General features: G+C 34.9%; 5 protein-coding genes, 3 long non-coding RNA genes and 1 other non-coding gene across 13 annotated transcripts; 5 read left to right on the top strand and 4 right to left on the bottom strand.

Annotated features, from left to right (window-relative positions):
* Positions 1-13,642: 13,642 nt before the first annotated feature.
* On the top strand, positions 13,643-17,640 carry LOC141685046 (uncharacterized). Its single transcript, XM_074490170.1, has 2 exons — positions 13,643-14,466; positions 17,385-17,640. Exons 1-2 carry the CDS (start codon positions 13,643-13,645, stop codon positions 17,638-17,640), a joined length of 1,080 nt encoding a protein of 359 aa, XP_074346271.1.
* A 31,954-nt stretch (positions 17,641-49,594) lies between these two features.
* On the bottom strand, positions 49,595-67,183 carry LOC141683464 (uncharacterized). Its single transcript, XR_012560306.1, has 4 exons — positions 67,155-67,183; positions 65,255-65,371; positions 64,478-64,591; positions 49,595-49,776 (listed from the first exon to the last, which is right to left on the bottom strand). It is a non-coding gene; the product is annotated as an uncharacterized LOC141683464 (long non-coding RNA).
* A 12,803-nt stretch (positions 67,184-79,986) lies between these two features.
* On the bottom strand, positions 79,987-84,228 carry LOC141683518 (uncharacterized). Of its 3 annotated transcripts, none has more exons than XR_012560340.1 (6): positions 84,090-84,228; positions 83,113-83,196; positions 82,422-82,538; positions 81,355-81,447; positions 80,997-81,130; positions 79,987-80,518 (listed from the first exon to the last, which is right to left on the bottom strand). It is a non-coding gene; the product is annotated as an uncharacterized LOC141683518 (long non-coding RNA). The 3 variants fall into 3 exon arrangements; XR_012560341.1 differs by having other exon boundaries at positions 79,987-80,411; XR_012560339.1 differs by having other exon boundaries at positions 79,987-81,130.
* Positions 84,229-84,735: 507 nt separating this feature from the next.
* On the top strand, positions 84,736-91,221 carry LOC141683517 (uncharacterized). The gene is made up of 2 exons (XM_074488254.1): positions 84,736-86,318; positions 89,210-91,221. Exon 1 carries the CDS (start codon positions 84,869-84,871, stop codon positions 86,219-86,221), a length of 1,353 nt encoding a protein of 450 aa, XP_074344355.1. The 5' UTR covers positions 84,736-84,868; the 3' UTR covers positions 86,222-86,318; positions 89,210-91,221.
* A 9,012-nt stretch (positions 91,222-100,233) lies between these two features.
* On the top strand, positions 100,234-101,118 carry LOC141687020 (vacuolar iron transporter homolog 1-like). The gene has a single exon (XM_074492158.1). It carries the CDS (start codon positions 100,290-100,292, stop codon positions 100,917-100,919), a length of 630 nt encoding a protein of 209 aa, XP_074348259.1. The 5' UTR covers positions 100,234-100,289; the 3' UTR covers positions 100,920-101,118.
* A 17,463-nt stretch (positions 101,119-118,581) lies between these two features.
* LOC141683281 (uncharacterized) lies at positions 118,582-123,762 on the top strand. The gene is made up of 6 exons (XM_074487977.1): positions 118,582-118,893; positions 119,934-120,145; positions 120,729-121,046; positions 121,144-121,218; positions 121,945-122,019; positions 122,990-123,762. Exons 1-6 carry the CDS (start codon positions 118,680-118,682, stop codon positions 123,542-123,544), a joined length of 1,449 nt encoding a protein of 482 aa, XP_074344078.1. The 5' UTR covers positions 118,582-118,679; the 3' UTR covers positions 123,545-123,762.
* Positions 123,763-123,990: 228 nt separating this feature from the next.
* On the top strand, positions 123,991-126,485 carry LOC141683280 (putative clathrin assembly protein At1g03050). The gene is made up of 3 exons (XM_074487976.1): positions 123,991-124,275; positions 124,567-125,267; positions 125,349-126,485. The coding sequence occupies exons 2-3, from the start codon at positions 124,625-124,627 to the stop codon at positions 126,458-126,460; spliced, it is 1,755 nt and encodes a 584-aa protein (XP_074344077.1). The 5' UTR covers positions 123,991-124,275; positions 124,567-124,624; the 3' UTR covers positions 126,461-126,485.
* LOC141683282 (uncharacterized) lies at positions 124,441-128,327 on the bottom strand. 3 transcript variants are annotated; one of them, XR_012560216.1, is made up of 3 exons: positions 127,953-128,327; positions 126,492-127,857; positions 124,441-126,293 (listed from the first exon to the last, which is right to left on the bottom strand). It is a non-coding gene; the product is annotated as an uncharacterized LOC141683282 (long non-coding RNA). The 3 variants fall into 3 exon arrangements; XR_012560215.1 differs by having other exon boundaries at positions 126,513-127,857; positions 127,959-128,325; XR_012560214.1 differs by having other exon boundaries at positions 126,513-127,857; positions 127,953-128,324.
* A 2,505-nt stretch (positions 128,328-130,832) lies between these two features.
* LOC141687801 (small nucleolar RNA R71) lies at positions 130,833-130,939 on the bottom strand. The gene has a single exon (XR_012561283.1). It is a non-coding gene; the product is annotated as a small nucleolar RNA R71 (small nucleolar RNA).
* Positions 130,940-144,179: the final 13,240 nt, after the last annotated feature.

Raw genomic sequence — 144,179 nt, 5'->3', positions numbered from 1 at the left:
TTAATAGATAATTGGTGTTTAATTCATTGATATCTTATTCTAATATATTTGAATTATGATATTAGACAATTCCATGTCAAATAAGTTTCATGATTTAAATTATATTAAAGTAGGATGCAACATAATTATTGGTATCTAAAGTACTTCACAAGTATCAAACAATGATATATTGTTAATATTTTGTTGTAGATAGTTGTGAGATTTTAAGTTCTAGTGAATTTATATGAGTTGCTATATCTGACAGATTCACTACAATTTGAAATTAGCAACATAGTCATTCTTATTAAGATTATTTATCAACAAACAATGTTGTTGATTATAATTTTATAAAGATAGATTATGGAGCTTTTGACATGAATGAAAATTGCTTAGACTTTACCCTAAGTGATCAATGCTTTTCTAAAAACTCATTCATATTGAAAGATAAAATCTTTCTTTCTCTTCTTAATACTGCTAGGTCATAAGTCTGTGTCTTATCAAATCATTTATCTTTTTAGGTATAAAAACAGACTTGTGCACTCGTACAGTTTTAGGAGAAAATCAAACTTCTTTCTACAGTGGTGATTGCTTATTTCGTTAAAATCTTTTTGAAATCACTATTGTACATCATTTCTCTCAAAAGATTAAATGCATAATTTTCATTCATTATAGATCTTAAATGCATTTTATCTCTATATTGCCATATGTTCTGCGATACAGGTTCAACCTCCAATGGCCTTCTTTCATTTGATAGTCATGAGGTTGAAAACCCACAACTTCTATCCCAGACTGTAAAGACAAACACAGAAACAAAACCAACCAACACTCTCTTACCCCTAAAATGAAGTATGAATGAGCGTGAGGCAGAAAGTGCCTTAGTGCACCACATAAGGAAGGTTCTGAAGTCAACCCAGCAGCTCTGTCTCCTACAAAGATGAGTAGTATTTAAATCGAGGCAACTGCTAGCCCCCATACATCTTCTCAAAAAGATGTAATGGCTGAAAATGCACAAAAACAGTTACTAGATTCATCCTCTCAACAGGGTGCGTCTATTGAAATTCGCCTGTCGGCCAGGGTATCCAATGTAGTGTCACCACCTCAAACATAAACAATTCTTGATGCACAAGGACAAGTTACACACACAAAGGAAAAGTTGACGGAAACAAGTGTTTCGACCATTTTAAGGTCAGATTCGATTGTTTAAGGTTCTTTAATGGACCAGTTTCCTTTACAGGTATTAGGAGAGCACATAATTAAAAATGTGAAGAATCAGAATTTTTGAAACCCACCGCAGGATCCATGTAAAAAATAGAAATTTAATTCGTAGATCAGATTGTTTATCTTAAGAAGCTTTACAAATTGGTTGACTAATGGAGATCCAAAGCTTGTTCAATCACCACGCATCCCGCTCTCGCGATCTACGCTCTATCGGTATCCACACAAATGCTTGACCGCAAGGATTGAATGTGTACTAGCACAAACTCGTTTCTTCTTGCTCTCTCCATCTTCTCCCTTGGTGGCTAGGGTTTTAGTAAAAGTCTTGCATACAAAATCAGCCACACAAGAGATATTATATAGAGAGTATAATAAAAATTATAACTCTTAACTAATTAGGAGTTATTATTAATTTGAAATTCCTATTTGTATAATAATTAAGTCACACTTAATTATTTAACAAATGAATTTCATAATTAATATTAGTAAATTCGAATATCAATATTTATCTAATTAATTAAGTCATACTTAATTAATATTATAAATAATTCAAATTACTTTAATATAATTTAAATCCAATTTAAATTAAATGATCCTTCCAGCATTCTTAGTGTGTGACCCTATAGGTTATTATTACGTTGGCAACAAATTTTAAACCTAATTTAAAATCGTAAACAATGAGCGGCATCTAGTAATACATCATTGCTACCCAAGTAATAATAATTGAATCGGTGATCGATTAAACCTTTCATGAATAATGTACAATGTAATATAATCCCTTTAACCAAATATTATAGATTAAACTAGAGGCATGTAATGTGTCATCCATATCTTAGTTTAATCCAAGTTTCCTTGATTAATGAGTAGACTATCATATCAAATCAACATTTGAGCGTGGCCACGCATTTCATAGTCTAGCTCACACAAGAGGCCAATAATATCACTCCTAAAATAGGAGGGTTAAATCCCATCTAGATCATTCATATTTCTCGTACGATTCATAATATACCCAATGTCCACTTTTATCATTACCTGGTCAAGGATAACTTTTAATGGAATCAATGTATATTAATTCTCGTATATAAATATAATGACTTCAGGTCTAAGGACCATTACATCATTATCACTGTGAGAATTACTTACGACACAACAGACATGTAGAATCTCATATTGGGTCTGTCCAACACCATGTACATATACATCTGCCTGTGTTTTTTTACTTTAGTATCATCAATACCTATGATCAATTAGATGTGATCATCAGTCAATAAACACACCAGTCTTAATGCATTATTATTGTCCCTTAATAATAATACTCGACTAGGGACCTTTAGGAATATTGATACTATTCTCATAATCTCATTTATAAGTCACGTACTTAGAGATATAGAATTGCATATCATATTCTAAGGACATTTATTAATCTAACATTTATATCGCAGTAAATTAAGAATTAATAAATTATAAAGGGAATAATCGATAGAACATAAACATTAATAATCCTAATGTCTTAAACTAAAACATCATAGTGTTGTCTCTAGGGCACAAACACTAACATACTGATCCAATAGCCATATGTCAGTGGTCAGTGTGTACCTCCCCATGCTTAAATCCCCTGGATGCATCTGCGTATAGTGGATCTGACATAGGTGCAGATCAGCATGACAATGATTCATATATTACCTGATGAGTCACAAGGAAATGTCTTCATAGACATTAGAAGGGAACCTTGATCTTTATGCTAAATTCTTTGTATCATTGTTTACCTTCCCAGAGTTCAAATCTGGAACCCTAAAAGGGAAATTAGAAACTTGTAGATTATGATTCAGATTCATCTGACGAGTCCAACAAGGATGGGGATTTGCGAACTCCCATTGCACCACCTGTGACCTCCTTAAGGATGGCTAAGGTGATTTTCCTTGCAAGTACAACTGGATTTTGGATCTATGAGAGGAGTGATACACTTGTGAGAATGAGTGTAAACATGAGTGGATAGAAGAGTGAAACACTTGTGAGGTACACGAAACAGAATCACACACTCACAGTGAGGAAGAAAGAGAAATACCATATCCCATTCCCTATCCCTAAACATGGTTCTTGATACTTCGGGTCTCGAATCTGTTTATGATTGGAACCTAACTCTTAGGGACCTAATATTTACAGATTGGATTAGAATGCTTCGGGATTTAACCAGTTGGGAGCTAACAATTGGTAACAATTAGTGATCTCACAGTTGAGAGGTATAAGGAGTTGGGAATATTGGTTAACAAGATGATCAACTATGAAGCCATTTCTATAAAATTTAAAGGGACATGGTTGATCAGACTATGACTTGTTATTTCTTTTCCAACCAAGTAAAATATGAGAACTCCTTCAGACAATAACATACATTACTTCTCTAAGGGGGAGATAAAAGCTTAAGTAATAGTATGGAGGATTCCTCAACTAAGGGGGAGAAATAGCAGGCATGAGGAAAAAGGTAAAGCATATAACCACAATACCATTGTTATTTGTAACTACAGATCCTATTGTACGGAAGAGGTGGTAAACACAAGGTGATTTCCTAGTAATCAGAAGAAGTGGTTTGATTCATCACTATTCTTCATAAGGGGAGAAGCTGTTTTCCAAAAGGGGAGTACCATTGGTTTTTATCTGCGGATCCTATTGTATGGGAGAGGTGGTAAACGAAGGTAATCTCCTTTAAGCAGTTGAATCTCATAGGGGGAGAAGCAAGAGAGATACGTGCTTCTCAACAGGAAATGTGGTTGTACAAAAGAAGCTGATGATGCTTACTTCAAGACTGAGAAGTATTATCTGGCAGAGATTTGAAGAACCAAGGAAATGAAGATGAAACTACTTGAAAATCAGTTCAGTGCTAGAGGAACAAGCATCTTTCATTTCAGTTACTCAAGAAATCTGGAAATGCAGAATTCGATCCAGAAAACCAATAACAGTATTTACAAGTCCTGGTACTTTACTTTTTCAAGTTATTAGTCGAGTTGTCCACTCTATTTAATTTGTTTGTTAGGTTTAACAATCAAATAAGGGGAGATTGTTTATGAGACTGCGTAGTTGTATGAACATTTATGTGATAACTCAACACGAGAACAACACTAGAACATGACATGTTAATAATACTACGACTACACAAGAAATTAGAAGAAATGAAGACAAGGCAAATGAAAAGAATCAAAGGATTAGAAGAAAGCTTGAAGACTGTTTATTGGTCACTGAAAGAAGTTCATTAATATGAGCATGCCTCAGTGAAGAATAAAGGTTAAAGACTTTCAGGGTTTCAGAAATGATAAAGATTCAGTGTATAAGTGCTACCAGAAGATTTCAATATATTGGCATTGATTGAAGATAGACAGTATATGAAGCATAGGAATTTGAAGAATTAAGGACATGGTATAGACAAAGGTTAAAGAAGATAGCTGCAGTCTTGAAGTTATACTCATTTATATGTTCAAGCATCGGTGAAGAACAGTGAATGAAGTATTCAAGATCGTAGTAGCAATGAAGACGTTGTCTAAAGTACCAGAAAGGATTTCAGTGAAAGTACAGTTGTTTATTGACAGTCAGTGTTCGAAGCAATAAAGTTGTTGCAAGCTTAACAATGTAATCAAGGATATAATACGAAGACCTGAATCGGGGTTAGTCGTCTGTGAACCAGACCAGTTGCACTAGGCGTCAACAGCTCATGAAAAGAATCTGGGTATTATTTTTAGAAGAATTGTTAAGTTGAGGAACGTACTTGGATTGAACGTTTATCTGCTAAAGTACGAGAAGAGGTGTGCAGGTTATACAGCTAAGCGACTCGAGGGACTGGGGAAGCTCAAAGTTTAATTGATAAATTAAATAAATTTATTTAATGGACTTAATATAATTTATTTAATAAACTTAAAATGATTTATTTTATAAACTTTAAATAAGTTTATTTTATAAATCGAAATTAGTTTATTTATATAAGTTATATTTAAGTTTATTTTATAAATTAATTTAGTTATAATTTAAACTTAAAGAAAAAAAGAAAATAGAAAAAGAAAAAGAAAAAAAAAAGAGAAAAGACTAACAAAAGAAAAACAAAAAAGAAAATACAAAAAGTAAAGAAAAAGAAAACAAAAAAAAAGAAAAAGGAAAAAGAAAATGTAAAAAGGAAATAAAATAAAAAACAACCAGACCATGAAAGGGTCACAGGTTATGGAATAAGATAATGTAAATCAAGTCGTAGTCGCCAGTTGATATTAGTCGCAGGTTGGCATGGCTTGAGTAGTAGTTAGTCGCAGGTTGAATTAAATAAGCTAGTCTCCAGTTAGTTTTTACTAGTCACAGGTTACAAAAGAATATTATATGGTCAGCTCTCTCCTCAGACACACATTATTGAATATAAAGTCTACATAAGCAGCATATCAGATTTAGCACTTCAGATTGAATTTAATCTGTTCATCTTCTGTCCCAAAAGAGGTGAAGAATAGAAGCAAAGAATTTACGGAGAAGCTCAAGCTTTTTGTTTATCCGTTTAACTTCTCACCGGAGTAACGTTATAATGCCTGGTTTAACTCTTGTATATTCTTAGGGGCATTATAAACGTTACCCGGTAATTAAATCCTAGTACAAATAAAAGCTAGATCATTGTATAGGATTTGATTTGTAAATCTTTGTAGAAGCTAGGAGCTTTGTTGTTCTTAGATTGTAGCCGGTTAATTTATATACTAGAGTGTAGCAACACCCCTCGAGGATTTAGATACGAATATATATATTTCCCCGAATATCTTGTGTTCCTCGTTATATTGTTTCAAACACTATTCCTCTCAAGAACACGGAATCACTAACCGAGCACTAAATTTTATATCCGTAAAAGATTCGAAAGAATTTTTTAATTTAGTGATTATCGTATTCAACCCCTCCTTCTACGATAATTCGGGACCTAACAGTTATTCTCACAGTGATAATGATGTAATGGTCCTTAGAACTGAAGTCAATATATTTCTATACGAGAATTAATATATTTTGATTCCATTAAAAGTTATTTTTGACCAGGTAATGATAAAAATGAACATTGGGTATATTATGAATCGTATGAGAAATATGAATGATCTAGATGAGATTTAACCCTCTAATTTTAGGAGTGATATTATTGGCCTCTTGTGTGAGCTAGACTATGAAATGCGTGGCCACACTCAAATGTTGATTTGATATGATAGTCTACTCATTGATCAAGGAAACTTGGATTAAACTATGATGAGAATGACACAATTACTTGCCTCTAGTTTAATCTATAATATTTGGTTAAAGGAATTATATTACATTGTACATTATCACGAAAGGTTTAATCTAATCACTAATTTAATTATTATTACTTGGTAGCAATGATGTATTACTAGATACCGCTCATTGTTTATAATTTTAATATGAGATATTAAAATTATTGCGAATGTAATAATGACCTACATGGTCACACACACAGAATGCTTGAAGGGGAAATAATTTAAATTATGAATTTAAATTAAATAAGTATTTTATTTTATTTATGATATTAATTAAGTATGACTTAATTAATTAAATAAATAAAATAGAGAATTTAATTAAAATAATTCCAAAATAAGTTTTAATTAATTAAATATGACATAACTAAATAATAAATTGGGATTTCAGATTAGTATTAATTATAATTAGATTATAATTAAAAAACTCATTCTTCTCTCTATATAAATTCTTTGATGGCTGATTTATTGATAAGGGTACATGGTTTACAAAACCCTAGCCGTTCAAGGAGAAAGAGGAAGAGAGGTAGAGATGGGGTTTTCGGGTGCTAGTACACATCAATCCTTCACGAAAAGCGTTCGTGTGGATACCGTAGAACGTAGATCGCGAGAGCGGGATATGTGGTGATTCAACAAGGTTTGGAACTCCATTAATGAACTTTTAAAGCTACTTTAAGGTAAATATTCTTACTACGAATTAAATATCTTTTTTCGCATGGATGCTGCGTAGGGTTTCGATTTTATTCTGGTTTAATTTATTTCTATATCATTTCTGTTGCGTTTATGTGCTCAAAACCCTTCATAAACAAATGGGAAACAAATCATATAATTATTTTTAGTATGTTATTTTTTTCCAACTTGGTTGTATCGACAGTTATGAGTTTATCCCGACTATATTATGGTTGATTTAATGAAAGTTGTTTATTTATTTGGCAAAAAACCCCTTTAATTTTCATGTCGAATATGTTTATAAAAATTTAATAAATACATTAAATACATTTCAGATATTTGATTGTGTTATCAAGTAAAAATATATACAAGTATGAGTAATAAGTAATCAATTAAAACTAAATTTGTAAAAACAATTAATGATTTAAATTTAATAGTTTAATTTACTCATTCATGGTATTACTAACTATGGATATTTAATAATGATAGTAATGATTGAAATTTTTACGATATAATTATATGAATAAAGTATAGTTTTGTGATCTATCTGTGGATTATGTGGATTTATGAGTATAATATATAAAGTTATATAACTTTGTGGCTTATGTGTAATTTCTGTGAAATAGTAAAAGGGAACGTAAAATGTCTCGTTTCAGTTTGATGAGTGAGTAAAAGGCATATGCTAAGTTTTTTGGGGCCGTCAAGTAGAACGGGACCCGTTATATAAAAGGTGGATTAAATGAAAAAGGATTAAGAATAAGAAAATTTGTGGATTATATTAAAATATGAAAGATATCGAGTCCTCTCCGTGTTTCCGTTATATGGATTCGTAATTGTGAAAGTTATATTGTTATTCGAATTACCGGGAAATTGTTATATGTATAAATAGCAATTAAAAAGGAAAATAATGTGTTGAGGTGTACAAATATGAAATGTGGTTGATGTTATTATGTGAATATATGACATTTGAAAGTTATAAGTGTGATTATGTGATTTACGAGTTTTTAATTAATTTCAAAAGGATTTAATGGATAAAAATAAGGATTATTTGATCCCTATATAATTTTATAAAATTATCAGAGAATGATCAAATTGTGAAATTTGTTTAATTATCTCTGGAGTAGTCTTAGAGACTTTCTAAAAATGATAAATGAAGTTATTTTGATAATTTTTCCAGAGATTATTCTACTATTGGTGATTTATATGTAAAATCCATAAAATTTAATCCGTCTACTCAAATATTATTTTAAAATATAAGGAGATAGCTAATTTCATGATCTTTATTCAAAAAATTAGAGTTGTATCATTTTTATAATTTATAAAGCTGCGTTTATATTGTTACTTTATAATTCTCGAATTTTGTATAAAAGAAAATGAAAACAAAATGGGGAGTTTATCATTTTGCCCCTAGCTCATCTCTAAATACTCCCTCCCCCTTTCTTTTCCTTCTTCCTCCCATTTCTCTCTTCTTCCTCTCTCACTCTCTCTCTCTCTCTTACATGCAACTACAAATTCTATTCGGTTTTCAAAGATTTCATCACCAAAGCAAATTCTATTCGGTTTTCAAAGATTTCATCACCAAAGATAATATTTTTTGATTTTATATCTCTATACCACTTGCATGTAGGTTTTGGTTAAGTTTTTGCAAAAACCCTTTTTTTTGAATATATCCAAGGAGAATGTAATTTCTTGAGACGTCTTCACTAGGGTGTATAATATGGAAGTTATGATGAAATTATGAGGTTTGGAGGTCTAAAACTTGAAGGGAGACCCGTGCATGGGCACTCTCGAGTTCGACCACCACCGACCATCACCAAACGGGAGCCGGTAGATTTTTTAAAGCTTGATTTTGAGTTGATTTAGTGTAAAAAGGATAAATAGATATATAATGTAAAGTGCATGTTGAGTGTTTGATGTTTGTTTGCATTTTAGATTTTAAATCAAAGTTTTATGTTTAAAAGCTTGAGTATAATGATTATTGGATTGAGTATGAAGTGGATTAATTGATTAGTTGAATATGTAATGATGCATGTCACTAAATCTTGATGCATGAGGTTATATATAGATGCATGTTGATTTTCTTGAGTTTTGCTTGGTTTTTGGCTTGTTTTAGGTTCGAATTTTTGATATAAATGTAAGAAAATGATTGTTAAAGGTAGTTGGTGCTTGAGGAGTCTTTTCTTGATTTATTAAGGATTTAATAGAAGTTAAGAATATTTTTTTATGTTAAAATTTTGAGTATGGTCGAATTAAGGGACCTCTGTGGTTCGATTTTTTTTAAAAAAAATGGGGCATAAGAATGATTTTTAAGGATGATGAGGTTAATACTTGTTTTGGATAGTTAATAAAAGATGCGTGCTAGTTTGTATGGATTTATGAAGTTAAATTGTATGTTACATATTATAAGTGGATGACTGATTTGTAAAAGTGTAACTAGTGGTGTTACGTACTAGGAATTGGTTGTATTATTGTTGATTGGTGTTTTTAGGAAAAGGGTTAGCGTATTTGCGAATACGTCAGGCCCGGTTTTCAAAAAGAAAGTATATATATAAATACATATAAATAAGAAGTATACGTGTAAAGACTTGATTATGTATGAATGTGTCAGAATATGTGAATTCGTGGCTATGTGTTATTTCTAAAGTAAATGATTGAGCAAAGGTATAAAGGATATAAGGTTGATTATTTGATATGTGTTAAGTATGGTATCTGTTAATAAAGCAAGTAATTTCGATTGGGGTAGAAAGTTAAACGTTCTGAGAAATGTCAAGTATTGATATGGTTTCTAATTAGTGTTCATTTTGTATTGTAGATTTTGAAAGCGAAGGCATTCAGGCTAGGAAAGAAAAGAGGTCTTAGGTGGCAGTAGCTCAAACTCCGCAAAACAGGAAAGCTTTGTGAGGCTAGTAACTCTGCCTTTTATTATGATTTGATTGTAAAGATGATATTGATGCTATGCACTAATAGAGTAAAGAATCTTCTTAATACTATTATTGAACCTTGTGATTAACCCTGATAGTAGCACCTTCTTTCAAGTACTTATACCCTGTTTTCATATTTTTGCTATCCTTGCGATCCTTTGAACCTACATAATTTGATAAATCCTTTCTAACCAATACCAAGACAATCTAATGCATGTTGTAGTAAACTTGAACCTTGTTAATGTTTCCTTTCTTGAAACCATCTTATTTAACATGCCTTGTGAATACCTACACTTGATGCTTAATCATTTCCAAACTTACTTTCTTTGAATTTCACTTGCTCATTCACTTAAATTTTTGAATTGAACCTAAGAATGACTTTCGACTCAAAAGAGTCCAAATGATTTCAAATACTGGTAATCTTAAAAAGAACTTAGTTAAACTTCTGTATTTCCCAATATAAAGGTTTTTCTAGTGAATTCCTAAAGATTAGATAGAGACGTAAGAGGCTAGTGGGACTAGTCCAGTCACTTAGGAGGCTAGCAGGGGCTAGTCCAGTATATAGGTTGAAATAATGCCATAAGTACCTTAATTACCGGAAGGAGGTCAGTACGGGCTGATCACCCGTATTATATTGAAAAGATAGATATTCCAATCAAGGGTTCCTTATTTTTAAGATATAAAAGTGAGAGATTTATAATTGTGCAACGAGCATTATTCATTGCAATTGTTTTGAAATTGATTAGTTTGAATTGAACTTAATCGAGAACCCCTGTCACTCTACATTTATATTTGATACTCAAAGCTTCGAATGATCTTCTTTAAAGTTATGAGAAACTTTCTGAGAACCCTATCGTTTGTTCTTGGGACATATTGATTTACAAAGCTTGAATCTTGAAAGCCTTGAAACCCTATCCTGGAACCCCTTTCCTAAATATTGAAAGAATACTGCCACCTGGTTATTGAGAAGAAGAATGCCTATATTATTTTTTATATTTAGAAATTGTTTAAATAGTTACTTGCTCAGCCTTTTTGCTCATATATTTGTATTGATCTAACCATGGAAGTTAAGCAGGAAGATGGCCATACTTAAGCGCACCGCTCTTAAGAGCGTTCTTGGCGGTCCTTTCCGTACCGTCGGATTTTAGGTGCCAAATCAGGTAGATGCTGTGTGAGGAGATGACAATAGTTGATGAGAATTGTAATAGCTGGATCAGATACTTTTGGGTTATCTGTCGATTCCAATTAGGAATCGAATAATTTGGATTTATTTGTATTAAAGGTTGTAATAATAATGTTCTGGTTGGTAGTTGTAATCTCGTCTCATACTTTATCCTGTTTAGATCCTACTATTCGGGGTTTATTATATTTCTGCTGCTATATTATATTAGTTTATTAGTGATGTGGGTACTCATTCCTAACCCCGAGATTGAGGGCTTCATAATGATTGTGAGTACCACCCGAAAAAAGATTAATGATTGTGAGTACCATGTGAAGAAAGTTTAAGTTAGGAGTGTACATGGGTTGGTTAAACAGACCAACCCGATCCAAACCAACCTGAATTCATATAATCCAAATCGATTTTTTTTTAATTTTTTTTGACATATATTCGAAATGAAAACATAAATTCGATTTAAATGGGTTAGATATGAATTTCAATTTTTTTGAATCGATCGAAACCCAACTCAACCCAATTACAAATTTTATATGATACGATGATCTGTTATACTATTACTTTACAAATATGCTATCCATCTCCAATAATTTTGATCCAAAAATTAAAATTTGGATCACCCAAACTCTGATCTATATTTCTGAAGAACTCGAACAGCGTGATCCAAGTTTTGATCCAAAATATCCTTTACATATTATAATGCAAAAATATTATATTAAAATATTTGTTTTTAGTTTAATGTTAAACCATTATCAACTATTTATATTATATTTAATATATTATTTAAATCAAAGACACAAAATTTTAATATACGTAAAAATAATTAAAAATTATATGTTTAATTAACGAAAACACTTTCATTTCACTAATTAAGATATAAAACATCATTAACATTCATTATTTAATCACAAATCATTTTTTAATCTAATAAAATTAATAATATTATTAAAAAAGCTATTATTTTATATCTTCTTAATACTGGTAGAGCCCGTATCATGTTGTTATTATTATTTCTCGGCGCCGGTAGGCTTGGGATGTTTGGTCAGATGCCGAGTTTCCCCTTATGTTGTCTTGTGATCTATGTTAGTGTCGGATGTATTGATAGTAGTTAGATAGAAGTTAGGGGTAGATAGGGGATATTTTCAGTTTTTCCACTATTTAACCCTGCTCTATTATTGTACTTTGTTTCCAGAACTTGTTGTACTTGAACTATTTATCTATGTACCTTTGTTTCCATATTTTTGTTCTTTAAAGTTCATAAGCTATTTGCATAACCTGTTTAACACCTTCGTGATAACCGAACATTTGTTGTGTGAGAACCGTAATCGGTGAGCGAATTATATAAAAATAGGATTACATGTGCAAATGGGTAAAACTTAAAAAGTGTTATAACCCGCTAATCATAAAGAGTTATTATTGCTATACATGCCATGCTATCATATTGCTAAATAATTGCTCATCAGGTTTATGAAATGGCCACTTCACTAAATCACCCTGAAAAAGGAACGTAAACTCAAGACCAAGAACAAAACCAAGACAACCCTGTGATGAACCGACTTCTTCAACTCTTAAAACAACCTTCGGCCTTGAAAACTGAAACTTTCATACACTTCCAATCTGTTCATCCCCCATAATTTGTAGGATTTCCCGATTCGATCAAAGCGCAGACCTGGTTAAGAGAAATGGAGAAAGCTTTTGAGTTAGTAGAAGTTAAGGACGAAAATAAGACAAAGTATGCAACTTATTACCTTAAGGAGGAAGCTAGTTATTGGTGGGAATCTACCAAAGCGTTGCAAGAAAAAGAAGTTATTTCTTGGCAAGAAGTTTACATAATTGTTTCTGGAAAAGTATTTATCGAGTTATATGGAAGATCAATTGGAGATGAGATTCTTGGATTTGAAGCAAGAGAATATGACCGTGGCGGAATATGAGGTGAAGTTTTCAGAGTTAGTGATATTTGTGCCAGAGTACGTGAATACAGAAGCTAAGAAAGCTAAAAGATTTCAACAAGGGATTAAGTCGTGGATTCAGAGTTAAGTGGCTCTTCTTGAGATAAGAACATATGTTGTTGTGGTACAGAAAGCAATGATTATGGTAGGAGAAAGAGAAGCAACTAAAAGAGAAAATGAAGGAAAGAAAATGAAGTTTGAGGATTCAGATCAGGACCAAGAAAGCTCTAAGTTTAGGGGAAAGTTTGGGAAAAATGTTAGCAATGCTAGTCAGAGATTTCAGAAGTTTAAGCCTGAAAATGGGAATCAAAAAAATCATTTTCAGAAAGTTGGACAATCGACAAGGGGCAATAGACCCCTTGTAGAAAAAGACACCCTGGAAGATGTAACAAGCTAAATGTGACATGTTTTAAGTGCAACTAGAAAGGTCATTACTCATTAGGATGCACGAATAGTGCGAGGAAGCCAGAGATGACTTGTTTCAAGTGCGAAAAAGTTGGCCATATGTCAAGGAATTGTAAGGAACCTATTCAGAAAGCCAATGTTTTTAGGATTGCTGAACCACCGCCTCCACCAGCACAAACAGTTCAGCCAAGGGCACAGACGTTTAATATGACAATAAAAGATGCAGTGCAAGATGCAGATGTGGTAGCAGGTACGCTTACTATAAATTCAGTAGAAGTCAAAGTGTTAATGGATTCTGGAGCAACTAGATCTTTTTTCTATGAAAATGTTATTGATAGACTAAAGTGTGTTTCATACCCTTTAGAATCTAGTTTGGTTATCGAAGTAGCAAATCAAGAAAGAGTTACTGCCAATAAAATTTGTCCTAATTGCAATATTGTTATAGAAGGTCGGCACTTTTCTAGTGACTTAATACCGTTTAAGTTAGGAGAATTCGACGTCATACTCGGAATGGATTGGTTAGCAAACCATGATGCGCAGATTGAATGTAGAAGCAAGAAAATGAAATTGAGGTCCAAGGATGGAACTGAGGTGATATTTAAAGGGAGGAAGCAAGACAAGAAGTATCTAATAGTAATTCAGACAAGGAGATCATTACGTCAAGGATGCGAAGCTTATTTGGCTCACGTTAAGGATGTGGAGAAGGAATCCCTAAAGATTGAGAATATTCCTGTGGTTAAAGAGTTTCCTGATGAATTACTTGGACTACCTCCAGATCGAGAGATCCAATTCACGATTGATTTAGCTTCCGGAACGGAACGAGTTTCAAAAGCTCCTTATCAAATGACGCCTAGTGAGATGAAGGAACTAGCAACACAGTTGCATGAATTGTTAGATAAAGGAGTTATTCAAACAAGTGTATCCCCGTGGGGTGCACCGGTGTTGTTCGTAAAGAAGAAGGATGGAAGCATGAGATCGTGTATCGATTATCGCGAACTCAATAAGTTGACTATCAAGAATAAGTACCCTCTACTGCTTATCGACGATTTATCTGATCACCTAAAAGGAGCTAACTGTTTTTTGAAGATTGATTTAAGATTATGATATCACAAATTAAAGATTAAGGCAGAAGATATACCCAAAATGGTGTTTCGAACGAGATATTGACATTATGAATTCTTGGTAATGTCGTTTGGATTGACAAATGCGCCAGCTGCTTTTATGGATCTTATGAATCGAGTGTTTAAGAAATACTTGGATAAGTTCGTAATAGTATTCGTTGACGATATTTTGATTTACTCCAAGACGGAAGCAGAACATATGGAATATTTGAAGATTGTTTTGGAAATTTTAAGGAAATAGAAGTTGTACGCTAAATTTTTGAAATGTGAATTTTGGTTAAAGGAAGTTCAGTTTCTTGGATACGTAGTCAATAATATAGGCATCAAAGTAGATCCTGCAAAGATTGAAGCTGTTATGAGTTGGGAAAGACCAAAGACTCCAACGGAAGTAAGAAGCCTTTTGGGACTGGCTGGATATTACCGATGATTTGTACAAGATTTTTCTAAAATAGCAATTCCATTGACTAAATTGATAAGAAAGAACGAGAAGTTTATATGGACATATATGTGCGAAAAAAGTATTCAGGAGTTAAAGAAAAGGTCAGTCTCTGCACCGGTATTGGTTCTACCCGATGAGAAGGGCGAGTTTGTAATATATAGCGATGCTTCGTATAAAGGATTAGGTTGTGTATTGATGCATCACTAAAAAATGATAACTTATGCTTCTCGTCAGTCAAAGCCTTATGAGCAGAAATACCCTACGCATGATTTGGAATTGGCAGCAATTGTGTTTGCTCTTAAGATTTGGAGACACTATTTGTACGGAGAAAAATATGAAATTTATACGGACCACAAGAGCTTGAAGTACATCTTCACCCAGAAAGAATTGAACATTAGACAAAAGAAATGGTTAGAACTGATCAAGGACTACGACTGTACGATCAATTATCATCCCGGAAAGGCGGATGTTATAGTAGATGCGTTAAGCCGCAAAGAAAAGTTGAATATGTTAATTTCGTCCGCAGAGTTGCTCAAAGAACTCGAGAAATTGGAAATAGAGATACAAAATCCGAAGTTAGCAAATGAAATGATTTGTACCATGGAATTTCAACCAGAGGTTCTGGAAAAGATTCGACATAGTCGAGAATAAATTATTAGGGATTCATGCATTAAAACGCATTGGAAAACAAAAATTTTGAATCCCTACCATAGGATCTATGTATAATGACTGGATAATTATGGAGAATAGGATCATGTACCTTAAATAAAGCTTTTCTTCTGATTGTAATGGAAGTTCTGATCTTGATAAACCATATCAGCCTTCCTTGCAAAGATCTGCTCTCCAAGGAATCCACACGAACGTTCGATCGTCCAATGATCACCGAAGCCGGTACTAGCCAATTTGGTCGCCTCTCTCTCTCTCTCTCTCTCTCTCTCTCTCTCTTTCTCTCTTTCTCTCTAGCCTCTCTAAGATGTAGAGCTGCTAGGGTTTTTTCTCAAAAATGTAATGTGACAAGTAATACTATAAATATAAATCCTATTATAAATCTTAATATACATCTTAATATATATATATATATATATATATATATATATATATATAGGGGAGATAGGATTAAGGCCTAACCCCCTAAACCTAACGGGCTTCTGAAAAATGACCCATTCTGATTTCGGGTTTATATTACTATTAAATTTGAATTCTAATATATATACAATTAATCAAGTCTCACTTAATTAATTTAATAATTAAATTCAAATTAATAACAATAAAATATTTAAATTCATAATTTAAATAACACTCCATTTTAAACGTTCTTTGTGTGTGACCCTTTAGGTTATTATTACGTTGGCAATAATTTTATTTTCTAATAATAAAATTATAAACATTGAGTGGCATGTAGTAATACATCATTGCTCCCCAAGTAATATTAATAATTGGTGATTCAATTAAACCTTTCGTGAATAATGTACAACGTAATATAATCCCTTTATCCTTATATTATAGATCAAACTCGAGGCATGCATTGTGTCATCCTCTGTTAATGTTTAATCCTTGTTTCCTTGATCAATGAGTAAACTATTAAACAAATCAGTATTTAAGCACGACCATGCATTTTATAGTCTTACTCAATCAAGAGGCCAATAATATCACTCCTTTAATATAGGAGGGCTAAATCCCATCTAGATTATTCATATTTCTCATACGATTCATAATATACCCAATGTCTACTTTTATTATTACCCGGTCAAGGATAACTTTCAATAGTATCAAAGTATATTAATTCTCGTATAGAAATATAATGATTTCAGGCCTAAGGACCAATACATCATTATCACTGTGAGATTAACTTATGACACTATAAATATGTGGTATCTCACAACGGGTCAATCCAACATCATGCATCTAATACACGTGCCTGTGTTTTGACTTTAGTATCACCATACCCATGATCAATGAGATATGATTATCAGTCAACAAATACACTAGTCTCAACATATTTATTATCATCCCTTAACAATAATACTTGACTAGGGACCTTTAGGAATATCAATACTATTCTCATAATCTCATTTCTAAGTCACGTGCTTAGAGATATAGATTTACATATCATATTCCAAGGATATTTATTAATCTAACATTTTATCGTATAAAATAAAGATATAATAAATTACTAAAGAATAATCCATAGAATCATAATTAATAATCCAAATGTCTCATAACATAAACACAATAGTGTTGTATCCAGGGCATACACACTTACACAAATGATGGATCAGGAGAATGATAAATTGTCCGAAGAAGAGATTAAGGCTCAAAAGGACGATAAAGGAATATACAGAGTTGGTTCACATATTTGGATTCCTAATGTTGCGGAATTAAAGCACGAGATCCTACACGAAGCTCATAATTCGAGGTTTTTGATCCATCATGGAAGTACGAAAATGTACAAAGACTTGAAAGAGAACTATTGGTGGCCAAACATGAAAAAGGAAATTGCATAGTGGATAAGTAGGTGCTATACTTGTCGGTGAGTAAAGGCAGAACATCAACGACCGAGTGGATTGTTTCAGCCACTAGACATACCTAAATGGAAGTTGGAACATATCACGATGAATTTCGTGGTAGGATTATCAAAGACAAAGGCTAATCATGATGCAATTTGGGTGATCAATGATCGACTAACAAAGTCCATGCATTTCTTGCCAATCAACGAAAGATTCTCATTGGAAAAGTTAGTCAAGTTGTATCTGGGCAAAATCGTAATGCGTCATGGAGTACCAGTATCTATCGTGTCTGATAGAGACCCAATATTTAACTCAAGATTTTTGCGACAATTTCATGATCATTTGGGTACGAAATTGAAAATGAGTATAGCGTATCATCCGCAGATAGACGGATAAAGCAAAAGAACTATTCAAACAATCGAAGATATGTTGAGAACTTGTGCATTGGATTTCAAAGGTAATTAGGATAACCACTTGCCGCTGATAGAATTTTAATATAACAACAGTTACCACACAATATTGGTATGCCGCCTTATGAAGCGTTGTATGGAAGAAAATGTAGAACTCCTACGAATTGGGATGAAGTTGGTGAGATCAAACTGTTGGGTCCAAAATTAGTTCAGCAAACAAAGGAAAAAGTGGAATTGATTCGCAAAAGATTGACGGCTGCACAAGATCGAGAAAGGAAGTATGCATATCAGAATCGAAAGGATATGTCATTTAAACCCGGAGACAAAGTGTTGATAAAGATATCTCCATGGAAAGGCTTATCCATATTTGGAAAGAAAAAAAAAGCCGAGCTCCAGATATATTGGACCATTCGAAGTGTTAAAGCAAGTCAGAAAAGTGGCATACGAGTTAGCGTTACCTCCGCAGATGCAATAACTCCATAACGTGTTTCATGTATCTCTTTTAAAGAAGTATAATACAGATGCCAGTCATATAATTGAGTCAGAATCTTTGGACATTCAGCAAGATTTATCTTATATGGAACAACCCGTTCAAATCTTAGATCGGAAAGAAAAAGCGCTTCGAAATAAGATTATACCATTAGTTAGAGTTTTCTGGAGAAATCCTAAGATCGAAGAATCAAATCGGGAATTAGAAAGAGAAATGCGTGAGAATATTCCCATTTGTTTGTTTAGGTCAGATTTTGAGGACAAAATCCTTTTAAGGGGGTAGATTGTAATGATTGGGATTTTCGCGATATAATTATATGAATAAAGTATAGTTTTGTGATCTATTTATGGATTATGTGGATTTATGAGTATAAAAATATAAATTTATATAATTTTGTGGCTTATGTGTAATTTTTGTGAAATAGTAAAAGGGAACGTAAAATATCTCGTTCCAGTTTGATGAGTCAGTAAAAGGCATAAGCTACGTTTCATTGGGCCATCAAGTAGAACGAGACCCGTTATACGAAAGGTGGATTAAATGAAATAAGATTAAGAATAAAAAAATTTGTGGATTATATTAAAATATGAAAGATATCGAGTCCTCTCAATGTTTCTGTTATATGGATTCGTAATTGTGAAAGTTATATTGTTATTCGAATTACTGGGTAATTGTTATACGCGTAATTAACAATTAAAAAAGGAAATTATGTGTAGAGATATGCAAATATGAAATGTGGTTGATGTTATAACATGAATATATGATATTAGAAAGTTATAAGTGTGATTCTGTGATTTACGAGTTTTTAATTATTTTTAAAAGGATTTAATGGATAAATTAAGGATTATTTGATCCCTATATAATTTTATAAAATTATCAGTGAATGATCAAAGTGTGAAATTTATTTTATTATCTCTGGCGTAGTCCTCATAACTTTCTAAAAATGATAAATAAATTTATTTTTATGTTCTAGTATTTTAAAATAATTTTTCCAGAGATTATTCTATTATTGTTGATTTATCTGTAAAATCCATAAAAATTAATTCGTCTGCTCAAATATTATTTTAAAAATATAAGGAGAGAGCTAATTTCACGACCTTTATTCTAAAAATTAAAGTTGTATCATTTTTATAATTTATAAAGCTGCTTTTATATTGTTGCTTTATAATTCTAGAATTTTGTATAAAAGAAAATGAAAACAAAATGGGGAGTTTACCATTTTTCCCCTAGCTCATCTATAAATACTCCCCCCCTTTCTTTTCATTCTTCCTCCCATTTCTCTCTTCTTCCTCTCCCACTATCTCTCTCTCTCTCTCTCCCTCTCTCTCTCCCTCCCTCTCTCTCTCTCCCTCTCTCTCTCTCCCCCCCCTCTCTCTCTTACATGCAACTACAAATTCTATTCGGTTTTCAAAGATTTCATCACCAAAGCTAATCTTTTTTTATTCTCTATCTCTATACCACTTGCATGTAAGTTTTGGATAAGTTTTTGCAAAAACCTTTTTTTTGAATATATCCAAGGAGAATGTAATTTCTTGAGAAATGTTCACTAGGGTGTATATTATGGAAGTTGTGATGAAAGTATGAGGTTTGGAGGTCCAAAACTCGAAGGGAGACCCGTGCATGGGCACTCTCGAGTTTGACCACCACCGGCCATGACCAAACGGGAGCCTGTGGATTTTTTAATGCTTAATTTTGAGTTGATTTAGTGTAAAAAGTATAAATAGATATATAATATAAAGTGCATGTTGAGTGTTTGATGTTTGTTTGAATTTTAGATTTCAAATCAAAGTTTTATGTTTAAAATCTTGAGTATAATGATTATTGGATTGAGTATGAAGTGGATTACTTGATTAGTTGAATAAGTAATGATGCATGTCACTAAATCTTGATGCATGAGGTTATATCTGGATGCATGTTGATTTTATTGAGTTTTGCTTGGTTTTTGGCATGTTTTAGGTTCGAATTTTTGATGTAAATGTAAGGAAGTGATTGCTAAATATAGTTGGTGCTTGAGATTGTCATGATTTTGTTAGATATATTCTAGATGTCATGTCTAATATGATTCATGTTTAGTTTTTCAGATCTTTACAAACAGGACATATCTGGACTTACTGAAATCAGGACTTAATGGAAGTCAGAACTTAATATCGGAACTTAAGGTCATATTAGAACTTAAGTGCGGGAAGACTTTCAGTTAAGGAAGGAAGTTGATTTACAGTAGAAGATCGAGACTAAAACAAAAGAAGATATGCATGGAAAGAGTTAGAAGACTGGAAGACTTGTAGAAGATATCTGATTGATATATTTTAGGAGACAGAATTGTATTCCATATCAATTAGAAGTTATCTTGTAACTGTGTACTATATAAACACAGACTTAGGGTTTACACTATATGTGTTATCATTATCGAAAAGATTGTACATTGTAACCTAGCAGCTCTTAGTGATATTTGTTCATCACTGAGAGAGAACAATAATTCATATTGTAACGGAGTTTATTTAATATATTTGATCTTTGTTACATACTTGTGTTAAATCGATTTGATTGTATAAACATTATATTCAACCCCCTTCTACAGGGTTGTGTGACCTGACAAGTGGTATAAGAGCTTTTCTGTTAACACACATACAGTAAAGATCCAAACAATCATGTCTGAAGAAGCACAAACTCCAACCAAGCCCGCCAAAACTCAAGAAACTCAAAACACTCAAACCCACAGTCGATATGAGACTATTAGGGTTCCTATACTGAGACCTTCTGAGTATCCCATATGGAAAGTGAAGATGGCTATGTTTCTGGAAGCTACAGATCCAGAATACCTTGACAGAATTAATGAAGGACAACATAAGCCAACCAAGCTCTCTGTTGTAGTTGTTGATCAACCAGCAAAGACCATACCAAAGGAGAAAGGTGAGTATACAGCTGGAGACATCTCATATATTGCCAAGGATGCAAGGGTAAGGCATTTGCTGTATAGTGCCATTGATAATGTCATGTCAAACAGGGTAATTCATTGCAAGACTGCAAAGGAGATATGGGATGCTTTGGAGACAAGATGCCAGGGAACTGATGCAATCAAGAAAAACAGGAAGACTATACTCACTCAAGTGTATGAGCACTTTGACTCAAAAGCTGATGAGTCATTAACTGATTTATATGACAGGTTTTCCAAACTCTTGAATGATCTGTCACTGGTGGACAAGGAATATGATCTTGAAGATTCAAATCTAAAATTCCTTTTAGCTCTTCCTGAAAGTTGGGATTTGAAGTCTACTACCATAAGAGACAACTATGACCTTACTGAAACTACTCTTGATGAAATTTATAGTATGCTCAAGATTCGTGAACTTGAGATGGATCAAAAGAGCAAGAGGCATGCAAGAAAGTCAAGGACAGTTGCTCTTAAAGCTGAGGAGGAATCTCCTAAAGTTGTTGCCTCAAAGAGGAGCAAAGGAAAGGCTCTCATCATAAAGTCTGATTCAGAGTCATCATATTCTGATGATGATGATTCAGAAACTGAAAGTTTACCTGAAATGGATGCTGATGAAGAGATGATAAAATTGTGTGCTCTTATGGTGAAGGGTATCACAAAGATAGCCTACAGGAAATTTAGAAAAGGCAAGAAGTTTTCCAGGAAAAGTGGAAGTTCTGATAAGAAAGGATTCAAAAAGTCTGAAAGTAAAGGAAAGTCTGACAGGGGAGACAACTCAAATGTCAAATGCTACAATTATGGTGAAAGAGGCCACATATCTCCTGACTGCAAGAAAGGAGAAAGTGACAAAGGCAAGGCACTTGTCACAAAGAAGAAAAGTTGGACAGACACTTCAGATTCTGAACATGAGCTGAACTATGCTTTGATGGCAAATGCTAATGGCAGTCCTGAAACTACTAAATTAAAGGTACCTCAAACAACTTATGCTTTTCATACTGATGATATTACTTAGTTGAGATTATATCTTTAAACCATGTTCATGAGTTATAGAGATCAGACTTTAACATGTGAAAGATTAATATCTGAAAATCTTGCTTTTAAATTTCAATAACATAAATGAACTATTAAAGAAAGATCTTGTGAGAGAAATGCCAAAATCAGTATTTGCTCCTGATGGCATTTGTGATTCATGTCAAAAGGAAAAATAAAGAAAATCTTCTTCCAAGAGCAAAACTGAATCCTCAATTCTTGAGCATTATCACCTACTACATGTTGACCTATTTGGTCCAGTCAATGTCATGTCTATTGCAAAGAAGAAATATGCTATGGTTATAGTGGATGAGTTCACAAGATACACTTGGGTGTATTTCTTGCACAAGAAGAATGAAACTACATCTACTCTAACTGATCATGTCAAACAACTGGATAAATTGGTCAAAGATTCTGTTAAAATAATAAGAAGTGATAATGACACTGAGTTCAAAAATTTAATCTTGGAAGAGTTCTGCAAAGAGCATGGAATCAAACAGGAATTTTCTGCACCTAGAACTCCACAGCAAAATAGAGTTGTACAAAGAAAGAACAGGACTCTCATTGAAGCTGCACGAACTATGCTTGATGAAGCAAAGCTACCAACCTACTTTTGGGCTGAAGCTGTGCAGACTGCTTGTTTTACACAGAATGCTACACTCATAAACAAGCATGGGAAAACACCATATGAGATGGTGAAGAAAAAGAAGCCAAATCTGAAATACTTTCATGTATTTGGTTGTAAGTGTTTTGTTCTTAAGACTCATCCTGAACAGCTGTCAAAATTTGATCTAAAAGCTGATGAAGGAATTTTTGTTGGATATCCACTTTCCACAAAAGCCTTCAGAGTCTACAATTTAAGAACAAGGGTTGTCATGGAATCTATCAATGTATCTTTTGATGATAATAAGATTAATGGACTTGAAGATTTCAATGATCATGATCAACTGAGATTTGAAAATGAAGATTTAAGTTATGATTCTGCAAATTCTGATGGTTTAAATCCTGATCCTGTAAGTTCTGACGGGTTAAATTCTGATGTCATTGAAACTGTGATAACTACTCCAAGAGAAAATGCACCTGTCCAGGGGGAGCAAGCTGAAGATCCTACCACAACTCAAGACTCTCTAGAAGCATCAGAACCTGTCACTGGATCTTTAAGTTCCAATTCATCAAGTTCTGATCAGCCAAGTTCTAATAATTCTCGAAACTCTGATACTTCAAATCCTGATGGATCCAACTCATTTTCTGAAGTTTCAGAGAGCATAACTACAGGATAGCATCAGAAAATGCTGATGGAGACAACATGGATAATGGGGGAGGATCCAGTTCTAGAGAACAACTTCCATCCACAAGGAAGTTGACTAAATCACATACACCTGACTTGATAATTAGAGATCCTGAAGCAGGTATCAGAACTAAAACTGCAACATCAACTGAATATCTCTATCATTCTGTTCTATCTTAGACTAAACCAAAGAAAATGGAAGAAGCTCTTCAAGATGCTGATTGGGTGTAAGCAATGCAGGAAGAGTTGAATGAATTTGAAAGAAATAAAGCCTAGACCCTAGTGCCAAGACTAAAGAACAGATCTATTGTTTGCACAAAATGGGTGTTCAGAAATAAAACTGACAGTGATGGAATAATTATAAGGAACAAAGCAAGGCTGATTGCTAAGGGTTACTCTCACATGAGGGTATTGATTATGATGAAACATTTATACCAGTTGCTAGATTGGAAGCCATAAGAAACTTTTTGGCTTATGTTGCTCACAAAAAGTTTAAAGTCTTTCAAATGGATGTGAAAAGTGCTTTTCTCAATGGAGAATTGGAAGAAGAGATATATGTTGAAGGGTTTTAGCACATAAACACAACGAAAACGTAAATTTAAATTTAAAAAAAAACCGAAACCCTCCGCAGGATCCATGCGAAAAATAATATTTAATTCGTAGTTCAGTATGTTTACCTTAAGAAGCTTTACATTAATGGAAAGATGGAGGTCTTTAATAGCGATCCAAGAACGATGAACGGAGATCCCTATCAGCTGCTCCTCAATTGTGACGCACTCCACCGGTATCCACCAAGGGATCAAAATAATGGAGGGATGAAGAGGTTGAGAGAATTAGTTGCCTCCCTCTCTTTTCTACTTTAGAATTAGGGTTTTTATTTTGGTTGAGACAAATAGGGTTTATAATAGTATATTTATAGGAAAAAATTTCAGCTGAAAATTTTCCCATAAAATATTATTATTATTAACCCTATAATTGATTATTCTTATTAACCAATTAACTAATAATTAAAATACCTTTTAATCATTAGTCCCTTTTCTAAACACTTTAGAAAAATAATTCTCTCACTTGATTTAATTTCCAAAATTAAATTCTTAATTAATAATATTAAGAACTTTTCTTAATTAATTTTATAATTAATTAAATCTCATTTAATCAATTATTAAATTTGCTAATTAATTATTTATTTCACAAATAAATAATTACCAGCCATTATTAATTAATTCCTCCACCATTAAATCATTCTCTTTTATGGTGTGACCCTGTAGGTTCAATATTAAGCCGGTAGTAGAAATAAATAATAATAAAACTATTTTATCATTATTTATATAAATTCTCTAATTTATTAAATATGATTAATTAATAAATTAATCATGTTTATTCTACATCGTGAGGGATACTTCTCAGCATATCGTGACTATCCGGATAATACGAATTCACTGCTTAGAATACCAAGAACCTATTCAGTGAATAGTTACCGTACAATTAATTCCTTCTACCCTGCAATGTCATGAATAAATACAAGGCATGGAACTCGTGTCAAGCCTATCTTTTTTAATCATATGCTTTCCCATTCACTATGCTTAGTTCTAATTAATGTGAATTAGAAACTCCTTTCTAATTTCATTCACTCTCGCCAGAGATTCCTGAACTAGCATAAGTGGATCATCATTGAACATTCTCTTCCTTTCACTGGAAGGGGTAGATCCTTTATTGATCATACACTATCTTCGTGTTCAAATTCCTATACCCAGCAGAGCCCTTATAATTGTCCCTGGAGACTAAGAACTAAACCAAAGCATAGTTCAGTGTACACAAGATGACTATGATGACCTCAAGTCTAAGGATACTTGTACAACTATCACTATGTGAACAACTGCTGACACGTGAGTGAACTCCATCAGTTGTTCAGCTGTGTGAGTCATGTTCAGTGAACTTATTCTATAATAAGCACCTACATACTAGCTATAGTGTCACCACACATATGTCTATGAGAACAGACATCCTTCATAATGAAGCAAGCATAATATGTACCGATCTTTACGGATTACTAATTACCAGTTAGTAATCCTACGATCAGGAAATATATTTAAGTTTAGAGTTATCATCTTTTAGGTCTCATTATTATGATCTCATCATAATCCATAAAAAGCTTTACTCTAAACTATGGTATATCTTATTTAAACACTTAAATAGATAAAGCCCGCAATAAAACCAAAACAAATCTTTTATTAATATCAATGAAATCAAAACAAATTACATAAAAGTTATTCCTAAATCATTATACATGATTGGACTTAGGACACATCTCTTTCATAAGTTGAACAACCTCTAGGATTTGAAGATCCAAAATTTCCACATCATGTCTACAGATTAGACAAAGCACTTTATGGCCTTAAGCAAGCTCCAAGAGCATGGTATGAGACTTTAGCTCAATTCCTTCTGGAAATAAAACATTGTTCTACCTCAACCATGGAAAGGACTTACTTTTGGTACAGATATATGTTGATGATATCATATTTGGTTCTACAAATGCCAAGCTCTGTGAAAGATTTGCAAAGTTAATGCAGTCAAGATATCAAATGAGTATGATGGGAGAACTTAGCTATTTTCTGGGACTTAAAGTCAAGCAAAATGAAGAAGGTACTTTTATCAATCAATCCAAGTACACCAGAAATTTACTGAAGAAATTTGGAATGCAAGACTGTTCAACTGCATCCACTACCATGGCCACTGCAACCAAGTTAGATAAAGATACTGGTTCATCAGTAGATATTACTAACTACAGAGGTATGATTGGCTCTTTACTCTATTTAACTGCAAGTAGACCTGATATCATGTATGCTACCTGTCTTTGTGCGAGATTTCAGGCTGATCCAAGAGAACCTCATCTAATAGCTGTCAAAAGAATTTTCAAGTACCTCAAGGGTACAGCTGATCTAGGATTGTGATATCCTAGAGAATCAGATTTTAAGCTAATAGGTTACTCAGATGCAGATTTTGCGCAGGTTGGTTTCTTGGTTTAGCAAAAAACAGAAATCAATTTCCATATCAACTGCAGAAGCAGAATATATTGCTGCAGGAAGTTGTTGTGCACAAATTCTTTGGATGAAGAATCAGTTACTAGACTCCGGGTTAGAATTTTCTAAAATACCTATTTATTGTGATAATCAAAGTGCTATTGCTATGATAGGTAATCCAGTTCAACACTCAATGACAAAGCACATCAGCATTAGGTACCATTTCATAAGGGAACATGTGATGGAAGGTACAGTGGAATTACATTTTGTTCCAACAGATCAACAACTAGCAGATATCTTCACAAAACCACTATGTGAAGCTACTTTTACAAGACTGGTAAATGAACATGGAATGGTTTCAGGTTCTTTCTCTAAATCTGCTTAGTTTTTGTTCTTAGCATCAGACTTTATGATCAGTGTTTATAGATTATCTTATCTTCATGTAATCTGTGCTTAAATTGTAATACATTAAATGTTGATTGCTATATGATATGGATCTATATACTCTGATAGTGATTTGAATGTTCTATGACTATTCAATCCAATGAGGATAAATGTGCTAGATGCTGACCTAGTAGTCTTTGACATACTAGAAATCTCATGTTTGAATTAGTTGTTTATGTGGAAATTCATTAACACAAGCAAATTCTGATGTTGAGCTTAATCAAATTTACTTTGTGTGTCCTATTACTATGTCACAAACTAGATTTTTGCTTCTTATCTGTCAAATTCTGATGTCAGTAAACCTTAAGGATGAACCACATGCTTGATAAGCCTCACTTATCAAAAGAAAAGAAAAAAAATTGAAGTCAGGTACTCCTTTGAGATCTAGAGTAAATATGTGGAAGGGAAGATCCAAGTGCATTGCTGGTATTAAGTTATATGCATTAGAAAAACAAATAAATTTTTCTTGATGACTTTTCATATTCTCTGATTACTGGAGAAATACTCTGATAATAGCATAAATTCTGATAACAATTGTGACTCACTTACACTGAGAAGCCACTATGAAAAAAAATGTTAAAAGATGCATAAAATGAGCACAAACAGTTGAGGTGGATTCTTGCATAAATTTATTCTATAGTAGACTTCATTATTAATGACAGATTTTAAGCACTTTTCTTAGTTATGCCTTATTTCTAAGATGTACTGAAGTTTATCAGACTTTAATCTTAATATGATATTTTGCTAAATGCACACACTCTCACTCCATATGAATAATGAAAATTACTGTGGTGATTAAGTTGTTTTTGACAAAAAGTTAAGTGTTATTTGCATAAATTCTGAGGACAAGTTTTGATGGAAATTATGATGATTAAACTCTGAAGAAACAAGTTAGTATTTGTATGAAGAATCACAGATACAAACTTTCACTTTTTGAGTACAGAAGCCATGTTCTGATGACTGTTAAAATCTGATAAGAGTCAAGTTCTGATATTAAATCCTGATGCAAACTCTGATGCTTACGTGGCATTATTTATTCACTTGACTTATATGTGGTAAATATTGTATCGGTCATATTTAATCAGAATATAATTAGGTGAGATAAAAACATTCATAATCATCTGGGTTAGTGGTAAACGTGTTTGTCTTGAAAAACTGCATGTGCACAATAATTATTACTTATTTCCCGTGCCCACTAACTCCTGCTTTAACTATTGATTGTTCAAATATTGCCAGGTGTTAACTGTCTACCATATTTCAGATGGGTTGTATAAATAAGAAAGTTAAAAGATTTTACAATCTTTTACCTACATCTCTCATTTTCTTATCTCTCTTATTTTCTCTCACCCACTGATATTCTCAGAAGCTCTTTTTCATACAGGCATTTTATCAAACACCTTGCAAACATTTTTGTTTCTCACATGATTTTAACAGAAATGGCACCAAAAGATATTATTTTCAATGGAGCTAAGTTTGTTCCTAACAATTACTTAGCTATTCTCAGCAAGGATGACGCCCCAACATATCTTCATTTCATCCAGGATTTCCTTGTTAATAGTGAGATTGGGTATGCTTTAACCCAACCTCAATCTATCTCAGGAACTCAAGTGTTGGAGTTCTGGAGAAGTGGTATGTATGATGATGGTGGAGCAAATGGGTCACCTTGTCTTATTTTCACAACTGGGGAGGATGAACATGTGGCGACTGTGGCCACAGTTCGCCAAACACTGAAATTTCCTGAGAACTGCACTTATTCAACTGTTGAGGAACTAGATCTTCAATAGCTAATGGCCAATCTGGGCTATGAGAAGAGTTTGGTAAAGCTTGGTCAGTTGAAGAGACATCACATAAGGAGGGAATGGAGTTTCTTCTTTGACTGCATCACCAGGACCTTTGCAAATAAGTGTTCAAACTTTGATGCAATTCCTATCCCGAGTCAGCAAATTGGGTATGCTCTGATTACTCAATCTCATTTTGACTATACTATTGTTGTACTAGGATTCATAGGGGATAGGATGACAGAAGACAGAAATACTGTATATTTTGCTAGATTTGGCAACTTATTTACAATTTATATAGTTCTGATAAGCCTCAACTAGCAAGTGAGTTAATTTCCCCATTTAAGCTAGCTAAGATAGCTTTTACTGACTTATTATCCACTGATAATAAGAAAACTGTTTTAAGACCCCTCCAAATTCCACAATCAGTAAAACAGTTTTTAGTAAACTCTGACCCAGCCACATACACTGCCTTATATCCTGATGTTCAACCAACCCAACCTCCATCAGCACCTCCAACAACTACACAACCAATAACCTCTCAACCTCAACCTACCATCAGAACTTACTTCCAACCATCAGCTCAATCTTCATAACAACAACCATCAGCACATACCATCAGACCTTCATCTTCCAAGCCTAAGAGGGCAAAGTCTGTTCCTCAACCTCCACAAAAGAGAAGAAAGATGATTCTCAGGGATGAATCTGATAGTGAAGAAGAACAAGTACAAGTTCATGCATCAGAACCTGTGACTGTTGAAGCTGAAACTCTGTTTTTTTAGAAAGAAACAGAAGCTGAAGGGTCAACCCCACAGATAAGTGTTGAAGCTCAAAGTTCTGATACTTTGAAGAGAAAGAGATCTATTAGTTCTGATGCTGCTGAAGCAACTGCTTCTCTATCAAGGAGATTGAAGAAAATAAGGGCTAAGAGGCATTTGGCTAAGCCTCCATCAGAAGATATTGAAGAAGCTGAGGAAGGGGATCAGGAATCTCTGATCTCAAAAGAGCCAATTATCATTGAAGCTCTTCCAGAACCAAAAGACACTGTTCAGGATACAGTGCTTACACCTCGCCTCTTCATGAAGATGTTACAGTTGAAGATTTAGGCTTAAGTCCTAAAATTGACATCAATAGGATGCACATTCCTACTATTCTTTATTTGGAAGCTCATACAACAGCTCAGCCATCTACTGATAATTCTCCAATCTTAAATGCTGATGCTGAGATACCATCTACACCAATTCTGGATCAAGAATCTAAAGATCATAATTTAGATGAAGTTGAATCAGAAACTCCTATAGCCTCACACACTGTTATGTTATCAGAGGATAATGAGTCTTCTTCAAGCTCTGGAGACAGTGTTTCAGTACATACTCCAGCTTCTGTACTTGGAAATGAAGCATTGGTCAAGAAATTTGTTGAACAGGATACTCCTGTACCTTGGGATGAAACTCATAGAGGAGTAGAGTGGACCAAGAAGTGGAATGATTCTGATTTCATTCCAAGCTCTAAAGTTCTGACAGAGCATATTGCTAAAGCTGATGAGCTGATGATGAATTCGAATATCAAGACATAGCTCAAGATCACTACTCTATCTACCAAGAACCTTCAAGGTCTACACTCAAAAACTCAAGTAAAGGCTGATACATTACAAGAATCACTTAATAAGCTAGATATGCAGATCAAGCTTGACAAGACAAGGATTATCAGACCAACACTTGAGAAAATAGAAGCAATTGAGAAAGCTCAAGAGAAGAAACAGGACCAAATCTCTGAGGTCCTGGCTAATCAAGCTTCTCAACAGGCTCAATTGAATGATATTCAATCTTAAGTGGAACTTCTTCTCTCACTCTTACTATCAGATGATGCCAAAAAGGGGGAGAAGATAGTTAAGTGCAAATGCTCTAATGATCAAGTACTGAAGAAGAAAGATGATGAAGCTGATGACCAGGGAAACCCTAGCAAGGGTAGAGTTCAAGTTCAAAGTAAAGGGCAGAGCAACAAGGTTTCTTCAAGGAAACTACTTACTAATGCAAGCAGATCTTCTATTCAAAAGAAGACAAGTTCTGAAGCTGCTAAAACTTAAAATCTGATAGCAAGTGCTGATACTCAAAATCTGATATCAAGTTCTGATGAGCAAAGTCTGATGACAAAGCCTGATGTTCTGATACAAGGTGGAAGTCAAGACTCTCAAAAGTTTATGCAAACTCTAAAGCTAAAGGGGAAATAGACTACAGTCTACTACAAAGATCCCAAGATTCAGACACTTGATGAGGAAATTGCTAGAAGATTGTTTCTGAAGCGTAATCCAGGAATGGACTTAGAAAATCTCAAGGAGGAAGAGGCTAGATTTAAAGCTGAAAAGATAAATCTAAAGCCAAAAGCTTCTGTTGCAAAGAAACCTCCAAGGCCTAAGGTAAAAGGCATTTTGATCAAGGAGAAGTCACATACTGAGGCATCAAAGCCCAAAACAAGATCACAATCTGAGATTGATCCCAAAGACAAAGGGAAAGGAAAAGTTGATGAACCAATCAAGCCACTGGAGATGAAAATTCCTCAAACTCTGATGAAACCAGTGTGTAAAATGGTTCAAGTTACTGATGATACTCAAGCTAAAGATGAAGATGTTCAAACTCTGTAAAGAAAGAAGATTACTGAAGAATTCAAGACAACCTCCGACAAAGCTCAAGTTGTTCAGAGTGAAGAACTGCAAGCTACAACAGAAACAACAAGTTCTGACAAGGTCATCAAGACATCAACCTCTGACAGTGCTCAAGTTGATTTAGACAACATGAAAGTAGCTGAAAAAAAGAAATTTCTGTGGAAAAATGTCAAACCATCAGATCCAAAGAAAAGCCAATTGTTATCTGATTTCATGACTATTGGATTGAAAGCCAGAGAAGCAAGATATGGAGCTGGACTAGGTTCTGATGAAGCTAAGATTAAAATAGGAGTTGAAGTGCTTACAAGAGATCCATTTCTTTTAACTGACCAACCTCTTGAAGATGTTACACAGAAACACCTTGATAAGATTATCTCTGTTCAAGTGGTACTGGATGCTCATGACAAGCACAATGTCAAGGAAAATATGATTCTATTTCTTGAAGATGGAAGGACATATCAGATGTCAGAATCAGATGTGCTGAACAAATCACTGAAAGAACTTCAATGTCTCAAGTCCTGAGGATTAAAGAAGAAAAGCTGATATCAAGCTTTGTTAAGAATCATTATGGATTCAGATTGACTCAGTGAGATTGGTAAAAGCTACAAGGACTGTAAGTTGTAGTTAGTTATCTAGTTAAACTCTTATTTGTATTTGTACTTAAATGTTTTTGACATCATCAAATCTATTAACTTGAATATTTTGCATAATTTATAAGTTGGGGAAGATTGTTAGATATATTTGAGATGTCATGTCTAATATGATTCATGTTTAGTTTTTCAGATCTTAACAAACAGGACATATCAGGACTTACTGAAATCAGGACTTAATGGAAGTCATAACTTAATATCAGAACTTAAGGTCATATCAAAAATTAAGTGCGGGAAGACTTTCAGTTAAGGAAGGAAGCTGATTTACAATAGAAGATCGAGACTAAAACAAAAGAAGATATGCATGGAAAGAGTTAGAAGACTGGAAGACTTGTAGAAGATATCTGATTGATATATTTTAGGAGACATAATTGTATTCCATATCAATTAGAAGTTATCTTGTAACTGTGTACTATATAAACACGGACTTAAGATTTACACTATATGTGTTATCATTATCGAGAAGATTATACATTGTAACCTAGCAGCTTTTAGTGATATTTGTTCATCACTGAGAGAGAACAACAGTTCATATTGTAACAAAGTTTATTAAATATATTTGATCTTTGTTACATACTTGTGTTAAATCGATTTGATTGTATAAACACTGTATTCAACCCCTTTCTACAGTGTTGTGTGACCTAACAGATTTATTAAGGATTTAATAGAAGCTAAGAATATTTTTTTATGTTAAAATTTTAAGTATTGTCGAATTAAGGGACCTTTATGGTTCAAATTTTTTTAAAAAATGGTGCATAAGAATGATTTTTAAGGATGGTGAGGTTAATACTTATTTTGGTTAGTTAATAAAGGATGCGTGCTAGTTTGTATGGATTTAAGAAGTTGAATTGCATGTTACATATTATAAGTGGATGATTGATTTGTAAAAGTGTAACTAGTGGTGTTACGTACTAGGAATTGGTTGAATTATTGTTGATTGGTGTTTTTAGGAAAAGGGTTAGCGTATTTGCGAATACGTCATGCCCGGTTTTCAAAAAGAAAGTATATATATAAATATTTATAAATAAGAAGTATACGTTTAAAGACTTGATTATGAATAAATTTGTCAAAATATGTGAATTCGTGGCTATGTGCTATTTGTAAAGTAAATGATTGAGCAAAGGTATAAAGGATATAAGGTTGATTATTTGATATTTGATAAGTATGGTATCCGTTAATAAAGGGAGTACAAATTTTGATTGGGGTAGAAAGTTAAACGTTATGAGAAACGTCAAGTATTGATATGGTTTCTAATTAGGGTTCATTTTTTATTGTAAATTTGGAAAGCGAAGGAATTTAGGCTAGGAAAGGAAAGAGGTCTTAGGTGGAAGTAGCTCAAACTCCGTAAAACAGGAAAGTTTTGTGAGGCAAATAATTATGCCTTTTATTGTGATTTGATCCTAAAGAGGATATTAATGTTATGCACTAATAGAGCAAAGAATCTTCTTAATACTATTATTGAACCTTGTGATTAACCCTGATAGTAGCACCCTCATTTCAAGTACTTATACCCTGTTTTCATATTTTTGCTATCCTTACGATCCTTTGACCCTACGTAATTTGATAAATCCTTTCTAACCAATACCGAGACAATATAATGCATGTTGTAGTAAACTTGAACCTTGTTAATGTTTCCTTTCTTGAAACCATCTTATTTAACATGCCGTGTGAACACCTACACTTGATGCTTAATCATTTCCCAACTTACTTTCTTTGAACTTCACTTGCTCATTCACTTGAATTTTTGAATTGAACCTAAGAATGACTTTCGACTCAAAAGAGTCCAAATGATTTTAAATACTGGTAATCTTAAAAGTAACTTAGTTAAACTTCCGTGTTTTCCAATATAAAGATTTTTCTAGTAAATTCCTAAAGATTTGATAGAGACGTAAGAGGCTAGTGGGACTAGTCCAGTTACTTAGGAGGCAAGCGGGGCTAGTCCAGTATATAGGCTACAATAATGCCATAGGTACCTTAATGACCGGATGTAGGTCAGTATAAGTTGATCACCCATATTATATTTAAAAGATGGATATTCCAATCAAGGGTTCTTTGTTTTTAAAATATAAAAGTGAAAGATTTATAATTGTGCAACGAGCATTATTCATTGCAATTGATTTGAAATTGATTAGTTTGAATTGAACTTAATCGAGAACCCTGTCACTCTACATTGATATTTGATACTCAAAGCTTCGAATGATCTTCTTTAAGGCTGTGAGAAACTTTCTGAGAACCCTGTCATTTTTTTCTCGGGAAATATTGATTTACAAAGCTTGAATCTTGAAAGCCTTGAAACCCTATCCTGGAACCCTTTTCCTAAATATTGAAAGAATACTGCCACCTAGTTATTGAGAAGAAGAATGCCTCTATTATTTTTTATATTTAGAAATTGTTTAAATAGTTACTTGCTGAGCCTTTTTGCTCATATATTTGTGTTCATCTAACCATGGAAGTTAAGCAAGAAGATGACCAGACTTAAGCACACCCCTCTTAAGAGCGTTCCTGGCGGTCCTTTCCGTACTGTCGGATTTCAGATGCCAGATCAGGAAGATGCTGTGTAAGGAGACGACAATAGTTGATGGGAATTGTAATAGCTGGATCAGATATTTTTGGGTTATCTGTCGATTCCAAGTCGGAATCGAATAATTTGGATTTATTTATATTAAGGGTTGTAATAATAATGTTCTGGTTGGTAGTTGTAATCTTGTCTCATATTTTATCATGTTTAGATTCTAGTATTCGGGGTTTATTATATTTCTACTGCTATATTATATTAGTTTATTAGTGATGTAGATCCTCATTCCTAACTCCGAGATTAAAGGCGTCACAATGATTGTGAGTACCACCTGAAAAAAGTTTAATGATTGTGAGTACCACACGAAGAAAATTTAAGTTAGGAGTGTACATGGGTTGGTTAGAAAGATCAACTCGATCCAAACCAACCATAATTCATTTAATCCAAATCGATTTTTTTAAAAAAATGACATGTATTCGAAAGTAAAACATAAATTCAATTTAAATGGGTTAGATATGAATTTCAATTGTTTAAACCGATCAAAACCCAACTCAACCCAATTACAAATTTTATATGATATGATGATATGTTTTACTATTACTTTACACATATGCTATCCATCTCCAACAATTTTGATCCAAAAATTCAAATTTGGATCACCAATTGATCCAAACTCTGATCCAAATTTTTGATGAACTCGAACAACGTGATCCAAGTTTTGATCCAAATTATCCTCTTTACATATTATAATGCACAAATATTATATTAAACTCTTTGTTTTTGTTTAATTTTTAACCATTATCAACTATTTATATTATATTTAATAGATTATTTAAATAAAAGACATAAAATTTTAATATACGTTAAAATAATTAAAAATTATATATTTTTAATTAACGAAAAACATATTTATTTCATTAATTAAGATATAAAACATCATTAACAATCATTATTTAATCAAAAATCAATTTTTAATCTAATAAAATTAATAATATTATTAAGAAAACTATTATTTTATACGGGCCTTATACGGGCCTCCCTTTTACTTAAAATTCCACTCCGGATCGAAACTCAAAAAATTCAGACGAAAACTTGAATTTAAAAATGTCATGTTCGGCCAGGATAAGAGATCAAACTGTATATAAAATCATAAAATATACAATATTTTTGATAAAATTCTTAAATTTGTATCATTCTACCGGAATTAGTTGAGGTATATTTGATTGATTTGTCGAATTTATACATTAGATAACAACAATTAAAATTTTAGGTTAATAAGGTTGAAAAATTAAACAATGCAACAAAATGGAAGAAAATATTAGATTAGTGCTACCAATTTTCTACCAATCCTAGCCTTGAGAATGAGAACTACCGGTAGCATATAATTCAAACTACATAAAACAAGAACTCGAACTAACAGAAACTAGAACCGAAAATTAAATATACTATGATGAAGACTAATCCACCCTTTTCAATGGGTGATGTAATACAAAGAAAAAATAGTTTATTTCGATATTCAAACCATTATATCTGATAGTTAAAGATATTATTTCTTTCGGTATATAAACTACTCACATGTTAAGGCACAAAATGTAAATAATATTTAATATATAAGTGAAAAGGCCCGGAGAAAGTTCGGTCCAACCCGATCTGACCCGACCGCGTCTCATATTTTAGGGGAAGCCCGTCCCGACTGAATATTCAAAAATGTCCGGACCAATTAATTTCTACAAAATCGGGCTTTTTATAGTTCGAAAACCCCCGACTTAATAGATATTTTGTGCGAGTTCAACCCTGATTTGAATTACCACTTGGGTTCTTTTTATGTATATGTGTTTTTATTACACATTTTTTACTTTCCCCATATCACATATATGTACACACATAAACTATAAGTATTTCTCAAAACGATCTCTTTATTTTTTGACTGAAGGTAAAGTTGCGTGCATCATGTAATTTTGTATTGTAAAAAAATTGATAAAAATGTACATAAATCAAATCAAACATAATCAAACATATCCAATATATCCTTCTTAGAGCAGGATCTTTGAAGGGATGTACGAATATATCCCGCTTAGAGCGGAGTCTTTGAAGGGATGTACGCAAATCATGTCTCTACCCAAAAGTGTAGGAAAACCGTTTCCGTGAATATCCCGACTAAGTGCATAATAATATAGAGAATGACAAATATTGACCTCTGCAATAAAATGCAAATTTGAATGCCACAAGAAGATAAATGATAAATCTTGAAATCCCATCATGATGGCAATGGCCTTTTCACGATGATAACCGCCAAATATCACTAAATAAATTAAGTAACCACACCAGTTTTCTCCCATCCCCGAGTCCAAATAAGATGTCCATATTTTGTTCCTCAAAATTCTTCATCAATGGCTTATTTTTGGCCTTGTATCTAAACATTCCCCTAAGATAAAAAATGAACTTTAATCTTTGTTGCAAATGATAACCACCCTCTTTTTACCAATTCTTATATACTTCACATTCCTATGCAATGTACCCCATTCTTAAAAAATATTGTTTGTACTTAAACAAACTAGCATAATAACCCGTGCGAGGCACGAGTCATTTTCTAGACTTTTTTTGTACAATCATATAATTATATTAGTAACATTCTTGATTGTTTTGTTATTGGTAAATATTATATAACGTCTAAAATAGTAAAATATATCAAAAAACAAGATAAGGTTTTATCAATGTGTACGATTTTTATGTACGACATTGTTAACATACACAACATTTCTAATATAGCTCATTAATCAAATTACATATTTAATTATTTGTATCATGGAATTTTTATCTACTGAATGAATACAAGAATGGTAGTCACTGTACATTTAAATGAAAAATATTTAAAGATAATTAATAGAATGCTGTCAGTTGTTCATAAAAATTAAACTAAAAATTAACTGTTAAAAATAGTAATATAAGATACTGGAAAGGGCATTCACCTAACACCTTAAGGTTTTAAATGTACCGGTTCTTAACATGGTATAAGAGCTCGGGCTACTAGAGGATTTAAGTTCGATATTTCTCATAATTTCGAGTGAGGGGTAGTATTTAAAATAATAATATAAGATCTTGGAAAAGGCCTTCCTCTAATACCTTAAAGTTATAGATGTACTGCTTCTTAACATTAACACGTATGTTTAATGCATAGTCGAGTAAGTTTTTGAGTTTTGGTAAAATAAATCCTGAGTAATAAGCTATTTTATGATTAAAGTCACTACTAATTTACAACTACATTGCTTAATTTAAAAGGATTAGTAATGCATTACAAAGTCGCCAGTACCTGTAATTGTATACTTAACAAAGACCTGCAATCGTAAAGTTGACCGACCACGTCCTTAGTTTTTAATCTATTTTACAAAGTTAATTTTGTAAAATGTCAGATTATTGTCAATATCATAATTCATCAATTAAAATTGGCATAATCCACCTAGTTTTCAACACATTGAAAAAAACTCAGATTTAGTTGATCATTATCATTTTCACAACATAAAAAACTTTTGTTATTCTTTTCTAGTGTATCAATAAATTCGAATATAACATTAACATTGAATATTCTAAAATTAGTAAAGAGAAAGTCACATGTGCGTGTGTGTATGAAAATTATTGTTTGTTATATATTTTCGAGTAAATTATGCTGGCCTCGTTTACTTATATGCTAGATATTTTAGTTCTGTGTATGTTTAATCATTAGACAATAAATTACTCCAATAATATGCATTTATAATTATTCAAAAATTATAATTATCCAATAAGTTAATTGTAATTATTTATATATTTTAGTCCTAGTAGCACTAACAATCAATTCATATCTAATTTTACTCAACAAAGTATCAATCATATATGCGACATAAAAATAATTCATGTATCATAAAGACTAAGTACTGATATTCACATGCTTTTTTTTCAAGAATTCGAAGATAAATTTGTACCAATACCGTCATTCAAATTGTTTTCAAGTTTATTTCATTTATGATTATAATGTTTATTTTTATAACCACTTGATAAATTAAATATTTAACGATTCGACATTTTTTTAGATATTAGTTGAACTTGTTAATCCTTTAAAATTATCACTAATATTAATTTTTTTTCTTTTAAATAGCATAACATGGATTACATCAAATGGTACAATACGTTATATTTTTAATCTTTTTTGAAATAACCAAAATATTTAAGTAATTCAAAATAGTTGTCCGATGTTTTTCAGCATTACATATTATTTTCGTAAAAATATTATTGCTCATCTTAATTTTTTTTTCAAAAGATTGAATTCTATAATTCTTCAAGTTTCTTATATGAATATATGTGAGTTAAGTTCAATTGAATCCTTATTTTTTATTGAGTACGGAAGTCCACATATGTTCTGCAAATAAAATAGTACATAAAATATTATAAAACGTATTATAATGTTAATCATGTTCTACAAGCATTACTATTTTAATGAAAATCTTGCAAATCTTGTACATTTGACAAGTTGAACATTGCAGAACATATGATTCTATAGAAATGATAGTTTGCAGAACATACATGTTCATGTTATAGAACACGTACATGTTCAACTTGTTTAACATTAATGATACAACATCATAACACACGTTTATATCCTAGAGTTTATTATTTTAGTTTTAAATAAATAAAATATAAAACCTGAATCATTAGATTTGATTGTAATATAAAGTTATAATTTTGGACTTCAGGATTCTAATTGGGACTTCATGAATATGATTACTTATAATAACCATATCAAATTGAACAATTTAAATATAAATTTTATTTCATTAATATTTAAATAAAATGTATATTAAATTAAATTATGTAATACGTAATTTATATTTTTGATGAAGAAGTATCAAATGTCTTACTATTTTTCAAATAATATGTTAATGGAAAGTCTAATTTTTACTATTTACCTGTACTTTAATTCTTTTTCTAAAGAGAATGAAAAAGTAGGACTTTGGGATCACCTTTTTACAAATTCATTGAACAATATCATAAACCTAATTCTTTTTTAAATTGAAGCATTAAAAAGTAAATCGATTTAGTATACGTCCTAGTTTTAACGAATCTTGTGACATCTCATGTCAAATTCCGAATATATCTTACATATTATCAATTGACTTGATCGTATAAAGACCTCAAAAATATTAATTTTTATTGAAATGAGATGCTATAAAATTTATCCTTATTGGTAAGATATTTCTGTCGAACTCGTAAATTAAATTTACCAAACCTAGACAGTGATGACGTATTTTCGGCTGGCCGCCTCAGGTAGTCAAATTTCGAGTATTTTTTGAAAATGGGTAAAGTTCTGATTTCGAAGCTAGTAATTTTGATACATATTATCAATTGACTTGATCCTATAAAGAACTCAAAAATATTAATTTTTATTAATATAAAATATTACAAAATTTCCCCTTAATAGTAAGATAAGATTTTCTTGTCGAACTCGTAATTTCATTTAAACCTAGATAGCGACGTTGTATTTTCGGTCAGGTCATACCATATTCCGAGTATTTTTTGGAAAATGGTCATGTCTGATTTCATATTCGAAATTAATTGAAATTTACTGACTATTTATGACCTTGACATATCTAATTATGTGATACACATATATATTCTTTATATATAAGTGTATCCATTTTCAACATTTTTTTACAATAATTAATTATATGTAAAATTAATTTTTTATTAAAAATGTACGAGACATACTTTTTAAACCAAAAAAATATTTAATAAATAAGGTAATGATCCGTTTATATATTATGTTTAACTTTTTATCTTAAATTCAATTTTTTATAATTAACTCTACAAATATTTTAGTAATTATGTTCTTTTACAAAACCAGTAATTATGTTTAAATGTAAATAAATTATCACACTTTACGATACTTACATATTATGCTTTCGATTAAAAACACAAGTAACAATGTGGTGTAATGGTAAGAATATGTACATGTGAATGTAAACACTAAGATTCAATCCCCACCAACATTATTTTTTATATAAATATTAAGTACAAGGGTAAGTTAGTCATTTCAATACATGAATTAAATGTAAGCGCAAAATCGTCATTTCACTGAGAATAAAAAATCTCACTAATTTTATCTCACTAATGAATAATTTAATACCAAATTATTAAAAACGCAAGTAACGATATGACGTAGCGGTAAGAAGATGTAAATGTTAATTTAAAGTCTCAGTTTCTATTCCCGCAAACAACACTTTTAATATTAATATTAAATATAAGGGTAAGTTAGTCATTTTACTGAGAATAAAAAGTCTCATGAATTTTATCACCATGTTCTACTATTATATATAGAAAAGAAGAGATAGATAAATAATAGATAGGTTGGACATTCAATGTAATAATTAAGTATAGGAAAGTTATTTTTATGGGGTGGAGGGGGAGGAAGATGATGGTTTGCCCATGATATTCCTATTAAGAAAAAGGTAACAAGAAAAAAAATGATAGTTTGGTATAAACCCTTAAACAATTTTATATCTATAATATATTATTTAGATTGAATACAATAATGGTATCTGAGCTAGTGGTGTTTGGTGTTTTCTTTTGTTCTGTCTCTATTTTTCATCATCTAGCCTTTCTTCATTTCTGGGCTTGGTTATTGTGTGCACAAGGCCATAGTTGATTGTAATATTTCTTGTCACTTATATATTCACAATCTTACATACTTAATTTTTGATGTGACTTTACTTGTTTTTCAATTTTTTTATTTCTAACTAGTTTTGTTTTGTACCTAAATCAAGATTGCAAGTTTGGATGGTTGGTCTAACGTTAGGCTTGTCCGATCATTATTCTCCGTATTGTTGAATAAGTAGTTTTCTTATCCAACAGTTATTTGATTAACATTATGTTTCATGGTTAGTTTAGTTTAATTAATTTTGGCATATCTCGAAGTGATTTGTTTTAGTCGGAGATTTTTTTTGTGAATGATTCTTTGGTTTATATAATCTAACTAGCATAATAACCCGTGCAAAACTCGCGTTAATTTCTAGAATTGCATAAAAATATATGAAACAATACTAACTATCGTGTAAAGAGACTAACTTCTATATCGCAAACCCCATAAATGTAATTAAGGTACTTTGTCGAATCGGCTTTTTGGATAATATCCGTGGGCAACTATTGAGACCCTGGAAGTAGGGGTAATTTCACACAACAGACGGTGATCTCACCTATCATTTGAACATTTGATGGCTTCAAAATTCTACATGGCAAAGGCTCAACTTCGGACTGTTAGTGTTTGTGCCCTAGAGATAATACTATATTGTTTTAGTTTAAGACATTTGGATTATTAATATTTATGTTCTATCGATTATTCCTTTTATAATTTATTAATTCTTAATTTACTGCCATATAAATGTTAGATTAATAAATGTCCTTGAAATATGATATGCAATATTTTATCTCTAAATACGTGACTTAGAAATGAGATTATGGGAATAATATCAATATTCCTAAAGGTCCCTCGTCGAGTATTATTATAAGGGACAATAATAATACATTATGACTAGTATGTTTGTTGACTGATGATCACATCTCATTGATCATAGGTATGGTGATACTAAAGTCAAAATACATGCATATTTATTAGATACATGGTGCTGGATTGACCCGTTGTGAGATATTACATGTTTATAGTATCATAAGTTATTCTCACAGTGATAATGATATAATGGTCCTTAGACCTGAAGTCATTATATTTCTATACGATAATTAATATACTTTGATTCTATTAAAAGTTATCCTTGAGCGGGTAATGATAAAAGTGGACATTGGGTATATAATAAATCGTATGAGAAATATGAATGATCTAGATGCGATTTAACCAACCTATTTTAGGAGTGATATTATTGGCCTCTTGTGTAAGCTAGACTATGAACTGCGGAAATGCGTGGCCACGCTCAAATGTTGATTTGATATGATAGTCTACCCATTGATTAAGGAAACTTGGATTAAACTATGATGAGGATGACACATTACATACCTCTAGTTTAATCTATAATATTTGGTTAAGGGATTATATTACATTGTACATTATCACAAAAGGTTTAATCGAATCACCGATTTAATTATTATTACTTGGGTAGCAATCATGTATTACTAGATGCCGCTCATTGTTTATAATTTTAATATGAGATATTAAAATTATTGCGAACGTAATAATAACCTACAGGTTTACACACAAAGAACGCTTGAAGGAGAAATAATTTAAATTAAATAATTAATTTGTTTTATTTATGATATTAATTAAGTATGACTTAATTAATTAAATAAATAAAATAGAGAAAATTACTTAAACTAATACCGAAATAAGTTATTAATTAATTAAGTGTGAATTAATTAAATAATAAATTGAGATTTCGGATTGGTATTAGTTATAATTAGATTATAATTATAAAATTCATTCTTTTCTTTATATAAACTCTTTGAGGGCTGATTTATATATAAGGATACATGGTTTACAAAACCCTAGCCGTTCAAGGAGAAATAGGAAGAGAGGTTGAGATGGGCTTTTCGGGTGCTAGTACACATCAATCCTTCAAAAAAATCGTTTGTGTGGATACCGTAGAGCGTAGATCGTGAGAGCGGGATACATGTGATTCAACAAGGTTTATAGCTCCATTAATCCTCCATTAATGAACTTATAAAGCTTCTTTAAGATAAAGATTCTTACTACGAATTAAATATCTATTTTCGCATGGATCGTGCGTAAGGTTTCAATTTTATTCTGGTTTTAATTTAATTTTACATCGTTTCCGTTGCGTTTATGTTCTCGAAACCCTTCAATGGCATCAGAGCTACTTGCAAAAGTGTTTAATTCGTTTATGTGTTTAACTATTTTTGATATACAAGCATGTACGTGATTTTTTATATTTTGATGTTGATACAATATGTTTGTATATGTATGGTTTGAATATATGATATTCATGTGAGTTGTATAATCATATGATGATTATATAATCTGTATGTATACTGATATATACATGATTTATGTTTGTTCTTATTATGAGAATCTTATTAGATACGGATTTTGAATCAGATGTTGTAGGTTCTCTGAAATCTGGGTCTGATGTCCGATTTTCGTGAATGAATACCCTATTCGATAGGGAATCGAGCGTCTGAACAAAACTGATAGCTAAAGATATCATCGAATCATCTTTAAGGCATTTGACGTCATTTACTGCCTGTAAACAGCGATTTAATGTTTTCAGAATTTGCTTCTGATTTTTTAGTTTTTTTTCATATTTTATTTTTATGATTAGATCATGATGGGTATGATATATTAAGATTAGATTGTGTTCTAACGTGTTCTTATATGTTAATTGATCATGGTGGATGGTTATGGCTTATGACCTTAGGTTGATGGTTTTGGTTTTTTAAATACGGCTTGCATGTTGTTTGATCTTGTAATTATAAATCTCGAATGTAACTCGAGATATTTTTGTAAGTTCATTAGATTAGTTTTTATATTTCATTCTTGTAATGTACATGAAGACATGGAGATTTAATATCAAGAAATGGTAATCTCACATGGAGGCCATCCAAGGAAGCAATACAAGGAAGAGATAACTCAAGAAAGAAGACATGTAATAGTTAGCTTGTATTTATTTTTCACCTTAGATTGACCTAGATCTTTGTTATTAGCTTGATGAAGATCACATAGGATGATAACCAACCATGTTTACTTTATTGCACTTTACATATATATGCTCATATGATGAATGTATGTGTAGAATAGTTTAATGATGCATGCTTAATTAGATTAAGGATGTATGTATTAGATACGACACCCATGCCATGATTGCTAAACAAGATAAAATCTGTAACAATTCAAGATTTTAAAATGAACAAACGATTATGAGATTCTCATTTTTTATGAAACACGGAATAAAATACTAATCTTCTTTATTTTCGATATGAGGAGATTTTGTCAAAAGCGAGTTCATTGAACTTGTAAGGTTGTGAGTTTTAAGCAAGACCGTTGTGACTCTCTCACTACCTGAAAATCAAACTATTGACGAATATTGATTTAAAGTATTTTATTCAAGGAAAAATTGAGAATCTCTTTATGATGAGATCATGATCGTTTTAAAATTAAGAAAACCCCAAAGTCAATATTAAGTTGATCAAAGCCTTCCAATGAGTCCAATGTGTTAGCCCATAGATCGATATGGAGTGGGTTCACCAAAGAGAAGTACTCTCATCTATCGTTGGAGATATGTTGAAGTATATTGATTCTTTTTTACTATTGGGTTTGACTTAACTAAGTTGCCACAATAGGATTGTGAACTTAGAGGCATAGAGTTTGGCGTGATTTATTAGATAAATATGAACAAATATTGTTCCACCAAGCTATCCAAGAGTTATATAGTTGATATAATTGACAAATGTTTTCTACCTAAATAATCATGTTTTAGGAGAAAAGCCAAAGCTGACCTAACGCATGGTGCAATATGGATCTTGGCTCATTAGAAAGGATATAGAAGATATTCTTTTTGAATTAATAGTTAGGGCTATTGATTTGATAAAAATAGTGGGAGTTAAATATTGTGAATATATATGAATAATCACTTGAACATAATTTAATGATCATCTGTAGACTAATTCATTTTATGCATTTTAATATTGTAATAGTCCTTAAGAAGGACAAGCTGACATGAAATAATTTTCTGAACTGACATGAGAACTTGAGGATTGTCCTCAGGTTCAAGGATGTCACTCAAACCCCTCCCTTATTTCTTCTAGCTGAGAATGAAACATGTGTTGAACAAAATGCTTACCAGAAGCAAATTGATTATACAACTGATGTTTCATGTCTCATGCTTGTAATTATGAGTGTTGAGATTTAGAAGCAACAAGAGCATAGTGATGCTTATGATGTGATTGAGCACCTTCAAAGGATGTTTCAAGGATAGGCTCGTCAGAAAGATTTGACAATAATAATGCACCATACTTTTGCATTAATGAGAAAATGATATCCGGTTGGACCACATGTTCTAAAGATTATATGTATATGTACCTTGATATTTTAGGTTACAAGAATGGTCTAGAGACTCATTTTAATGTGATCAAACAATCTTTGAACAACTTTTATTCTCAGTTTGTTAAGAACAAAAGGAATGAGATAAAAAACACTCACTGAGTTGTTAGGGCTATTTAGAACTGCTGAAAACAATACGGTAAAGGAATGAACTAACTCCATATTGATGGTGTTCACATGGAATGCAAATGGGAAAGGAAAGTGGACAGGCGAGGTTAAGATTTGATTTTATTCAATGTCAAACCAAAGTCCAATCCCAAGGGAGCTTTTGAAGCCTATTAGTAGTGTTGCTAACGAAAACAATTGTCACTTCTATGATAATAACCAGATGATTGAAAGTTAAATTGTCAAGCTTATATGGAAGATCTAAAGAAGAAGACCAACAATGGTCAAGTTTCAGGTATCGGGTTAGAATTTGAGCAAATGTTGTTGCTCTAGTTGGAGGAACTCGGTGCCTAATTTTGCTCATAAGGCGAAGTTGAGAACTTGGTAAATTGTTATTACGTGCCTTCTTTTAACGGAAACATATATCAATTTCTTGTCAGGACAAGAAAGGTATTTCATTTTAATAAATAAACAACATTTATTTATTTTATTTCAATGATAAGACTTGTAATGTTGCACAATTAGTTAACAATTTATATGTTCTACGATGACTCAAATTAAACATTACCACTAGCATTGTCGTTTAGGCCATATTAATGAGAAACACATTTATGAGTTACATACATATGGATACTTGGATAAATTTGATTTTGATCATACAAAAGATGCGAACTTTGTCTCATTGGCAAAATGACTAAAGCTTCTTTTACCTAATTAGGTGAAAGGGCCACCGAATAATTAGGACTTATACATAATGATGTATGTGGTCGAATGTTTATGATGGAAAGGGGTGGCTTATACTACTTCATAACATTTACTGATGATTTCAGTAGATATGGATATGTGGTTCTTATGAAGAACAAATCCGATTATTTTGAAATGTTTAAAGAATATAAGGCCGAAGTAGAAAAGCAAACAGGGGAAAATATAAAAGTTTTACGATTAGATCGTGGAGAAGAATACTTAAGCCTCAAATTCAAGAGTTTCTTGAAGGAGTGTGATATTGCATCACAACTTACTCCTTCTGGAACACCTCAATGGAATAGAGATTCTGAGAGGAGAAATCGAACCTTATTGGACATGGTGCGATCGATGATGAGTTAAGTGGATCTTTCAATCAGTTTATGGGGTTATGCTCTAGAAACGACCGCATATATCTTAATCGAGTTTTCAACAGAAGTGGTTCAAAAGGCTCCATATGAGATATGGACCGAGAAACGTCATAGCATGTCATTTATGAAAATTTGGAGACGTGAAGCGTTTGTGAAACGTTTAGCCTCTGACAAGCTTGGACCAAAATTAAATGGATGCTATTTTGTGGGATACCCAAGTGAGACTAATGGGTATAGTTTTTATAATCCTTCTGAGAATAAAGTGTTTCCTGCTCGAACCGCTTTATTTCTTGGGGGAGAACTACTTTTTTAGAAAACCAGTGGGAGGATAATACATCTCGAAGAAGATCGAGAACCACATGATAATATTGAACCAGAGTTGGAACAAGATCAGGATGTACATAAAAATTTTGAAAGTAATCATGTTCAGGAAACACAGGTTGTTTGTAGATCTAGTAGGATTCACCATGAGCCCGGGATAAATTATGGATTTCTCTTGACTCAAGATGGTGATGTGATGCTTACGGATAATTATGAGCCTCTCACCTACCAAGATGCTATGAACAGTCCAGACTCTGAGAGATGGATGGAGGCCATGAAATCCGAGATGGAATCCATATATCAAAATAAAGTATTGACTTTAGTTGATCCACCTAAAGGGGTAAAACCTATAGGGTGCAAGTGGGTTTTTAAGAAGAAAATTGACATGGATTATAAAGTACGGACATAAAAACATGACTAGTGAAAAAGGTTTCAAATAAATTCTTGGTATAAAGTTTGATGAGACTTTTTCACCAGTTATTGTGGTCAAGTCCATCAGGATTTTTCTAGGAATAGCTGCTTACTTTGACTATGAGATTTGGCAAATGGATGTCAAAACCGCTTTCTTATATGGGAGCCTTGAAAAGGATGTATATATGATACAACCTGAGGGTTTTGTCGATCCAAAGTTTGCTAAGATGGTCTGTAATTTTCTTCTATCTATTTATAGATTGAAGCAAGCCTCAATGAGACGGATATTCATTTTGAAAAAATGGTCAAAGAGTTTGGCTTTTTCAAAAAGAAGATGAACCATGTGTTTGCAAGAAGGTTAATGGGAGCCATGTGACATTCCTAGTATTATATGTAGATGGCATATAATAAAAGAAGAATGATATACATTCTCTACAGGCAGTTAAGACTTGGTCGAGAAATAGTTTCTCGATAAAAGACTTAGGCGATATTTCCTATATATTAGGGATTAAGATCTATAGAGATAGATTGAAGAGGTTAATCGACCTAGTCGGAGTACATATATTGATAAAGTATTGCATCATTTTAGGATAGTGATCTTAAAAGATAATTTCCCCCTAAATCATTAGATGATAAGGGCCATTTGAGAAAGTTCCATATGCTTCAGCAATTGGATCTATAATGTGTACAATGATATGTATTTATCCTGATGTTTCGTAGCTTTGAGCATGGCGAGCAGATACCTGTATAATCTAGGTGAGGGTCACTGGATAGTTTTCAAGAATATTCTTAAGTACTTAAAGTGGAATTAAGATTTATTTTTTGGTGTATGGAGAAGATAGGGAACTATCTGTAAAGGGTTATACTGATGCTAGTTTCTGAACCTAATTTTTGGACAGGCACGGATGATTATGTGTTTATGTCTGCTTTGTGTTTTGTCTAAATATAAGTGATGTTAGCTAGAATAGTTCACGGCAAGAACATTGATGATTCTATAATGGAATCCAAATATATTGATGCTTTTGAAACAGCCAAGAATGCTGTTTATACATGTCCTTAGGCGATATCACCTTATTAATGAGATTAATGATTAAGGAGATATAAATGTAAAGTGCATAGTAATGATAATGTTGCAGACCCACTGCCTAAGGTTTTGTCACATCATAAGCACGATGGTAATACTAGATCCATGAGTATTAGATAAATGGGTGATTGGCTCTAGTGCAAGTGGGAGATTGTTAGTGTTTGTGTCCTAGAGACAATACTATGATGTTTTAGTTTAAGACATTTGGATTATTGATATTTATGTTCTATCGATTATTCCTTTTATAATTTATTAATTCTTAATTTATTAATTCTTAAAGCTTCTTTAAGGTAAAGATTCTTTATCTATTTCGCATGGATCCTGTGTAGGGTTTCGATTTTATTCTGGTTTTAATTTAATTTTACATCATTTCTATTGCGTTTATGTGCTCGAAACCCTTCACGGACACCGCGAATGCTGATCTTTTGGCTCTATAGAATTAAAATCATACACTAAAATAAATATTAGATAAATAATAGTTCTCTCGATACAATGGTAATGAATCGACAGTTAATAAGGTGACAGCCTGTATAAACATCAGAAGCTTCACCGACCATTAATACAAATATGTTGTTAGTTAAAAACATATATACTTGGTTTGTCGACGTCTATTAAGAACATCATCAATTATACATACGAACTCTAGTGACCCAAGGAATAATTTAGAAAGTACTTCAAAGCAAGACGCGGTGCCAAATATGCCCCTAACAAGGATGAATTTCAAAGTTACATTTTCCCGCGTGACAATGACAAATGATCGCTTCATTAGCATGCACTATGACCTGTTATTTTCCTGCACCAAGCCGCAACACATTTCAGACTATTATATAATAAATTTACTAGTTGATGATGTACTAAATAACAATAGCAACAAAAATTAAACAAAATTAGATATTTTTCGTATACTTAATCCATTTACGACCAGGCCTCGTCGGCTTTGAACAATAGAGATGTAGTGTTAGGAATATGTTATGTACTTGATGATAAGTTAAACAAAACACTTAGTATATTTAATTCAGTGATTTTGTAGCCTTCAACGGATGATCACTTTCAATATCTGTTGAAAGGGTAGCTTATACATTAATAAGTTTAGTAGCACATTTCTGCATATTGTGATGCCTTAAAGAACTAGATGTTGTAGAATGTTTTAAGTCATGTTGTTGACTAGATTGATATGCAAGATAGGTCGATAAAATGTAAATATTAGATGCCTTGTAATCATGTATAAATGAAATGGAGTCAACTACCGTGAAGATAGCCTCAACGGATGTTCCACAAGGCTTCAACGGATAATCAACTAATGTCTCAACGGATGATCCAATAAAGCTTCAACGGATGATCCCACTGAGTTTCAACGGATGAAAAAATTCAAAAGAGTAGTTGATAGTGACTTGACAGTCACATGCATTGATTGTATGCAAAAGGAATGTGGAAGCCTATTATCAGGTTTTAGAGAACAAAGAAGCATTTCCATGCTAAACTGAAGATATTCAAAGATGTTGGATTGAGAAATGAAGGAGCATGAAATCAGACTAGAAATATTTTGTCTTATTTGTTTGTCATTTTATCATGTAACTTGGTGATATATAAACCAAGTGTAGCAAGTAGAACAGTATCCAAGTTAGTAAGCAATTACTAGAGAAATAGATAAAGCTACATCTGTAAAGAATTTCTTTGTTCTTTGTAAGTTCAACTTGTAAGCAGCTGCGTGCAAACATCGCATCACAAAGTTCTCATATTAATATATATCTCTGGTGGATAAATTAAATCCATCAGAAAGTTTTTAAATACTTGTATTTGATTACTTTGTGTTTGATTTCTTCAATACTTTCATTCCGCACTTTAGCCAAATCAAACACTGATATACATTCATAGGAGAACAATTCTTAAAATTTAAAAAGTAGCCAGAATTACATTTAGCCCCCCTTCTGTAATTCTTTGTTAGATTGTTTGGGAATAACAATTGGTATCAGACCAAGCTCTTGAAGTACAAAGAGTTTAAAGATCACAACAACTAACAAGATGAACATAAAGATGTTGGAGTGAAGATTCCATTTCTGGATAAAGACAATTATCACCACTGGAAGGTGAAAATGCACCTGCATCTTCTTTCTCAAGATGAAGAATATGTGGACTTCATTGAGAAAGGTCCTCATGTTCCTATGAGAGCTGCTACAAGAAATGAGCCATCAATCCCAAAGCCTAGAGCAGAATGGTCTGATCCAGATATTGAACAAGTTCACAAGGATAAGAAGGCCATAAATATTCTGTTTAATGGTATTGATGGTGATATGTTTGACAACATTATAAACTGCAAAACTGCTAAGGATGTCTGGGATACTATTCAAGTTATATGTGATGGAACTGAGCAGGTAAGGGAAAATAAAATGTAGCTCTTGATTCAATATGAGCATTTTCATAGTGAAGAAAGTGAGTCACTCACTGACATATTTAGTAGATTTCAAAAACTACTAAATGCTCTAAGGCTGCATGGAAGAGTCTACCAAACAAAAGACTCAAACCTCAAATTCCTTAGATCTCTGCCAAATGAATGGAAGCCTATGACAGTCTCATTAAGAAATTCTTAAGATTACAAGGAATTCACCTTGGACAGATTGTATGGGATTCTAAAGACCTATGAGCTTGAAATAGAGCAAGATGAGAAGCTAGATAAAGGAAGAAAGAAAGGAGGGTCCATTGTATTGGTTGCTGAGCAAGAGAAAGAGAAAGAGATAAATGTTGAAGCTGTGGATTCTGCACCAAATCCTAGAGTTTGTGAAGGCAAGGGAAAAGGACTAGTAGCTGAACATGAAGATCATCTTAGTCAAGATGATATGGATGCCTTAGATGAACACCTAGCTTTTCTATCTAGAAGGTTTTCCAAGCTCAAATTCAAGAAGAATTTTGGAGCAACCAAGCCAAATAGAAACATGGTTGACAAGTCAAAATTCAAATGTTTCAAGTGTAGCTTAAGTGGTCATTTTGCAAGTAATGCAGAAAGCCTGATTCTGACCGAAAGAAGTTTGAGCCTGTGGATTACAAAAAAAAGTATTCTGATTTGCTCAAACAAAAGGAAAGGGCCTTTCTAACTCAAGAAAATGACTGGGCTGCAAATGGATTGGATGAAGATGAGGATACAAGCTATGTCAATCTAGCCTTGATGGCCAAATCAGATGAAGCAGAAGTTAGTTCTTCCAGTAATCAGGTAATAACCATTAATCTAGCACATTTATCTAAAGCTGAGTGTAATGATGCCATAAATGACATGTCTGCTGAATTATATCATCTGTGTGTTACACTCAAATCTCTCACTAAAGAAAACACTAAAATTAAAGAGAACAATCTATTTTTAAGTGAAAGATACAATGTGTTTGAAACTTAATTTGTTGAGTTTGAGAAATTGAAGATAGAATGCAAGACTGCTAAAGAGGAACTAACTGAATCCCTAAATAAAGAGGAGATTTTAAGAAAGCAGCTTGAACGAGAACAAGAAGTATTCAAGGCATGGAAATCATCCAGTGATGTTCATGCTCAAATTACTAAAGTTCAAGGTATAGAATCCTTCTGTGATGAAGCCTGGAAAAAGAGCAAAGAAAAACATAATTCCAACTTGGAAGAAGGACTTTCAACGGATGTGGATTGGACGGATGATGAGTGTTATCCGTTGAATAATTAAAAGAACTATCTGTCGAAAGACAAGGACCCACATTCATTGAGTGAAAGAAAGCTAATTAGCAAATCCCATCTAGCTAAGTTAAATGAGAAATATGGATCAGTTTCTAAGAACTTTGTTCTAGGAGAAACAAGTCAAGTGAAAAAGGATAAGAGAGTCAATGTAGGGCATTTATCAATCAAGCAATTGAATGACAGATTGGAGAAAATTGAGGTTAATGCAGAATCTAAAAGGAAAAACAATAGGAATGTGAAAGTAGAAATTAACAAGCATAACAACTACACACCTCATAAATATGCTCCTAGAAAAGTCTGTGTGAGATGTGGTAGTGTTAATCATTTGTCCGTTAACTGCAAACTTGCTATGCCTGCTCCCATGTCTGCACCTCCTTCATTTCCTAGTATGCCTACTATGCATGTGAATGTTATGCCTGCGCATAATTAGAATGCACAATTTGTTAATATGCCATTTGTACAAAATCCTTATTATACTGCATTTAGTATGCCACAAATGCCATTTAGCATACCTTACTAGAATAACATGTTTGCACATAATATGTCCTTCCATGTTAACCAGCCCGTGCATGATAATTCTGCAATGATGAATGGTTTTGAGGGTTCTACTCAGTTGACTAAGGATGAATCTCAAATACCTAAGTCAAATAAGGACAAGCCTAAGAAACCCAAGAAAAAGGCTAACAAAACAGGACCCAAGGAAACTTGGGTACCAAAATCAACTTGATTTGATTTTGTTGTGTACAGAAAAACAGAAAGAATCTTTGGTATTTGGATAGTGGGTGCTCAAGGCACATGACTGGAGATTCCACCCTGCTCACTGAGTTCAAGGAAAAAGTTGGCCCTAGTATCACTTTTGGAGATGACAGCAAGGGTTATACTGTGGGATATGGCTTGATTTCTAAAGATAATGTCATCATTGAGGAAGTTGCCCTAGTGGATGGACTCAAGCATAATATTTTGACTATCATCCAGCTTTGTGACAAGGGCAACTCGGTAACATTTAATTCTGAAGCCTGTGTTGTGGCCAACAAGAAAAACAACAAAGTGGTTCTCACTGGTGTGAGAAAAGGAAATGTGTATCTAGCTGATTTTAACTCATCAAATGCAGAATCCGTCACTTGTCTCTTCAGCAAGGCAAGTCAAGATGAAAGTTGGCTATGACACAAGAAGCTGTCCTACCTTAACTTCAAGACTAAGAATGAGCTAGTGTTGAAAGATAGTAAGAGGTATTCCTCAAGTAGAATTCTCAAAGAATGGATTATGTGATGCCTTCTAGAAAGGAAAACATATCAAGGCATCATTTAGGAAGAAGCTTGATTCAACAATTGAAGAACCTTTGCAACTACTGCACATGGACTTATTTAGACCAGTCAATGTATTGTCCATCTCAAAGAAAAGATACTGCCTAGTAATTGTAGATGATTTTTCAAAGTTCTCTTGAACATATTTTTTAAAATCCAAAGATGAAGCTAGTGAAATCATCATCAATCACATAAGGCAAGTTAACAATTATCCTGATTTCAAAGTTAGAAGAATCAGGAGTGACAATGGAACTGAGTTCAAGAATTCTTTGATGAGGTTGTTCTGTGAAGAGAATGGGATCATGCATGAGTATTCAGCAGCAAGAACCCCACAACAAAATGGAGTGGTGGAAAGGAAGAACAGATCTCTTATTGAAGTTGCACGAACAATGCTAGAAGAATCAAAGTTACCAACATACTTCTGGGCAGAAGCTGTAAACACTACATGCGACACTCAAAATATTTCTTTGGTTAATCAAGCAAAATGCATGACACCCTACAAATTGTTCAAGAACAGGAAGCCAACATTAAACTTTCTTCATGTTTTTGGCTGTAAATGCTATATCTTAAGAAATCAAACTGATCAACAAGGAAAGTTTGATGCCAAAGCAGATGAAGGTATCTTTGTCGGAGATGTAGTTGGAAAAGCATATAGAGTCTACAATCTCAGAACCAACATTATTATGGAATCAGTACACGTTGTGTTTGATGATAAAAAGATTGAAGGACTGTAAGATGGAGATTTCCATGAAGGCCTCAAATTTGACAATGTTGAGATGATTTGTGAAGATAGTGATGATGAAAGTGATCAATAACCAATATCTAAGCGCAATATAGAAAAGTCTATAACTAATGAAGTACATAATTCAACATCCGTTGAAAGACCAAGTACATCATCCGTCGAAAGACAATCTGCATCATCCGTCGAAAGGCAAAGAACAACATCCGTTGATCCATCAATAGGAGTTGAAAGCCAATTCAGATCACAATCAGAAAGAACCCCAACTTCAAGTTAAAAATCCATAAAGTTAGGGGGAGTTCCTTCTAATCAAAACTCTGTCACACATCAAGACAACAATGAGGCCTCTTCATCTAGAGCTAATCTACCACAAAGGAGGAAATATACAAGAGATCACCCATTTGAATTAATTATTGGTGATGCATCTTAAAGAGTGCAAACAAGAAAAGCAACTCAAGAAGAATGTCTTTACAGTAGCTTTTTATCATATGAAGAACCTAAAAAATAGAAGAAGCTCTATTGAATCCTGATTGGGTTTTAGCTATGCAGGAGGAGCCAAACCAATTTGAAAGGAATAAAGTTTGGAAACTGGTACCCAAACCTAAAGGAAAGAATTCTATTGACACCAAGTGGGTATTCAGAAACAAGATAGATGAAAATGGCATAGTAGTCAGGAACAAAGCTAGATTGGTTGCTAAGGGCTATTGTCAACAAGAAGGAATAGATTTTGATGAGACATTTGCTCCTGTTGCAAGACTTGAAGCCATCAGAATTTTTCTAGCCTATGCAGCCCATGCCAATTTCAAGGTCTATCAAATAAATGTCAAAAGTGCATTTCTAAATGGAGATTTGGAGGAGGAAGTCTATGTCAGTCAGCCTCCTGGTTTTGAAGATCCCAATTTTCCAGATTATGTATACTATCTTTTGAAAGCACTTTATGGACTAAAGCAAACACCTACAGCCTGGTATGACACTTTGTCAAAGTTTCTCTTAGAAAATCATTTCACAAGAGGTACTGTTGATAAAACTTTATTCTATAGAAATGTTAATGGCTCTAGTATACTTGTTCAAGTTTAAGTAGATGATATTATATTTGGCTCTACAGATGAAAAACTTTGCAAAAAGTTTGCCAAATTGATGCAAAGTAAATATGAAATAAGCATGATGGGAGAACTAACTTACTTTCTCGGTTTAAAAGTTAAGCAAGTTAGTGATGGAATATTCATTATTCAAACCAAATATATTTATTATTTTTAAAGAAGTTTGACTTAATGGATTGCACATCTGCAGAAACTCACATGGCCACTGCAACTAAATTGAAGTAAACACTACTGAAAAGTGTGTGGATATTTCAAGCTATAGAGGCATGGTTGGCTCACTTTTATATTTAACAGCCAGCAGGCCAGATATAATGTTTGCTACATGTCTTTGTGCTAGATTTCAGGCTGATCCTAGAGAATCTCATTTAGTAGCTATTAAGAGAATTTTCAGATATCTCAAAGGAATACCAAAACTTGGCATTTGGTATCCTAGAGCATCTGATTTTGATCTAACTGGTTATTCAGATGCAAATTATGCAGGTTGTAAGATTGATAGAAAAAGTACTACACGAACCTGTCAATTTCTAGGAAATAAGCTAGTATCTTGGTTCAGTAAAAAGTAAAATTCAGTTTCTACTTCTACAATTGAAGATGGATATACTGCTGCTGGTAGCTGCTGTGCACAGATTTTATGGATAATAAATCAACTATTGGACTATGGTCTACAGTGAATAAGATTCCTATCTTCTGTGATAACACAAATGCTATTATAATTACTGAAAATCCAGTACAGCATTCAAGTATCAAGCACATTGACATCAAGTACCACTTCATTAAGGAACATGTCATGAATGGTATTGTGGAAATTCATTTTGTACCAAGTGAGACGCAACTTGCAGACATATTTACTAAGCCACTTGATGAATCCACCTTTACTAGGTTGGTAAGTGAATTAGGTATGCTTAATTACTCTTAGTCTATTTTGATGTCTAAACAAATTGTAATGCAGCCAGAGTAAAATTTGATATATCATGTCGAAAGATGAAATTTTAGCTAAGTCAGAATTTACATGTCAACGGATATTAATTATCCATTGAAAATGAATATCCGTTGAAACTAATCATCCGTCGAAGCATAAATTATTACTCTGGGTACTTTATTTTTTATCCGTCGAATTACTTTTAATCTCAGCCGTTAATTATAGGCATTATCCGTTGAATTTACTTACAGCTTGTAAGTATATTTTTGATGGATAATCATTGGAATTTTGACAGTTTTCTTTATTTGTAAACGGCTATTTTGGGCTAATTTGATTGGTTACTTTATTTTCACTTTTTAATTTTTGACAGTTTATTTCTGAGAGAGTATAAAAGCCAATTTCATTTTCACTTTTACTTTTATCTCTCTCAAGCAATTCCTCTAATCTCTCTTCGTCTCCAAAGCAAAAACCTTATTTCTGCAACTACTCTCAATCACAGCAATGGCACCTGTAGTCAAAATCATGTCTCAAACTGGATATGTCTATGAAAAGAACTTCGTAGCTTTGGTGAACAAGAAAATTCCTGTATCTGAAGACTATCACAAAATGATGGACTTCATTCAAAGCTGCAAACTGAGTTATGCTATGCTTGAGTCTCCAATCATCTACTGTGAGGTTGTTGAGGAGATTTGGACTACGGCTATGTTCAACTCCAAGGACAAAACCATTACCTTCACTCGCAAAGGTAAGGGACACTGTATTAACTGTGATGCCATTAAAAAATGCTTTAAATTTCCTAAAAACAACACTCTTGCCCCACACACAGACACTGATATGAGTAACATGCTTGTTTCTATGGGTTATGCTCTTAGTGTCACCAAGTTTGGTGAAATTATGAGACTAGGCTTTAGGAAAGAATGGAGTTTTCTGTGTGATTCTTTTATTAAGGTGTTCTCTGGTAAAGTTAGTAATTTTGATGCTGTAACTTATTCACTTGTTAACATGCTTTATATACATCTTAGTGATAAGTACTTTAATTTCAACACCTCTGTGTTGTATGAAATAGGCATTAAATTAGGGGATATAAGGAAGAGGTCTAAGAATATTTATTTTGCTAGATTCCTTATGATGATAGCTAATTTTGTTTCTGAGAATCTCTCAATTGAGAACCCAACAAACAAGCTAGATTGTTGGGTCCAAGAGAGAAGGGTTATTGCTGATCTTAACAGGTTCAATCACCATAAGGAGGTTCCCTTAATCTACATGTCAATCATGGAGCAGCCTCAGGTAGGTGAGGTAAACACTTCTGTCCCTGCTACTTCTCTACCACAAATTTCTTTGTCAACAACTGTGGCTATGGCGTCTGTTGCAGTGACCAAACAGGTGCCTACCCAAGCCACAAAATCCAGAATTTCAAGATCCAAGTCAAAGGAAACCCCCTCTAGTTTCTCTCAAAAGAAGCTAATTGTAAAATCCACTAAAAACCAAGAGGGGAGTGTGAAGGGAAGTGAGCCTGGTGAGGGATAGGGTGAACATAAAAGAAACCCTAAGAATAAGGATGGAGAGGTGTGTGTAACCCAACATAACCACACTGCAGTTTCCAAACAAACTGTGGTGCTTAATAAAGGTTTAAGCTCATTACTAATTTCATCCTCCCAAAATGATGTTACTATTGAAACAAGCTCTCAACCAAGAGCACATGCCAAAAGGGTTAGGGACACAGACTCACCCTAAACTTACACCAGAAAGAAGAAATCTAAAATACTTGGGGATACACAGGGTGCACATACTATGCAAGCTGTAGTCAAAGACTCAGCTACAACACCTTCTCAAAGTCAGGTTGATATGACTCCCATAAATGTGGAGTCATGACCAAAATCTTTAATTATAGAAGCACCTCACACACAAAACTCACCCACAAACTCTCTGGATGTGGATATGATTCACAGATCAATTTCCGATTCTCCATCTTTAACTCTCATGGAGAAGCCCAAATCTACGGCAAGTGAGCATCATCTTTTAGATGATTTATTGGCTTACTTGTCATTTATTTCTTATTACACTGAGAAATCTGTGCCAAATCTCAAATCAATCACCATAGATTCTTCCACTCCAAACTCTGTCATTTCTACTATCTCGATGAATATTGTTCATCCGTTGACTAGTGATTGTACTTCGACGGATGTGCTTAACAACAGTCATCCGTTGAAACTCTCAACTACTACTTCGATGGATGTTTCTCATCCGTTGACTATCACTGCACCACTTGAAATCTCAACTATTGTTACAAGTGTAGATGATTTAGTAGTTGTACAATCACTCCTGAGATTGAGGGAAGGGAGTGAACAGAGTGAGAGGCTAAGTTGCTCTCAGGCAAAAGGAGAGGAAAAGAGTGAATCTATGCAAGCTACTTCTTCCCGCTTGGAAAAAGTAAGTGAGTGGAGTCCCACCTTAGTAGTGAAGGTGAGGGTGTGAGGGTGGGAAGCCAAGGGGAGCCCATGATGCAAGAAAAGAGAGATCATGAGAGAAAAGCAGGTACAGAATAATGGGAAAAGCCCATTGTTAGTGAGTTAAGGGATGTCAATGAGGCTGAAAAGAAACTGCTATTTCAGCAAGATTATTAAGCTGTTTTAGACTCTGTTTCTTATGAAGCTGAGGCATTTACTCACCCTGTCCCAGCTAATCAAGTTTTGGATGAACAGGACAATGTGGCTACTGAGAGAATTCTCAACTTGATGTACACAACTGCCTCAATACAAAGGGCCAAGGATGCAATCAGTGCTATGCCCTGCACAGCTGGTGATGATTTTGAATATGCTGATGACTCATTTGGGGATGATGGTGAGGATGATGAAGAAGAAGGCATGAATATAGGGGGAGATGCAAATATTCCTTCATGGATGCTGCACAAAGAATGTTCTTACTCACATCTCCAATCCACACTTTTCAAGCTTATTCATGACACCCAAAAAACAATTCAAGCATCAACAAGTGCAAACACCAAAAGTTTACTTAAAGCTCACCTGGAATCTCTTCAACTACACAAGATACAGGCTCTCAATCAAAGTCAAGATGTGGATGCTCTAAAGCAATAAATTTCTAAAGTAAAATAAGACTTTATAGCAAGGTTGGATGCTCGACTCCCTATCCCCACAATGACAGAAATAGCTCAAAATCTAAGGAAGGAAACTGGTTTGACCAGGAAGGTTGAGGCCATGGATTCAAGACTGAAAGATGTAGAGAAATCCATGGCCATATACTCATAAATCAGGAAACTCAAATAGGTCTGCTACAACAGTTGGTGGCTGCACAAACCTCAAACTCTGCTCAACTTAACGCTAACACAAAGGGGGAGAAAGACTCTATCATTCAAGTTAGCCAAGGAGAATCAGCCAGTGAGGGGGAGACATAAATGTCAATATCGGCAAGGTAATAGTTCCAGCAATTGCCTTCACAAAGCCACCAATACTTGACAACATTGATTTAATCAACATAGCAGCAGCTGAATTGCAGCTAAATGAAAAATGGGAGAAGCTTGATAAAAACATCAAGAAGAAATTTGGTCCAATTGAGAAACAAGACAAAGCCTTTTCTCATTTCTCTCAATTGAGACCAATTTCAGCCAATGATATGAGCTTAGGGAATATGGAAAAGGGTCAACCCTCAACAATCAAATCTTCAAAGGCCAATGTGATTTTTCAACCAAAGAGAAATTATCCAAAGAACTCAGACAAAAATCCATTGGACCTGACCTATGAAACTACCAAGCCTGATGAGGAGAAACTGCTCGGAAGGTCTATTGCTTTCTTCAAAGATTCCAGAGATTCAGTGCTAAAGAAAATAATTGCTAAAATCTATAGGAATGGAAAATTAATCTGTGGGGTGGCTGGACATCCACAGTTTGCAGAGGGTAAGAAAGAAGAAAAGGTGAGGCTCAAACAACAACAAAAGCAATCTGTTGTAGATGCCAAGAACCGAGCTAAGAAGCCTGCAACCACAGATTTTGTAGTGCCCACTGTGACTGCTGAGACTCATATTGAAGAAAAGCAAGCAGAACCAAAACAAATTAAGAAAATGAGATGCAAGCTAAAACCAAAGAGGAAGCTGGATTTTGAAGAAGATAAGAATGAGTATATGCCAACCCAATCTACTACCTCAAGTCAAATAGCCATGCCCACAATGGAACAAGCTAAATTCAAGGTTTATCCTGACATGAATTTCCATGGTGAAACCATAATTCCCAAAGATGAACCCATAGATTGGGAAAGCCTGCCACTCCCTGATCTAAACATTCCAATCCTATCCAAGCCAAAGAAGACAAAGAAAAGAGTAATCAAGAAGGTCAATCCTGTCAGACTTCAATCCAAATCATTGGCCAAACCCAAACCAACTGTCAATAAGGGAGATCAACTCTTCATTTGTGACATTAAAGAATTCTCAGACATAAATCTTTATCTGGATGAGCTAGAAGAAGTTAGAGCTATTGATGCTTACAAACATCTTCCAAAAAGATTAGTCTTCAGGTACAAAGGTGGAAGAGAGATGACTTGGCCACTTCACAGAATTCTCAATGAAGGTTATTCTGTTTTGGTGAAGATTTACTCCTCAATAAAGAAGAATTTTGGATTCAACATTATTGCCAAGAAAATGGTACTGAACAAAATTGAGGAGATAATGAACAACAAAAGAAATCCAAATGCACTCCCAAGAGTATTAACAATTCCCTTCACTAGAGACAGAGTGCATTTGAGGCCATACTGGATAATGGAGTTCAAAGATGAAAAATGCATCAGAAGATTCTTCAGATTGGAAGATCAGCTAAAGATTTCAAACAATGAAACTCTCATGGAGATGCAAGAAAAGCTGGATCAAACAAATGAGGATGAATCTGAATTCTACAGGCAACTTCAACACTAGATTGAAGAAAATAATGAGAAGTTGGGTAAGAAGTTCAGACAGTCAAGGAAATAATCTAAATCTGCTCAGTCTAGAGGAGCACCTTGAAAATGACTTGTGAGACTCTCTACAAACCTTCCTCTGTATGTTTGTCAATAAATTGCAGCACTTGTCAATTTTATCTACTATAATTCAGACTGTATTCATAGGGTGTTTTGTTATCATCAAGTTTCTCTTAATTTACGGCTACAATTCCAATAGACATAAATTGGGGGAGATTGTTAGGAATATGTTGTGTACTTGATGATAAGTTAAACAAAACACTGAGTAGATTTAATTCAGTGATTTTGTAGCCTTCAACGGATGATCACTTTCAACATCTGTTAAAAGGGTAGCATATACATTAATAAGTTTAGTAGCACATTTCTGCATATTATAATATCTTAGAGAACTAGATGTTGTAGAATGTTTTAAGTCATGTTGACTATTAGATTGATGTGCAAGATAGGTTGGTAAATTATAAATATTAGATACCTTATAATCTTGTATAAATGAAATGGAGTCAACTGCCATGAAGATAGCCTCAACAGATGTTTCACAAGGCTTCAACGGATAATCAACTAATGTCTCAACGGATGATCACACTGAGTTTCAACGGATGAACAAATTTAAAAGAGCAGTTGATAGTGACTTGACAGTCACATGCGTTGATTGTATGCAGAAGGAATGTGGCTGCCTATTATCAGGTTTAGAGAACAAAGAAGCATTTCCATTTCCATGCTAAACTAAAGATTCAAAGATGCTGGATTGAGAAATGAAGGAGCATGAAATCAGACTAGAAACATTTTGTCTTATTTGTTTACTCCCTCCGTCCCTTTCAATTATTCACATTTTTTAGAGAGTGTCCGACATGCATTTTAAGGTGCATATAAAGTATAGTTCTATATTTTTTTTACAATTTTATTTTTCTAAATTAAAATTAAAACATTCAACTTTTATTCAGAAAAAGAAAATTATAAAAATAAGTTACATAACTATACTTTTTATGCACCTTAAAATGCGTGTTGGACACTTCCCCAGAAATGTAAACAATTGGAAGGGACTGAGGGAGTATCTTTTTATCATGTAACTTGGTGATATATAAACCAAGTGTAGCAAGTAGAACAGTATCCAAGTTAGTAAGCAATTACTAGAGAAATAGATAAAGCTACATCTGTAAAGAATTTCTCTGTTGTTTGTAAGTTCAACTTGTTAGCAGCTGTGTGCAAACAGCGCATCACAGAGTTCTCAGATTAATATATATCTCTGGTGGATAAATTCAATCACCAGAAAGTTTTTAAATACTTGTATTTGATTATTTTGTGTTTGATTTCTTCAATACTTTCATTCCGCACTTTAGCCAAATCAAACACTGATATACATTCATAGTAGAATAGTTCTTAAAATTTAAAAAGTAGCCAGAATTACATTCAACCCCCCTTCTGTAATTCTTTGTTAGATTGTTTGAGAATAACATGTAGTATGCATAAAAAGCTTAGTTATGTAGCATTGGATTATAATTGTTGCAGCTTCATGTTTCAGATATTTGGGAAATCTGGGTATGTGAAGTTTGAAATAGCAATGTAACTAAGGCCTCAAATCAATATAAATAGCTCTTAGTTTAATATGATATATGAATTTCGAATATTGTCTTCTATCTCTATATCCTATTATTTAACCCGCTAGTTTGTTTATGCAAAAGAAAGATCGATTAGAAGAATATATTAGACAAGTAAATACCGGCCAAGGAAACGCAAAGAAGGAACTCATATTTGAGTTGTAGATGGTCTGTATGATCCGAATATATTCAGTTTATAAATTAATTCATTGACTGTTGAAATATATTCTACTACGACTGAACAATTTATAACCCCCAAATTTTAAAAGACAAAAAATAAAAAAAAAATTAGCTGAATTATATTATAGATTTTAATAAAATATTAAATATGTAACATACATGTGACTCCCTTATCTTAGTATTCAGATTCCTATATTAAAAGCTATTCCAACCAAAACCTACATAACCAAATACAAGCATCCACATATTGAGCTCCCCATATTTTGCTCCAATTATTTTGTTAAAAAAAACCTTCACGCATGAGAAGATGCATGAATTCACAATCTTCACAGAATGATTTTAAAGCACCCACTTCAGTACTATTCACTCTACATGTGAGTTGGTCAGATGTGTTTAGTGCACTGGAGTAGGTTTCAGTTAAAACTTAAAATAGTTTTAACTTTCAGTTGCTCCTTTGAGAACGTAGAGTGAATAGGAACACTATTAAAGAATAGGCTTAGGAAGGAATTCTTAATCTTATAAGTATGTAGGCCGTCTATTCACAATTTGTTACTTTACATATATTGGCCTTATAGTACAAATATAGAAGAAGCGATTAAATAATTTCGAGAGCTTTGCTAGTTTGTTGCACTTGCAAAAATACAAAACCTAAATCGATTAAGGAGTTAAACACGAATCACTTGTTTAGTAAACCTATTTACCATTCTAAAAGCACTGGTGTACCTAAGGTTTGAGCATTATTACCTAACCCAACTAAATTCGCATATCCTACAACTGCCCAATTACTCTGTATACAGGTCATGACACAACCATGTAAATACTAAATACCCTCGTAAGTCTATGAAATCATGATGACTGAGGTAAAATAGGCATATCCACAAGGCATTTTAGTATCTCTTCCGAGAGAGATCCCACCAAAACACTACAAACAGTTATTACATAATCAAACCAACAAATGCTACAGTAATGAGTTGCTTGTTAAATATATTAGGAGGACAAGTAAAAATTTTACCGATCAAAAGTTGTAAGTTAGGCTCAATTTTACAGCGGAAGTGATAGCTCCAAAGGCATGTCTTATGACATGTTGTAGTTTTCTAAATAAACACAAAACTAAAAAATATTGTACCTGCACCAAAGTAACAACTCATGTTCAGTACTTCAGTTTAATATGATAAGTTTAACTAATGGGCTAATATATAACATCACCAAAATTAGAACATAATCAAATAGTTTTTGTATTCCTCATCAGTATGTAAAAAGAAATTACCGGTTTTGTAAAGTACGCATATAGTTTTTATAAAAAGCTTATACCTAAAAATGAACAAGCTAGACTACTGTTTAATTAATACTTAGCATTTAAATTACAATTACCGGAAGAAATTGTCCGGTCCTTCTCTCTCAAGTTGAAAGCGTACAATGGCTATTGTCATGCCCATGGTCTTCCATTTTTCTTTTAATTTTGATTGGTGGTTTTTGTAACCTTTTTTTTGCAAGGCTTAGTATCAGTGACTTAGATGATGTGGATATGAACCAAAACTTTGTAAAGAAACCTAAAACAAGATGTACGCATAATGTTCCAAACCACAAACATATCTATTTTTTGGAATTTATTGATGGATAGCGATTATTGTATATATACAAATCGAACCATATGTAGGTAATGATTGCTATATTAATCCTTATAATTATATGTGCTTTATATTGTAATTGAAAGTATAATAATGGCGATAACATATGAATAGGAATGGCAAGAGAGTGGTATGATTTAAAGAGAAAGTGAAAACATAACTTGGCTTGTAATTGAGGTAAAAAGCTATGATGACATTCTTTTGTACTGGGATCGTAATATATAAAGCAGTAAAACTTCTGGACCACTCCGTGTGTATGGCTAGATAACTTTCAGTATCTGCAAGAGGCAATAAATTAAAATGATTCAATGATTGTTTATTTTTTACACCGCATTGATATATATGCAGAAACATGAGGTTATAATGACTAATTAAACCAAAAGATGCAAAAGTAAAACATGCAATTATGTAAATTTATATCAAACAATATTTGGGTAGTTAACATTGACTTCATTTTTCTATATCCTTTTATTTTAGTTGTAGACATCTCTCTCCAATAAAAGGTGTAGAAAACGGTTATGAGTGTAACGAAACACGATATGCATGATATAAGGATGTGGCATAGTTGTAAATTTTCAAAGAATAGGCGCAATTAGTAATTTCATAAGGAGTTCTTATTAGGCTCAAAATGCCCTTGTTTTTATCCCTATTCTCCTACTATATATTGAAGAATCAAAGGATTGGGCATCTTTTATTCAGTTATAGAATCTACCTCTATAGTACAACTTATAGAATGACCACGAATAGATAAGTTCACATGAATCCTACTCAATGACGACGAATCTCTATCTACACAACCTTGCTACATATTTAGAACATGAGTTGATAATGACTAATTAAACCAAAAGATGCAGAAGTAAATCATGCAATTATGTAAATTTATATAAAATAATATTTGGGTAGTTATTTTTGACTTCATTTTTCTATATCCTTTTATGTTATTTATTTTGCTCCATATGCGCGTATTTTAACAAATAATGAATGCAGTAATAACTTTGTCTTTGGAATAAAACAAATATATTGTCTCATAAATAGCTTCATTAGTGATGCTATTCCTGAAGCTCGCTAATCAATACGACAAATCTTAAAAGCACGTAAAGAAACTGATGGCTTAAGCACAAAAGTTTATGTTACTCAATTCCGGAAATAATCAGAGTTTTAAAATTTCTAGAAAGATTTTTCTTTTTTACCTAAATAAAAAACATACTTTAAATAACATACTGCAATAAAAAAAAGTTGTCCCAACCATTTGTAGCCTAAAGGGATTTTTTTTAAAAAAAACTAAAAAGCCGATGTTGTGACAATAAGTTCACAAGTCCATTTGCCAACACATAAATGTAAATTGCCAATGTCTGAGTTAGAAATGTTAAATGCCACTATGCAGCTTATACTTAAGCATATTATGCCATCTTCAAGAAAGTACTCAGAAAAATATTGAATAGAAGCTCAAAATTTATTGCTCCTAATAGGTCATAAAAATTTGGAAGAGTTGAGTCGATATATATATAAACCAATAATTCACACTAAACTTATCCACATTTAAGCACTCATAACACAAAATTAGCTAAATAGATAAATTAAACTCCATATTGCAAAATATTGTACATGTATTTGCCATCCAAATGTAAGTCTAACATGAAAGAAAATAATATTTAGAACATCCCTCAAAAATGGTTAAAGAATAAAAATATTAAAAAGGAAAAGGCTTAGGGAAGAGAGATTAATTAAAGTTACCACAAATCTTAATGGGAGTTTCGAGAAAGATGCGCAATGCTTTTAGGACCTATATTTTATTAGCTTCTATGCCCTAAAATTTAGTTAGCTATGGACACATGCATGACATGTATAGGCCCAACCTGATGAACCCGTCTTTTGAAGTAGGGGGTGTAACTTGTAATATAAAATTATACTAAATGACTTCTCTTACAACGCTTTTTTTAGAAGGGTAACACTCAAAGGGTAGTACAATATATATTTATGTCACATTTAAGGATTAGAGGTCCATCATCATTAAAAAATGAAACCAATCTCAATTTATACATACCACCATGAACGCACTACCTCCTGCAGCAAATATCGGTGGCATGTCTGTTAGGTCACACACACACTGTAGAGGGGGTGAATACAGTGTATAGTACACTCAAATCGATCTTTAAGAACTTAAGTAACAGAAAACAAACTTTATTGAAACAATAAACTCTGTTACAGTATGGAACTGTTGCCTCTCAGTGATGAACAAATATCACGAGAGCTGCAAGGGTTACAATGAATAATCTTTTCTAATAATGATAACACTTATAGTGTAAACCCTATGTCTGTGTTTATATACTACACAGTTACAAGATAATCACTAATTGATATGGAATATAATTCTGCTTCTTAAAATATATCAATCAGATATCTTTTCTTCCAAGTATTCCATTCTTCATGAAATTCCTTCTTCATGCATATCTCTTCTTATGTTTATCTCGATCTTCTTTCCTTTAATCAGCTACTTTCCTTATCTGATTGTCCTTCAGCACTTAAGTTCTGATATCTATCTTCTGATGATTATCTCCTGATAATATAAGTACTGATATCCTTAAGTCCTGACTTCCAGTATAAGTACTGATCAACAGTTAAGTACTGATTTATCCTGTTCACGTAAGATCTGAAAGCTAAACATAAAACATATTAGCCATGACATTATCAAATATATATAACAATCTCCCCTAACTTGTAAATTAACAAAATATACAAGTTTAACAGATATTTGATGATGTCAAAAACATTAAGTACAAATGCATGAGAAATAGATTATATAACTACAACTTACAGTCCTTAAAGTTTTTACCAATTTCAACTTCTGATAACAACTTTAATCTGTATAAATATCAGAATTTAAGCAGTTGTAGATCTTCGACTTGGCTTCTTCATTTTCTTATCTCTCTTATGTCAGGAGTTGTTCTGAGATAGTTCTTCAACAAACATTTCTCAGCATATCTTAGTTCATCAATCATTCTCCTTTTAACACCTTTAAGCTCTACAGTATCTTCACCAGTTTGAAAGATTGCAGCTCTGAGATCATTAATCTTTGCTTTTCTCAACTCCTGATCTAGTCTTATGACATAAGCTTTGTCAGACTCAAGATTGAATTCAAGTCCCTTAATACCAAGATACGTTCTGATCTGCGCAGTATTAGGCTTCATATCAACAATATCACCATTGTGATCTCTGTACTTTGGAACATATATGCTGTCAGACTTAACAGAATAAAGCCTTTTCTGTCTCTGAATCTGTTCTTTTAAGTAGTTTACAGCAGTCTCTGTTATTCTGTCATCCACTTGAAGTAAGAAAAGTACATGCTCCAATTCTTCAAAATACTTCAAAGGAATGGCATTTTATCTTATATGATAAACCCTACCATCTGTCATGAAATACAACATGATGTATTCTTTCAAGTAGGTATGGTAAACCATCTGTACAGATTCCAGTTGATTCAATCTCTCAGGAGTTGCTCCAATACCTGGTTCACTCAAGGAAGTTGGATCATTGGTAGTGTTGTGTACTCTTCTTTCATCAGCACTTCCCAATCCAGTTTTATCTCTAGCTTCCTTTCCAGTAACTACTCTTGCTTCAAAACCACTTGCAGTAGTCTTCAAAGATTGAGTCTGTTTTGCTTTAGTGAATCCTGGTAGGAGTGTCTTTGATCTATTTTCTGATATCAAGTTAACTTGAGCTCTGTCAGAGGTTACTTGCTTCTTCTGAATATCAGAACTTACAATTTCTTGACTCTGAACAACTTGAGCCATGTCAGAGGTTGTTTTAAGAACTTTTCTTGAAGTCAGAGCAAGATCATCTTTTTCATCAGCAATTTCTTCTTCCTTAGGAGGTACATAAGCCTTGATAGGTTCACCAACCTTTTCTTTACCCTTGGATCTTGGATCTATGTGTGGTTGTGATCTAGCCAATGTTGCTTCAGTATGTGTCCTTTCTTTGATCACAATGCCTTTAGGTTTTGGAAGTGACTTTTTACCAGAAGCTTTAGATTTAGATGTGACTTTTTCTGATTTAAGTCTGGCTTCTTCTTCCTTTAAACTTTCCAAGTCCATTCCTGGATTTTCTTGAAGAAATAACTGTCTTGACATTTCCTCATCAAGATCTAGAAGTTCATCAGAACTTATCCTTTTACTAGCAGCAGAACTTATTCTTTTCCCATTATCAGAACTTATTCTGTGACTAGCTTGTCTTGATGTAAATCTTCTACCTTGACTATGACCACTACCCATTCCAGAGTTTCCTTGGTCATCTTTTCCATCATCCTTTCCTTGCAGTGTCTTGTTGGTTTTGCATTTGGACTTAATTACCTTCTCCCCCTTTTTGGCATCAGCAGGTAGTAAAAGAGAGATAAGTAGTTCCACTGAGGTCTGGATTTCAGTAAGTTGCGATTGCTGAGAAGCTTGATTTGTCAGAATTTGATCAATCTGAGCTTGTTGTTTCTCTTGAGTTTTCTCAATATGAGCAATCCTGTCAATGGTAGGTTGAAAGAACTTTTTCTTATCAATTTTCCAAACTTGTTCCTGTTTGATAAAGTTCTCCTGAATCTTGTGTAGCTCTGCATGAGTAGTTGAATGAAGACCTTGTAGATGTTTAGTACTCAATGCAGTGACTCTAAGATGGGTTTTAAAATCATCAGAATTTAACATTTCATCAGCTTTAGTCAAGTGCTCAGCAAGATGTAAAGCATTTGGAACACATGAAACTGAGTTCCATTCCTTAGTCCACTCCTGACCTGCAGGAGTTTCACTCCAAGGCACTGGTGCATCCCTGATAACAAACTCCTTTACCAATTCAGACTTAGGAAGAGTCGGTGGAGGAGTATGTCCTGAAGGACTTGCTTCATCAGCATCTACAGTTGTAGCAGCTTCACCAGTATCTCCAACATTTGCAGCATCATAACTTAAAGAATCAGTATCTTCTGATAAGACAACAGTGTAAGTAGCAATGGAGGCTTCAGCATCCTCTAATTGCTGATCTGATATTAAGTTCTAATCAACAGCCATATCCTGATGCTCACCTAAAATCTGATCATCAGCATCTTGATGCAGAGAAGGTGTTGTTGATAACTCTGGAGTTTGAACAGCATCAGTAACAGGTGTTGTGGAAGGATTATTTGCTGTTGGAGCTTCTAAGAAAAGTATTTCAGGCACAACCAGGTTCTGAATATCAATTTCAGCACTTGTGCCTGGATCAACAAGAGACACAGATGGTGAATTAGCCTTGTCAGATACAGCATCCTGAGATGGAGTTGATGGAGAAGAAGTGACTGGAGCAAATTCCTTGTCTTGTGAGATCAGAGATTCCTGATCCCCTTCCTTAGCTGCTTCCTCTTCATCATCTGAAACTGGCCTTTGTGCCCTCTGTTTCTTGTACTTCCTTGTTGATTTGGATTCCTTGGGAGTTTCAGGAACGACCATTCGTCTAAGCCTCTTGAGAAGCCTAGAACCCCCAATTTCAGAATCCTTCTGAGAAGTTGCTTTCTCAGCTTCATCTACCACAGGTTCTGAAGAAGGAATCTGATCCTCAGAATCTGATTCATCTCTCAAAGTAATTCTCCTCCTCTTTTGAGGTGTTTGAGGAACAGTCTTTGTTCTTTTTGGCTTAGAGGATGTAGGCTTCACAGTAGGTGCTGAAGAAGAAGGTTGAGCAGTCTGTGAAGTGGAGAGATAGGATTTGAGATAAGTTCTGAGGGTAGGTTGAGTAGAATGAGAGGTAGGTACTGAGGTTGATGGATTTTGGGTGGTTGGAGGTGGTTGAACATTAGAGTAAACAGATCTATAAGTATCAGGATCAGCATTTACCAGGATCTGTTTTACAGACTTAAGAATCTGTAATGGTCTAACCACTTTCTTCTTGGTATCAGCATTTACCAGGTCATTAAAGTATCGTTTTGCAACCTTAAAAGGTGGGGTTTGAGTGCTGACTAAATGAGGTTCATCAGTACAGTAAGTGTAAATAAGTTGACAGAATCTAGCAAAATAAACAACATCTCGATCCTCTGTCATCCTATCCCCAATAAAACCAATTATTCTAGTTGCAACATCAAAATGAGTTTGATGAATAATAGCATACCCTATGTGCTGACTCAGAATTGGGATAGCATCAAAATTTGAACATTTGTTCCCAAAAGCTTTGGTGATGCAATCAAAGAAGAAACTTCATTCTCTTCTGATATTAGCCCGTTTCAACTGTCCAAGTTTCGTCAGACTCTTTTCATATCCCAATTCAGCCATTAACTCCGAAGGGCTGAGTCCTCTGGAATTGAGAAAGTACAATCTTCTGGAAGATGTAAAGCCCTGCGTACTGTACCAGAAGTGACTACAAAGGATGAATCACCCACTTGGAAGATAATACTGGGAGTTCCACGTTTACCACCATCATCAAAAACTCCAGTCCTCCATAACCTCAGAACTTGTTGACTTGAAAATAATTCAGGCTGAGTTAAGGCGTACCCAACCTCACTATGTGCAAGAAGATCTTGCACAAAGTGCAATTCAGATGTAGCTTCAGCATGATCAAGAATTGCAGCATAGTTGTTTGGAACAAACTTTGCTCCATCAATGATTAAATCCTTTGGTGCCATGTGAAAAAATATTGAGATTCAAGTATGCCTGTTAGGTGTTTGAGATAATGTCTGTATGAAAAACCAACGTGAGAAAGAAGGAGAAAGAGAGTAAAAGTAAGGAGAGAGATAAAGTATAAAGAAAATAAAAGATTAAAGACATCTTCTCTCTGTTGTACTTATACTCTGAAAAAAAATGTTACCGTTGGACACCTGTCAGACATGCAGTAATAACGGTCAGTTACTAGGCTCGAGAAAATAGGAATCATTACTTACCCAGTTGCCTTGTTTCAAGGAAAAACCGTTCCATTAATCAAGAGAAACAGTTTTAATTCAAAATTTAAACCATTAGTACTGATTGAATTATGTTTCACTGCATCATTGATATTCTGAAAATACATCACATGAAAATGACCAAGATAAATTAAAGAAGTAAGTGCTGAAAATGAATCAGAACTTAATATGAAACACAATATATATGGTCATCAGAACATCAATCAGGATTTATCAACACAAGATGAAATAACTCAGAGATAAAATCTTGAAGTAAAAACAATTTTCATTAATATATCAAGACAATACATTCATGAATTGGAAATTTACATCAGTACTTATACAAGATTTTCCCTAAGCTTCTAATCCTAACATCAACAGCTTTAGTCCTAGCTAAGAAGCCTGACAAAGCTGAGGATGAAGAAGAACAGGAAGAATACAAGATTAAGTCATCTTCCACTTCCTATCTTCGACAAACAAGATGGCGAGTCGTATGATTCGCTCTTGCTGACGGATACGACGAAGGTGAAGGTCTCTTCAAACGGCCACCAGATCACGTTTGATAACCTCTGGAAATTGAATCCAGAGATTGTGAGGGATGTTGGTGATAGGGTAGGGAGTTGGAATTCCATTCAAAAAGACATGCACAGTCTCATCACCGTAATTGTAGAACCAACCAAATTCAGCCATTTGTGATAGTAAATGAAAAACAAAACTGAATTTGTGATAAAAGTGTGATGAGAAGACTAATGTGAAGTGGTTGCTTATATAGGCAAGAGAATGCCAAGAGACGCAAAGATATTTAATGTTGACAGGTAGAATTAATTCTACCTCGTCTCCCTAGACTTTGAAAAAGAATAACAGTCATTGGAAAGAGGAATCATGGTCTAGACCGCACAAGACACAAGAAATAGTGGACTGTTCAAGTACAAATACCATTAATCCTAATCATAGTGAATATTAATCTTCCACTTCAACATATTCTAGTTCGAACTAAGACTGTTATCAAATTTTATTCACAAATAAGCCAAGTAAAGGATTAGACTGAGTAATCAGAACTTAGACCTATACCAGAACTTAACAGTCATCAGAACATAATTTCTTAACTCGAAAAAGGAATGCCCGTCTTAGTAAATACTCATACAAGTTCTGAGTTATGGACGTCAGAACTTAATCATCAGAACGTGTAACTTAGAACTTGTCCTCAGAATTTGTGCAATAATGACACTATGACTGTTTATCTAAAATAACATAGACCACCACAGAAATTTTCATCATTCAGATGGAGTGATTAGTGTGTGCATTAAGCTAAAAACAGACAAAGAGTAAAGTCTGATTCACTTTAGTACATCTTAGAAATAAGGCATAACTAAAATTTTGCTAAAGATCTGTCATTGTCCTGAAACCTACTGATGAATGAGTTCATGCTTGAGTTCATCTCAACTGTTTTGTGCTAATTTTATGCATCTTTTGCAATTCTATTTTACAGTGGCTTCTCAGTGTAAGTGAGTCACGACTGTTTATCAGAATTTATGCTATTTTCAGAGTATTTCTCCAGTAATCATAGAGTGTGAAAAGTCACCAAGAAAATATTTTGCTTTTTAAATGCATATTTACTTAATACCAGCAATGCACTTGGGTCGTCCCTTCCACATTTTTACTCTAGATCTCAAAGGAGTACCTGATTTTATTCTTTGATCTTTTTGCTTTTTCTTTTGATAAGTGAGATTTATCAGCACTTAGTACATTCAGCAGTTTTACTAGTATCAGAACTTAACAGATGAGTAGCATTATTCTAATTTGTGACTTAGTAATAAGATATACAAAGTAAACTTAACTAAGCTCAATTATCATAATTTGCTAGTGTCATAAGATTTCCACTGAAATAATTACTTCTTCCATGGAATCATTTGTTTATTGAAGACTACTAGGTCAGTATCTAGCACAGTTATCCTCATAGGATTGAATAGGTACTAGAACAAACATATCGCTTATCAGAGTTTAGAAACATATATCAGACAACAGTCAGTACTTAAAGACATTTATCAATTAAGCACAAAATATATAATGAGATTAATTCTATAAATACTGAGCATAAAGTCTGTTAACATAGAACAAGTCTAAGCAGATTTAGAGAAAGAACCTGAAACCATTTCAAGTTCATTTACCAATCTTGTAAAAGTAGCTTCACATAATGGTTTTGTGAAGATATCTGCCAATTGTTGATCTGTGGGAACAAAATGCAATTCCACTGTACCTTCATCCACATGTTCCCTGATGAAGTGGTACCTGATGCTGATGTGCTTTGTCATTGAGTGTTGAACTGGATTACCTGTCATAGCAATAGCACTTTGATTATCACAGTAAATAGGGATTTTGAAATATGTTAACCCATAATCCAGTAACTGATTCTTCATCCAAAGAATCTGTGCACAACAGCTTCCTGCAGCAATATACTCTGCTTCTGCAGTTGATGTGGAAATTGACTTTTGTTTCTTGCTGTACCAAGAAACCAATCTGCCTCCAAGAAATTGGCAGCTTCCACTTGTGCTTTTCCTGTCAATTTTGCAACCTGCAAAATCTGCATCTGAGTAACCTATTAGTTTAAAATCTGATTCTCTAGGATACCATAATCCCAGAGCAGCTGTTCCTTTAAGATACTTAAAGATTCTTTTTACAGCTGTTAAGTGAGGTTCTCTTGGATCTGCTTGAAATCTTGCACAAAGACAGGTAGCATACATGATATCAGGTCTACTGGCAGTTAGATAGAGTAGAGAGCCAATCATACCTCTGTAGTCAGTAATATCTACTGATTTACCGGTATCCTTATCCAGTTTTGTTGCAGTGGCCATTGGAGTGGATGCACTTGAACAATCTTGCATTCCAAATTTCTTTAGCAAGTTTCTGGTGAACTTGGTTTGACAAATAAAAGTGCCTTCCTCATTCTGCTTGACTTGAAGGCCCAGAAAATAGCTAAGTTCCCCCATCATACTCATCTGATATCTTGACTGCATTAGTTTGGCAAACTTCTTGCAAAGTTTGTCATTTGTAGATCCAAAAATGATATCATCAACATAAATCTGGACCAGAAGTAAGTCCTTTCCATGGTTGAGGTAGAACAGTGTTTTGTCTATTATCCCTCTGTTGAATCCACTTTCCAGAAGGAACTGAGCTAAAGTCTCATACCATGCTCTAGGAGCTTGCTTAAGTCCATAAAGTGCTTTATCAAGCCTGTAGACATAATCTGGATTTTTATTATCTACAAAACCTGGAGGTTGTTCAACATACACCTCTTCTTCCAATTCTCCATTGAGAAAAGCACTTTTCACATCCATTTGAAAGACAGTAAACTTTTTGTGAGCAGCATAAGCCAAAAATATCCTTATGGCTTCTAACCTAGCAAATGGTGCAAATGTTTCATCATAATCAATTCCCTCTTGTTGAGAATATCCTTTTGCAACCAGCCTTGCCTTATTCCTTGTAATTATGCCATCACTGTCAGTTTTGTTTCTGAATACCCACTTTGTACCAACAACAGATCTATTCTTTGGTCTTGGCACTAGGGTCCAGACTTTGTTTCTTTCAAATTCATTCAACTCTTCCTGCATTGCTTGCACCCAATCAGCATCTTGAAGAGCTTCTTCCACTTTCTTTGGCTCAATCTGAGAGAGAAAAGAATTGTAAAGACACTCATTTGAAGTACCTGTTCTAGTTCTGACACCTGCATCAGGATTTCCAATTATCAAATCAGGTGTATGTGATTTTGTCCACTTCCTTGCAGATGGAAGATTTTCTCTAGAACTGGATGCTCCCCCATGATCCATGCTATCTTCATTTTCATTTTCTGATGCTCCCCCTGAAACTATGCTCTCTGAGTTGGATTCTTCAGTATTTAGATTTTCAGCACTATCAGAACTTGGCTTATCAGAACTTGACGAATCAGAACTTGAAGAGCCAGATGCATGTTCTGATGTTTCTTGAGATGTGGTAGAATCTTGAGTATGCTCCCCCTGTATAGGTGCATCTTCCTTTAACGTAGTCACCACAGTTTCAATAACATCAGAGTTTAATCCATCAGAGTTTGCAGTATCAGGACTTAAACTGTCAGGATTTTCAGTATCAGAATATGAGTCTTCATTTTCAAATCTCAGTTGATCATGGTCAATGAAATCTTTAAGACCAGTGATTTTCTTGTCATCAAAAGAGACATTGATAGATTCCATGACCACTTTTGTTCTCAAATTATAGACTCTGAAGGCTTTTGTGGAAAGTGGATATCCAACAAAGATTCCTTCATCAGCTTTTAGATCAAACTTTGATAGATGTTCAGGATAAGTCTTGAGAACAAAACACTTGCATCCAAATACATGAAAATATTTCAGATTTGGCTTCTTTTTCTTCACCATCTCATATGGTGTTTTTCCATGCTTGTTAATGAGTGTTGCATTTTGAGTAAAACAAGCAGTCTGCACAGCTTCAGCCCAGAAATAGGTTGGAAGCTTTGCTTCTTCAAGCATTGTACGTGCAGCTTCAATGAGAGTTCTATTCTTCCTTTCAACAACTCCATTTTGCTGTGGAGTTCCAGGAGCAGAAAATTCCTGCTTTATTCCATGGCTTTTGCAGAACTCTTCCATTATCAAATTCTTGAACTCAGTGCCATTATCACTCCTTAAAATTTTCACAGAATCTTTGACCATTTTATCCAGCTGTTTGACATGATCAATCAAGATAGATGCAGTTTCACTTTTTGTGTGCAAGAAATACACCCATGTGTATCTGGTGAACTCATCCACTATGACCAACGCATACTTCTTCTTTGCAATAGACATGACATTTACTGGACCAAATAGATCAACATGTATAAGATGATAAGGCTCAAGAATTGATGAATCAGTCTTGCTCTTGAACGAAGATTTTCTTTGTTTGGCTTTCTGACATGAATCACAAAGACCATCAGGAGCAAATACTGTGTTTGGCAATCCTCTCACAAGATCTTTCTTGACCAGTTCATTTATATTGTTGAAATTTAAATGAGAGAGTTTCTTATACCAATTCCAGCTTTCTTCAATTGATACTCTATTTAACAGACAGATTGCAGAACCATCAGTACTTGTTGAAAGCTTAGCTTCATAAATGTTACCACGTCTGTATCCTTTCAGAACAACTTTGCCTTTAGATTTACTCACAATTTCACAGTGTTCTTCAAAGAAGTCAACATGATAACCTCTGTCACAGATTTGACTTATACTCAGTAGGTTGTGTTTAAGTCCTGAGACCAGAGCTACTTGTTTAATTATGACACTTCCAAGATTGATATTGCCATATCCCAATGTTTTTCCAATGTTGCCATCTCCATAAGAAACACTTGGGCCAGCTTTCTCCACAAAGTCTGATAGCAGGGCCTTATTTCCAGTCATATGTCCTGAACATCCACTGTCCAGAACTAGAATATTTTTCCTGTTGCCCTGCAATCACAAAGACCACTAATTATTAGTTTTAAGGACCCATACTTGCTTGGATCATTTGGCCTTATTAAGTTTGTTAACATTTGCAGCGGATTTAGCATCAGAGTTTATGTTAACATTTTTCTTATCAGAACTTACACTATCAGACTTTGAATCAGAATTTACACTAGAAGGAACAATGGAAACTTTCTTCAAAGAAGGTTTTATTTGATAATAATCATAGTACAAACTATGATATTCCTTACAAGTATAAATGGAATGCCATAAACTACCACAATGAAAACAAGGATTTTGTGGTTTGTATCTAACAGACTGACTCTTAAATCCTGATTTTGAAGGTAAGGAGTTAATATTCTTATTCTTCCTGCAAAAAGAAGCCAGATGGTTAGAACTTCCACAGTTATGACATGTTTTCCTAGGAGCATCAGGAACAGGTTTATAATCATTGCTTTTATTCACACCTTCCTTTCCATTCCTATTTTTCCTAGGTGATTTTACCTTGTTTGCATTCTTGACATCTTTCAGCTTATGCTTAAGCTGCTTCTTTGTCATTAAGCCTATGTTCACTTCAGCTGTCTTTTCCTGTTTTAGTTTGTCAGAAGTTAATTGCTCTTTAACTTCTGATTTCTCATTTTCAGACTTTACAGTTACAAACTTAATAGGTTTAAACTTTGGCTTTTGCTTAACAACAGGCTTAATTTCTTCAGTTCCTTTATCATTCTTATCTTCTCCATAACCTAAGCCCTCTTTCCAGTTTCCACTACTTAGCAAATTTTGAGTTGTTTTGCCAGAGTTGGTCCAAGTCCTGATAATCTCTCTTTCCTTTTCTAACTCAGTTTTTAGAGATTCATTTAATTTTAGCACTTCATTCCTAACATAAAAAGCATCATCTCTATCCTTCTGAGTTTGATGGAACATGACTAACTCTTTTTCTAAAAATTCATTCCTTTTCTTAAATGCAAGATTTTCAGAATTTAATCTTTCACATGTTAAAGTTTGGTCTCTATAGCTAACAAACATGGTTTTAAGATATCTTCTCAACTCATTAAAATCATCAGTATGAAAAGCATAGGTAGTCTGATGTACCTTTGTTTCAGCAGCTTCAGAACTGCTCTCAGCACTTTCTTTATCAGCATTTGCCATCAATGCATAGTTCTCCTCACTTTCAGAGTCTGAGGTGTCTGTCCAGCTTTTCTGCTTTGTGACAAGAGCCTTGCCTCTGTCACCCTTTACCTTCTTGCAGTCAGGAGATATGTGGCCTTTCTCACCATAGTTATAGCATTTAACATTGGTGTAATCTCCTCTGTCAGACTTTCCTCCTCTGCCTTCAGATCTTCTGAAATTCTTCTTATCAGAACTTATGCTTTTCCTGGAAAACTTCTTTCCCTTCCTGAACTTCCTGTATGCAATCTTTGTGATTCCTTTCACCATAAGAGCACACAGCTTCATCATCTCCTCATCAGCATCAGTCTCAGGCAAGCTTTCAGAATCTGAGTCATCATCACTCTCAGAACTTGATGACTCAGTATCAGACTTTATGAAAAGAGCTTTACCCTTATCTTTCTTTGAGGAAGCTGCTTTGGGGAATTCTTCTTCGGCCTTAAGAGCAACTGTCCTTGACTTTCCTCCTTTCCTCTTGCTTCTTTGTTCCATCTCCAGCTCATGAGTCTTGAGCATTCCATAGATTTCGTCAAGAGTTGTTTCATCAAGATTGTAGTTGTCTCTTATTGTCGTTGCCTTCAAATCCCAGCATTCAGGAAGAGCTAACAGGAACTTAAGGTTTGAATCTTCAAGATCATACTCTTTATCAACCAATGACAAATCATTCAAAAGTTTGACAAATCTATCATATAAATCATTCAATGACTCATTAGTCTTTGAGTCAAAGTGTTCATACTCTTGAGTGAGTATTGTCTTCCTGTTCTTCTTAATTGTGTCAGTTCCCTGACACCTTGTTTCCAGAGCATCCCATATCTCCTTAGCAGTCTTGCAGTTGATTACCATGTTTGACATTACATTATCAATGGCACTATGCAGTAAGTGTCGTACCTTAGCATCCTTAGCAATTGATGCTATGTCCTCAGCAGTATATTCACTCTTCTCCTTTGGTACGGTCTTTGCTGCTTCACCTGCAACTGCAACAGCGAGTTTGGTTGGTTTGTGAGGACCTTCCTTGATTCTATCCAGGTATTCTGGATCTGTTGCTTCCAGGAACATGGTCATCCTTACCTTCCATATGGGATATTCAGATGGTCTCAGTATGGGGACTCTGACGGTCTCATACCGACTCTGAATTTGTGTCTTTGGTGGTTCCTCAGTTGTGGTAGGCTTAGTTGGAGTTTCTGTGTCCGACATAATTGTGTTTGGATCTTTAACTGTATGTAAGTTAACAGATAGGCTCTGATACCAATTGTTAGGTCACACACACACTGTAGAGGGGGTGAATACAGTGTATAGTACACTCAAATCGAACTTTAAGAACTTAAGTAACAGAAAACAAACTTTATTGAAACAATAAACTCTGTTACAGTATGGAACTGTTACCTCTCAGTGATGAACAAATATAACGAGAGCTGCAAGGGTTACAATGAATAATCTTTTCTAATAATGATAACACTTATAGTGTAAACCCTATGTCTGTGTTTATATACTACACAGTTACAAGATAATCACTAATTGATATGGAATATAATTCTGCTTCCTAAAATATATCAATCAGATATCTTTTCTTCCAAGTATTCCATTCTTCATGAAATTCCTTCTTCATGCATATCTCTTCTTATGTTTATCTCGATCTTCTTTCCTTTAATCAGCTACTTTCCTTATCTGATTGTCCTTCAGCACTTAAGTTCTGATATCTATCTTCTGATGATTATCTCCTGATAATATAAGTACTGATATCCTTAAGTCCTGACTTCCAGTATAAGTACTGATCAACAGTTAAGTACTGATTTATCCTGTTCACGTAAGATCTGAAAGCTAAACATAAAACATATTAGCCATGACATTATCAAATATATCTAACAATATCTTGAAAGGATACGCTAGATTGTCATTTCCTTTTAGTATGTATCCTTCTTCTCTTACTGCAATATAACACAAGAATTTTTAAAATGTAATCTAGCTTCATATTAATTCAAATAATAACATGCATCAATACCTTTACTAAAATTATGTCAAAATCATTAAAATAATTCAATCCACAATATCTGATCTCATTGATTTAATTAATTAGAGATGTCGACTTTACACAAAACTGTAAGTAATATATAACTGTGAAATAGTTACTGATCTGGAGTTGCACAATAAATGCTCATTGATTTATTTTATTGGAAATACCGGTGTATGCAAAACTAAATGTAGCTAATGTGAAGAAGTGATATGGTAACTGAACTGAAGTTAGGTTGTTCACATGTTCAAAGACTCTTTGAGCTCTTTAATTTTTTGTTGTGTCATTTCACCCCTTGAGAAATCAAAAATCTCTTCACTTAATTGATGCATGTAGAAACACACACACACATATATATAAATTTAGAATTGCATATATATATATACAATTCTCACAAATCGTTTCACTGGTCTTCGCTACTGCAACCAAATCCGGAACAAAGCTCCGCCACCGAGTTGGCCACTCATGCTTCAAAGTCTGTATATAATGTGGAATTCCAAAAATGTACCATAGACATATCCCAACACAGCTGACATTTAAAAACAAGTTATAACATTATACAAGAGAGAGCAAAATAGAGTACATGGACCAATATAATATTGAGTTTTTTGATATATAGCCTTTTCCTTGTAAAGGAAATTTTATCGCTTGAAAGCAATCAGGTTAATAATATATGAAGATATAATTTATAACACAAAAACTACCCAAAGCTTCTTCATATTATAAATGTTTTCACACAATGAATTTAAGTACCTTAACAATAACTTCGTAAATGTAGTTCTTCATTCCATATATTTGGTGAACATGAAAATCATTCCACCTGTACTTTATAACACCCTCCAGAACCTACAAATACAGTAGAAACTCAGCATACATTGCAAACACATTGGTCGGAGGATATTGAGATACCAGCAAGTATTCCACTTTCATAAGTTACTACTTTGTTCAACATATAGTATAATATGTGCTTAAAATTGAACAAATCCCTTGGCTCAAAATTGGACACTTTGACATATGGAATGTAATTAGAATATTAAAAAAAGGAATAAGACGACACTAACTTCGTAGCGATGTATAGACGAGTATTGACAACAGAAATCCACCCAGGCCTTAAATAATGTAGTATGCATGAATACATTTAATTTTATTCTATTTTAATAGTATATGATACTATTAATATATAACGGTAAGTAATCAAACTTTTAAATTAATTTCTAGTGAAAATAGTGAGTGAAGGAACGTGTTTAAATATGTATAGAATAACTAATACATCTTATCTTTTATTGCTTCTGGTTCGAAATCAAAATATTGTTCTGGAAATAATAATTATAACCTAGTGCCTAAAACATACATATTATAGGATCAAAGACAAGCCTATACAACCTAGTTAATCTTATTAAATATACTTATTTATAATTAGTTAAAGTTATAGCTTTGTCAATATATAAACAAGATCCACATATTAGCAATCTTCACAAAATCTTGTCCAAAAAATAAAGTGGCCGGCTGAAATGTGTTTTAACTGAAAAAAGGGTAATATACTGCAAAACTGCTATCACATACTAAAATTAGACTTCTTGTATTATTTTATGATTAATATGGACACAAAACACTTATATTAACTTTATTACCTCGGGTGAGAGGTGGTGTGACTACACCAACAATATGCATTATAAGTTGAACTAAAAGTAGAGATTGACTAAAATTTTATGCTTCATATAAAATCGCACAGAATTTAAATGTTACACCCTACTCTAACCTCAAATTCCTACATTTTGATGAAGTTATAATAGAAAAAGTGGATGATGGAGTAAGCTGACCTGCAGAGCAAAAAAATTGGTATTAAGATTTTGTGTACTTGAAAGTATGTGAACAACTTGGAGCCACGTATCAGGATTAGTTTGCAACTCTCTTAAAATTTGATTTGCCGCATTCCTCTGAACCATTCATTAACACAACATGACAATATTAGAGATTCAATATTATAAATAATGGTAAAGAAATAATGGAATTTATTAGGGGTCAACTGAAGTCATAAATTGCAAAATATTGTACATGTATTTGCCATCCAAATACAAGTCTAACACGAAAGAAAATAACATTCAGAACATTTCCCAAAAATGGTTAAAGAATTAAATTACTAAAAAGAAAAAGATTTAGAGAAAAGAGATTAATTAAAGTTACCACCAATCTTAATAGGAGTTTCGAGAAAGATGCGTAATGCTTTTATGACCTGTATTCTATTACCTTTTATGCCCTAAAATTTCGTCAACTATGGATACGTGCATGCTAGGTATAGTCCTAACTTGATGGACTCACCTTTTGAAGTAGAGGTGCAACTTGTAATAAAAAATTATACTAAATGACTTTTCTTACAACGTTCTTTTTAAAAGGGTAACACTCAAAGAGTAGTATAATATATAAAATTATACCACATTTAAGGATTAGAGGTACATCGTCATTAAAAAATGAAATCAATCTCAACTTATGCATACCAATATGCACGCATACCTCCTACAGCAAATGTTGGTGAAATGCTTTGAGAGAATACGCTAGATTGTCATCTTCTTTTAGCACGTCTCACTTCTTCTCTTACTGCAGCATAACACAAGAATTTTAAAATTGTAATCTAGCTGCGTATTAATTCAAATAATAACATGCACCAACACCTTTAGGACAACATTAATTGTGACCTTTAAAATAATTTGTAAATTATGTAGTGCGTTGCAGCCACTAATTTGGGTATGATTGGCGGCACTCCTAGAAGTATTTTGCTAATGGTGAGATAACCTACGCCATAAATTTTGTTATACTTTTGAAGAACAACCAACCGGAACCTTCAGAAGCCTACACATGCCCAAAGTAAAATAACTACTAAATCAAATACACTAGTATATAAATTTCAGAGCTTCCGGTGATATGAGAGCAATATATTGAAATCAAGATATACAGATTGTTGAGATATGATAAGAGAATACAATAATTCTCGTTCATTTAATTTGGGGCATACACATGAAAAATATGCCCCGACACCAGATTCGTCCATCGTGTAGTAGACAAATTTAACAAGACAAAATCCTAAAATATGTATAGGATTTCTTTATGAAGCAATTCACACCACCGGTTACAGCAAATGTATATAAAATTAGTCATTGTTAGCACTAATACATAAAATTAGTAATTTGACTTGTACATATAAGTATTCACTGATAAACTAATATTAGAACTATGTTATGGTTGAAATTAAGTGAACTTGTACTGGTCAAGTTTTTCGAGAAAGAGGTATGGGGTTTAAACATTCATAAACCACTTAAAAAGTCCAAATTCCGTGTAAAGCCCCAGTTAAAGAAATAACTAAGAGGAATCCTATTTCAATCGTAAACCAACAATTTACCATATATGTATTCAAATTTAAGAAATAACTGAATCCTAAATATACGAAGAGAAATCATATCACAGTTCACAAATAAGTGAATGAATCAAAGAACCTGATATGGGCTCCTGTTGATGGTAACGATCAATTAAGGCATGCTATGCGGTGGGATGAAAACAAAGAACCACACAGTCTGTGTATAATATATTTGTAGTGTATCAAAGTTTAATATGTAGATAACATGACACCTACGTAGCGTCTAACCTGGATTAAATTATTTAGAATATTATGGGGATAAAATTGTCTCATCAATATTATTTCACATGTCCCATATTAGAATATTAATAATAAAATAGATCGTGGGTAATAGAAAGAAGGGGAGAGGGTAAAGACCCTTATCCATTATAATAATCTTAACAAAATCATTTTCCTTTTTCAATATCACGAAAAGCGATTAGGTAAATATAACATTTATCATCTAACACTATATCACCTAAATTTGAGATTTTTTATCATCCTACCCTCTGATAAATGGTTGTTAATATAACTAATGAAGCAAGCCATATACGGAGCTATCAAAATTTTGATCACATGAACATAAAATTGGAAATTGTGCGTAAGAAAATAAAGCATATTCGATTGAATGAACATCAATATAGAATGGACAAAATTTTCGATTAAACAAGATTTTATAGCTCCGTTTATTATTTTAAACAAAAACTGAAAAATATCATAATTTGGACGCAAAATTCATTTCGTTAAAAAAAAACAACATGAAAGATTTCATAACAGTACTTGAAAGTTGTTGATCAAACAAGTACTTCCCCCAAATCTCATCTACCATATGTTCACTCAGACCCTAACCCTAATTTGAATCTCCCCCAATTCACAATCATGAATCAAAATCAACCCACAAAAACCCAATTGAAACCCACCACAAAGCCACCACTACCATCTCCACCACAATCTCACAAACGTCTTCTCGTCAATTCAAACCCTAACCCTAATTTCACCACTCCTTCGCCTCAATCTTCAATCTCCGATGATGATGATTCATCGGATGATGATTACCGTAAAAAGACTCGTGATATGCCTAATTTGTATGACTGTCATTCGTGCAATCGTCATGTGAATTTCGCTGATCAGAATGATCGCCTTAGGATTCTCGAAAGCGTGTGGCGTGTCGTGCTTTTGTGTAAGGAGTGTTTGAGGTGTGTTGAATTGGGGAAAGTTTGTTCGTATTGTTTGAGTAGTGTTTCGGGTTTCGAGTGTTTTAAGTGTGCGAGTTGTGATAGGTTAGTGCATAAGGAGTGTGTGGACAAGTATGGGGTTTGTCCTCCGTGGTCGTATTGTCCGGTGGATATGAGGTTTAAGGTTTGTGTGGATTGTTGGGTGCCGAATTTGGTGAAAGGGAAGAGAGTGGAGTATGAGTTGTTGGAGGATTTTGTGATGGAAGCGGAGTGTGTGGCAGGGAAGAAGTTTGAGTTGGCGGGGAAGAAGTTTGAGGTTTCGGTTAAGGTTAAGGAGGATGCGATGAGGAAGAGAGATGTGGCGAAAAAAGCAGTGGATTTTGCGAATGGTGTGTTTAAACGGGATGGGTTGGAGGATGGAGAGTTGGCTTTGCAGTTGCATCGGGCGATGAATAGCTCACCGAGGATTTCGAGGAGTTTTGGGCCGGTGAATTATAGTTGTTTGGGTGGTGGGAAGAGTAGGAAGTTGGGTTTTTTTGGGAAGATAAAGGTACGTGCGGATAAACAGTTGAACGAGAGACTTGAGGCGAGAACTCGTTTGGAAAATGTGGCGTGTGAAAATGGGAAGGGAATACGAGATGTTGGTGATAGTGGCATGGTTAAGGAGGGGGTTGTTGGAGAATGCAATCCTGGTGTGGATAATAGAACGGAGTCTGTATTAAGGTATTATCAGAGGCGGAATAAACAGAGGCAAATGGTGGGCAGAAGGGCTCAAAGTGTTGATATTCAACCTACATTGAAGTGTTATCAGAGGCAGAGGCGGAATAAGCTGAAGGGGGTGTTAGAGTCTGAGGTCAAGAGCACCCAAAGTGCAAGGGACCGCATTGTGTTGTACTACAGCAGAAGAAAGCATGATCGCTTTATGTCAAAGTATAAGAGGAGGAAGTTGGGCTTAAAAGGAGTTTCATGTGGTCAAAGGAGAAATCTTTACGATAGCCTGCGGCTTCATGAATATGTATTAGCTCTGCCGACACCTTCCAAATGTCCATCAAATTGAAAATACCATCCCGTGCTCCATATATACTATCCTGTGATGTTACTCTTTAAATTTGCTGGCAAGTGGTTCATGCAAAAAAGTACTAGGAAAAAGATAGGTAAGCATATCATTTCAATATCCAGCATCAACTAGATTTTCATTTGCGTTCCAATACTCTAAATTTGCTTTGAAATGCTTGTGAGATTTACTTGCTTTAAGACCATGTTATGTTGCTTTTATTTGCTTACATTTCTATTAAACAGATTATCTGTCAGACCTGATCAACTCTGTCTTATATTCGCATTTCTTTTGTTTATATTCTTCAGTCGTTACCGTTTTGCAATTATCTTAGAAGATGCACAATTTTCACTTCCTTATTTTTATCATCGATAACTTTGTGCCAATCTAGTTGCGGTTTAAATTTCCTTGGAAGTGATAGTCATATATTAAGTATCACTATATGTGCATTATGGCTGTGCTTTTGCATTTATCAAGTTTCGTTGCTAGGTTGTAGGGTTTGAACGCAGAAACAGCTTCATTAGATGCGGGGTACTTTGCGCTGTGTATGACCTATGATCCTTGATGTGCATACTTTGTACTTTGTAGATATAGGTGAACCAAGTTTAAGCTTTCAAGTTCAAGTGATTTTTCTATCTCAAAATCTTATCTTTTCCCCAATTCTCGCCATCTCAGAAATAGACTTTAACATCAGTGAGGATATCTAGCATCATAATTGTTTGCAGTTCCCGAGAATCTAGAGGAGTAGAAAATTGTGGTCGTGTCTCCTTAAGGCCCACAACAGACCTATCAGAGAAGGGATCCTGATGCAGGACAGGGGTAAGGGTGGGGTAAATGGAGGGTTAAGGGAGGGGATAAAGACTTATCTCCTCAGAGAATCGGCAAGAAACACAATAAATCCGCAGATTTAATCATATTTATCAACTCTATTAATAAAAAGAGATTGCATGTGTTTATATAATATTCCTAAGACTTGGTGATCAAGTAACTTGGAGACTAAGTAAAATCAACGTTAAAAGGAAACAAATCCTTATAATCATAACTCATACTTATTAATTATCTACGACTATATATATATATGTATATATTTTCTAGAATATTCCTAAATAGATAATATAATTACTAAATAAACATACTTACGTCTAAATAATACTATAAAGTAATTAACAACTAATTTAAGTATATTATGCTCCGCATCATTTTCCTCCTTAAAAAAAATTCGGCTGCGAGTTTTATAATAAAGAAGAATCCATAATCCTCGAACGGGACTCCATATGATTTGGACTTGAATTTTTGGAAATTGAGATATATCTTCACGCTTGACTTCATAAAACCATTTTGGAATCATAAAATCAATATGCTCAACAAGGTACACTTTAGCTTGAATTTCTTTTCCACAAATAAACTCGACACGCCCCTTTTGTTGCTCATTTTCAACATAGTCGTCGTCCTCCTCCTTTTGTGGCACATCATGATCCATTTGTGGCTCGGATTCAAGATTCTTTACGATGTTTATAGGCTTTTTCGTGCTTTTTGTTGATTACTTAATGGAATCACAAGTTTGTTATATCTTTTCCAATCTAGCACTCATGTCCTTTGATAACTTCAACATATGTTGCAGTAATGCTCTTTCACGCTCAGATTCCATTAAATCATCATAATATTGCCACTTCTCGTATGATCTTACATAATCAGAGCTATATGGATCCAATAATGAAAGTGAAATAGATAAGGCTAAACGATTTGTCTCAGTAAAGGGTTTCTCACAGTCAATTGTTTCGGAGGATTTCATCGTTCTTTCTTCAAGAAAATCAAGGAGAACGGGACTGTTTCAGAATATATAAAGGGTTTTGGAAGCCCTCTAACTTCTGGACAGAGACTGCAGTGGCTGGTGGTGGTTGATTTCGGTTGCTGGCTGCTGCCGGTGGCTGTTGGCGGCGGCTGCTTCTGGTGGTTGGGAGTTTTTTTTTTTTTTTTTTTTAATTTTTTTTGTAGGAAGGTGTTTGATAAAAGGTTTAGCTGAAGGAACGGTGGCTCTTGATACCCCACTTTAATGCAGGACATGGGTGGAGATAAAGGCCTATCTCCTCAGAGAATCAACAAGATGGGGTAAAGGGAGGGTTAAGGCAGGGGATAAAGGCCCATTTTCTCACAGAATCGGCAAGAAACACAATAAATTCGCATATTTCATTTATATTAATCAACTCTATTAATAAAAAAAGATTACATGTGTTTATATAGTACTCATAAGACTTGGTGAACAAGTAACTTGGAGACTAAGTAAAATCAATGATAAAAGGAAACAAATCCTTTCAATAATAACTCATACCTATTAATTATGTACTACTATATAAATATATTTATTTATTTTATAGAATATTCCTAACTAGATAATATAATTACTAAACAAAAATATACTTACATCTAGATGATACTATAACGTAATTAACAACTAATTTAACTATATTATGCTCCGCATCAGATCCCCCTCCGTTGTAACTATATTAAGCAAAGACTTTAGCTAAGCTATTCTTGAGGAGATATTACCTTCTTTAAGGTGTTTTAGCTCTCTAACTGTAATGAGTCTAAACATAGAGCGGATTTACCTTAACCTCCTGCCTCAGTCATTAGTGTCCATGCAGATTTGGTTAAATGTGACTTTCCCATACATTCCAGTGACCAGTGATGATATGGTACATTGGTCACTAGGTAACAAAAGCCTCGTCCATGACATATTACTTCACATTAGTATCATAATAATACTTCCACTCCATCCACAATTTTGTCAAAACTAGCAGCAAAACTAATATGGCTACATAACATGACAAATGAAGACCAAGATTAGTCCACGTGAACTTTGACATGTTATGATGTTTTGAAGTGGATTATAAGAAGATGAATTTCAGAATAAAAATGGAAACACATTCTCTTGTTATTCAATAAAATGTGCCTTGTCTCTAACAAAACATAAATGTACCCTAATGTTTTCAGTTGAAAGTGAAGAACTATGTTACTTGGACTTTTCATTTTACCAATAAGTACCCGTGTCGGCCACTTGACACCCCAACACGGACATTCGGATTTGGACGCTTATTTTAGGGCAAGAACATGAATATTTTTTAAAATGTTTCCGAGTCCGATACTTGGACATGTATCCATGTCGAACACTTCTAGCCAAGTCTGAGTAACACGGTGAAGAATAAAGAAGAAGCATCTATTGTACCAAAATTTCTTGAAGAATACATTGAATGTACGTGTTCTCCTTGAGAATATGGTGTGCCTTATGCTACTCCGAATCGGTCATTCCAGCGGTTGTACTTGTGTTGGACATGGGACACGACACGGGATACATGAGCAGATTTCTTGAAGCCAAGTCTGAGTAACACGGTGAAGAATAAAGAAGAAGCATCTATTGTACCAAAATTTCTTGAAGAATACATTGAATGTACGTGTTCTCCTTGAGAATATGGTGTGCCTTATGCTACTCCGAATCGGTCATTCCAGCGGTTGTACTTGTGTTGGACATGGGACACGACACGGGATACATGAGCAGATTTGTGTGTGTGAAATAGGATTCTTTGTCATTGGATTGAAATATTTTGGAGGTTGCCGGAATAGTTTACCAATTTTTTTGAAGGTTATGACTATATATGTTTACTAGTCATGTACATGTCTGATGAAAAGTTAAAGACAAGTGGTGCAGTGAAGACGAGGGGGCGGGGTTATAGACGAGGTTTTTTTATCGCAAAAAGAGATTAAGGGACAATTAGAGGGACGGACTACATAGATATACAAATATACTTCGGTGTATGTATACTATATATATATGACCAATGAAAATAAAAGGAATTTATCATCTGTGTCATCTTCTAGGCATCTAATGGACGAGATTAAAAATGAGGACGTTCAACATGAAAATGAAACGAGTAAGAAGAGGAGATTGTAATTATGGAGGATAAGCGTCTTGATCTTAATAATGATGAAGAATCAGACAGAAGATGTTAAAGCACAAATTAGTTTTATATTAGTTTCTTAATGTTATGAATTTATATAGTGCGCTTTGTTGTTCAAGGTCGTGCTTGTTATATGGAGTGTTTTTCGAGACTTGTGGATTATTTCCCCCTCTAATACTCGAGGAATTGTCGTTTCTGAGGAGTGGAGAAAATTATGAGTATTAACATAGCTGTAAATTATTTCTCTGCAAAGATGGTTTTAATCCAATTTACTAAACTTGGCCTGAATCAGCTGAATAATATAATAGGTTCTCGATATTGTTAGTGCATAAATGAAAGCAAATGAAAGCAGATTAGAGAAAAATATAGATCTTGTGGTTGTACAATGTTTCTGTTGTTATCTTTGATGAACGAAAGCGTATGTAAAATATGGAGTTTATAAGCTAAATTCTCCATGGAATCCCATGGGTATCATATTTACACATTCTAATTTTAAAATGCCGAAGGAAGAGTATTGTTTTGGACTTGGGTGGTTTCATGTTACCGGGTACCTCTATGCATCCTCATTCTTTAAAACTGTATTATGAGAATAAGATTAAGGAAATGAAGACATACCAACATGGTTTATGAAAGGCTACCCAATTGAACCATGGATCATCATTGGATCTAAAGAAGTGGTGAGTTGGGTGTCGTTATTTGTGGTAAAATTGACAAAAGATAGAATGCAAACTATATGTGATTTGTTTTGACGTTGATCGTAGCAAAACATCAGCTAAAGGAGGCTGAAAATGGGATACTTCCTGTGAGGAGATTGGCGAGATGGACATCTTTTTGTGAGAGCCATAAATTTGATCGGCTTTGACAATCTCCTTTTATGAGCAAGTTCGTATAAGAGAATATTTTGGCAAATTTAACATATTGCAGTTTGGAGGAGGTCATAGAGTTTGTCAACTTGTCAACTGTGAAGCTAAATCAAAATTTATTCATTGTAAAATAGCTGATAATATTTTAGGTTAAGAGTTTAGCGTGTTTAGTTGTTTAGTGATTAGGGTATGGAATATACAAAATATTATTGTAATTATTGTGTTTGTAAAATAAATTGTGTGGTGTGTAAGTGTAAAGAGATATTTTTATCTTATAAAGATAAGATATTCTTACACGTGTATGAATTTGATTGACTTATCAGATTTCCCTCCAGGACTGATATAAATAGGATCCCTTTGTATTGGTTTAAGTCATCCAAGTCTTTGACAACTAGTCCAAGTAATAAATATCAGTGTGTTCTTATGCCTATCTTGTAACCGTGTTCCTTCCTATAGTTCTTGTAACTTTCTTGGTGATTGTGCCTTTTCGAGTGAATTGTAAATTCGGTATCATGGAAGCTTAAACCACCTCCCCTTATTCCTCCCCCGACAAATCAGCAGTATTACGGTGGCTTAATTTTTAAAGAGAGTATGCTTTATGGTGGCCCCAACAGGGATCCTCTCACACCAGAATTTTTGATACCTAGAAACACACTATGAAATGACTGTTATGGTCTTTAATTGTGGCGCTATAGGGTGCCATGATGGTGCGGAGGTTTGGTATATGTTCAGATTAATGCTGCAGAATTTCATGTTGGTTTAAATGCTTTTGTGTGTCCATAAAATACTTTAATCCCAAATGTGAGTTTAGAGGAATAAGATCATAAGGCTAGGCCTATTAAGCTCATCCATTTCTCCTCTTTTACTTCTCGTAATTCTTTCAGTTCTTCTGAACCAAAAAATAACTAGTTTCTTTATGTTAAGGAAGATACTAAAATCCTTATTACTGAACTTCCTATATTAAATCTAGGTGTGTAAATGGTTTGGATCAAATCGTTTTTGGGGTAAAAGTCGAACCAAAACGTGAAGAGCGGTTTTAAAAAATTGTCATTAAATGCGGTTGCGGTTGCGGTTAACCGCCCCAATTGTGGTTGTGATTATTGCGGATCAGTTTGCGGTTCAACTACTTATTTTAAAACAATTAATAATTTGCAAAAGGAAATAAATTCTGAACATTAATAAATTTAAGTTTAAATTTCTTGATAAGTCCACATTCAGAAATAAAATACAAACTCTCAGACTATCCGACTAATGACTAATACAAATTTAGTGAGAGATGACTAATACAAATATAGTGAGAGATAGAACTTGTGCACGGTGAGAAACTTCAGAGACGGAAGTGGGGATAAGTATTGGACTACTAGTCGGGCTTCAAGTAATGTGATTTGAAGTCAGGACAATTAAGTATTAACAAAGGTATATTAATATTGGAATATTAAAAAATAACCTTTTAAGCAATAAATCTGTTTACTTATTAACTTATATGAAATTAAGTTTATCTTTCAAAATGTATTTTATTATAAATATATGTATCGGTTTGCGATTGCGATTTCACGATTTTTTAAAATTTAAAACTGGATCCAAACCGCGAATAAGTGATTATTAAAATTTAAATCTGCAACCAACCCGTAATTCGTGATTATCAGCAAAATGCGGTTTGATTGCGAGCGGTTGAGCGGTTCGTCTGTATGTCTAATCGCGAAATGTGGTTCGATTGCGAGCGGTTGAGCGATTCGTTTGTATACACTAATTGAATACATACAGAACCTTTACAGAAAAACATAATGTTGTCCTTGTTGTTCTAAAGCAGGTTCTTTCGTCCGACAAGGGCAATAGAGGATAGGGAACTCATGCTAAACTCGTGCTAGCATCGAAGCTATAACAAGTCGCTATCCCATCTATTGGAGCGTATTCCAATTCATATAGGAAAATCATTGTTAACCTAGTGGCAAATAAATAAGTGGCAAATGAATGGATACACTCATCTCGATCTTGGAGCAGTTCAAATGACCTTAATACTCTACGGAAGAAAAGGCTTGCTAGTAATGGCAAGAATGGCACTTATACACACTTGTTTCGAGAAATATGCTCATGCATATATTGCAACCATCCAAACTACACTCAAAGTTCTCAATATGAGGCTTTACGACCCTCTTATCTATAACAATCTCAAAATTTAGTTGCAGATTGTTGGAGCACCTCAACTGATTGTTGGAGCACCTCAACTGCTAGGAACTTACATAGCCACTTTTCACTACCAAATGGTCTATTTAATGGAAATCCATCTATGCATTTCTCAGTACAACCACTAATGAGGTTACAAGAAATGTAAGAAGGAACACGATTATAAGAAAGATAAAAGAGATATAAGAATACAATGTTAATTACTTAAAATAGATGTCTAAGACTTAAATGCCTTAAACTAATACAAAGATATCCTATTTAGAGTAGCCCTGGACAAGAGTCACGGGACAACTTGATAGGATGAAATCTTACAAGGCAATCAAATCCACACACGTATAAGGATGTCTTATCTTTATAAGATAATAATGTCTTTCCACTTGTATACCGCACATAATATTTTGATACACACCACACAATTTATTTTACAAACATAATGATTACAATTATATTCCATATATTCCTTCCTAAATTTATGAAGGCCGAAGTTTTTTTAGGGATGCTCTCCTAACGAGAACTAGATTAACTATTTTTCTGTAATGTTTCTTCATTCCTGGTTACTTTGCAAAACGTGTTGGAATTTGTCATTGTGATTCCTGCTTGATTACTTTGCAAAACATGTTAGAATATTGATGCTCTCAGCTGGCCTCTTTGAATTTGTCATTGTGTTTCCTGCTCATGATTAAAATTTAAGCCAAAGCTGAGAGAATCAGGCATGAGTTCGCCTTTACATATATTTTATTCTGAAAGATTGAATATGCGCTTTTGCATACATGAATTCTGTTTTGTAAGCTAGAATTTGCTCTGCATTAATCTCTTCTCAGAATATTAAGGGGTTAAATGGCATTTGGGTCACTCAACTGACTGGAAACTTGCAGTTGGGTCATCCAACTCAAAAAACTTTCAATCACATCATTTTACTCTTAAAACTTTTCATCCAGATCACTCGCCGTTACATTCCGTTAAAAACCTAACAGAATTCTGACTAAGCTTGGTGACTTGGCTTAAATAAATCTGTTGTGGCATGTACAGTCAGCTGATGCGGCATTTTGGTCACTCAACTGGCTTGAAACTTGCAATTTGGTAATCAAATTGAAAAAACTTGTACTTATTTATACCACCGACCATTATGTTCATTAAAAATTGATAAGAGAGCCGAACGAACATGTCTCTTACAACAACGTTAAGGGCCCTCTTATCACACCTCTTTACAACAAATACACAGAATATCATCAATGATTTTACTCACAGAAACTAGGGGTGACACATGGGTCGAGTTGGGCACGTTAAATGTATTTTCGCAACCCGACCCAAAGTTTGAAATTTTATAACCCGACCCTTAAAAAATAAAAATGCAACATAATCTTACCATTTGTTCGTCGGTTTGGATGAGATTAAATTGAGTTGAACGGGTTATTAAAAGTCATTTAAAATAAATAATTGTTAAAACAATATATTTATGATAAAAGAATATCTTGCAAACATACGAGCACGGATATAAAATCACGTTACGAGTCATTATAGAACAATTTTGGGATTTTGAAATAAAATCCCAATAAAAATTTTGAAAACAATTTTCAAAATTTTGAAAATTTTAAATTTTTTGAGATATTTTGAGATTTGTAACGACTTAAATATGGGAATTGAACAACATATTGATACATTTATTTATTGCATTTATATGTTCCAAAAAATTTTAAGAGAGAATAGAGTGGTTGTAGGAGAGCTCTTCCTTCGGTATTTTTTTTCAGTTTTTTATGGACGTAATAGTTAGTGACTTGAATGAAAACTTCTTTAATATGATGACCAAATTGCAAGTTTTGAGTCAGTTGAGTGACAAAAATGCCGTTTCATCTGACTGTACATGTCACGATAGATTTATTAAACCAAGTCACCAAACTTAGTCAGAATTTCGTTAAGTTTTTAATGGAATGTAACGACGAGTGACCTGGATGAAATGTTTTAAGAGTAAAATAATGTGATTGAAAGTTTTTTGAGTTGGATGACCCAACTGCAAGTTTCCCGTTAGTTGAGTAACTCAAACGGCCATTTAACGCGAATATTAAGTGTACAAAGATCTGCTGCAAGCATGTTACATGTACACGTACAACCATACATTTTGTTTTGTTTTGTCAAGTAACCATAATTTAAATGCCGAATTCTAGTTACCAGATTACTTCAAATTTGCTACACAAGTAATCGTACTTATAAGAGGGTATGTTGGATCTTTATGTGCATGCTGAGTTGGTAGTTGATCAAATTAGAAGTTTAACAACCCAACTAATAAAATTTCTCAAGATAATACTTATTTAAATTCAAACTCCATTAAAATCCGATAAAACTTTCCATTCTTGAAATAAAATACAACCAAACCAACAAACTCTAAAAAAAATCTAAGAAAATACAAAACTCTTCAAAGTCTTGGAACTCGCAATCTTCCCCTTAAACAACCCATCTAAATGAGAGAATACCTGCCGGAGGAAAATAAGAAAAACAAAGAACCGGCAGTGAGCGAAGGGCTAATATACGGATATAAAATAAAGCATAACTGAATAAAGATTAAAGGATGACGAGGCTAAGAACACAACTGAATATCTGAATGAAGTACAATAATAATAGTGAATGAGACAATATAAAAATGGATACTCAACTCACAAAACAAAACTAAATGCTTACCACCCAAAACTTATCATACTCTTACACATATCCTTATCAATTATACATAATAATCACAAATAATATAATCGAAAGAATAAGGATAAAATGAAAACATACCCTTACACATACTCTTACACATATTTTCACACTTACAAAATAATACACAAAATAGCTTACATACGAACATGGGAGATAATCTTACACTTACAGGATGTCCTACATTTTCGGTAATCCATAAATATGTAGTCATTAAAACTTACAGGGGCTTGCACAGCACAAAGCAAATGCTACCCAATATCTTACAGGGGCTTGCACGGCAATAAGCACGTGCTATCCAAAAGGCCAAATCATACACATACTAGCCATGGTTATACGTGTCCCACAACTTCGGCGACACGCCCATACAATTTAAGTACACCGCATAGGAGGTGCCAAACACGAGATTATCCATTCGCGACGGATGTCTTACAAACTCCCAAGTCATACAAATAACATAAATAACTCAAAATAAATACTTAAAGATCACACACTCAAATATCTTAGATCTCCAAAATCATATATAAATTTATCAAATAACCTCAGAAAACAATAACCCAACATCACGAAACAAAATAACATAACAAAAACACTCTAATCAAGTATCACATAACTAAACATCACACAAAATCACTAATTATTGATAAGCTCAAATCTGATCAGTTTCAAAGAATGTCAAATTACTGCATAAAGATGAAGTCAACTGAAAAAGTACGAAACACGAAAGTCGTGAGAAATTCTGAGACCTTTCCAGCATGGTAAGGCTCGTAAAAAATGAACAAGTAACGAATTCAGAAAATAAATAAATGCGGACTGCAGAACAAAATCAGCCCCTGATTACAATTGTATTTTGATGTTTAAGACATCAAAATCACAGAATTTAGCAGCAGAATGTAAACGCAAATTTAAACGCAAATTGCAGATATCGAAAAGAGCTTTCCAAAATGGTATTGCTTATAATATTTGAACAAATATTCAATTTAATATGATTTTTCAAAGGTTGGATATTCAAATCCCGAAGTCAAACAGGAAGGTCATACAAATTGCAGAAAAACTCATAGAGACCGAATTTCACAAACGGCAAGGAACGAAAGTTGTAGATAATTAAAAGACCTTTCCGAAATGACCAAAATCAACAAATTCTAACAGATAACGAATCAGATATGAATTTAACAAGAAATCAGATCGTATACAATGAAGAATACAGAAACGAAAAATAAGAGAACAAAGAAGATATCCGTACACACGAATTCGAATACGAAAATAAAGAGTACAAGAAATATATTTGTACCTCGAGATCTTAGTAACCGAGAATGCTAATAAAGATTTCAGAACCACAAATCACGAGAACCCTAATTCCACAAACGCCAAATTCATAACCCTCCAAAAAGTTCTTGATATTCATCTCAATCTCAATCTCCATCTATTTTCTCTTTCTCTCTCCCTCTCTCATCTCTTCTCTGATCAAAGTAACGCAAACCCTTATTTTTTTACCAAATCCTAACTCTTCCTTCTTTCTCCCTTTTTTTTATTAAAACTCTCACTCTTTTTTAATAAAAGGCTTACTATTTTTTTTAAACTAATACTCTTAAAATAATATTCTGATTATAAATATAAAAATAAACTTACACAAACTAATTTAATTACAATACATTGACATAAATAAATAATTAAATCAAATAATCCAACTAAAAATAATTATAAAATATCGGGATGTTACAAGAATCCTTGTCAAACAACTTTTTCAATGGTTTTAGAAGTAGTTTTAAAATATTTCAGTAACATGAGCAAGTTAGTTAACATATCGGAGTGAAACTAATAGCTTTCTCTTTGGTTTTTCTAAGAACCCGGATATTGTGGTCATTTTGTGGTTTCCACACTCCAATTAAGTTTTTGAGATTTATGTCGCCTTTTCTTGTGTGGAACAACACTACTGTAGCTTTAAAGTCCGAAAAAGGTTCTTACATAAAATTTTTGCTTGAATGCAATATCCTTGAGAGTGAATTTATACTGCAGTTTTAAAGTCCGAAAAAATGTAAAGCATGATCTAGGTATTCAAAATGTCGTGTTACGAGTTTTGTTTACTTGATTATTTTAAAAGCCACATATTTTTACAAACACAAAAAATATTGGAAACAAGAGTTATAGAATTAAGATAATAAATTGTGAAAAACAAATTAAACAAAAATAATTAGAAATAGGAAAAGGGTCAATTTTTTGTAACACATCATGCAAGGCCTCTCTGTAGTCAACACTTATAACAACTTTTTCAAGAGGATTCATAAATGTCATCAAACTTAAGATTCGGTACATTGTGGATATTGGAAAGAGGATAAATATGGGGGTGTTTGTGTGGATTCCACACTCCAAACAATTTTTTAGTAATATTTTAACAAATCCTTTGTGTGGAATGCACACTCCTTTGAATTTTATAGCAAAAAGAAATCCAGCTTGTTGTGCAAAAACCAAGTGGCAATGCATTAACGGAAACCTGACTGTTTCAACAAACATTGAAAGAATTTAAATATTAAATCTACACTTGCAAACACGGCAAACACCATTCCTGATACTGTACTCAAAACTACATGAAACTTTGGGTATTAACATATTTAAATTTATGTAATTCACCGTTACCATTACCGAAAACAAAGTTGGATATAGTTGTTAAACATGACATATAACACTCGAGTCTTTCTATTAACACTTTAAGGTTTTGCAAAAGTAGGTAACTTAACGATAGATACATTGTTTTTAGCAACTGGAACGGGGTGTCGATTTTAAAACCTTCTGAAGTTTGATTAATGGAATGAAAATTTTAAGTTTGATAAGTTAAAACTTTATTAATCTAGTCATTCCTAGTTAAGTTGGGTCCTGTTCGTTAGATAAATTTTATCTAACATACTGATTCAGGGTGTCAGATCTATATTTTAAGGGTCCATATTCAAACATTTTTTTACGTTTCGTAGATATATTTCGTGAAAAGGGTTTTTTGTTTTCTACGGTTATTTTTCGCTAAAGGGAGAAAATCCTTTCCGCGTAAAATATCCGTAGAACGTGAAAAAAAGATTGAATCTGCCATCTTGAAATATAGATATAAGGGTTCTGAAGCAATATGTTAAATAAGACCTATGCAGCCCATGCTAGGGATTAAAACGGTTATAAGTTAGAATAATCAGATCAAGGAGTGTCATTTCCAAGTTCACCCAGCACTAACATCAAATCTGGAGATAGAAGCCAAAATCATGTATACTATGTAAATGTTTGTTTTTTTGCTCTCTTGTCATTTCATATTTTGTCATGAGATTACACGCATTTTTAGTTCTTTCATTGCTTTCTCCAAATGCCTCACTACTAGACAACTTATGCACCAACTTCCAGAGAATGATAAGTTATAACAATTCATGTCGAACTAATGAGCCAAACATAAACAAGAAGTACCACATGTAAATGATAAAAACTAGCCGTAGAAGGGAATTATACCTTCTGAAATCAAACAATGTAGAAGCAATGAACTTAAGAATAGTCACCAACTTCACAAAACTAGTGCTGCTTGTTTTAGTTTTTGTTAGATGGTAAAAATAAAAATGTCTTAAATCTTGAGTTTTCTTTGCTACAAGTCTATGTAAGTTGGAGCTCATCAAACTCATATCCTGTTAAGATATCCAACCTTGGTTGTGCAAGGCGACGGTGCTGACTACCAAGTGCAATTGAAATCCTTTTGTTCCTCAGGCCTGATGACACGCTACATATCCGCCCAGGTTCCCGTAGCACTTCTCTATCCCCAAACATCGCGAAAGTAAGAGCTGGTCCTGGTATGGTGCATCATTCTGACTGGAAAGCTATCTAATTATACTTTTTTCCTTGATATAAATTTAAATATGAAGTGATCAATGTATGCTTTATATGACTCCACAATCCAAAGAATTTTTACTCCTATGTGTAGTTGCTTTTTTGTGGAATGCACGCTCCCAGAATTTTATATTAGTAATGTATCTTATAAAATCTCTGCTTCCTCTATCTGGTGCTCTCCTATGCACATTTCCACCTTCAAACCTTCTGATATTCAAATATTGTTCCCTTTACATTGAACGAGAATCATCAATTTATTGTAACTGCTCGATGATAATGATCACATATTTGCGATTCAATCTGCCCTAAAGATATTAGAGTAGTTAATCATAGACGGCTTGTGGCTCACACACTCACATAATTGTTTATACATCACTATTGCTCATTGCACTACCAATACTGACTGAAATTGTTACTCCTACTCTATAAATATTATTAATGCATGAGTGTTGTCTCTACAAGCAAACTCATTATTTCAAAAATTTCCTCATCTTACAGTGATAATTATAAGCCTGCGCCTAAAAGACAGCAATGGCAACCATAACTAACACTCAAGTGATCGTAAAACAACAGTTATCTGAAGAGAAGGAAGAGATAGACTATTCCAAGAGAGGACAATGGCTTCGTGCAGCTGTGCTAGGAGCCACTGATGGACTTGTGTCCATTGCATCGCTGATGATGGGTGTTGGAGCTGTTAAAAAAGATGTTAAAGCCATGATACTTAGTGGCTTTGCAGGGCTTGTAGCTGGTGCCTGTAGCATGGCAATTGGGGAGTTTGTATCGGTATACTCTCAGCTCGATATTGAAGTAGCTCAAATGAAGAGGGACAGAAGGACTCAAGCTATGACAGGTAATGAAAACTGCGAAATTGAGAGGGAAAAACTGCCTAGTCCAGTGCAGGCAGCTGTGGCATCAGCACTTGCCTTTATGCTAGGAGCCGTGGTTCCATTGTTGGCTGCAACTTTTGTAGGAGACTATATGTTGAGGGTCGAAGTGGTGGTTGTTGCAGTGACCTTGTCACTGGTGGTGTTTGGTTGGGTCGGAGCGTTGATGGGAGGTACTCCAGTTTTTAAGTCTTGTGCTAGGGTGTTGATTGGAGGTTGGATGGCTATGAGTATCACTTACGGATTCACCAAGTTGATTGGATCTACCGGAATTTAACCTTCAAAAAAGAGCTTCTGTTACTAATAAATGGTCCTGGAAATAAAACTCTAGGCCTCGCATGTCTCTCATTTCTATCATGTATGAATTTACTTTTGCATGTTGTGCTAGAACTATGACTAGTATTATGGCTTCCTTGTGCCACTTTGTTGTCCTACAGAATAGTGTTGCGCGGTTTACAAGACGCATCAGTTTAATGGAATCACTGCATTTAGCAATCATATAACAAGATTATGATATTTTTAGCGTCTACTGTTTAGAGCAGAATGTGTTATAGAAGTCTAGAAACCATGAACATTTTATACAAGTAAATTGTATATTGTATCTCTTTGTTTTAGTAATTGTCACATTTTTTATAGCATTAATAACTGCAGCCGCTACCCTTCGGGTGTGTACGTGGTAAATCTTACGGACTCACACAATAGCCTGCAAACTATGTGAACCAAAATAAAACGCATTTAAATGACAGACTCTGGTTCAGGAGCCATAATCATAAATTCTTCTCCCGTGGATTCGAACTTGTGACCAAGAGGATAATTATCCCCTCTTTAATCAACTAAACCAACCCTTGTGGGCTAGTAATTGGCAATTTAGTATCACTTGTGACCAAGCGGATAATTATCCCCTCTTTAATCAACTAAGCCAACCCTTGTGGGCTAGTAATTGGCAATTTAGTATCACTTGTTTCAACAATTGCACTTTGCATTCCATACAAGTTTAGGCGCTGCACTTTGCACCACTTCCGTTAAGTTTTACCGTTATGGTTATATGTTAAGGGTAAAAAAGTAAATTGACCATATTTAATTGCACTTTGATCATTATAGTTAACACAGTTTTCATTTAAAACACTGAACAATTTTGTTTTACAATTAGACCTTCAATTATAAAAATTAAACATTTTAACCCATTTATTAAAAATGAACCTTTTTATTTAATTTTTTGACCCTCCAAACCATATTTTTTGGAAAATCGCAAAAAATGAAAGTTCTAAATAATTAAATGATCTTTCTGAAATATAAGACTCATCAAATTTGGAATTATAACAAATCGATAATTAAATAAAATGTACACCCAATTAAAAATTATAAAAAAAAACTTTTGTATTTTTGAACACAAATGACACATCCCGTGTGACATGATAATGCAATTTCCCAGTCACCAATGACATGTCATTTGGTACTTTTAACATTAATTTAAGAGTAGTGCTACTAGAGATGTTATAAAAAATCCGAAATCCGAAATTCGACTGGTCCGATTCGGAAAAAAATTCAAAAAATCCGATACGAAAAAAGCCCAGCCAGGTCCGGCCCAGCCCGCAGGCCTAAAACATACCACATTTTGTCGTCAAAATTCGGCCCGACCCGAAGCCCGGATAAAAACCCGGTTTTTTAAAAACTCCGATAAAAGCCCGGATAATTAAAAGCCCGAATTTGGTCCGGATTGAAATTGGTTTTGAAGCCCTTGAAACCGGTTTTGAAGCCCGTTCCACCTAATTTCAGTCCAATAACTATTTTACTTTGAACTTATATTGTAGCACTCCATAGTCTATATCTATATTTTAACAAAAATATCTAAACTTTACCTCCCAGTTTACTCGATTTCACCTAATTTCTCACCCTCTCTCACCTAATCTTCTCTTATTCTCTCTCGATTCCCTCTTTCCCACACACTAATTTTGTTTACTTTTATGCTATAGTCCATGTTCAATTTCTTTTACCTCCTTTTTGCATCCCTTTTAGAATATGTTTGATAGCATTCTTGGGTGTATCTTTTTCTTCATTAATTTTCTAATCTGTTATCAAGTCAAACGATTCATGTTATTGTTAGTCTGTGATTATTTATTAATTTGTCAAGATTATTTTACAATTTGCAATAAAATATAGGAAGCAATTTGTCTAGAAAGGGATTTATGTTGGATGAGGAGAGAGAGTGGTGAAGGAGATATTTGTAGTTTGTTGAATCGTGGGAGGTCGGAGAATTTTAGGCCGAATGAAAGGTGGAATGTTAGGAATATATGTATTAGTTTGATGATAAGTTAAACAAAACACTTAAGTAGAAATCTAGTGTTTGTAGCCTCAACGGATAAGACCACTTTGGCTATCCGTTGATGGAGTAGCTTTACTTAGAAATAAGTTTAGTATTGTAGCATATTTCAGTCTCTGTATTTAAGTTATAATTCTTAGAAGTTGTGGGAAATTATAAGTCATGTTGACTACTAGTGGATATGCAAATAGGAGGGCTAATTGTAAATATTTCATGCCTTGTAATTTTGTATAAATGAAGTAGTATCAACTGATAGATTAAAGGCCTTCAACAGATGAGAAACAAAAGTTCAACGGATGTCTCTAAAGCATCAATGGATAACATCCATCAACGGATGAGTGCATCAACGGATAAAGTTTCAACTGTTAAAGCATTAACGGATGTCACTAAAGCATCAACGGATAAAGCCATCAACGGATGAAAGTTTCAACGGATGCTCAGTTCCATAGCAGTTGATAGTGACAATTCATAAGCTGACAGAGGCACATGGGTTGACAGAGACAATTGGAATGTGGTAGCCTCTTGGAGGAATCAAGAAAAAGCAGCATTTCCATTCTGGTGCAAACAAGAAAGTATTCAAAGATTCACAGATTATCCTAGATTGCATTGGATAGAGAAATGAAAAAGAAACATGTGAAGAACTATTTTATTTTATTTTTGTCTTCACTTATAAACTTGGTGATATATAAACCAAGTTGCAGCTAGTAATTAGGTGTAAATTTTCCAGAGCTGTTTAGAAAAACATAGAGAGAAAATCATCTAGTTTGTACTAGGAAGCAGCTATGTACAATTCTTTGTATCACAGATTTTCTGAAATACACATCTCTGGTGGAACAACAAATCCACCAGAAAAGTTTTTATAGCCTTTGTGTTCTTTATATTTGTGTCTTGAATATACATCTGTCTGCACCTGCTCAAAGCAATTCACACACATCTGTTCATCATACACTTAGCTTTTGAAACTGCTCAAAACTTGAAAAAGTTTTGAGATTTACATTCAACCCCCCTTTTGTAAATCTCATTGTTAGTTCCTTGGGAATAACATGGAAAGAAAGGGGAAATTGGAAGGCAGAAGGAAGGGGAAATTGGAAGGAAGGATCCGCTAGATTTGGCCCGGTTTAAGTCTGATTTGGCCCGGTTTAAGCCCGGTCCGGCCCGATCCGGCCCGATCCGGCCCGCGGGCCTAAAACAGGCCGCATTTTTCTGTGATTAGACCGGCCCGGACCGACCCGGTTATTGAAAAATCCCGATCCGGATTTTCTTATAAAAAGCCTGGGCTTTTCAGGCCCGGATCAAAGCCCGACCCATCAGTCCTTTTGTGCATCTCTAGGTGCTACATGCTCATTCCAACCATAACTTGACACACGTGATTTTGTGAAAAAAGTTGTATTTAATTTTGTGCATAAAGCATTTTCCTTAATTTAATCTGAATGCATAAGGTTCATTTTATTAATTATATAATTACCAATCAGAATCTGCCACGTATCATTTTAGAATCACTTTGGGATACAATTTTGGATACCTAACATTTATCAATCACTTTGATATACAATTTTGGATACCTAATATTAATCTAAATACGGCCACATTTATAATTTCAATTCGGTGTGTACATAAATATCCATTTGTTCTTTTTTTTTCTTTTTTTGTCAAGGAAGATAAAATCTCGAATATATATTATACCGAGATACAATATAGAATAAATGAGTTTTCTTCTTACAATAAAATTTATCATCTAACCGAAAGTCATGTATGATGACCCCGGAACCTTAGACAACAACGCCTTCAGGTCTGAAGAATTTTTTAGAATATCCTTTTCTAATGTGTTTGTTAGAACTAGACATTATAATTTTTTACTAACATGCAAATATATGTACCTAATGTTTGCAAATTGTATAACTTGTGTACCTGTAATATGAAAATAACAAAATGTATACTTTAAGTAACCAAAATTGTGTATTTTATGTACAACCGTTAACTATTTTTAATACTATTAGTGGAAGGACCTTTTTAAATGCAAGATGTGTACCATAAAATTCGAAATGGTGCAATTCGTGTACATAAATTTGAATTAAAATAAAAAAATCATAACTTGCAAATGCACTATTAAAAAATTATTTATTAATTTGAATTGTATTAAATAAGAAGAATCAATTTTGAAGTTAAACAAAAATATACAAAAAAAAATTAACAAGTTTTTTTTGATTTTATATCGGCTTCCGTCTTGAATAATGTTTAATCAAGAAATTGAATAAAAAAAGTCAGCTACGAATTATGCCTCTTATATCATCTATTGTTTTCAAGATCTAACAATTTTTATTACATTAATACTCAGGTATTATGATTATCAAAAATTTGGATAAGATACACCATATGCCTATTATATATAAATAAATAATAGATTAGACCCATCAATTTATTACACAACAGAGAACGACACAGAAATTTAGTATTTGTGTTTACATTTTGGTACAAGTACACAAAATTACATAAGATTGCATTTGGAAACGCTAATTCCATTTCAAATAATGAAATTCAATTCCTATAATTGAATTCTGGAATTTCAAATTCAAATATCCTGTCTAGTAATCACAAGAATTTCAAATTCTAATATTGTTTGGCAACAATCAGAATTTCATTTTAAAATTCAACTTGACAAATTTATCATAAAAACAATTAAAATACAATTTAAACAATTTTTAAGCAGACTTAGAATACAGTTTAAGTAAATACACAGTATACACAATTAAACTACATACACAAATACTGTTAATATACTTCACAATAAGCTCTCCAATCTGCAAGATTTTCAGATGATATCAATCAGTGAGACAAATTGCTATAAATCACAGAGAATTGAATCACTTATTTGTTATATGTATACATACACACGTGTAGCATACCTCAGATTGATTGAGTAAGTAAAAGAATAATTGTAAAGAGAGAAAAGAGAGAAAGGAGAGAGGGAAGGATTGACTGAGTAAGTAAAAGAATAATTGTAAAGAGAGAAAAGAGAGAGGGAGGGAAAGAGAAAGAATAGAGAGCGTGAGAGAGAGAGATAGAGTTAGTCGAGGGAGACGGAATAAATAGAGAGAGAGAGAGAGTTGATTGGGAGAGATTCGAGAGAGTGAGAGAACGGTTTCGAGACTCTAATCTCAAATTGGGTTGAGTCTCATTTCAAATAAGACATTTTAAATTGGTATTCCAAAATTCACATAAATGAGCTTTATTTTTAAATACGTAGATATTGGGCTAAATTCAAATTCAAATCCTTCACCTATCTAAACAATAAATTTGAATCAAATCCCGCGTTTGAAATAAAATGAGGCTATCCAAACAGGCCATAATTGATATTTAGTGTTAATTTTGTGTTACAGTATATATAATTTTTTATTCAAATATTAATATTTGTAATGAATATATGTATATTTAAAATAAATGTGTATATTTATTTAAAATAATACTTGATAATATAATATTATATATAAATGTAATCTAAATATTTATATTTAATATATCTTGTAAGGTTTTTATCTAAAAATATTATACTTATATTTGTTTATTTATTTAATATTATTTATATTTATATTAATATTCAATTTTACACGAGGACACGAAATGAAACATTTTGCACGAATTTTTTAACTTCGGATACACATTTTTCTATTCTTCAATTTTAGGCACACAACTTGCACTATTTCGAATTCTGGTACACATCTTACATTTCGAAAAAGCCTTCCATTAACAGTGTTAAAAAATTTAACGGTTCTACATAAAATACACAATTTTGGTAAGTTTAAGTACATATTTTTGCTATTTTCAAATTACAGGTTCACAAGTTGCATATTTTTTAAACTTCAGGTTCACGTCTTATATTTTAATCTATTTTTTCTACAAGCTACTTTGGACTAAAATAAAAAATAAAAATTATTTCGTTTTGTATAGTTTGTATATAAAACAAGTTTTTAAAATCAGATCTAATATACTAAAAAAATTTGAATTAATTATTTTTCCGGGATGAACTAAAATATTAAATTTATGATAAGATTTTAATAATATAGATGTTTATTAGTTTATACACACCATTAGTGTTATAAAGATTCCAGATTTAATCGATTAAATCCCTATCAATTTATACAAGGTGTCCGACCGATTTAATTTTTTACATCCGATTAATTTTTATAATATTTTTTATCTGAATATATATAATAATTTAATAAAATTAAAATACTATATTCATTTAAATATAAATAAATGTAGAATTTTTGATATAATTAATATATAATTGTTAATAAATAAAGAATATAATTATAATAATATATTAATATTCAAATACATCTAATTTTGTTATGGATAAAAACTTAAGGTATCTTTAATGCTAGGGTTCGTGAGCTTCAAGGCTCGATTTGACTGCTCTTGTGTCTCGTGACTCGATCTGCCTTAACAAGATGTCTACGTACCTTGCTGATTGTCAAGGATCAAGGTAAAAAACGTAGTTCTGATTTGTGGGGTGAGACCCTTATATAGGCATGAGATGCCTTTGAATTAGGTTAGGGTTAGGGGACTTGGTGGACAAGTCTCAGATTTAGAGTGGACTTTGAAGTCCAATAATGCAGAAAACTAATTCCTTATCTTATGAGATTTCTTGGAGGCCAATCTCCAAGGAATTGTGTCATAATGTGGACTTTACTTATCAGCTGATTTTTCCTTTATACATTAATTACGAAATTAATTAATATTCAGGGTTTTGGGCCCTTTATATTGGGCTTTATTGTCAGCCCAATTCGGGTATAATTAATGCGATATTAATTACGCAATCAGGGTTTATTTTACACCCTATCATTTGCCTCCCAACTTCTGGGAAACCGTAAAAGATTTCACAGAAGTTAAGTTCATTTGTTCCCTTATAGGGTATCGGTTTTGCGTAAAGTGTGGAGCGACCTACACATTTACAACGATTTGCCTTGTACGTGACTTCAGGGTTGTTTTGGAACCTCCCCATTACTTTTCTTGCCTTATTCCTACTTTTTAGGAAATTTCTGGTATTTTTCCTTAATTTACAGGAATTTTTCCATAATTTCTGGGATTTTTCCCTAATTTCTGGAATTTTTTCTTAATTTCCAGGAATTTTCCCTTAATTTCTGGAATTTTTCCTTAATTTTCAGGAATTTTCCCTTAATTTCTGGGATTTTCCCTTAATTTCCAGAAAATATTCTTAATTTTCAAGATTTTTCCAATTTTTCTGAAGGTTTCTTGATTTTTTCAAGAAATTATTTCAGAATTTATTATTTTTTTATCAACCGGCATTTTCAAGAATATTTTCGAATTAATAAAAAATATTCAAAAAAAATGATAACCAAGAATACAATATTTCTCCTGAATTTAGAATATATATATATATATATATATTTAAAGTTCTTTTAGAATTTGAGAAAATAATATATAAATTATTTTCTGTTTTTCATCCCGTTTTTTAATTTTCAAAAGAAAAATTAAATCCCACGGGCCTGCTAGCTTACATTGGCAAATTTAGCCTCACTTGGTAATTTCCATTCGTGAATTGTTATAAAGAGTTATTGACTTCTCAGGTGGGTCCCGCTTTCATCCTTTAATTTTGCCTCCCCTTCGGAAATTCCTACTCGGTAATTTCCTTTTCCTAAAATATTTATTAAAATTGTGGGGTCCACATAACTAAGCAACCATTTCTTTGAAATGGTCTTTTGGCAACTTATCCAAGTAATTCCAATCGGAAACTCGTTTTTATATAATTCTCTTTTTCTTTTTTTTTAGCTTGCCAACTTGACCTACCTTTTGGCTTTTTTAACCTCATTCCGAAATCTTCATTCGGAAATTTCTCCTAAAATTAATTTCCTTTGGGAAATGTTTGTTGACTCTTTTTTTAAAAGAATAGATCAACGGGTCCCACCAGATTTGAAAGTAGTATACTTTTACAATTTAGGCTCTTACTCGGAAAATCTCACCTGGAAATTTTTTAAAAAGTCTTTGGGCCCGCATGCTTAACCATTAGTTTAGAAATGGTTCTTCTTTTGGTCACCTGACTGAAAATTCATTGCCGAAAATTTTATTTTTCATTTTTTACGATATTTCTTCCTTTATGAAAAATCTCACTCGAATAATATTTATACTTTTATCGAGTGAATATTTTCAATTGGAACACTTCGCCTCCATTTGGGATTATTTTGGCAATTTTGCTTCTTGGTAGGAAATTTCCATTCGAAAATTATTTTTTTAATTTGGTTGTTCTTACCTTTAATATAATTTATTTTATATTCCCAAAAATGTTGGGGCCTGAATTTGAATTTGGTTTTTAGCCTAAAATTCAAGATTTCCCCCTCTCTATTTGGAGCCTAAAATTCAAAATTTCCCCCTCTCTCTTTGGAGCCTAAATTTGAATTTTCCCACAGTCTCTTTGGAGCCTAAATTTGAATTCCCCCTTCTCTTTGGAGCCTAAATTTGAATTTCCCCCTTTTTCTTCACCTGTTACCTATTATTGTAGGTCACAATGACCTGCTAGGATTTGCTATATAAGAATGGTAATATTGGACTTCTCATTCACACCTCCAATTCATAAAATTTCTTCCACCACAATTCTTTCCAAGATGCTTTCTCAAAAACTTAGTAATTTTAGAAAGAATTCATTTTTCAAGTGTTCTTGAGTTTTTCTAGCTTTTTAAGGCGTATTTTGGAGTTTAATTCAAAGATTCAAGCATTTGTTCACCATTCCATTGAAGTTTTAAAGATTTGAAGATCAAAGGGAGTTTTATTACAAGTTTTTGTTGAGGATCAAGGGTTGTTTTTGAGGTGTTCTTCATCTAGTTCATCATTTTTCTCAATTTTGATCTTTAAGATTCAAAATGGCTGAAAGTTCGTCATAGGATATTGCTGCAAAGATCGCTGCTAGATCTCTTGGGAGAGGTAATTCTTATGCCCCTCTCGTTTTAGAACGTAGGGTTTATTATCTTTCGGAATTGTAAGAAGAATTAGGAGATGTTTTCCCAAATAATTCGAATTTGCATGCTTTTCTTTTTCCTTCTTGTTTCAATGAATCTAAGGCTCGGAAAATAGCTCAGAAATTTGCCATTAAACCCCCTTTTGAGGTTGTTCATCCCGAACCAGCTGATAGAACCTGTAACTGGCATAAAGAAAATTTATTTGTTTATAAACGTGCGAAAAAATTCATAATTGTCCTTTGGAAAGGTAGAGATTGGGGTAAACTTTTCAGGTCTAAATTTGGCCAAGTTACCGATCCAGGGTCTTTTGATAAGATGCTTTTTTCTGAGTGAAATATTGCAAAAGGAGGAACCTTGTAAAGATCGGGGACAGACCCACCACAGGGCTTTACTAAATGAATTTAATCTCAAAGCTCTTGGTCTTAGTTCAGTCAGTGACGAGGGCAACCTTCATTTCCTTGCTTTTTTTATTAGAAATTCATTCGTTCTTATTCCAACACTTATTTTTATGTTTTATTTCTCAGCTGTCGTGAGTATTAATAGGAGGCACGAGGTTGGGGGTCCCGATGAGGTCACTCAAAGGACTCATTTGAGGAGAATCAGAGAAGCTAACCCTCCTGAACCTCCTCCAACACCACAGATTCTCACTTAAGGTGCTAATGCGGAGAAGAAGAGGTGAGATGCCAAGAGCTCTTCTGTCGTTGCTTTCAGGCCCGAATGGGGGCATCTGTGACCGTGACTCAATTTCTTCGAGTTTTGCCTTAGCGGCCGAATGGTCGAAGAACGGAATCCCTGCTGCTAATTTAGTGAACATCGTTCATAAGAATGATATGGTTGATGAGACTGAGCTACAGGGCGCTCATGCATCATTCTTGGTTAGTGTTTTATTTTGTAGTTGGCTTCACTTATATTTTTCCAAGTTAGTGATTTCTCGCTTGTTGTTATCCTAACCCAACCCTTTCTTTTCAGTTTAACGCTCACTTTCAGATAGCCATTTATCAAGCTAAATATTTTCGGGAAAGGTATAACTCGACTAAGAAAGAAAATGATCATCTCGAGAAGGAAAAGAAAGCGCTCGAAGTTCGTACAATCGCTGCTGAGAAGGAGGATTCCGAACTTAAACTTGAAAATCAGAAACTCATGATGAGCCAAGCCACTGCAATTGATGACTATATGGGGTCAGATGCTTTCATGGACTTTATTGACGATCATGATGACCGGATCTTTCCCGGGATATTCACTAAGGGTTGGGATCAAGCCCTTAATTTTGTGGTAGCTCAGCTTGTTTGATCCTTCTGTGGACTTTAGGAGTCCCTACTTGGTTTCAGTAGCTACTACCTCCGGGGTTCATCGGGAGGGCTTTGTTGGAGAGAACGAGGAGATTCAGATGGAGGAGCCTCAAGTGGATGATCAAACGCGATGAGGAGTAGGCTAGTTTCGACTTATCTTATTTAAGCCCTTCGTGACTCTTTTATTTTCATTTATGCTTGTCTAGAACTTGCCCTTTCTAGGTTTATCCAAGTCCTTACTGGATTTTATCTTTTACTTATGCTTGTATTGAACTCACCTTTCAGGGCTTTATAGGTAGGTTTGCTTCCTTATTATTCGGATTTTCATACTTCAATTTGTGTGTATTTACTCAAGACATATCGATTTAAAATAATAAACCATATGAACATAATTTAAATATTAAAAATATGAGACATATCCTATTATATCAAAATTCTAAAATATCCCGGGTTCAACCCTTACAAATCGAAATGAAAATCCTAAGGAGCTATTAAGCTCAAGGCTCTTCTGAACCTTATTACCGCCTTAATAAATATTAGTAAGTGAGAACTTCCTCTCTAAAGAGCTATATGAAATAAGTCTTCAAGTTTTGAGCATGCCAAGTCTTTGGTACTTCATCCCCATCCATTGTTTCCAATTTGTAGGATCCTCTTCCTTGAACACTTTTAACTTTGTATGATCCTTCCCAGTTCGGGGTGAGTTTTCCTTTCTGCACTGCTCCGGAAGCCTCCACTTTCCTTAGAACTAAATCACCTTGCTTGAAAAATCTTTCTTTTACCCTCAGATTGTAGTAGAAAGAAACTTTCTTTTGGTATTTTACAATATTTGCATGTGCTTCATCTCACACTTCATCTATCAAATCCATGGCTAACCTTTGCCCTTCCTCATTTTCCTCAGCATTGTAGGCTTGGATTCTCGGAGATGAATATGATATCTCCACTAGAACGACCGCTTGTACCCCATATGCTAACATAAAGGGCGTTGCTCCCGTCGTGACTCTACACGTGGTCCTGTATGCCCAAAGTATTGAAAGTATCTCATCCACCCAGTTATTCCTGGACTTCTCAATTCTCTTCTTTAATCCATCCAAGATAATTCGATTTGCTACTTCTGCTTGCCCGTTGGCTTGAGGGTGTGCCACGGAAGTGAACCGAAGTTCAATCTCATTCTCCTCACAGTATTTCTTGAATTCCTCATTATTGAATTGTGTTCCGTTATCGGTTACCAAGATGCGAGGAATTCCATATATGTACATGATATTTTCCCACAAGAATTGTGCGACCTGCTTGGTCGTAATCTTGGCCAAAGGCTTGGCTTCGATCCATTTAGTGAAGTAGTCAATAGCCACAATAAAAAACTTCCTTTGTGTCGTGGCCATGGGGAATGTCCCGAGAATATCCATTCCCAACATAGCGAAGGGAATGGGAGAGTTAATGGCAGTCAACATCTCAGGGGGTTGTCGGACAACTGGTGCATGCATTTGACAACAATCACACATAGTCTTTGGCATCAGCCATCATTTCCGGCCAATAGAAGCCTAAACGAGTTATTTTGTGCGCAAAGGCTCCGCCCCTCAAGTGTTGTCCACAAATACCTTCGTGTACTTTTTCAAGTGCTAAAAGTGCCTCGTCGGGCCTAAGGCACCTTAGGTAGGGAACCACATAATATCTCTTGTATAGAATCCCGTCAATTAAAGAGTACCTCAGTGCTCGCACAACCAATTTGCGTGCTTCCGTCACATCATTCGGGAGCCATCCAGTTTGGATGTGGGCCTTAATGGGATATATCCATGATTTCCCAAGCCCTATAGGAGCAACAAGCTTAACATCAATGCTGCGTGTTTTCAAAACACGAAAGTACACGCTCCCGAAACTTTCTTCTACTTCCGATGAGGCGAACTTGGACAACGCATCGGCCTTAGCATTTTCTTCTCTTGGAATATGCTCAATATAGCACTCGTTGAATTGAGTCATCATCGCTCTCACTAGGCGTACATACTTTGTCATGGTTTCATCCCTTGCTTCGAATTCTCCCTTGACCTAAGATATCACTAGTTTCAAATATCCACAAACTTTCAAGTTTTTGACCCTCAATGTTCCACTTAGGCCAAGGCCAGCTATTAGAGCTTCAAACTCAACCTCATTATTTTTATTGGAGTAATCTAAATTTATAACATATTCAATTAAGAAACCATTGGGGCTTTGTAAAACTAACCCTGCTCCACTTGAATTTGTTTTTTATGCCCCATCAAAATAGAGAACCCATAATTCCTTGTCCTTGGTCTCTTCTTCGTTATTCTCCTTTTTTCCCGCCATGTCTTGAGGTATAGTATCTTCCTGCCCCCCGACTTCTTGCCTGGGCTTTTATCGCCGTTCGCGGATTATACTTAATGTCAAATTCTCCCAGCTCTATAGCCCATTTAATTAACCTTTCGCTAGCTTTAGGACTGTGAATGATGTTTCTCAAGGGCTGATTCGTTAGTACTTCAATTTTATGAGCTTGGAAGTAAGGACGCAACTTCCATGAAGCCATCACCAGGGCTAAAGCAAACTTTTCAATAGTTGAATAATTCAACTCAGTTTCGTGCAGAATATTACTGACATAATATATGGGTTTCTGGACTTTAAGTTCCTCCTTCACCAATACAACACTCAAAGAAATGGCCAAATATAGGTACAAAACTTCATTCAGAACTGGTTTGGCCAACAACAGGGCTTGAACCATATACTTCTTCAATCCTTCGAATGCCTCATAACTTTCCTCGGTCCATATGAAATCTTTTACCTTTTTCAGGGATTTAAAGAACGACTAACATTTATCTCCGAACTTGGAGATGAATCGTCCTAAGGTAGCAACCCTTCCAGTAAGTTTTTGAACATCTTTGATAGATCGTGGAGGCTCCATGTCCAAAATGGCTTTTATCTTATCTGGATTCGCTTCAATTCCTCTCTTGGAGACCATCAACCCCAAAAACTTTCCAGATCCCACTCCGAAAGCACACTTTGCGGGATTCAACATCATTTTGTGATATCTCAGGACCTAAAAGCTTCCCTCAAATGGGTTATGTGGTCAGTCTTTACTAGAATCTTGACTAACATGTCATTGACATAAACTTCCATAGTTTTGCCAATAAGATCCTTAAAAATCTTATTTACCAACCTTTGATAGGTTGTTCCTGCATTCTTAAGACCAAACACCATAACAAGATAATAAAAAATACCAAAGTCAGTGATGAATGATACCTTTGGGATGTCATCCTTATGCATCTTAATCTGATTGTATCCACTGAATTCATCCATAAAACTCAGCATCTCATGACCAGCAGTAGCGTCTATTAATGTATCTATCCTTGGAAATGGAAAACAATCTTTTGGACACGCATCATTCAAATCGGTGAAATCCACACACATTCTCCACTTTCCATTAGCTTTCATTACCATTACCGGGTTTGCTAACCATTCCGGAAATTGTATCTTTTCAATGAAACCAGCCTCCAAGAGCTTTTCCACTTCTTGCTTGATTGCCTCTTGCCTCTCAATGACAAAACTCTCTTTCGATTCGGATCTACATTCAATTTGTGAGTAATCAGTTTCGGGTCTATGCCAGGCATATCAGCTGCTGACCATACAAATACATCACTATTCTCTTGTAAAAACCTCACCAACTTCCCTCTAAGGGGTTCCTCTAATGATGCTCCAACGAAAGTTACTTTCTCAGGATCCTCGGGAGCCAAAGGAATCGGGACCAAGTCTTTTGCTCGCTTCCCTCTTTTCTCATCATTCTCGCGGATGTCTAAATCTTCAATAGGCTAAACCTGCCCCCCAACTCCATCTACCCTAAGAGAGACTACATAACAACTCCTCACCATCTTTTGATCCCCTCTCTCTTCTCCAATCCCGTTCCGGATGGGAAACTTCATTAATAAATGGTAAGAAGAGAGGACTGCCTTGAAAGCATGTATTCCCGTTCGTCCCATGATTGCATTATAAGTTGATCCAGCCTTTACCACTACAAAGTCTAACATCTGTGTTGCTTGCCTTGGTTCCTGACCTATAGTCAAAGGCAACTTGATTATCCCTTCCACGGGGCACTCGACTCCAGCGAAACCATATATCGGCATATCAGTTGGGGTTACTTGAGAATCATTGTAACCCATCCTTATGTAGGTATCATGGAGTAAGATGTCCACCGAGGCTCCATTGTCTACAAGGACTCTCTTTACCGGGCTGTTCCCTATTATCGGTGTTATGACTAGGGGATCGTCATGAGGAAATTTGACACCCTCTAAATCTAAATCATCAAATGTCATTGTTACTCCCGTCCTAGCCCTCTTCGGGGTTCGTCCAACAATATGCATGACTTCGGGGTTTCTCCAACAATATGGATGAACCAGCAGCAGTTGGTCCTCCAAAGATCGTGTTTATCACTGGCCCTCGGGGTCGGGGTCCTCCAAAGATTGTGTTTATCACCGATCCCCGAGGTTGGGGATTTCTCCCCTAATCATCTTGATCTCTCCTACGATCATCAAAATTCATTCTCCCACTGTTATTTCTTTCATCTTTCTCTCTATTCCCAGTATACTTGCTCAGCCTTCCTTTCCGAATGAGGAATTCAATCTCATCCTTCAGTTGTCGGCACTCATCAGTGTCATGACCAGCATTCTTAAGAAATCTACAATATTTGCTCTTATCTAGCTTATTAGGATCAGCTTTAAGGGCTTAGGCCAACGAACATCCCTATCTCTTTCGATTTCAATTAAGATCTGACTTCTAGGAGCATTCAGTTTAGCATATTTGGTGAACTTTTGTCTAGGTCCTCCCTTCTCTGGGGTTGAATCAAGGTTTTGCTCAGTTTTAGGGTACTTGTCCTTGGCATTATATGCTAGATTAGTCTTTCACTTCTTGCCTCCAGCGGGCTCGTTGTTCACCGCCGTCTTCCTCATGCTTTCCTCCACTTTGATATACTTTCTGGCTCTATCTTGGAGCTGTAACATGCTTTCAGGGGGGCGCTTGGCTAATGACATCTTGAAGAATTCATCCCTAGTTCCCTGCTGCAGTGCTATCATAGCAACCTTTTCGTCGAGGTCCGGGACCTTCAAAGCTTCTTTTGTGAAACGGTTCAGATAATCTCTCAAGGACTCTTTTGCTCCTTGCACAATGCTCATGAGGGATGCTGAACTCTTCTCATGCACTCTTCCACTGATGAATTGCTTAATGAAAGCTTGACTTAAGTCTCTAAAGAACCCAATTGAATTCGGAGGCAAACGACTGTGCCACCTTTGAGTCATTCCCGACAGGGTTTGAGGAAAGGCCTGACACTTAATAGCATCATTCAGGGCTGTAACAAGAGTGCATTAGAGAATGTCCTGACATGATTAGCGCGATCTCCAGTACCATCGTATGCTTTGATGGTGGGCATCTTAAACTTCCTTGAGATGTGGGCATTCATTATTTCTTCAGTGAATGGTGGAGTTGGATCCTTAGGATCTCCTAGGGGCATGAGATCACTTGGATCAACCATTGGGGCAACAGCCCTTCTTGGTATTGGACCATCCAGGTCTATGATTGGAGGAGAATCTCTCCTCCTCGGAGGTAATGGGAGTCTTGGGGTCAAGTGCGTCTCCAAGTCGCGCTTCAGCCTTTGGATCTCAGCTTCATGAGCCCTGATCCTCTCTTGTACTTCTTGAGAATTCGTCCCTCGGGTGCTCCTAGGACGCTGATTACCATCAGGCATCGGCTCTTTACCAGCACCCCTCCTTCTTGGAGCCACATCATCATCCAAAGACTCAAAGTCTCTCTCAGTGTAAGGCCCAGAGAATTCTTGATCCTAGGAGTTAAACCACGTATGTAGGGGGTGTCTGCCCCCGTGCTTCACTCTGATTAGCATGCCCACTTCCTCTAACCTCGGGGTATAGGGGCATCCCGTAAGGGGGGTTAATGGTCACAATAGTTAAATATTCATACCTCACGGGTTGAGAGTTCATAGGTGCATGTACCTATTGAAATTGGGGATTCGTCCCTTGAGGAGCCGGGAGATTCGTCCCTTGAGGAGCCGGGGGATTCGTCCCTTGTAGAGCCGGGGGATGCGTCCCTTGTGGCTGAGGCTTGGTTGCCCCTATCGGGGTTTTTCCTTGGGTAGAGGCGTAGGACGAGTGTGGGGGTATCTCCACCGTTGACGAAATTGTTTGAGTTGTTCCAGCCGGTGTTCCTTCGGGGGCGCTATTTTCACTCCGTATTCTCGCCATGGTTGTTGTTATGCTTTCCCACAGACGGCGCCAAATGTTATGGATAAAAACTTAAGGTATCTTTAATGCTAGGGTTCGTGAGCTTCAAGGCTCGATTTGACTGCTCTTGTGTCTCGTGACTCAATCTGCCTTAACGAGATGGCTACATACCTTGCTGATTGCCAATGATCAAGTCAAAAAACGTAGTTCTGATTTGTGGGGTGAGACCCCTTATATAGGCATGAGATGCCTTTGAATTAGGTTAGGGTTAGGGGACTTGGTGGACAAGTCTCAAATTTAGAGTGGACTTTGGAGTCCTATAATGCAGGAAATTAATTTCTTATCCTATGGGATTTCTTGGAGACCAATCTCCAAGGAATTGTGTCCTTATCTGGACTTTATTTATCAACTGATTTATCCCTTATTAATTAATTACGAAATTAATTAATATTCAGGGTTTTGGGCCCTTTGTATTGGGCTTTATTGTCAGCCCAATTCGGGTATAATTAATGCGATATTAATTACGTAATCAGGGTTTATTTTACTCTCTATCAGATTTTTACTCCGATTAATCAATCTAATTAATCCATGATTTCTGATTAATCCTAAATCGGAATCTCAACTGATTAAGTCCGATTCCCAATTTTTACAACATAATTCATAATGTAAGAGACATTCTGGATGTCATAATTTAGATACGGCAACCCGATTCGTAATCCATTTTACCGAGAAAAAAACTCGAAAGTGAACCTAAAACAACTCGAAAGTGACCCTAAAACAACTCGAAAGTGACCTGAAATTAAAAACTTGATTCCTTTCTATTTAAATATTTGATTTTATCTAATTTGAAATAATTTTAATTTAATATTTAAATATTTGATTTTATCTAATTTTTAAATAATTTTAATTTAACGAAATTGATATGTTTACAAACATGATCTGAAATCCGAAATACGAAATTGCGGCCCTTGTGTGTTACTTTGGGCTGGTTTTTTGGTTGGGCTCCTGAACTTTAACATCGCAAAAAAACAGTCCCTGTCAAAAATCTAATAGTCTAGGCTTTTAGTTTTGGGGCCTTTGTTATGTTGTAGTTGCTTCACCAAACAACATTCTTGAAACAAACATACAAATAAACCCTGCGCTTTGCGGCTAAACCCCCCCCCCCCCCCATCTTTTAGTACTAGCTTCACAGACAGAGAGAGAGAGAGAGTGAGAGAGAGAAGGTTAAAGAGGATGTGGTATTTGTGTGTGTTTTATCACAGATTGTTAGACTATAGAAAACCTGAAGTAGAATCATTGGCTGAGCTTTTTGGGGCATTTGATGATTACCCAAATGACCAACAACACTCATTAGAGTGGAAATTACCTCAACATCATCACCCTGATTCTCCTTTTCATTTTGTTAATCTCCCTTCTGAGGATATTGCTCGTAGTGTTGCTAATCGTAGTAAGTTCATTTTTTCTCATTTTTAATTTATGCTTGTACCAGTTTCTTGGGTTTTGATTGTGTGTTGTTTAGTCTTTTTAAGTTAATGGAGTTTGGTAATTTTGCTGATTTTGTTGAAAGTTGTTAAATTTTGGTTTCGTGTTTATCGGGTTCTTGGAGAAAAAATTGTGCTGTTTTTGTTAGTATCTTGGTGTTACCTGAGTCTTGGAATGGTATACATTGCTTTAGTATAGGTGAAGGGGTTTTTGATCTTTTGTTTAGATGTATGGCTTATTTTTTGAGTCTAGATATTTTGTGGATGGAAGTGTACATTTTTATTATTTAATTATGAGAAGTTTTGATATATTTGAACATTAGGATGCTTATTGGTTGTTCTTGTTTTTGCCACCGCAAGCCGAAAGTACTCTTATCCTTCTTATACTTAAGCTAGGTTTTACATGAAGAATTACTAAATTGTTTGCATTGTGTATGGCATGTAAATTGAGGACATCTAAGATAATTTCAAGTGGAGGGTTTGTAGTTAAGGGTACTCGAACAATAAATATGGTGTTCGCACATATCGTAAAGGACCTCTACTTGAACAATGACACAGAAATCAAAAGATAGAATGTATGGGGATTTACCATCGAAACGACTCACAAGTGAATATTTACCCCATTCATAAAATATTAAATCAAATGTTTATTCCGTATATGGTTGGTGTAACATACAATATGTTGAGGGTAAAGTGTCCATATGTATGTAGAAGTATATATGTCACAAGTACTATCATCAGGTTGTAATGAACATTTCTTTCTATTCAAGATTACTTTATTCAGCATCAGACATCTTTCACTCCACAAGATTTGGGTATTTAGTTGTGTATGATTTATCTATGAAGTTTTTCTTGCTTTGTATCCTTTATGGGTGTTATATTCCTGGATTAAGTATCAGATAGCCTGACAGTTTACAGATATCATTTGATCTAAAGCTGAAGCTTCAACTCAGACAACTTGTACTACCTGTTTAACTTATCAAAACTTTGATTCTTAAATTTGCAGGTATTCTTGTGAAAGGGCTTTATGAACTTTGGGGCGAAGGAAATAGCTACGAGGAACTGGAGGAATCGATAAAAGGTTACCCAGAAGATCGCAAGTTGCCGTACTTAAATTCAGACAGCACTTTTAGAATCAGTATGGATACTTTTGGAAAGGTCATGAGCTTTACGGAACAAAATGAACGCATTCGAGGGCTCTCTTACATACCATTTCAGGTTTGTTTTTGGCATGATTAAGTATGTTGTAACTGTTTTCATCAATTTTTATCACAATGTTCTGCTATTATATTCATGGTATATAATTTTTAGGATTATTATTAGTTTTGAATTCAACTTTTTGATTATGAAGATATCTAGAGTATACCCCAAGTAAGTTATGGCTTCTTACATGGTGTGAGAAGTGAATCCTATTCATTTTTTTTTTCAACGGACAAATAGTTTATATGATACTACTCAGGCTTTGAAGACTGATTTTTTCTAGGCACTCGTAAATACCTAGCACCCTTTTAAGACGATAACGTATACCCTTTTAGTTTTTTTTGCTTATGTTTCTGCATCAATCTTAAAAAGGTGCTAGGTGCAAAAATTATTTTACTTTTGAAGTACAAACTATAATACTGTGTTTCTAGTAGCCAAATAATAACTTACCTCCAGTTTGTAATCAAATAGCATTGATTGCTGCTTCCTTTTCCATTTTCTTGCAAATCTTATAAGTAGTGTCTTATGTGTCGTAAAGATTTAGCTTGCAAGATAACATTCAACTGTCTCCGTTTCTTTGTCAACATGAATAATGTTTCAGGGTCGTGTCAATTTAAAAAACCCAGAGCATAACTTTTGGATCATGGAAACAGATGACTACGGATCGAATAATGGGCTCCCACCTGTTGTGCAAAAGAGAATATTTTTTGGTCGAGAAATTGGAGCTGCTGACAGGAAGCTCTTGCCAACCTACGAATTAAAGAGCCGTACTTATCTTGGACCAACAGCCATGGATGCAGAAGTTGCTTTTTTGATGGCCAATCAAGCAAAGGTTACACATGGGAAACATGTGTATGATCCTTTTGTTGGGACTGGGAGCATACTGATTGCTGCGGCTCATTATGGAGCTATGACAATGGTAATGTCATTTTTTCTTTTTGTTGACTAACTAATTATAAGTCGGATGCTTGGCTTTAGTTTTTTGCAACGAATAACTATCTTGCAAATTTAATCAGGGTGCAGATATTGACATTAGGGTAGTACGTGATGGGCGTGGCCCAGATTGTAATGTTTGGAGCAATTTCAAACAGGTAAAGACTTTGTAGAACATTCTTATACGCATGACTTGCAATGTTTTTGTTCATTGAATTATTCCCTTCCAAATGTTAAGCTACAGCCTAAAATTTCTTAAATATTTACACAATGCCACTCAATAATATTACTCCAGTAAGATTTCGATCTGTTATGTATTGAGGCATCTCTTGAAACTCTGAATTAGTATTTTACATAATTGACTTTTAGGCTTCTAAAAATAGAAGAACTAATCATAAGAAAACACTCATTCTAGTATCTTAGTGTAATTTAGTGTGTACTTTTTCACTTTTCTTTTAGTTAAACGTTTCTTATTTTACATATATTGGTCTTAATAAAAGCTTGTTTCATTTTTCTGTACTCGAATTGAGTGTTAATAGACATTGAACTTCATTGCAATACTCGAAGTTAAATATGGTAGGCATATTAGGTTAGGCCAGCTTCGTACATAGGAAGGGAGAGAGATGATAACAAGTACTAAAAAAGACTTTCCAGAAGCTCAAATCTTCTAGTGAAGTTACTAGACTGACTGAGGATATTAGCAATCTCTGCTCCCTTAAGCCAAGCATCCTCCAACTCCAAAAGTCAGCCAACAGATCCAGTTGTTATCTACCTTTTCAGAATACTGTACTTGTACTTATTGATGCTTTACAGAACATTGGTTTGGTTGATTTTTTGCTATATAAGACTCATTTAGTGTAAGCATAACCTCTATCCACTTGCAGTATGGACTACCGATGCCGATTTCCCTGTTACGAGCAGATAATAACCTTCCTCCTTGGCGCCCAGGGTTATCTGAGGTAACTCACTTTTTTCCCGGCACTAATTCAAATAATTTATTTTTTCCTGGTCTAAATCTTACAACTGGTTTTCTATTCTATTATCTAAAATTGTATCATCATAAATACACAATTTGGACTTTTATCCTCGTAACTCTGGATTCTTTTTTTTTTTGTTAAATATCATAACTCTGGATTCACCTGTTAAGTCATGTTACTTTATTTTTTAAATAGTCCAGGGGTCACAGGGTTACTTGAATTGTACCCCAATAGAGGGAAGCTTCCAGCACCTGAAGTTTTCAAGACGAGCTTGCATAAAAGATGTTTTCTCAAATTATCGATTAAAATTAAAAAATCTTGCAATCTCAGGAGATGTCTAATCTTTGGAAGTCCTTCAGTTATAATTAAATCCTTTAATATCGGTTTCTTGTAAGGAGATAAATTATGAAGATGTCACCATGAACAAATTTTAAAGAGTACCATAAATGGAATTAGTAGGAGCGCCCTGACCCAGAGAGGCTGCATCCCTGAAGTTCAGACTATATATAGAATCAAGTAGAAAAAGAACCTGTAAAACTATATGTTGTTTTTACCTATATCCTTGAATCATGGTCACATTTGTCACTAAGTCAGAAAACATACATTTTTAACTTATAAGGTATCCAAAACGAGCTGAGAAATTTTTTAATGTCATAATTTGCGCCCAATTTGTATGATTTATGATATATAAAAGAAATGTAGTTAAAACTTTTACAAATTTATATGATTTTACATTTATGAAAAATAAAATATATTGTTTGCCTTGATTTTTTTTAATGTAAAGAATTAATAATTTAAAATTTATAGGTAATTTTTATGTTATATGTGTGTGAATTGCTCAAATATAATGAATTCAATTTTCCGCACATCCGTTACAATTTTCGGCATTCTAAGTAATTTGAATACACATTTTTTCATAATTGTTTCGACTAACTATTAAAGTACCGATTAGGTATTTGATGCCATAATATGTGACCCTCCCTATGGTGTTCGTGCTGGGGGGCGCAAATCTGGTGGCCGGAAACTGCTGAAAGGTGTAGTGGGTCCATATACTGTCCCGGAAGAAAAGAGGACAAATCATATACCCTCAACAGGTGCTTACAGCTTAGCAGAGTGTGTGCATGATCTGCTTGATCTAGCTGCTAAGATGCTTGTAATGGATGGGAGACTCGTATACTTTTATCCTGTAGTACGAGAAGATGATTCCAGCAGTCCTAGTTTCCCAGAACACCCGTGTTTTAAATTGATTGCTTCTTGTGAACAGATACTAAGTTTTCGTTACAGCCGAGTGTTACTAACAATGGTGAAGATCAAGCCATATACTGATGACATTGCCGAGTCAGCTCGGTTGAAACACATGGATTTTAAAGAAAACCATCTTAAATGGCTAGAAGAGGGAAATCTACATTCTGCAGTGTTCAGCCCTGCTGACAATAACTCGAGTGGCGGAGATGATGGGAAATGTGGTAAAGAACATAAGCCAAAATATAGAGGAAAATACGTGTAGCATTATTTTGTAGCTCACTCAAAGCTTTAGGCTTGTCAATATGCTGCCCCTAAGAGATGCCATTTAATTATCTATTACTACCAACAGTTGGTTGTTTGACATTGTTGATTCATGTTGTATGATCTACTTGTAGCTTGACATGACACAGAATTTGCTACCTTTAGTACTTTATATATCTTGAATCTCCAGATATAATATAAACTGGGGAATTTATGACATGACACAATGTTAGTGCAGTTCGCAAAAGATCTACCCTCTTACATATAGCTGGTCACAATTTTGTTGATTTTTATTAAAATTGTTCATAACATTGCTCTCGAGGGGCAAGGAGATGTAAAATTATATACGTAATTGATTTTTGTTGCATTATAAATTATACATAATGGACTTGACATAAATGTCAAAGAGTAAATTGACAAATAAAAAACATGTGTTAAGTGTGTAATCCACAAATAGATTCCTAATGATGCTAAAAAGGAGGATTATGCATGGTGTACTTAACATTTTTAGGAGGAAATGCCGCAAGCTAAACAAGGAGCGAGGGAGAGAGAGAGAGATAGAAAGAACATCCCTCTGTCTTCTCTTATCTCTTTTTTCTCTTCTCGCAAGATTATGAGTTATAAGAAATTATTAACAGTGTAAAAATAAGCGTACACAGAATGATATTAATTCATCACTGTTTCTGTTTATCAAATTTAAATCTAAATCGTTTGGCTTATTCTCCTGTTGAGGTAAATACATGCACTTCTGAACTCTTCCGTTGGATATTCATTCTTATTGATGCACATACATGCAGAAATTACTCGTAAATTGTAAATATAAATTGATATCGAATCTGTGAACTAAAATAACTATGCCATAATAACATGCATGCATATATAATGATATCTGAACAATTGAACATGCACAAACTTTAGATCTAGAAATGTTTGTGGCTATGTTACTAGAACAGTTTGTATGTATGAAGGTCGATGTCATGCTGTTTTGTATTTAAAATAATATCTTACAAATTTATCAAGCAGGTTGAAACTTCTCTTTCGCAATTTGATTACACCTGCATATAAACACCAAGAAAAAACAATGTCCCCCAGCAAGTTCAGACAAGCTATTGGAGCAGTGAAAGATCAGACAAGCATAAGCCTTGCCAAAGTTGCTAGCAATACTGATCTTGCTGATCTCGATATCGCCATTGTTAAGGCCACCCGACATGAACAATATCCAGCCGAGGAGAAGTACATACGCGAAATCCTAAATTTAACGACTTACTCTAGGTCCCACATTGGTGCCTGTGTCGGCACCATTGCAAGACGACTTAACAAGACCAAGAACTGGGTTGTTGCCTTGAAGACCCTTATTTTGATTCAGAGATTACTTTCTGATGGTGATCCAGCTTATGAGCAAGAGTTATTCTTCGCTACAAGGCGAGGGACACGCCTTCTGAACATGTCCGACTTTCGGGACAATACAAGAAGTGATTCTTGGGACTACTCTGCATTTGTACGTACCTATGCACTGTATCTTGATGAACAGCTTGAGTTCAGGATGCAAGACAAGAGAGGAAAAGGTAGCATGTTCTCCTATGTAGATGAGGATGAGGTGGCTAACCAAGATGCTATTACTGCAAGAGGAACACCTGTGCAGGATATGACGAATGGACACATATTTTCAAAAATTCATCACTACATGCAAATCCTTGAAAGGTTTTTAGCATGTCGACCAACAGGTTAGTTTACGTGATTGTTTATATGCTACTTTCTCTACCCTTTTGATTCTTAAAACTGAACAAACTACACTTGGTAAACAGGTGCTGCGAAGACTAATAGAATTGTCATTGTTGCTCTATACCCAATAGTGAAAGAAAGTTTCCAGCTTTATTATGACATATCAGAGGTTATGGGTGTTTTGATTGATAGATTCGTGGTACTTGATATACCAGACTCTGTAAAAGTTTATGAGATTTTTTGTCGAGTTTCAAAACAGTATGATGAGCTTGACAGTTTCTATGAGTGGACCAAGAGTGTTGGTGTTGTACGAACATCTGAATATCCCGATGTTGACAAGATCACGCAGAAAAAACTGGATGTTATGGATGAATTCATACGCGAGAAATCAGTGATGCTAAGAAACAAAATGGCCATGAATGCAGAAGAACCGCCTCAAGAAAAAGAGGAAGAAACGGAAGAGGATCTGAATGCAACGAAGGCGTTACCTCCACCAGAAGGGTTTGTAGAAGAAATAGAGAAGGAAGAGGAAGAAGCAGTAGAAGTGGAAGAGCTGGGACAGGAGGATAAGGAGGAATCTAAGAAGCAGGATGTGGGTGATCTTCTGAACTTGGGTGAAGATGCCCCAACAAGTGAAGAACAAACAAATAGATTGGCTTTAGCATTGTTTGATGGTGGTCCTACAACCACCACATCAACAGATGGGACTTCAGCATGGGAAGCCTTCAAAGATACAGGGGACTGGGAAACGGCCCTGGTACAAACCGCAAGCCACTTGGCAAACCAGAAGACGTCACTTCCAGGGGGTTTCGATACATTATTGCTAGATGGTATGTATCAACAAGGAGCAACAAAACATGCTATGGCTTCTTCAGGTATGATAGCTACTGGAAGTGCCAGTAGTGTTGCACTAGGATCAGTCGGGAGGCCATCAATGCTAGCATTGCCAGCACCTCCTACAGCAGAGGGTGGAGCTCAGATGACATCTGGGGGTGATCCATTTGCTGCCTCACTTGGGGTGCCACCACCTGCTTACGTGCAGATGTCAGAATTGGAGAAGAAACAGAAGTTATTAATGGAGGAACAGTTGATGTGGCAGCAATATGCAAGAAATGGAATGCAAGGAGAGGTAAGTCTAGCAAAATTACAGCAACAGAATGCATATCCATACAATAATGGACGCTATGCCTTATAAATCTGTTAATAAATTATGTATTTAGCAATACCATTAATTGATAGATTGTAACCTTTGCCAAGGGAAGAGAGCAGTTGAGGTCTGATTCTGACTGTTTTGATAACTTCACACTGCAGTGTACTCCATTCCTCCATATAAAATACCTTCACCACAAGGATAAACATGCTAAAATACATTTAAAGTAATGGATATACATTTCTAGTCAGCAATACATGATAACGCTGGTAAATTTAAGTATTTGTGAAAACTAAACAAAAACTAGGCGTTTAACGGTAACAGGTTTTTATTTTTAAACGATGTAATCTACTTCATCAATAAGAGAAAGAGAAAGTCTGTCACATGAATAGAGCAAGTATAAAACAAGATGTACATATTTGCTTTTAACTATCCCCCAAAAAAGGTATGAATTAAGGATACAGACCATCACTATAGTGCCTCGATACTTTAATTAAAATATAGCTACTGCAATTGGGAACTATTATAAATATAAAATAATATATGAACATTCCTATCAACAAAGATATACTTCAGGAATTGGTACAAAGTTCAGAAGTATATGCTGCTGTATAAGAACGAGGATGAATATCGATATACACATGTATAAGTGCCATGGGTCAAGATTTAAGCAAGGTTTTTCATAAAAGATATGGTGCCACTTGTGGACTCTAAGGCAAGGTTCTTCATATTCTGGCATCTGAATTTGATTCCATTTTTTGATGGAGACTCCCAGTTACCAAGCTTTCGACTGCTCTTGCACTCTTTGCTAAGAGGTCCTCATCAATCTCAATGGCATCTTGCAGAATTTCTCTGGGATCACACTATCGTTCAACACATATTTTGTGAAATTATTTATTTAGTTGTGGAGGATGGGGAACAAATTATAATAAACAGATGCATAGACTGGTTTTATAGATGCAGTGCATTAACAATCCAGGGCATTTAAGTAGGAAGACCTGGTCCTAGACTTTTTCGCTAAAAAATGTTTGCCAAGTTTTAAATTAACTTGTGAGGATTCGAACTTATGTTGAACCCATGACCTGGTCCTAAGATAAGGAAGGAAGATAGATCATTACCATTGGGCTATCCCCAAATCCCTGTCATTATGTAATTGCGTATTCACAATGCTAACCTTCTTCAAAGACGCATGACATAACTACAGAAAATGAAAGATATCCTAGGGCAGAACTGAGATCGAATGAAATAATGGATTAAGGCACATCTCAGCCAAAACTAGAGAGTAATTGCAGAAATATATATAGAAATGAAGGATTTAAATAGAACTTATCAGATAGTCAACAGAAAACCACCTCCCTTTTAGACATGATCCCCTAGTTCTCAGTAAAAGTGATGCAACCAACTATTGTGGGCCTCATGGCTCCAATTGCACCAAATGCCACCTGCAGTTATATTGATTAACCATATAAGTATCAACAAATGACTTTCTGTCTAAAAGTGTACAATGAACAGCTAAAGCATAAGTTATGTTTGATACCTTAACCTGTTTTACAAGCTAAAAAGAATCCTTTTGAATAAAAAGGATGACCTGAAACAAACTATGCGCATTGCAATGATATTGTTCCGTAGCTCCGAGTTGAAGAACAGATGACATGGTTAATAAGGCATCACCTAGTCACAATAGCGGAAAGCGGAAACCACGTCATTGTGGTAGCCACAAACATGAGTGCCTTCGCTCTATACTGTTGCCTAGGTGATGCTTCGACCAACTAACTCATAGGCATACAGCTTAGTTTCTATTAGAAGCCAAGAATTGGCCCCTCATTGCACATGCGATGGTTGTGTGGTGGGAGGAAGGTGAATAGGCCAATCAATTCCAGTAGGCGACTTATTCACAATCATTACCCAGCTGTTGCCTCGAGCAAATAATTTAGTAATGTTTAACAGTCACCAGTTTTCTAGCGTTCCAGTAAATGCACAGTAAAACACACAAGTATATGAATAAGGACATATCAACCGTTCCATAATCTTCTGCTGTAATAATATATATACTGTATGTTTATTCTCTATGAAGACAATCCAATATTTGATAATTACTGCAATTGAAATGACACAAGGTAATAAACAATACAGCAGCAACCAAGAAATCCAGATGAGCAAGATGCAAATTGAACTACACAACTAAAAAAAAATTAAAATATATAAATACACATAAACCATATACAGAGCTAAGGCTATGTGCACAGGCACTTTACAGTTCCAGGTATTGGAAAGTTTAAATGTGATAATTGATAAGTGGCATTTTATACCACTTAGAACGTCTTAAAATGGCTTAAATTGGTGTCTTGAAATCAAGTATTTTGTGTATTTGATGCGTTTTTCTAGTGTTTATGCATTTCAGGGTATTAGTTGCATTTCGGAGGAGGAATCATCAAGAATAAGCCTTGGCATGTGTTCATCATTGCGAGAGGAAAAGAACGGGCAGATTACGGCGAAGAAACAGAGCAAACCTGGAAATTTTCCAGTAGGGTCCTGCGCGCCCGCGCAGCAATGCTGAGCGGCCGCGCAGCAGCCTTGCGCGCCCGCGCAGAAATGCTGAGCGGCCGCGCAGGGTCGGGGAAAATAATATATTGTTTTAGACTTCTACTTCTGTTTGGCTTCCAACTTCTATGTAATCTGAGTTTTATGGGACTATTATATAAGTAGATTTGAGACGTTTTCACAGAGTATTAAGGGGGGATTATGTTTTAGATTGTGTTTTGCAAAAAGCGAAGGAGATAAGGAAGAAGACCGATTTAGCACACAGCAACGAAGAGGAAGCATATATTCTTGTGATTCTTGTTTCGTTGTAACGTTGGATGCTAGTTTTCTTGCTTTGACTTATTTACTCTTGTGACGTACTCTGTTTTAATATAATTAGTTTAGTTGTTATTTTCTTGTGTTCGTTTATCATGATTTCATATGAACCCATGATGGCGATAAGTTCTATTATGGGCTAATCGTGATCATGGGGTAGCAACGGATTTATTATGGAATTCTTTAGTTAATTGTTTAATACTTTAGTGTGTGATGATTGCATGATATCTAGTATTGGTTGTGCGTATTCGTCTTATGTGCGTCGCGAACATATAAGATAGGGTGTTAATCTCTTGTGAAGCGACGGTGGATCTTGAGATTTAGAACTTGCCATGCTAGCATAGGTTCATGTACGTTGTGCATGATTAGTGGGTAACTCTAACAGTTTTATTTGGCCTATGTAATCAAAAGGAATAACTTGTGCTTAAATCGTTGTGTTGTCAATTTCTGTAGACATATAGGAACTCAACATAATTGATGACTATTCAATTTCTATCTTAATTGTGGATGTTTGGTAGAATGGTATTAGTACAATGAAAGTTGGCTTTTATCAGTTTCGTGTTATTCGATTAATATCATTACTGTCACATGCTAAAGGTAATAACTATGGCTATAGAAGGAAGTAATAATGAAGTTGTGATCTCATGAGTGTTTTATTATTGATAAATTGAAGTGTTAGTTAAGTGGTTAATTAAGTAGTTAATTATAGTTAATATTTAATCAACAATTTTAAGTGTTATTATCTTAACATTGAGAAGTAATCATACATTGGTGAGTGAGTTAAATTAGACAATAAATTAGTTTGAGTCTCTGAGGGAACGAACTAGAAAGTATTCTATATTACTTGCGAACGCGTATACTTGCGTGAATATTAGTGCGTGATTTCGCCCTAACAAGTTTTTGGCGCCGCTGCCGGGGACTCGGCGTATTTGTTTAGTTTATGTACTTACCATCATTGGTCATTAGGACTCAGTGATTAGGACGTAGTAGTTAATTACTCTTTTCGGTTGTGTTTCAGGTACTTTAGCAAACGTTTATGCAAACTCGTTCTCGTGCTCGCAAGAGGACCTTAGATACAGCTGAGGAGAAAGACGAAGTTCTTAATACACCGGAGAAGTTAGATTTTGAGGATTCGGATTCAGGAACTGAGCAGAAAGAACCAGTAAACATGGGAGATCATATTGTTCAAGCTGATCCAGCTCTTATGGATTTTTCTCGGCCTAAAATTGATGACATTCAGTCAAGCATCCTTCATCCGGCTATTCAAGCTAACACCTTTGAAATCAAGCCGGGCACTATTCAGATGGTGCAGAATTCTGTTTCTTTTGGAGGAGCGGCAACTGAAGACCCCAACATACACATAAGGAATTTTGTCGAGATCTGCAGCACTTTTAAGTATAATGGCGTGACTGATGAGGCTATCAAGTTGAGGCTTTTCCCATTCTCACTGAGGGATAAGGCTAAAGACTGGTTACATTCTGAACCAGCTAGGTCAATCACTACGTGGCAAGATCTTGCGCAAAAGTTTCTGGTGAAGTTTTATCCAATGGCAAAGACTGCTGCTATGAGGAGTGCTCTTACTCAGTTTGCGCAGCAACCTACAGAATCTATGTGCGAGGCTTGGGAACGCTACAAGGAAATGTTGAGAAAATGTCCACATCATGGAATGCCGGATTGGATGGTAATCACTGGTTTTTATAATGGTTTGGGGGCTCAATCTCGGCCCATGCTCGATGCAGCAGCTGGAGGCGCCTTATGGGCTAAAAGCTATACTGAGGCGTACAATCTTATTGAGACGATGGCTGCAAATGAGCATCAAAACCCAACTCAGAGGATGACATCAAGCAAGGTAGCAGGTATTCTGGAAGTTGATGCAGCCACCGCTATTGCAGCCCAGCTCCAAGCGCTATCAATGAAGGTTGATTCTTTGGCTACGTATGGAGTTAATCAAATAGCTATGGTTTGTGAGCTTTGTGCAGGTTCTCATGCTACGGATCAGTGTTCTCTTGTCAACGAATCTGTTCAGTATGTAAATAATTATCAGCGACAACAGCAGCCTGTGCCAGCGACCTATCATCCTAACAACAGAAATTATCCAAATTTCAGCTGGGGAAATAATCAGAATGCTATTCAGCCACCATATCAGCAAGGAGTGAGTAAACAGTTTAACCCACCTGGATTCCAGCAACCACAGCAGTATGCTACAAGACAATCATATCCTCAACAGGGAAGTGCAGCTGCACCTACTAGTGCTGATTTTGAGAAACTTAAGCTGTTGTGCAAGAGTCAGGCGATTTCTATCAAGACCTTGGAAAATCAAATCGGTCAATTAGCCAATGCAGTGCTCAATCGTCAACCTGGCACTCTTCCCAGTGACACGGAAGTACCAGGCAGGAAGGAAGCTAAAGAGCAAGTCAAGGCTATTACCTTAAGGTCTGGAAAAGTAGCTGATGCTGAAAAGGCAAAAGAAGTCGAAGCTGAAGTTCGAGATGAAGAATCTAAGCAAAGGGAGAAAGCGGCGGAACCAAGGAAGACTACTGTTAAACACACTCTGCCTGAGGCTAATACAGGGGAGAAACAGCTCTATCCTCCACCACCTTTTCCTAAGAGATTGCAGCAACAAAAGCTGGATAGACAGTTCGGGAAGTTTCTGGAGGTGTTCAAGAAACTTCACATCAATATACCTTTCGCTGAGGCTCTGGAACAAATGCCTAGTTATGCGAAGTTTATGAAGACTATTCTTTCAATGAAGGTGAAACTGGATGACCTTGAAACCGTTGCTCTCACGGAAGAATGCAGCGCGGTTCTGCAACAAAAGTTACCACCAAAACTGAAAGATCCAGGAAGCTTCACCATTCCTTGCACCATTGGCAATCTAACTTTTGACAAGTGCCTTTGTGATTTGGGAGCAAGCATTAATCTGATGCCGTTGTCGATCTTTAAAAAGCTGGACCTACCTGATCCAAAACCCACATACATGTCGCTACAATTGGCAGACCGTTCCATTACTTACCCAAGGGGCATAGTTGAGGATGTGCTCGTCAAGGTGGATAAGCTCTTCTTTCCTGCTGATTTTGTTATTCTGGATTTTGAGGAAGATAAAAAGATTCCCATAATCTTGGGGAGGCCTTTCTTGGCGACTGGCCGTACCTTGATAGATGTGTAAAAAGGAGAACTTACTATGCGGGTTCAAGATCAGGATGTGACCTTCAACGTATTCAAGGCAATGAAATTCCCTACGGAAGATGAGGAGTGCTTAAAAGTGGATGTGATTGATTCTGCGGTTACTTCGGAACTCGATCACATGCTAATGTCTGATGCATTGGAAAAGGCCTTAGTGGGGGAATTTGACAGTGATGATGAAGATAGCAACGAGCAATTACAATATCTGAACGCTTCTCCATGGAAGCGAAAGCTAGATATACCATTTGAATCTCTTGGTACTTCTGACCTCAAGAACGCTGAAGGGAAGCTCAAACCATCAATAGAGGAAGCGCCTACCTTAGAGCTCAAACCATTACCTGAACACTTGAGGTATGCCTTTTTAGGTGATTCATCTACGTTACCTGTTATTATTTCAGCTGACCTTTCAGGTAGTGAGGAAGACAAGCTCTTAAGGATTTTGAGAGAATTCAAATCGGCTATAGGATGGACTATAGCAGACATCAAGGGGATAAGTCCCTCATATTGTATGCATAAAATTCTGTTAGAGGAAGGTAGTAAGCCAACTGTGGAACAGCAGCGAAGACTGAACCCAATCATGAAGGAGGTGGTGAAGAAAGAAATTCTGAAATGGCTAGATGCAGGCATCATTTATCCTATTTCTGACAGCTCGTGGGTGAGCCCTGTACAATGTGTTCCTAAGAAGGGAGGTATCACTGTGGTCGCAAATGAAAAGAATGAGCTCATCCCTACTCGAACAGTTACAGGATGGAGAGTATGCATGGATTATAGAAAATTGAACAAAGCCACAAGAAAGGATCACTTCCCTCTCCCATTCATTGATCAAATGCTTGACAGATTGGTGGGACATGAGTATTTTTGTCTTCTGGATGGGTATTCCGAGTATAATCAGATTTGTATTGCACCAGAGGATCAGGAAAAGACTACCTTCACTTGTCCATTTGGCACATTTGCTTTTCGTAGAGTTTCGTTTGGGTTATGTGGCGCCCCGGCCACCTTTCAGAGATGTATGATGGCTATATTCTCTGACATGATTGGAAATAACGTCGAAGTGTTCATGGATGACTTCTCCGTCTTTGGACACTCATATGATGAATGCTTGAATAATCTGCGCGCCGTACTCAAAAGATGCGTAGAAATTAATTTGGTGCTTAATTGGGAGAAATGTCATTTTATGGTGCGTGAAGGCATTATCCTTGGGCATAAGGTCTCTAGCAAAGGTCTGGAGGTGGACAAGGCCAAAGTGGGAGTCATTGAAAATCTTCCCCCACCTAATTCAGTGAAAGGAATCCGTAGTTTTCTCGGTCATGCGGGTTTTTATCGGCGATTCATCAAGGACTTTTCAAAGATATCTAAGCCGTTGTGCAATTTACTTGAGAAAGATGTGCCTTTCAAATTTGATGATGAATGTTTGGCAGCATTCGAGACTCTCAAGGAGAGTTTGATCACGGCACCAGTTATTACAGCACCAGATTGGACAGAACCGTTTGAGATGATGTGTGATGCGAGTGACTATGCGGTAGGTGCAGTTCTGGGACAACGCAAGAAAAATCTCTTCCATGTGGTCTACTATGCGAGTAAGACTTTAAATGGGGCCCAATTGAACTACACCACTACTGAGAAGGAGCTTTTGGCTATAGTCTTTGGCTTTGAGAAATTTCGATCTTATCTGCTTGGTACGAAAGTGACAGTATTCACTGATCATGCAGCTATTCGCTATCTGGTTTCTAAGAAGGATTCGAAGCCGAGACTCATTCGTTGGGTGCTTTTACTTTAGGAATTTGAGTTAGAGATCAAAGATAGAAAAGGTACCGAGAATCAAGTAGCTGACCATCTCTCTAGGTTAGAGAATCCCGATTCTACTTCACAAGATAGGACGTTAATCAATGAATCTTTTCCGGATGAGCAGTTGTTTGCAATTCAGGAGGAAGAACCATGGTTTGCAGATATTGTAAACTATCTTGTCAGCAATATAATGCCTCCCAATTTGACATCCGCGCAAAAGAAGAAGTTTCTGCATGAGGTGAAGTGGTATATGTGGGATGAACCATATTTGTTTAGACAGGGAGCTGACCAGATCATCAGGAGATGTATCCCGTTCTGTGAGACGGAGGGGATATTACGAGACTGCCATTCACGGTTTATGGTGGACACTATGGAGGTGAGAAAACGGCAGCTCGTATTCTGCAAGCAGGTTTTTTCCGGCCCACCTTGTTCAAGGATGCTCATCAGTTTGTTTTAAGGTGTGATCGTTGCCAAAGAGTGGGAAATTTGTCAAGGAAGGATGAGATGCCATTAAATGTGATGCTTGAAGTCGAGGTCTTTGATGTATGGGGAATCGATTTCATGGGGCCTTTTATCTCGTCTTGCAATAATCAGTACATTTTGCTGGCAGTCGATTATGTCTCAAAATGGGTCGAAGTTAAAGCTTTACCAACAAATGATGCAAAGGCAGTGCTAAATTTTCTTCATAAGCAAATTTTCACAAGGTTTGGAACACCTCGGGTAATCATAAGTGATGAAGGATCGCATTTTTGCAACCGTAAGTTCACTTCTATGATGCAGCGTTATAATGTGAATCATCGAGTAGCTACTGCCTATCATCCGCAAACAAATGGTCAAGCGGAAGTGTCTAACAGAGAGATAAAGCGCATTCTAGAGAAGGTTGTTTGTCCATCAAGGAAGGAGTGGTCTTTAAAGCTCGATGAAGCTGTTTGGGCTTACAGAACAGCATACAAAACTCCACTTGGGATGTCACCGTTTCAGTTGGTGTACGGTAAGGGATGTCATCTACCGGCGGAGCTTGAGCATAAGGCCTACTGGGCATTGAAGAAATTGAAGCTGGATTTAGATGCAGCTGGTAAGAAAAGAATGCTTCAGCTTAATGAACTTGATGAATTCGACTTCAAGCGTACGAGAATAACAAAATGTATAAGGAAAAGGTGAAAAGGTGGCACGATAGGAAGCTACATCCTAAGTTGTTTGTGCCAGGGCAACAAGTTCTGTTATTCAACTCTCGGCTCCGATTTTTTCCTGGGAAGTTGAAATCAAGGTGGTCTGGACCTTTTATTGTCAAAACTGTGTTTACACATGGAGCGGTGGAAATTTTTGAGAATGATTCGGACCAAGCATTCAAGGTTAACGGTCAGCGGTTGAAGTACTACTATGGGGACATGGCAAACCGAGAGGTGGTTAGTGCCATTTTGTTGACTACGTGAGAAAGGAACAGAACGTCAAGCTAATGACGAAAAAGAAGCGCTGCGCGGGAGGCAACCCATGAATTGTTGTTACAGGAACCCTTAGAAGTTAATAACCTATCCAAAAACACAAAAAAATCAGAAAACAGGGGCTGAAAAAAAATTTTTTCCAGAGACCCTCTGCGCGCCCGCGCAGCTATGCTGAGCGGCCGCGCAGCTTGCTGCGCGCCCAGCGCAGAAATGCTGAGCGGCCGCGCAGGGGTCGAGTTCCAGAAATTTTTTTTTACAGTTCAGAAAAAAAACAAAAACACAAAAACCCATTACAGCCCATAAACCCACGAATTCTTTTCCCATTACCCCATGATTTTATCCCTCAACCCCACTCCTAATCTAATTTAACCTACTCCACACCCTATATATACATACACCTATCCTACATATCTCCCACAACTTCCTACACTTAAGCCCTCTCATAAATATCAAAAATCAGTTCTTACACACTTTTATTCACAAATCAATGGCACCCAAGAGAGCACGCACTATTGACAGCAGCAGCACAATTCCTACTGCTGATTCATCAAGGGGTACTGCTGCGAGGCCTCGGTTAACTGACAGAGCCATGGAGGAGGAGTACACTAGGCTGTTGGGGAAGCCGATTCTGAAGGAGAGGGGGTTTTTACCATCAGGGAGGGATGGTGAGTTGTTGCCCATGATTGCAGAGAAGGGGTGGATAGCTTTTTGTGAGTCACCCGAAGCAGTACCGATGAGTGTTGTTCGCGAGTTATACGCGAACGCGAAGGCTGAAAAGAATGGGTTTTCTGTAGTTCGGAGGCTGACGGTTGATTATCATCCTGCGGCAATTCGCCGAGTGATTGGACAGCGAGAGAGGAAGCCCGAGGAGGAGAACTGGAATGAAAAGACTGCTGAGGATTTTGACTTGGATTTGATTTGTGCGACTCTCTGTCGACCGGGCACAGTTTGGAACCGCAGTCCAGCCAATAATGAGTATCGTCACTTTCCGGCGATCGCCATGAACAGGTATGCCCGTGCATGGAACGCATTTATATGTGCTAATATTTTGCCTTCTTCACATGCACACGAGGTCACAGTTGAGAGAGCACAGTTGTTGTGGGGAATTCTGAATGAGGAATACTATGTGGACCTTGGTGAGTTTATCTACCAAGGAATTCTGAAGTTTTTGAGGGGAGCAAAGCATATGAACATCCCTTATGCATCCACGGTTACAAAGCTATGTCGTGCAGTAGGAGTGAACTGGCCGGCTCATGAGCAGTTGCAGTTGCCAGCAGCTCCTATAGATTCTGGCACTCTGAATGGGATGCAGGAGTGGACCGGTGGTGAGCCTGAGGAGCATGGGCTGGGTTATCGTCTTCCAGGAGGGCATCCAGCACGAGGTGCTACTATGGCCAGGCCAGGGCGTGGTGAGGCTAGTTCTTCGAGAGCTCAGGAGGGTGCTGGGATGGGTGATGCCCAGTATAGGAGGCTTTCACGGCGGATGGATGCCATGTATGAGACGCAGAGCAGGTTTGCTCAGGAGCTCACCCTTGCGTTAGGGACTGCTTTTCGAGGCCTTGGAGCTGATATCCAGTGGCCAGTTTTTGGTGAGGACTCTGCATACCCGCCGCCTGATACTCCACCCACTGAGGGTGATGATGATGATGACTCCGAGTAGGTATACCCTGTGTTCCTTTCTACTACATTCACTGGGGACAGTGAAGATTTTAAGTTTGGGGGTGGTAGTTAAGGAATATTTTGTGTGTGTCATATAGTTGCATATTCATGATAGTTAGTTCATATAGTTGCATAATTTTTACCATATAGTTTTTTTATATAGCTTTATTTGTTGTCATATCATATAGCTCATGCATATACCATGATCCCTTTTGCAATGATTTATCGACTGAATTGTGATATTGATGCGAGTGTAGTGATAGCATTAAAGTGATATTAAGTTGTGTAGGTTGATATGCATGCTAGAAGCACTTGTATTGTCACTAAGTCTTAGAGAATGCTGAAGGACTAGATTGTTGTTATGATCTGATTATTTTCGAGGATAATCTATTTATTATGCTTAGAATTTGATAATAGGTTCTTAGTGGTAAAGCATGAAAAAGAAAAAAAAATGGAGTAAAAATGGAATTTGTTGCTAGTTGTGGCTAGGCGTCAAATGGCTAGTAGCCGGCTCGCATGTTATGCGAGTAGTCTAGGGTTGAGCAAGATGGAGCGAAACGCACTTGCTCAGAGTTAAAAAAAAAAAAAAAAAATTTGCGTAATTGATCAAGAGTGGGCTCTTTGGTATTCGAGTTATTAAGTTCTTAGGGGACTTTGTGCCTAGTGACCTAAGGCTTTTAGAGTCTGGGATCCGCTAACCTAACGCTCGTTACATGGATACCATTGTATAAGTCTTTTGTGGACCTCACTCACTGCACGGTCAAATAAGCATTTGCGTTGTAAATAAAAAGCATGATTCCGTAGTAAGCTCTAAAGTTCTTGTAGTGTTGTATATCACTTTGTGCCTATAATTTTTATTCTTTGTATAATCGTAGGATTGCCTTGAGGAAAGTCTAGTCATAGCAATTGGTCTAGTTCCGAAGCATATCTGTTAAGCATTTGCACACACCACGTTTCTGGCGGTATGTCCGTTTGCATGAGTTTCTTGATCTTTAGTGTCTAACTGCATTCGTTGAGACGTGACAATTTGGTTGGTTAATTGTAGTAAGGGGGATCGTTGCATTTTCATATAGATTGCATTCATGCATATTTTTATTTATTTTTGAGTCTGTGACGCTTGAGGACAAGCATCGATTTAAGTTTGGGGGTGTGATAAGTGGCATTTTATACCACTTAGAACGTCTTAAAATGGCTTAAATTGGTGTCTTGAAATCAAGTATTTTGTGTATTTGATGCGTTTTTTCTAGTGTTTATGCATTTCAGGGTATTAGTTGCATTTCGGAGGAGGAATCATCGAGAATAAGCCTTGGCATGTGTTCACCATTGCGAGAGGAAAAGAACGGGCAGATTACGGCGAAGAAACGGAGCAAACCTGGAAATTTTCCAGTAGGGTCCTGCGTGCCCGCGCAGCAATGCTGAGCGGCCGTGCAGCAGCCTTGCGCGCCCGCGCAGAAATGCTGAGCGGCCGCGCAGGGTCGGGGAAAATAATATATTGTTTTAGACTTCTACTTCTGTTTGGCTTCCAACTTCTATGTAATCTGAGTTTTATGGGACTATTATATAAGTAGATTTGAGACGTTTTTCACAGAGTATTAAGAGGGGATTATGTTTTAGATTGTGTTTCGCAAGAAGTGAAGGAGATAAGGAAGAAGACCGATTTAGCACACAGCAACGAAGGGGAAGCATATATTCTTGTGATTCTTGTTTCGTTGTAACGTTGGATGCTAGTTTTCTAGCTTTGACTTATTTACTCTTGTGACGTACTCTGTTTTAATATAATTAGTTTAGTTGTTATTTTCTTGTGTTCGTTTATCATGATTTCATATGAACCCATGATGGCGATAAGTTCTATTATGGGCTAATCGTGATCATGGGGTTGCAACGGATTTATTATGGAATTCTTTAGTTAATTGTTTAATACTTTAGTGTGTGATGATTGCATGATATCTAGTATTGGTTGTGCGTATTCGTCTTATGTGCGTCGCGAACATATAAGATAGGGTGTTAATCTCTTGTGAAGCGACAGTGGATCTTGAGATTTAGAACTTGTCATGCTAGCATAGGTTCATGTACGTTGTGCATGATTAGTGGGTAACTCTAACAGTTTTATTTGCCCTATGTAATCAAAAGGAATAACTTGTGCTTAAATCATTGTGTTGTCAATTTCTATAGACATATAGGAACTCAACATAATTGATGACTATTCAATTTCTATCTTAATTGTGGATGTTTGGTAGAATGGTATTAGTACAATGAAAGTTGGCTTTTATCAGTTTTGTGTTATTCGATTAATATCATCACTGTCACATGCTAAAGGTAATAACTATGGCTATAGAAGGAAGTAATAATGAAGTTGTGATCTCGTGAGTGTTTTATTATTGATAAATTGCAGTGTTAGTTAAGTGGTTAATTAAGTAGTTAATTATAGTTAATATTTAATCAACAATTTTAAGTGTTACTATCTTAACATTGAGAAGTAATCATACATTGGTGAGTGAGTTAAATTAGACAATAACTTAGTCTGAGTCTCTGAGGGAACGAACTAGAAAGTATTCTATATTACTTGCGAACGCGTATACTTGCGTGAATATTAGTGCGTGATTTCGCCCTAACACTCTCCAACTTGATGCTAACAAAAAGGGGGAGAAAGGTTCATCAAGTGAGGGGGAAAAACAGCTCAACATCCAAGTCAGCAAAGTAATTGTGCCTACAATTGCTTTCACAAAGCCACCAGCCATGGACAACATTGACATCATCAATCTGGAAGCAGCAAAACTGGAATCAAATGACAAACTGCTAAAGATTGATGTAGCAGCAGCTGAGAAGGAATTAAAAGAAAAATGGAGGAAAATAGATACAGAAATTTAACAGAAATTTGGACCAATTCAGAAACCAGACAAAGTCTTTAATAATCACTCTCAAGTCAAGCACATTTCTGTGAATGAAATGATTTTGAATTATCTGGAAAAGGGTCAATCATCTTGCATCAAATCTCCAAAAGCAAATCTAGTTATGAAGCCTAAAAGAAACTTTTCAAGGTTTTCAGACAAAAATCCTATGGATATTGTGTAAGAAACACCCAGGCAAGATGAGAAGAAGCTGTTGGCTAGGTCAATTGCATTTTTCAAGGATCCTACTGATTCAGCACTTAAAAGAAGAATTGCCAAAATCTACAGAATTGGTAAAGAAATTTGTGTGGTGGCTGGACACCCCTTGTTTGTAGAAGCTAAGAAACCGGCGATGTTCGCCGGAAACCGGCGATGTTCTTGGCCAATTTTCGGCCAAGTCTGGGATTATTTGAATGATTTGATTGCATGAACAAGTTCCTGGTGTTGTGTAGAGTAAATCTGGAGGTGATGGTGGTGGGAGGATGCCGGCGGCGAGTTCTCCGGCCACCCCCAACTATTTTCCGGCGACCCCCCTGGAAAATTACAGTTTAGTACCTGTAGTTTTGAAAACGATACAGTTTGGTCCCCCAGGTTTCCAAAACTTGCAAATTTAGGATTCCTGTTTACAATTTATTTAAAAATCATATTTCCTATTTATTTTTATTATAAAAATTCATTTTTAATTTCTGAAAATTCTAAAAATTATTATATTAATTCCGAAAATTATTTTTATTTCAAAAATAAATCTGAATTAATTAGTTAATTAATTTCAGTTAATTTTTAATTGATTAATTGGTCAATTAATTCGAAAATTAATTGATTAATTGATTTAATTAATTATTAATTGATTTTAATTAATTAATTAATTAGATTTAATTATTTAAAAATGATTTAAAAATTCCGAAAAATAGTTTCGAGCTTTAAAATATTATTCCAAATTATTTCCAAGGCTCGATGATTATTATAAAATTGTTTCGGAGTCAGGATTGGCCAACTGAACCCTGTTTATTACTTCAAAATTGATCCAACGACCCGTTTTAATTCCGAAAAATGTTTTAAAAATCATTTTAATTACCAGAAAGCCTACTTATGACCCGAAACATCTTTATAAATGATATGTCATTGATTATGTGACGTATTATGTGTTATATGTGACTTGTTGGTTGACTGTCGGTCTGTATATTCGATGTGTACTTGTTTATTGCGTAACTTTCAATCCGTTAATCGGATTTGGGTGAACGAAGGGTAGATAGAAGTATGTGTTGAATAAAATCATATAAGTTGAATAATGATAGATGCTTATGATATGTGAGCAGAAGAGGTAAGACGTAGGAAAGGGAAACAGGTAGTTGAGGAGTAAGACGGTTGAGACTGGAAGCGAGTGCAGTGTAGTAAGCTAATACCAGGCAAGTGTTCTGAACTTTCTCGAGATATTGTAGTACTTGGTAGTCTTGTTGATATTGCAAGTGCTTTGAAGCACTGAAACCTAAACCCTGATTCCAGTTTTGATCTTGAGCCGTAAACCTGATTCTTTCTAGACCATTAATTGTTGTATACCCAAACACGAACCACAAATATATGATACCACTCCATAAATACATACAAACTAAATACCGAACACTGAATCAAATTACCCACACACTCAAACCATTGTATCCTATGCTTTGAAAGGCAAAATCCTTGAAACCTTGAAACACTGATTCCTTTGTTATCCAATTCTTTCATTACCCAACAGCTAAGCTTTGAAAATGCCATATTAATCCTTATGAACACTGAAACCATTTCATTATGGAACATCCAATGTTGTTAATGATTCTGTTTATTGTTTATTATTGCTTATTCTGTTATTATGTTAGAATTGGATTGTTTTTATAAAATTGTGGACCAGATTCGTGGTCAGACCATATAATGGTCATGTTAGGCCAATGTGTGCCTTGGATCCAGTAGTTATAGCAATGCTGTGTGCTTTGCTCGGGGTTAGTGCGTGACTGATTAGCAGCCTAACCTTGGTTTTTAAAATAAAAGTATAATATCCAATTCTAAGTCATAATCCATTGTTCACTTGATATCATAACCATATTTACCTGATGATCATTATTCTCAGTTTTGTCATTGTGACTTGCTGAGCTAGTTAGTTCATTTGTGCGATGTTGTTTATATTCTTTCTAGTTAAAAAGGAACCAGTTGGTAGCGAGGATCCCCAGTCCAGCGCGAGAGCTAGGGGTTCAGGTTGAGGAAGCTGAGCTAGTAGGCTTCTTTTGGAATAATTTAAGTTTGTAAAAGTTTGTATTAATGTTTAATACTCAGTTTGAGTTTGAATGGTTGGGATTTGATCGGTATGTAATATATTAGTGTGTTTGGCTTCTGTGCATATTTAAACCTGTTGCGATCTGTGGTAGTTGGTAAGTAGGGTCACTGCATATTATTATTATCTTTATTATTATTATAAGCAGATTATAAATAAGGTGTGTGTGTGGACCCCAAACTTCTGACCCGGGTTTGGAGGGCGCCACAGGTTTGGTATCAGAGCTACAGGTTATAAGTCACTGACACAAGCCTAGGTTGACGGGAATGGGTAGAGGATTAGGATTAGAAGTAAGGAATAGAGTGCTAGAACGTCGAGAGGTTGAGTGCTTCGATATAACCGGTAATAGTATAATTCACGTCGTGGTTCGAGATTCTTATATTGTGATATGATTTCAGATAGCAGTGATGGCCGACTCCTTTATCCCCGTATTAGCTGATCACTCAGAGCCTTCAGTTGGAGTACCAGCATCGGATCCACGTCCTGTTATTCCACCAGCATTAGCTATTTTACCTCCACCTGTGTTGCAGCCCGTACCACTGTAGGCTATTCCACCCCCAGGTATGAGGCCACCCATCAGAGGAGCCCCACCAGCTGATTCAGATTCTACTGGGCATTCAGTTGCGAGTGCCCCATTCCAGTCTACATTGCCCCCAGTTCCTTATTACCGGTATGAGGCTCTTCTATTGGAGCGTGATTCCTTGTTGGCCCAGATCAGAGAGTTTCAGCATATCATCAGGACTAGAGATGTTGATCGTGGTGTGAGGGAGCTTCGAGAGGAGATTTATGTGACACGGAGGGTTCTTAAGGCTAGGCTATATGGAGCTACACTACCTGGAAGAGGCGCTGATGCACTGATGGGCTGGGCTACTGAGGTGATGAAGGACTTTGAGAGGCTGGCAGGACCAGAGTTTCCTTGGAGCTGAGTCAGAGATTCAGAGATGGAGATGCTGAGCAGTGTTGTTATGGTTGTATAGTATGTATAGTAGTGTATAGTGTGTATCAATAGACTTTTTAGTTGTATTTATAGACTAGCTATGCTGACTAGTGAGTAGGTTGTTGTACCCTTTTGCTTTTACTTTCGAAGCGTCTTTACGCTTGTACTACCCTAAACTTTTGATCTATATATATCAGTACCTTTTCCTTTCCAGCACTGTCATTTACTTTATTGCACCTGTTTTACTTTACCTTATTTATTGCACCAGTTATACCCTATGATACCATGTACCCTGTTTTCCATAACTGTTTATATTCTGTAAAGAAGCATGCAATTTACTTAGTTACAACTGTTTTCAAAAAGAGATATTTTTGTTTTACAAAACTTTTCTTTTATGCAAAAGATTTGATTCAAAAGCTAAATAAGTTGTTTGATTCTTTACAGAAAATGCCTCCCAGAAGAAATACTCGCACCAACACCCAGAATGAAGAAACCAACAACAACAACAATAACAACCAAGATGATACAAACCCGAATGTGAACCCAGGACCCATAGACCTAGCAATAGCCCAGATTCTTTAATTCTTGGCATGACAAACAGTTCACCTGGCACAACAACAACAAAGGCAGACCAATCCCCAGGTAACCTTCAAAACTTTTCAGGCAGTAAACCCACCAGAATTCAAGGGTTCCTTAGAGCCGATTGAAG

The sequence above is a fragment of the Apium graveolens genome, chromosome 9 (assembly GCF_009905375.1).
Source record: "Apium graveolens cultivar Ventura chromosome 9, ASM990537v1, whole genome shotgun sequence".
Classification (NCBI taxonomy): domain Eukaryota; kingdom Viridiplantae; phylum Streptophyta; class Magnoliopsida; order Apiales; family Apiaceae; genus Apium; species Apium graveolens.
Note: the sequence above shows the minus strand (reverse complement) of the source record. Positions and strands in the feature narration are given on the sequence as shown.

Excerpts from the sequence above, each read along its gene's own strand:
- LOC141685046 (XM_074490170.1), top strand. The coding sequence starts at position 13,643 with ATGACTTGTTTCAAGTGCGAAAAAGTTGGCCATATGTCAAGGAATTGT. Across the intron at positions 14,467-17,384 it reads GCAACACAGTTGCATGAATT|GGCATACACACTTACACAAA; the intron begins GTTAGATAAAGG and ends TGTTGTATCCAG.
- LOC141683517 (XM_074488254.1), top strand. The coding sequence starts at position 84,869 with ATGAATCAAAATCAACCCACAAAAACCCAATTGAAACCCACCACAAAG.
- LOC141687020 (XM_074492158.1), top strand. The coding sequence starts at position 100,290 with ATGGCAACCATAACTAACACTCAAGTGATCGTAAAACAACAGTTATCT.
- LOC141683281 (XM_074487977.1), top strand. The coding sequence starts at position 118,680 with ATGTGGTATTTGTGTGTGTTTTATCACAGATTGTTAGACTATAGAAAA. Across the intron at positions 121,219-121,944 it reads TTTGGAGCAATTTCAAACAG|TATGGACTACCGATGCCGAT; the intron begins GTAAAGACTTTG and ends ATCCACTTGCAG. Across the intron at positions 122,020-122,989 it reads GGCGCCCAGGGTTATCTGAG|GTATTTGATGCCATAATATG; the intron begins GTAACTCACTTT and ends AGTACCGATTAG.
- LOC141683280 (XM_074487976.1), top strand. The coding sequence starts at position 124,625 with ATGTCCCCCAGCAAGTTCAGACAAGCTATTGGAGCAGTGAAAGATCAG. Across the intron at positions 125,268-125,348 it reads TTTAGCATGTCGACCAACAG|GTGCTGCGAAGACTAATAGA; the intron begins GTTAGTTTACGT and ends CTTGGTAAACAG.